Source organism: Coffea eugenioides, chromosome 2 (assembly GCF_003713205.1).
Source record: "Coffea eugenioides isolate CCC68of chromosome 2, Ceug_1.0, whole genome shotgun sequence".
Lineage (NCBI taxonomy): Eukaryota > Viridiplantae > Streptophyta > Magnoliopsida > Gentianales > Rubiaceae > Coffea > Coffea eugenioides.
Window position 1 is genome coordinate 32,463,342 of NC_040036.1, and position 125,425 is coordinate 32,588,766.

General features: G+C 34.6%; 7 protein-coding genes, 1 long non-coding RNA gene and 1 other non-coding gene across 12 annotated transcripts; 5 read left to right on the plus strand and 4 right to left on the minus strand.

Moving 5' to 3' along the window:
• The first annotated feature begins 1,309 nt into the window (after positions 1 to 1,309).
• On the plus strand, positions 1,310 to 8,962 carry LOC113763498 (nuclear transcription factor Y subunit A-7-like). The gene is made up of 6 exons (XM_027307326.1): positions 1,310 to 1,466; positions 2,504 to 2,726; positions 4,718 to 4,833; positions 5,094 to 5,156; positions 5,949 to 6,113; positions 8,020 to 8,962. The coding sequence occupies exons 2-6, from the start codon at positions 2,531 to 2,533 to the stop codon at positions 8,401 to 8,403; spliced, it is 924 nt and encodes a 307-aa protein (XP_027163127.1). The 5' UTR covers positions 1,310 to 1,466; positions 2,504 to 2,530; the 3' UTR covers positions 8,404 to 8,962.
• Positions 8,963 to 14,551: 5,589 nt separating this feature from the next.
• LOC113764184 lies at positions 14,552 to 15,381 on the plus strand. Its single transcript, XR_003467490.1, has 2 exons — positions 14,552 to 14,910; positions 14,999 to 15,381. It is a non-coding gene; the product is annotated as an uncharacterized LOC113764184 (long non-coding RNA).
• A 1,802-nt stretch (positions 15,382 to 17,183) lies between these two features.
• LOC113764294 lies at positions 17,184 to 17,313 on the plus strand. Its single transcript, XR_003467572.1, has one exon. It is a non-coding gene; the product is annotated as a small nucleolar RNA snoR130 (small nucleolar RNA).
• A 7,554-nt stretch (positions 17,314 to 24,867) lies between these two features.
• LOC113761931 (cell number regulator 6-like) lies at positions 24,868 to 28,866 on the minus strand. Of its 4 annotated transcripts, none has more exons than XM_027305126.1 (6): positions 28,747 to 28,866; positions 28,269 to 28,317; positions 28,039 to 28,156; positions 27,328 to 27,442; positions 26,085 to 26,350; positions 24,868 to 25,247 (listed from the first exon to the last, which is right to left on the minus strand). In XM_027305126.1, exons 3-6 carry the CDS (start codon positions 28,147 to 28,149, stop codon positions 25,020 to 25,022), a joined length of 720 nt encoding a protein of 239 aa, XP_027160927.1. In that variant the 5' UTR covers positions 28,150 to 28,156; positions 28,269 to 28,317; positions 28,747 to 28,866; the 3' UTR covers positions 24,868 to 25,019. The 4 variants fall into 4 exon arrangements, with proteins under 4 accessions (XP_027160927.1, XP_027160923.1, XP_027160925.1 ...); XM_027305122.1 differs by having other exon boundaries at positions 28,039 to 28,149; positions 28,269 to 28,357; XM_027305124.1 differs by having other exon boundaries at positions 28,269 to 28,357.
• Positions 28,867 to 30,465: 1,599 nt separating this feature from the next.
• On the minus strand, positions 30,466 to 41,681 carry LOC113760750 (carotenoid 9,10(9',10')-cleavage dioxygenase). The gene is made up of 14 exons (XM_027303455.1): positions 41,257 to 41,681; positions 39,570 to 39,640; positions 39,288 to 39,302; positions 38,571 to 38,682; positions 37,397 to 37,496; positions 37,062 to 37,124; positions 36,641 to 36,751; positions 36,183 to 36,367; positions 34,409 to 34,547; positions 32,710 to 32,827; positions 32,529 to 32,630; positions 31,988 to 32,239; positions 31,006 to 31,117; positions 30,466 to 30,689 (listed from the first exon to the last, which is right to left on the minus strand). The coding sequence occupies exons 1-14, from the start codon at positions 41,491 to 41,493 to the stop codon at positions 30,660 to 30,662; spliced, it is 1,647 nt and encodes a 548-aa protein (XP_027159256.1). The 5' UTR covers positions 41,494 to 41,681; the 3' UTR covers positions 30,466 to 30,659.
• Positions 41,682 to 62,817: 21,136 nt separating this feature from the next.
• Positions 62,818 to 72,232, plus strand: LOC113759510 (polygalacturonase QRT2-like). The gene is made up of 10 exons (XM_027302086.1): positions 62,818 to 62,881; positions 68,738 to 68,997; positions 69,350 to 69,478; positions 69,614 to 69,781; positions 70,334 to 70,354; positions 70,480 to 70,687; positions 71,004 to 71,085; positions 71,232 to 71,340; positions 71,652 to 71,771; positions 72,017 to 72,232. The coding sequence occupies exons 1-10, from the start codon at positions 62,818 to 62,820 to the stop codon at positions 72,230 to 72,232; spliced, it is 1,377 nt and encodes a 458-aa protein (XP_027157887.1).
• Positions 72,233 to 79,568: 7,336 nt separating this feature from the next.
• On the plus strand, positions 79,569 to 81,397 carry LOC113763519 (cytokinin riboside 5'-monophosphate phosphoribohydrolase LOG1-like). The gene is made up of 7 exons (XM_027307350.1): positions 79,569 to 79,840; positions 79,982 to 80,079; positions 80,176 to 80,206; positions 80,394 to 80,493; positions 80,603 to 80,673; positions 80,814 to 80,957; positions 81,146 to 81,397. The coding sequence occupies exons 1-7, from the start codon at positions 79,703 to 79,705 to the stop codon at positions 81,245 to 81,247; spliced, it is 684 nt and encodes a 227-aa protein (XP_027163151.1). The 5' UTR covers positions 79,569 to 79,702; the 3' UTR covers positions 81,248 to 81,397.
• Positions 81,398 to 83,592: 2,195 nt separating this feature from the next.
• On the minus strand, positions 83,593 to 88,794 carry LOC113761201. Its single transcript, XM_027304072.1, has 3 exons — positions 88,489 to 88,794; positions 87,161 to 87,519; positions 83,593 to 86,361 (listed from the first exon to the last, which is right to left on the minus strand). Exons 1-3 carry the CDS (start codon positions 88,733 to 88,735, stop codon positions 84,061 to 84,063), a joined length of 2,907 nt encoding a protein of 968 aa, XP_027159873.1. The 5' UTR covers positions 88,736 to 88,794; the 3' UTR covers positions 83,593 to 84,060.
• A 3,336-nt stretch (positions 88,795 to 92,130) lies between these two features.
• Positions 92,131 to 103,464, minus strand: LOC113762934. Its single transcript, XM_027306577.1, has 13 exons — positions 103,282 to 103,464; positions 102,617 to 103,046; positions 101,189 to 101,366; positions 100,981 to 101,030; positions 99,563 to 99,655; positions 99,398 to 99,486; positions 98,577 to 98,655; positions 97,986 to 98,068; positions 97,359 to 97,437; positions 96,534 to 97,269; positions 93,885 to 93,965; positions 93,091 to 93,718; positions 92,131 to 92,779 (listed from the first exon to the last, which is right to left on the minus strand). The coding sequence occupies exons 1-13, from the start codon at positions 103,311 to 103,313 to the stop codon at positions 92,644 to 92,646; spliced, it is 2,694 nt and encodes an 897-aa protein (XP_027162378.1). The 5' UTR covers positions 103,314 to 103,464; the 3' UTR covers positions 92,131 to 92,643.
• Between the last annotated feature and the right edge of the window lie 21,961 nt (positions 103,465 to 125,425).

Consider the following 125,425-nt stretch of genomic DNA (forward strand, 5'->3'; position numbering starts at 1 on the left):
CATACTTATTTCTTTGATAGTTTTAATCTTTTGGCACCAAAAAGCTAATTTTAACCTTTAAGGTCCAAAATTATATTTTATTTTAAGTTTTATTAATAATTGTTATATTAATAGAGGTTTTGTCTCATGAATGATACATTTAAAACAGCTTATAGCTTTTTTTATGGAGAAGGAAAGGAAACCAAAAAAAAAAAAAACAAAAGGGAAAAGAAGGAAAAAGAAACATTTCACAATTAAATTTTTGAGTTTTATTTCTTTCAATTTTGATTATGACGAAGCAAGAGACAGATTTTGTTAACATCAAAAGTAGAAGCCATTTTTTGATAAAAAAAAAATATAAGCCATTTTTGACATCTAAAACTTTACCCCTAGTAATACAACAATTCTCCATGAAGAAAACCATAATTTTGGACCAAAAAAGGTGCAATTTGGTATACATATTTGGTCTTTTGGTGTCAAAAGATTAAAAATGCCAAAGAAACAAGTATTTAAGGGCATGACCATCTTTTCATAATTTAGCGGGGGGCAATTTGTTACTGAAATAATATTACATCCGGTATTGAGGATTAAGCCTAATTATTAATATCCTTATAGTATGGGTCCATGATTTAGGAGTCCAATTTAAGATTTATGATATCTTTCTATATATAAAAAATGTTGGCATTAAAATTTTTTTGTCATTATTTGTTATTCCAGTTTTACCTCTAAGTATAGATTTATACATATAATCACCACAAACAAACTAATATCAATAATTTATTCAATTTCAATGACTTCCAATAATTTTTCCTTTCAGAAAAACGTCCAATAACTTCCTTTTGATTTGGCAAATCAAACTTCTAATAACTTCTGCCTTTGTCATAAAAAAGAATAAATCCTACCCTTTCATTGAGGAGAAAAAAAACTTTGTTTTTAATTTGCATTGCTTGATTTTAATTTGGGGGTTTGCCTCTTCCTCTAGTTCTCCATAACCATGTCACTAAACTAATGCAGAAAGACCTTGGCCTTTTACATCCCACTACTACATCCTCAACTAGGAAATGACATGACTGTAAATAGAAGAAGGTTCAAGGCCATTTTTGGCCTCAAAATCTTCAACTTCTGATCCAAAGGGGTAATCAAACACCCTTTAAATAAAATAATAAATCAACAACTAAAACAGACATCCCAGAAAGTGACATTGGCGTGAAACATAAATAATTCCAAACCTTAAAATTGTTTTCTTATTATAAAAGAAAAAGAAATTCACTCTTCTCTCTCTCTAGAATTCTTTTTTTTTTTTTTTAATTCTGTAACTTTTTATAACAAAATAAATACTACATGCAAGAACACTGTGCACATCGACTACTGGCTGGGGCTGGGCTTTCCACAGAGCAAAATGGATTCGAAATAAAGTCTTTCAAACTCAAAATCAGACCAAATTCCTTAAAGGGTTTGCTTTAAATCCATTGCTCTCATCTTAAAAAGTAAGTCTTTATTTATTTAATTCATTTTATTCGTTATTTTTTGGTGTCACCTCTTTTTCACATCAAGTTAGTAATCAGGGTTTTCTGATTGGGTATGATTTTCTTTTTCTTGAGTTATTTTTGACTGGGAAATTTGATTTCTAGCTCTGTTTTGACTGCCCTCGAAAATGATTGGAACCCAGAAAGAGAAACAGGGGAAAAAATATTAAATTTGACATACTAAGACAAAAAAGCTGAAAGCTTGAGTGAAAATGGAAATTGAGATTTTGGTTTGGTTTAATCTTGTCGGTTGAAAAAAGGGTTCACTTAATATTGCAACTTTTCATTTTATTTGAAGTAATTTGTAAAATATTGTTTGTTATTACGGAAGAATTAAGGGTCCAATGGGATTAGAGTGGTGTAAATTTTGATCTTTGAATTTCACTTCGTTCTAGTGTCTTTCAGTTTAATGTAAATTGTTTTTGTAAGTTTTCAGGCTTTAGCTCCAGGTGAATCTTTGGAAGGGATGATTCATTGGCAATTTTTGTTAAAATATCTAATATATATGCTCAGTGACAAGAGGCTTAGGCACTGGATTATGGTTGTTTCGTTTTCTAGGTGGCTATGAAAGCTGGAAGTTAGAAAATTAGAAAATATGGAAAGTTTTAGCTGTAGTTAATAGTGAAATTTAGATTAACTCTGAAACTTTGTTGACTTAAAATTCTAGCTAGTTGATACTTATTTTGCTAGCGACGGGATTACCATGGAGATATATGGATCCAGGTAGGCTGCATTAAACTCCTCTTTTGGCAATTTTGACAGCACGAACATTTACATACTGCATAAGTTGGTTGTCCAAGAAAACGAGTTGACACCGACATGTGTGTATCAATATGTAAGCTGGGACCTAGAAATAGAATGGAGTATTTTCCACCTCTCTCTCTAGGCTTACATAGTTGACCTTTAAATTAAAAGATGCATTAGTATCAGTTGGTTAAATTGTAAGACCCTATTTTGATTTCTTTATTGTTCTTATTTAAGTAATTGGTGTTTTATAGCTGGTTGCTTATTTGGGAGGAAGTATAATGCCCACTATAGCTAGAAATGAAGGTAGGCAGCTTGAGACTGAAGTCCACAATATTACCTCATCAAGAGTCTACACACAGCCTTGGTGGCGGGGTTATGAAAGTACATGCCTGCCTTCTCCAGGGGAAAGTGTAAATGGTTCTGTCAGTGAAAGCGTCACCAAGGAAAGGGACACCAGTGTGGCTCCACCATCTGGTACTAATTCTGCATACTTTAGTGCGGATGCAAATTTTGTGTGATATGACTCTTTGTTTCATCTAATTTTAATTCCTGTGCAGTATGAGAAATTACACTTTATGTATTAGTATGTTGCACAGTTTGATGATTTGATTTTGTTTGAGCACGATATTGGCAACCATTTGACTATGACATTAAAGCCAATATGGATGTTCTTTTAATTTGCCGCTCAACTGTAATATTGACTATTTTTTTGTGGTTTCTAGTTGGACATCCTTTGATTTGGTTCATTAATGAACAACAGGGCAAAATAGAGAATACAAGACATTAACCATCCCAAAATATATTAACTTTGGACAGGATTAGGAAATGGAAATTGTTATCTTGGTGATTCACATTTTGTCCTAACATAAGAGTCATTCTATGGCACTCCTTCAAGACCCCGGTTTTTTCACGCCCTTCTAAATGGCTCAAGACCTTGTGGTTTGCTGATTTAAGTATGAAAGTAGCTCGCTTATATAGCTCCCAACAACATTAGAAGTGATATAATTGGTATGGGGGTTCCTAGTGGACTTGCTAAGACATGAATGTGATCCAGCAAGGGACACATTTTTGAATGTTTCAGCTTTTCAAACTAATTGCCTCCTAACATCAACCTTTAACATTTAGAAGCTTTCACAGATTAATGCTGAATGTGGACGTTTTTAAATTCCAAATTTAACATGATTTGAGCTGCAATTGATTTCATGATGCATGTTCTTGCATCATCAGTCTTTTGCCTACATTTCTAAGTAAGGCTTAGATTTGGTAAAACTATCCAATTTTACATTCATGGAATCCTTAATTCCTTATCATCTCACCTTTAAGATTTTGAGGTCTAGTAATGTTTTGGAAAAAAATTGTTCTGAAGGTCCAACAAATTATTATTTTGAATTGGTTCTCTTGGATAATACCAATTCATTTGAGGTACTCAATGAAGATGGCTCAGCTATAGCAGTGAATGCTTTTGTGATGTTCATGATGTTTTGAGAAATGTCAATGGTATTAAGTTCAGTTCAATTTTGCAGGTTTAATTGTCTATAATCTGCAAAGAAACTGACAGTTGAAATTTCTAGCATTATATTTCACATAACCTCAGGAAACAATATATAGCTTATTCTGAGATTTCAAACATTTCTGATGTTTAAGTTATCTGGTAACTTAGAGAGTCTTCCCTTGTACTTTAGTACAAGACCAAAAAGAAAGGACTTACCGAGCTAGTTTTTGTAATTTAAAGCGCTATGAGAAAATCTAGCTCCACTAGAAGTCATTACTCCGGTAAAGAAATTTACCGGCCAGCAATCTTGCACAGGACTGGAGTTCATGATGCTTTAGTTCACAGAGTGATTTAGATCAGTGAAATGAGATCTCTGAGTTCTCATTTCAGTGTCACTGTGCTATCGTCATTTTTCACAAAAATTCATAGCTTTATGGTTACCTCCTTGATACTTACTTTCTGCAAGATGTTGGTTGCCTTCCTGTTACTTTCCTTCTGCAGGGATGGTTTTTTCCTTAAGCCTAGAATGATGGTAATATCATTTTGTTTGATCAAGATCTCTGCCTCCATGACAGTATACTGTTGTTCAAACAGGTGGAAATTAGTTGTTTGGCCTTGGAAAATTCAGGGTACCTTGAAACCTTGGGTGAAGATGTGATACACAAGTCTAAGTGACATGCAGTTTGGAACAAATTTACTTCAGATGACAAACTACCATTAATACCTACCATCCCCAACCCCAATATTGGGGAAAATTAGTCTTTCTTATTGTGCTTGACTTCTGATGTGCATCATCCATTGCTTCCCAATGAGATTTATGTTTGTGTTTCTTTTTGTGATGATAACTTCTACTTAAGTTTCCCAAATAAAGTGCATGCAAAACAATAGGTTTGCATGCTTTTGTCTGGTAAATAATTCCATATGGTACATTTCATTCATTTTTACCGTACAAGTTTATAATGGTTGTTTACAGAATCAAATGGAAGTGGCGGTCAAGGACCACAGCAAGTCAAACATGCACCATCAACCATACCTATGAGTGGGCATCTTGATTCCCCTTCTCAAATGGAACTTGTTGGTCATTCAATTGTCAGTCTCTCTCTCTCTCTCTCTCTAGTTCCTTTTTCCTCACCAAAAATACACGCCTTGCTCTATTCGAAACTAAAAAAGGAGAGTGAACACTAAGCACACTGAAAGAAACACAAAGGTTATTTAGATATGAACAACTAATGCATCATTACCATAAGATCTAAAAGATTTGTTATTGATTGATATGGGTTAAGGATTTTCTCAAATATTCTCTTTTTGCCTTTCATCTTAAAACTGTGCTCTTGTAATCTTATTTGCAGATGTTGACACCATACCCATATCCAGACCCAGCATATGGGGGAGTAATTACTTATGGGGCTCCGGTAAGGATAAGTTCTCATTTTCTATTTCATCCGGAGGCTTCATGGTTGTTCATGTGTTACTGTGCATAGGCAGGTTGTGACTTGTTCTATGAACTCTATATGAGTTGCCTCTCTTAGAACTGAAAAAGTCCTTAGCAGTTTTTCATCTCTAACAAACAGAAGCATTACCCAAGCTATTAACTATCTAATTTTGAGAGCCTGTACCTTTTCTTCTGTTTATCCTTTCCTCTCTCCTTAATGTCTGTGCATTCCATAAATTTCAATTTTGCTGCTGAGCTTTCGTTATTTTAATGGCTATAATTGGGAAAAGCTGACTGGTCTAAAGTGCTGCTCTACGCTAGCGGGGACTTCTGTGTTTGCATATGCATTTTTATGTAGATACATCAGCTTTTACTTGCATTGAGGACATTTGTGAAGAAAATTGGTTTCTGCTGATTTTGGCTTCCTATGAGAGCTCCTTTAGTAAAATTTTGATGTTTGCCTTGTGTTATAGAACATGAGAAAGCAAGAAGTATATCCATCAATTAAAATGAGGGGGGGGGGGGGGTTTCCCCTCTTGGGGGGAGGGGGGAGTTGGGGGTGGGAGGAGAGAAAAATGGGCTGTCTATCATTTATTTTGTGGGCATTTTAAGTTTTGTAGTCATTTGCATAGCTGGTTACATCATGTATCTACAGAATACTACTATTTTTTTTCCTCACTGCTTGCTTGTGTTGAGTTTGTGAAGCATCTGGTTTTGTTGCACACCTCTTAGTACAGTTTGAAAGTTCGTAAACTTTTTTGCCTGCTGCTAGGTGCATCCTCAGTATTTTGGGATTCATCAGACGAGAATGCCTCTGCCTCTTCAGATGGAGGAAGAACCAGTCTATGTTAATGCAAAGCAGTATCATGGAATACTGAGGAGAAGGCAGTCACGTGCTAAAGCAGAGATGGAGAAAAAGATTATGAAAGGGAGGAAGGTAAGTTTCATTTAGTGGCTTTATCTTTTTATATAGTGTCTAGCTATTTAAATAGCACCACTGCCGAGGTATCTCGTTGTTCTTGGTTCTTCTCCATCCCATGTATTTTGATGAGTGGGGAAAATAATGCTGACAAAATGTAATGGTTTTTGGCTCCTCGGGTGACAAAATATATAGGAAGAAAAAGATTGGAAATACTATTATAAAGTTGATGGTTAAAGAGCAAATGGCGGGATTAAGTTTTCTTCTTACGTCAACTGACAGCTTAAGATAAACATAACCATCAAGGAGTTATCTAGTTTCTTGGCCATAATAATCTCTTACAAAATGTAATGGTTTTCGGCTTGGGTTTGACAAGTTCTTGAAACATTAACATTAGGCTGACTTCGTTTGGTATTAGGCAATATGATCCAGGATCGCCCAATCAAAGTATTGGCACTGTAATAAAATTGCTTAAACCAGGTTGGACTTTGGGTTGTTATGCCTGACCTTAATTCGCTTACCTACTTCTTTTTCCTCCTTTCAAGAAGCTAAAAGCAGGGACCTACGGAGTGCAAGCCAAGTAACAGAGGGAACGTATTTTGGTATGCAATTGTGAAAGTATTAGGCTTTCAATAGGATAAGGAAAGAAAGGGAGACAAGGACAGAAACTTCAAAATAGAAACCTGGAAAGTCCAATAACCATAATGTATGCCCATGTTCTGACAATTCGTCTGCAAGATTGAGTGATACTATAATCCCAGTAACCTTTTTGTCAAGTTGGGAAGCACTAATCCAGGAACCAAATTTCTGGTAGACCTTAATTGCTACTTTTTCAGCAGCTGCAGTATTGGAAATTGAGGGAACTTTAAGTGATTAAACTAGGTTTCCTCTCATGCCTGAATGTGGGTATTCTTTTGGGGGTTCTTTGTATTCGAATTTTGGAGCTTCCTTTTTTAGGTACACAATTGCCTTTGCACTATCCTGTTGTGGATGAGCAGCAGCAGCTTTCAGTGGCAGACATATTCATCTCTGTTCTGAAGCAAGATCATCTCGACGTTTGATGAAATGAAATGTTTTAAGCCATCCTTGTAGAAAGGCTGATATGGAATAATTGTATTGACTGATATAAATAATTGTATACTTAGAAGTTCTATTTGGGGTTTCAAGATTTGTTATTTAATCTGAAATTTTTGTTTGATTTTTTTTTTCAAAGAAATTGGCTATGTTGCTTTGAGTGTAGATGATATAACGAATTCACTCTTGGTTTGGAAACTCATTTCATGATATGAACAAAAGAATGAAATTTGATACTGGTCTTGTACATGCCTGTGGTTTGTTCTCTTGATCTTGTTTTCCCAATTGGTACTTGTTTAGCTGCAGCAGAAGTGCATTAAGGTTTTCAGTTTTCAATACATTTATTACATGAGTACTTAGGTTTTTTCAACATTCTGGACTACAAACATTTAAAATATTTGTGCAAGAAAAAGTAGTATGTATTGTCTGTAATAAAATTTTACATATTATTCTTCTGTCTATTTGCATTATGATTTTCATTTTCTCCTTGCCTCCTTTTTGTTTATGTGGGCTTTTGCATTTAGCACTCTTCCAAATTTTCGGCTTTGGATTTCCTGTTATAGAATTGCTGTTACACTCCCTATTACACCTATTATAAAGTTGACACACGTCTCCTTGCTTTTAATATCAGTGAGGGATCATGATTCACCAACAATCAATAAAATATTAGATGAGTGGATAAGTTTCATTTGAATACGAGGTGTAATAAAAAGTGCAACACCAATATGTGTGATATGAAATGCAAAGTCCATTTTTGACTGCCAAATATCAGATACTACTGTTCATGAGTTGGCTCCAGAGTTTATTCTTGCTATCTCTTGAAAGTGTTGCTCTCTTTTTATTGTTTCAGCCATATCTTCACGAATCTCGGCATCAACATGCTATGAGAAGAGCCAGGGGTTCTGGTGGTCGTTTCCTTAATACCAAAAAGCTCGAAAACAATGAATCAAGATCGTCCAAATCTGCATCAAAGGAGCAGACAAAGTGTGGGGATGCTGTGCCAACACAATCTGGCAACTCATCAGGTTCTGAGCATCTATCAACTGACTGTAATGGATATTCTGATCAGTTGCGAGAGAAAGAGCAGATGCTTTCAAATGGCAATGGCCGTGGTATTTCATCATTTTATTATCAACAATCCAGTGGCAGTGAGCGAGGAAGACAGCATTTCAATCAGGAGAGTTGGAGCTTGCTGGTGAACCAAGCCCCACGTGGGGCTGCTTCTAGCAATTAAGAAGCTTCTCCTTCAGGGTATGGAAGTGTCTCCGGCGCTGTCATGTCTGTTGAGGTGGTCATGAAGACATCTCATCCATGATGGTTGACAGTGGAGGTGCTGACCCATCTTACCCACTGAAGGGATCAATCTCTGCAGCATGAAAATGCTCAGGCAATTCATTCTTGGCTTGGTTACTTGTCTGTACGGAGGGGATGATTGGAGGAACAAAGAACAGATGGGGAGCGTGCTATAGCTTTCAGTTCTCCATCAGTTTCCGTTTTCTCCCTTCTTTTCCCTCTTCCATCCATGTAAATTTAACAACATCAACGGTAGGAGTAATCTTGGATTTGGCATCTTAAACATTGAATTCTGTCATGAATGCTCAGTTGTGTGAGTCTTGGTTGTTTGTACCAATGCTTTGACTTAGATTCTTGCTTATTCTTTCAACAGCGCAAAGAAACACACGCACACAGAATCTAAGGTAATTTTACCAGTTTACCCAAAAGGCAATTGCTGACTTTTGGGTAAACTCACGCACTCAGATTCTTGCTTATGGAATTTGGGATTTGTTGTTACACATCAGCTTTCGGTTTATTGTCTTTGTGGAGTTCTGAGCATGCAATCCTTACACTTGTAACACCTGCAGGCTGCTGGATTTGTCACAGCTTTGTTCAGTATGTTTTCTTGAACTGTCCTTGTAAGACTGGATTCTGAAGGATAGCATCGTTATTAATCACTAGCTACCAATGAATGCCCATTGCCTGGTTCTTTTAACAGTAATTTTCTTAGGGTAAAACCCAAAAAAACTCACTTGTGGTTAAGCAAAGATGTAGAAAAGCTCTCCGTGATTTTAAAATATGCAATTTGACACTTCATGGTTTAAATGAAATTGAAAAGACAATGGAAATTATCAAAATTAACATGTTTGAAGCACATGCGTTTGTTTTGCAACTAGTAGTACCGGAAAACAGTTTTTTATAATTAATTTTCATTTAATATACCTATTCTACCCTTCACCAAAAAGCCCTATTGGTTAACTCATCATACAGAAAAGTCTTCTATGGTTTTGAAACATATAAGCTGGATTTAATTCAAAAATTTCAGAAAATATATTGAAAAGAGAGAGAAGCTTCCTGAGAGAAATCGACCGTCAGTCGTATGCACACTACTTTTGCGTATGGTAAAAGTTTTAAATTTGAATTTTTGCTATTATAATATTATTTAAGAAGGTTTTTTTTTTTTTAAGAATTTCAATATTTTTTCTTTGTACAAAGTGAAGGAAAATTTTGCAAAAATAATTACTTATATCTTTTCAAGCTCTCGGGTGGGCAGCAGCACTAGATTCTACGATACCAGTACAAGATTTGTGAGTGTTTGCAAAAAGAAAAAGTAAAAATTATTAAAATTGAAAAAGCCATCAAAAGGGATGTTGCACTTTACATGTACAATGGATGATTGTTTGGGGGGGGGGGTTCGTGATTATGGTATTATCCCATGTACAAATATTAATCAAATCAGAACAACTGTTTTATGTATGAAAGAGATGAATATTATATTTTTTGAAATCATATGAGGGTTTTCTGCATTTTACCCTTACATATATTAGGGTATTTTTGTCATTTCGTCTACCCATGTTAGTTTTGACGATTTCAGTCAAGTTTTCAATTTAGTTAAAGTCAAGAGTTTCGAATTGTATGTTTTGAAACCACGGAGAGCTTTCCTGTATATTCGCTTAGCCACATATGACTTTTTTGGTTTTAATCCATTTTCTTATTGCAAGGCACGTTTATTTTTAAAGTAAGAAAAGGAAAATCATTCAAACATCTCTTATATTTTATTAAATGAATTTTTTCGTCATTTACTTTTAAAATATTAATTTTATGCCCCTTATAAATTCAAATTAGTAAATTTAGTCTCAACTTAGGTTTTCGATCACTTTTTATCTAGAATTCATTATGTGAATCAAACATACTTATTTTTCAGAGGCAAAAAGATGAGGTATCATTTATAGTTAAATAAATGACAGAATCCATGTTCGTTTTTTCACTTTAAGTGGGACTTGATTCAAACTATATTTATTTTTATCATAAGAAAGTAAGATTTGAGCCAATCTGTATTCATTTTTGTTTCTAAATGTGTGGGATCTGATATTTTGTACTTAAAAAATGATCACATGTGAAACACATAGTGATTTCGGACTAAAAGGTGGTCAAAAATCTATGTTGGGACTAAATTTTATCGATTTGAATTTGTAAGAGACGTAAAGTTAATATTTCAAAAGTGAAGAATCAAAAAATTTATTTAACGAAATATGACGGACATTTTGAGTCTAATAAGAAGGAAAAATTGCTAAATTAGTCCCTAACCTTTTTTATTAGTATCAATTTGGTCTCTATCTTTTGATTTTATCCAATTTAGTATCTAAACTTATTTTTCATTTTCAATTAAGGAGTGCTGTAGCGGTGCCACCAAAACAATTGAACCTGACCCCTAATTGACCGACAAAAGAGGGGTATTTTTGGAACATCATTGACAGGTGGTAATTAAATGTGTAATCCGATAAATTACACACCAAAATCCTTCAGACAAAATAAGGTAAAAAAAATCAAACTTGCAGAAGAAAAAAGCAAAAGGTTTTTTAAACACAAAAGATTTTGGGCAAATGATTGTAGTGAGATAAAGAATAAAGCAGTACATGGTGTTGAGACTCAAATGATGGAAGAAATAGGCTGGAAAATGCACAAGCAAGACAATGTTAAAGAAGGGGCATCTATCGGGTATGGTAAGTGAAATCACTTAAATATGAAAATTTTTTGTATGAATCAATAGTTTAAACTTAATCAGGTTAGTAGAGAGTTTGTGAAAATGTCTTACCTCTAAGTGGATGTATTATAATGAAGCAATAGGATGAAGTCAAATTTTTTTGTGGGGGCAAGGACCATTGGACCACTATTCTGGTTGTTTGTTTTTATAAGGGGTTCATGTGATCCCTGGATCTAAAATAAGTTAGGGTTGTTGCGTTCATGTTTCTGAAAAGGTAGACAATGATAATTCAGATTTCATGTGTTGCATAAATTAAATAGTGACTGATGTTATTTTATGAAAAAAAAAACAGACGAGGACTTGGATGCATTCAATCTACATATTTACTATGGTGGGGGCATATGTCAAAGAACCAGAAGAAAAATATTTGGGGGGCAGTATGGAGATTTTTGAGGAGGTTCTAGCCATGAGAGTGAATATCGCTGCTGTGATGTTATTCTGTGAATTTCTTGAGTGACATAAACATGCAAAATACATGTACAGAATTCCAATTTGAGATGGCAAATTAAGACTTAGTCAAATAGACGTTGAGGATGATGTCATAGCTATGGCTTGTGTAGGGAAGTAAAATGGGTATGCAAAAGTATACGTGGTTCATGACTTCCATATTAGATTTGTTGATGGTAGTGAACAGTGCTTTGGGGTTGAAAATGAATCTGTAAAAGAAAATGATGATTTGTTGTATGTGGATATCATATTCGATGACTTCTTAAGTGGGATTGTAGAAGTGCTAGTTCACGCAATTGTAAAAGAAGATATAAGAGAAATGGAAAATAATAAGTGAAAAGCTGCTGCGTTTGAAGGAAGAAAATGGAGGAAGAGGAGGGTAAGAATGGTGCACGGTCAAACACAATTGAGGATTGTGAAAGTTTTCATGATAGCGACTATGACTTTAGTAAGGATGATGATGATGCAATTTACAAGAATTGTATTCCTACTGTTGATAGGGCACTGGAGCAGCAAATTAGCAATCTACAAGCTACTGGTGAAGGTGAAGGAGCAAGTAAAAGTGCAGCTGATGAGAAGTGTAAAATGACAGCTGATATGAAGGGCAAAAATGCAGCTGATGTGAAGGGTAAGAATGCAGTTGGTATTAAAGGCAAAGGGGCAAGTGAAAAGCTGCTATTCAAGATAGTGCTTATGTTGATTTCAGCATTTATGCTGGAGAACAAATACCTATCAATGAAGAGTCAGATTTCGTGAACACAAAGGAGTTCAATGGCAACTATTATTCCTCGGATGAAGATACTTTAGTAAAGAAACCACAGTATGTAAGATTTAGACCACAAAGGGACATGAAGGATCCAAAGTTTTTTGTGGGTCTACTTTTTGATAACAAGAAACTATTCAAGATAACAGTGAAACATTATTCTGTTAAGTGAGGCAAGGAGCATAAATGGGCCAAGAATGACAAGAATAGAATTAGGACAAGTTGCAAGAATAAAAAGTGTGCATGGTTCACTTATACAGCTAAGGAGCTGGATTGTGAGGCTTTTGTAATCAGGACCATGGGGCCAGAACATGCATGTGGTCGAACTTTTTATCACAAGCATGCCAACTCAGGATTCTTAGCTAGATATTATATGGAGTTTTTGAAATTGAATAGAAAGGTTATATGGTCTGTATTTAAGGAAAAAGATTCATCAAGAGTTGAATGTGCGTATTACAAAGGAGTAAGCATACAAGACATTCAGGAAAGCCAAGATTTTGATTCAAGGCAACGACAAGCAGCAATATACAAGATTGTAGGACTATTGTGATGAATTATTAGATCAAATCCAGATTCTACAATTTATATAGAGGCAGAGGTTGACGAGATAAGTGGGAAGGAAAGATTCCAAAGACTTTATATTTGCTTTGCAGCCTTGAAAAAAGGTTTAAAGGCTTGGTGTAGATTAGTACTTGATGTTGATAGTTGCCATCTAAAAGGACCATATTCTGGAGTACTTTTGATAGCTGTAGCGATAGATGCAAATAACTACATTTATCCTATTGCCTATGTAGTTGTTGAGGTGGAGAACAAGAGCTCTTGGAAGTGGTTTATTAACTTTTTGAAATACGATCTTAGCATCCATAAACAAAAAAACTAGACATTTATCAATGACCAGTAAAAGGTACATCATATGTCTTTCTTCAATCTTCATTAGAAATCACAGGTGTTTCAATAATTTTATTTATGTTGAGTGACAGGGATTGGGTTTAGCAATCCAAGAAATTCTGCTAGGTGTGGAGCACAAGCACTCTGTTAGGCACCTACACAATAACTTCAAGAATCTGCATTCAGGTGAGACATTAAAGGGCATGTTTTGGGCTTGTGCCAGATCTATATATATGAATAAATTTGAGAGTGAAATGGATGCATTGAGAAAGTATGATGAACAAGCTCACAAATGATTGCTTAACAATACAACCTTACACCACTGGTCAAGATCATATTTTAAATCCTCGTCGAAATGTGACATTCTCCTTAATAACTTGTGTGAAAGTTTCAATTATATCATATTGGATGCTAGAGAAAAATCCATTATTGGTATGCTTGAGAACATTAGGATATACCTTATGGAAAGATTAAGGACAAAGAGAGAATGAATGAGGAAAAAGAATGATGAAATCTATCCAACAATTGTAAAAAAAAACTTGAAAAAACAAAAGATGATGCAAGAGCAAATATTGCAAGATGGTCTGATGTTGATAAATTTGAGGTTATACACATGTATAGAGGTACCTCTATTGTAGATTTAAAACGGCAGGCATGTACTTGTCGGAGATGGGAAGTTACTGGAATACCATGGTCACATGCTTTATGTTGCATTCCTTTGACTAAAAATGAGCTAGAAAATTTATGCATCCATGTTACACAAGAGCTACATATCTGATGGTTTATGAGCCAACTATTAGTCCAATCAATGGACCTAACAATTGGAAGAAATTTAACAAAACCCCTTTGAGTGCACCAAAGAAATTCAAACTTCCTGGTAGGCTTAAGAAAACACGAAGGAGAGAGCCAGATGAGCCAAGGATTGATTCAAAGGGATGTATATGATTGTTTAGGAAGGAAATTATGCAAATGACTTGCACTAACTGCAAGCAAAAGGGACACACCAAGAGAAAATGCCCTAAGATCATTGGAGTAGAAAATGCAAAATGCAAGGGAAGGGCACCAGCTTTCAACACCAATAGGTGCAAAACATGCAAGATTCTTGATCATAATGTCAGAACTTGTCCATTAGCAGGCCAAAAAACTCAGGACAATGCTAATAAAGCTACTGGTATGACTGTTGTTCATTAATTGTCCTTACATTGCTCTTGAGGACAACTAACCTTTTTTTAATTGCAGCTGATAGTGAGTTTAGAGACACCAATAGGCCCTTACAAAATGAGACAATGGAAGCTTCAAATTCATGTATGAAGTTTGTTCATATTTATATCTTATTTTTTTCTACTATTTCACATCTTGACTAGTTATCCTTGTACGTGCTACTTGGTATGACTGTTGTAAAAGATGTACATGACCATATTACTGGAATGGCTGAGGAAATTGAAGTGCAAGCTACTGCTCCAAAAGCAAGCTCTTAGAAAGTGGGTAGGATTGCTTGCTGTTGGTTTTGTCATGTTCCAAGACACACCAAAAAATCTTGCCCTTATTGGAGAGCACAAGCTTGGAGAAATAGGATGGCTAGTGTGAAAAGAAGAAAACAAACAGTAAGTTTAGGAGCTGTTGGAGTGATAAATTATTTTGAACTAATTCTAAGGGCTGTTGGGAAATGACTGTTGAAAATTATTTTTGCAGGCTCATAGGCTTCTGGATGAGCTAGATGGTGCCGCTCAAGATCCATTTGAAACCTAGAAGTAGAGGCTGTTGGGACACTAGCAAAGCATATGTGCAAACCTGTTTTGTTGTGTTTTTGAGAAATGCAGATTAGCATATTTTTTGGTTGAAACAATAGCAGTTCAAGCCTGTTTTTTCAGTAGCAGTAGCTTGTTCAAACTTGAAGTAGTAGCAGCTTATCTCTATGTTCAATTTTTTGGACGAAGCAGTTGCAGTTCAAGTCTATTTTGTTGTGTTTTTGAAGATTTTCAGATCTGTATATTTTTTGGTTGAAACAATTGCAATACATCCCCTGTTTTGCCATGTTTTTGAAGAATTGTAGATTCGCATATTTTTTGGTTGAAGCAGTTGCTGTTCATTGAATTTTAGATCAGGACCATTAGGTAGCTTTTGGATTATTGTAAATTGGGCCTATTTTTGGCCCTTTTTTTTGTCAAGTGTAAGTGTTGTAATAACATCAGCTATCTTGTTTGACTTTAGAAATATCATACATGAAGCAAAAGTTCTCTAAAAAATTTTTTGACTGCTCAAATTACGGAAGCTATTAGTATGTATGCATTTCTGCCATTTCCACAAACAATCAACACCATAGATATCATACCAAAAACTCCAACAAACTAGTTCATTTTATATTCAAATTGATCAAAATTACAACTCAAAACCTTTATCCTGCACACATAAATAACTGATATACAACAAGAAATTCTATTACAAGCATTAGTCCGCCATTCTTCAGCTCTAGTTCAACATTTTTAATTCCAGTACCCCCTGTTTTCATCTTCCATTGCACCCAGAACAACTACAATTATAATGCAGAAGCAGACACATGCCAACAAGCCATTTTCATTTTTGCATTCAATTTGCTTATCTCCATCTTCAATGCTACATTTTCACGTTCAATACTTCTAAGTTCCCTTAACAGTGAAGCCATCACATTCTTTGTCTTCTGTGGCAAGAATGGATCATACCATAAAAAAAACTTACAAGAGCCACATTTTGGCATTCACAAGTGCTAATTCAGACCATACATTTAGACAAAACATTTACAAAAATTTAGAAAAATATTTACCCTATAATTTTTGCAGCCATGAAGCCTTCTTGAAGGGTTTGACTCTATCTATGAAGTTACGATTCAACATTGCTCATGGCAATTGCAACACACAATTTTGTCTCTATTGTGGTATTCATCATTCCCTTTATATAGCTGTTTCCTTGATTCTGATAAATTTGAGCTCCCATTCTTCGTACCTTGATCACTACTTGAGTTTGATGTTTCTTTGGTCCAATTTCTCCTCCAATGCATTTTGCTTGCTGTGATTTTGAACACCAGTTCCAAGAATTGGCAGATATGAACACTAGTTTCTTTGGCAGATTAAAATGAACTTTTGAACCCTAGCCCAATTTCACCGTTGCCTTTCTCTTTCAATTAATTTGGTGTGTAATTTATCGAATTACACATTTAATTATCGATCCGTTAGTGATGTTCCAAAAATACCCTCTTTTGTCGGTCAATTAAGGGTCAGGTTTGATTTTCTTGATGGCACCGCCACAGCGCTCCTTAACTGGAAGTGAAAAATAAGTTTAGATACTAAATTGGACAAAATTACAAGATAGGGATCAAATTGACACTAATAAAAAAAGGTTAGGGACTAAATTGATGATTTTTCCTAAGAAGAAATACATTCACAAAGAATTGTGACCCACACATGAAAACCCAAAAGGCAATCCCAAAACCAAAGTAAGTCTCTGAGCCTATCTATAGTGAAATCCAGAGATCCGTTTTGTTAGGCCCACAAGAAAGAGAACAAATATCATATTTCCCCACAATCACAGCTTCGTCTGCTCCAAACAATGCCCTAGGAACTTCAGTTTCATTCTTCTTCTAGTGCAGCAAACTTGAGCTGGTACTCCCTCTCTTCTTCTTAATCTTTGCATTTACAAATCTGCTTTTGATCCACTTTTCTGATTCATTCATTATTTTATATCTGTTGTTCTTGATTTTTATAGTTGTGGGAGTTCCTGTTTGTGGTTTTAAATGAAATTTTCTGGGTCTTTTTTTTTTTTTATTTTAAATTCTTCTCATTTATTTGAAGTTTCAAGATTTGTGGGAGGTTGATTCTTGACTAATTATATCAAACTTTTGATATCCCACTGATGAAACATTTAGTAATCTGAAAGCTGTGACTATAAATTGGTGCTCCCTTCTGGCAATCCTGATTGCTAAGGTTGAGGAACCATAGCTTCTTCCCAGGTGGATATTAGGCATTCTGAGGGATATGTTTGCTTTTTCCAAATAATCATTACAAAGATTCATTTACCTTAGCCTTAATTTTTCTTTTGATTTAGTTTCTTGTTCTCTCACTTTCCCTCCTTTCTTGTTTTTTTATTTCTCTTGTATGTTTTTTTTTTCCCTTTGGAAGGAAAAAAGTTGACAAAGTTCAGAAAGGCTATCCCAGTCCAGGGCCAGGATAGGTAGGTACTGGCTCATTTTTCAGCTGTTTACGGTTGCTCTTCAACACTTGTGCTGTCGAGTATGCCCATTGGCCGGCAAAGCCTAGCAAAAACAGTCGGTCAGAAAATAATGGAAGCAGGGCCAAATCCCAATGTGCAAGCTGCCTCTGGTGGCTCCTCATCTTCCGGCCTAATGCCAGAAGGAATGCGAGGAAATGATACAAAGAAGCCTGCAATGGTAAAATTTCCTGAAAGAGCAGATGGAGAAAGCATGACGGGACAAGTTCATCATAAGGGTCCACTGCGATAAGCAGATCACGGGTGGGTACACTCACGGAGAAGGGAAACATTAAGTGAGGTGAAACAGTTGCGTATGGTATGATTACAGTCGAGCTGCTAACTTGGATTGGACTAATTGTGCTCACCATGCTTGAGGGGACGAAAGTTGATAAGGATTTATGTTACAGAGAATAATTACTTCTATAATACAGAGAGACAGCAAAAGTAAATACTATTCTTTAAACCATTTTTACAAATAAAATCTTTCGTAGTGTTGAAGGCAATTAGCATGTAAAGCTTGTACATTAGATGAAATCCAACGTTAATATCACACAGAGAATTTACTCAAAATAAATCAACTTTTTTATGGGTGTGAAAGATGAAATTTTTGTTATAAAAAGAAATTTCAGAATTTGAAAAATCCGCAAAGTTCAGAGCTTCAATTACTTCATTTTTCTCATGCTTTACATGAATAGGAACAAATAAATAAATAAATAGATAAATATAGTTGTGAAACACAAAAAGGGAAAAAAAGAACTTGCAACTATTCTTCTCTAAATGCGTTGAATATTTCATTGATTAAATTCTATATTTTCATTGACATTTGTATGTATGTATGTATGTATGTATATACATAGTTAAAGCAAAGCAAAAAATTTAGATAAAGAAAAACAAGTTTAGAAAATTTAAATATGAGGGTATTATTGACAATCCTTCACTTTTAATATTATTGACACATGATCTCACAATCACTTCAAGAGTGCCAAACGATATTTTAAAAACCTCAGAAAAGCTAGGTCATATTTCGTGAAACCTTAGGGGAGGTTTCTGAATTTATCCCATAATATTTTATTTGTATTATTAACACATTTTCTAAGTTTTTTTTATATTTCCAATGATTTTTTTTATTTCAAATATATTACATTATAAAAACCACGACAGTAAATATTTTAAACAATATACTATCCAAGCACACTTGTCTTTGCCACAAGTCCAAGGCTTCAATTTTGGAATCATATATTTTGACTACACTGCCAGTCAACTTACTGCTTGTGTTGGTCTATACAAAATACTGACCCCTAACACCCTTTTAAGCTTCCTACCTTCTTGTTTTTCAATGTTGCACTTCAAAACAGCCATGAAATTAACATAAAATCTAGAGAAAAATGCAATTTTGGTACCTAAACTTTGACGCATGAGCGGTTTTAGTCCCCAAATTTTGGACAAAAACAAATTTGGTACCCGAACTTTCAAATTTTGAGCACATTAAGTACCCTTGACAATTTTTTCCCAAATTGTTACCGGAAAAAGCCACGTGTCCGGTCAAAAATGCAGTTTTGGTACCTAAACTTTGACGCACGAGTGGTTTTAGTCCCCAAATTTTGGACGAAAACAAATTTGGTACCCGAACTTTCAAATTTTGAGCACATTAAGTACCCTTGACTATTTTTTCCCAAATTATTATCGAAAAAAGCCATATGACAGTCACGTGTCCGGCCACAATTGTATAAAAAAGGCCCAAAAAATATCAAATGCCATTCTAATACTAAGTATTAAATTTAAGGACTAATAGCGTAATAAAGAAAAATCCAAGGACTAAATAACATCACATGAGTCAACAAAACCCAAGAACCGATACAAATGAGCTCCAATTCTAGACAAATTTTGTGACTTGATTCTTAGATTAATGAACTGGAATTGGAGCTCATTTGTATCGGTTCTTGGGTTTTGTTGACTCATGTGATGTTATTTAGTCCTTGGATTTTTTCTTTATTACGCTATTAGTCCTTAAATTTAATACCTAGTATTATAATGGCATTTGACATTTTTTGGCATTTTTTTATACAATTGTGGCCAGACACGTGACTGTCATATGGCTTTTTTTGGTAACAATTTGGGAAAAAATAGTCAAGGGTACTTAATGTGCTCAAAATTTGAAAGTTCGGGTACCAAATTTGTTTTTGTCCAAAATTTGGGGACTAAAACCGCTAGTGCGTCAAAGTTTAGGTACCAAAACTGCATTTTTTGCCTTTTTTAATTCCATTTTGGCCGGACACGTGACAGTCACATGGCTTTTTCCGGTAACAATTTGGGAAAAAATCGTCACGGGTACTTAATGTGCTCAAAATTGAAAGTTCGGGTACCAAATTTGTTTTCGTCCAAAATTTGGGGACTAAAACCGCTCGTGCGTCAAAGTTTAGGTACCAAAACTGCATTTTTCTCTAAAATCTATTGTCAAAAAGTGGTGACTCACAAATCTTAACCAACATATTATTTTTCTTTTTCTTTTTCTTTTCATTCATCAAATAATTCTTGGTTCTTTTCTGGTAATCCAGTCGCAAAAATATTAATTTTTAAGACTTGTCATTCAGATTCCATTTCTTTCTTGATGAAAACAGAATAAATTATTCTCGTTTTTCTTGTGGTTCCCTTGACTTAAAAGTTAATCAAAGCAGGCAACCAGGTAAATAGTTAGAATTTTTAGATGTATTCTGCCTTCAAACATCCATTCCTGTACTGCATACAAGGCAAACAAATAGCAAAGAGAAAAAAAAAATATAGCACAGAGAGAAACTCCAGATGTTCTGCAACTACAAAGCTTGCATCTCTAAACTAGTATACTCAGTCCCATTGGCAGCCCTTATCTTAATCAGTTTCTGGGATTTCTAATACTTCATCCATACATCTGTACATAGCAGCAGCTCTTGATTTAGACCATCAGCTTCTAGTCTTGGTGATGATGGTTCAACAACCCCACCACATTGCAGCCCTTTGATCAGGAGGAGCTTCTGCTCCATTGGCTGATGATGTTTGATAGTCAAATTGCAGAACATGATCATTCTGTTCAAGTTTTTAAACTTGTTGATCCTTCTTCACCTCCTGCAACTCTCTGTTCTTGATTCTGGCGATGAGCTTCTGTTTTGGTTGATGATGTTGTTCATCACCCAATTGAAATAGTAATGGACTAAGATCAACAACTTCCACTTTATTTGACAATGTATTGTAACTTGCTTTTGGATTCTTGCCCTGTTACAAGATTCCAATTTGTCTATGACTAAAAATTCACATCTCTTATTAAGGAGAAATGTAACGAAAACGGTTTTTAAGGGAATTGCTACCTGCAAACTCATTTCATTGGTCTCTTTCAACAGCAAATTGAAAACCCTTTGCTTTTCATGGTAAATTGAAACCTTCTTTAACTCCTAAATGGTAAAAGTAGGTCAATTTTTTTTAGTTCAATTCAGAGAAACTCAAACTGTTTGGAAAACTACACAGTAGAATAAAGAACATACCAAATTTAATATATTGTTCTGTTCCATCAAGTGACGTAACTCCTGCGTCAACCGGAAAACCTATAAAATATTAATGCAAGAATACAAGGCCGTATTTGGATGAATAAATTTTATATACACTGACAGCATATTTATATTTGACATAAATCATATCATATTAGTACAATAATTTTTTTCCAAAAACTTTTCAGAAAATACAATCGCAACAACCTCCAAGCAAAACAACAAAGATGTACTAATGTGATATTTGGACTGCATACAAAAAAAAAAAAGAAAATCAAGAAAGCCCAACATATACCTTAAATAAAACTAGAAACAAGAAACACAAGCAAAGCCATCAAGAACAGCAGCATAGAGCATCAAGATTGCTATGAAAATAGCCCAAATGATCAACAGGACTTGTCGAGAAGTATATGATCACTTGTTAGTAAGATGGTAACACAGAGTTAATTGCTTAGGTATTTATAGATGAAGATTTGGAGTTTGTCTTCATAATTGAAAATTTTTCGATAACAACAGTTGGGATATGTAGATTAATTAATAAAGTTTTACCAAGTCATTGGTAGAGAAGCAGATAAGAGACGAAATCTTTAATTAAATGTAAAGGCCTTCGATTTTCAGCAATTCTGAAATTCGACCGTTACTGATATAGAGAATTCAAGTTAATCAGAAATTTTATTAATATCACAACCGTAGTTTCCCTTTATGCACTAGCGTCGTCATAACCTTTCCCTGCATTCTTGTAATTTTTTCCCCCTATAATCATTCCTTTGTAACGATCATAATGACCATTTTTCCAGAGATGTTGGAAATTATTGTGACACCAAACCATAAATAGCAAAAGCCTCTTCTGACTGATGTTGCATCCTCATGAATAACAGCAGTATAGACAAATTAAGAGGGCACAGAATTAAATTAACCTCACTGATGGTATCATGATCCTGTGGACTGGGTGGTGGAGGGGACAAAATATTAATCCCTGATCTTGTCTTTTTGAAAAGCCATGACTGGTTCAGTGAAACTCTAGGACAAGTTCTTATAAGTCCAGGAAGTTGCAGTAAAATATCTGCAACTGTTTTCTCTTCGTTGGAGAAGTCGCCATGATTTATGGTAACTCTCTTCAATTCTCTGAAGAACATATCATCATCATCATCATCATCGTCGTTGCTTAATAATGATTCTTCCTCCTCAACCTCCTTGTCCTTGATTAATGGTTCTTCACAGGAGCTCATATTTGTTCTTTGGAATTTTCTTGACCTGCTAATAAAATTTAATGGCTCTTCAGAAGAGCTCATATTTGTTCCCTGGAATTTTCTTGACCCACTGATAAAATTCAACGAGGAAGAAAAAAATGATGGGAGGAAAGAGTCGGATATGTGTTCATGAATCAAGAGGTTGCTAGCACGAGTTCATGAGGATTGAAACACTGACAATGCCATAAAGAGCTTGTATTTGCTTTCGCTTGGTTGAGGACTTTGAGACCGAGCATGGCTCTATGAGGCTATTTCTCTTTTCTTTTCTTTCTCTTCTAAATGTGCCAATTTTTTGAGAAATTTCCGACATTCCCTTAAATTTCCTTTTTCTTTTCATGTTTATTCGTTTCACCGAACCTTTTACTTAAAAGGGGTATACTCACAATATAGAAGCAAATACCAACAAAATTAAGTCAGACGGGATAGAAAACGAAACTGAACTTGAATCCTATTAATGTTGCTCTCCTAATATCATTCATCCAGTGGACGTGATGCAAAAACAATGGAGGAGGAGAGGGTTAAAGGCTAAGATGAAGAAACTTTAGATTCCTTTAAGTAGGTAAAAGCCCAAAAATGCCACCCAAAAAAAAATGTCAAAGCCAGAAAAGAAGAAACTAAAAGAGTGAAAGAAAGAAGAAGCAGATAAATTTTGAGCAGAGCCCTCCAAAGAAAAGCTCAAACGAGTCCTCTGATAAGGTTCTTTTTTGGTACACATTATGGTGTTCTTTTCTGTCTCTATCCACCCCCCAAAAACATATGGTTTTATTTTGTTTAAAGGTGCAGAGAAAGAGGAAGAGTGAGGAGGAGGAGGAGAAAAAGAAGAAGGGAGGCTAAAGAAACTGAGCCAACAGCTAAGAAAAGGGAAAAGAAAGTGTATGATTTGCCTGGTCGGAACTCAGAAGAGAGACCTCCTGAAGAGATACTTCCATAATTTTTTTTTTAAAATCCATGTGTGTCTGTCTTGGGTACTTTGTAACACTGACCATTATCGTCTTTTGATGTTCAGAGAGACCCTTTAAGGATTTTCTACAAGAATTTATATAAGCATCCTGGAAATGTTGTCAGCGGGTGCATAGGCATCCGTTTGGGTCGGTAGTAATTCAGTTCCCTCTAAGTTCTTTTTGGGCCTCTTCACGTCCCCTTGCCCCCTAGTATAGAGTAAGTGGAGGTCTATCATATCCAGAAAAAAAAAGTGCCAAACTGTGCAATGGCAGCAATCTGGTATGGATATTTCCCCCTTAAAGCTTCTCTGCATCTTTCAATATTTCTTTTTTTGAATGCCTTTGTTAGTAGTTTGTTCGAAAAAGATTTTAGGCCTTCGTGTTCATTGCAACTACAACTCAAAGAATGGTAGCTGGAGAGCTGTCATTGCTAGAGATTCTACTCGTCTTAATACAGGACTTGAGGGATTGTCACGAATGTCTGTAAATGTTTTTTTGTAGCTTTTATTGTTTGTCTCCCTTGCTCTCTAAATTAACAACTAAAAGGAAAAGAAATAGCTAGTATATGTAAATTGTGATAAGAAAGAAGAGGGCGACACACTTTCACAGTGCTGTTTCAAATCCGGGCAAGGTTAATCATTTATCTTCTAGCAAGATTTCAAGCCAAACTTGCAGTGATGACAATTGCCTGATATTGGCCTGGCCTCGCATCTTCAGCCAAAACTAATCTGGGAATTGGGATGGGCTTAAAATGATTAAAGAACCATCTCTTGCTACCTAAGAAAGATAACTTAGTACGTAGCATGGTTCATGGAAGATTTCAGAGCTCTTTACAACAAACTCAAGTGATATCGTTCTGGATTGAAATTGGTTTGTCTAAGATTGATGGATGATACCTTCCACTCTCTGTTTGATTCTCCTTTTGTGTACACTCTGTTAATGCCAATTGTGAATAGACAACTTGATGCACTTGTACAATATGCAGAAGGATGATACCGCAATTTTAATTTAAAAAGGATAAAGTACCAAAAACACTCTTTGTGATTTGTTATATGTTCAATTTAACTCCTTTGGTTTATAAACCTATTCTACTATAGCTCTCTATGATTTCAACTAAATTGAAAATTAGGATTCCTACCTTGCAGGGGTTATGTTCATGTCAGCACTTAATTGAAATCAAAATTTGGAACCCATGACTTTGCAAGTGTGTGGATGGATTTGCATACTACGAAAGAGGGTTTTAAGCATAGAGTTCTGAAGATAGTGTGGAATTATAATTATGGCTAGGTTCTTGTTTAACTGTAATTTGTTCAATGCTGCAAACCACAACGGCCAGGAATTAGGATGGAAATCAGCTGTCAAAGTAGTCACTCAAAAAGGCATGCCATTCAGATTCCATTTGTTTCTTGATTAGGAAAACAATAAGCTACTTTCCTTTTTGTGCTCCTTTTTTTGTACCCTTTTCAGTTTCAAGTTAATCAGACCAGGCAAACATCTATACGTTCAAACTTCAGATGCCCCCTTCCCTCAGACATCCACCCCTATATAGCCGCAACAAGGCAAGCAAGAAAAGAAAAGAAAAGAAAAAGGAAAAAATGAAAAATGAAAGAAAATGAAAAACAAATCTAGTATTCTATAATCATTTTCAATGCAATTCTGTTTGAACACCGTCTTCTTTAGTTTTGTATGAAGTATAACTCTTTAGAATTTCACAGAGAGAGAGAGAGAGTAGCATCGAGACAAACATTCCTGTGAAGTTCTGCAACTACAAAGCTTGCATCTCTAAAGCAGTATGCTCAGTCCCATTTCTGGAGGATGCTACAGATTCCCTATTATCACTAACAGCAGCCATCTCTTGGATGGGAGGAGGATTAACAATGGTCATTGGCATGGCAGCATCATCAGAGAGGCGGCCTTTCATCTCCCTGTGCTCCTGGCACAGGGCACACCAATGCGTGCAGCAGTGTACTAGGCAGGGGTCACATGGCGAGTTCTACAGAAGTAGTGAATAGTATAAGATTTGTCGGCAAACATAAATAACATGCTGCACATTCTCTCTACTTCATCAGGCATGAGTCTAACATACAGCTTCAAGACATATTCTCTAAAATGTACGTTTTTTTGATCGCTCATCCAGTAAGAATCATGAGCAAATTTGAGGTGCTTGATAAGCATTGAATTAAAATATTTTAGAAACCAATTCACTGCTTAAAAGCTTCATTCTTTGCTCCCAAAAGCCAGTAAAAAATGTTCAAAGAATAAAGCACCCAGTGCATAAGAGAAAAAAAGGGGATGGGGGGGGACATAGACTGAATGACACAAAAACTCAATCTCATGTAAAAACAGTCATCATGCAGCCAACATGTGGCAGGGATTATTTTAGACCTCAAATCCAATTACAGCATCTCCATTTGGTATAAGAAATAAAAAGGTGTGGCTGAACATGAATAATACTGAAGTCAGGAAATACAGGGAATTGGAGACGGATAACTCAATTAGGGAGAAAAACAAATGAGGAACTTGCAACCAAGAGCCACCAACAAATTGGATAGTGTAACGTACTAATAATTCAGAAAACCATGAAAGCAAGTTTCAGGATGTCTTTAGATGGAGGATTCTTTGTTTGACACGAATAACCCAGGTGATAGGTATAGAGGGTGTCATCTTTTCAGTTTTTAATTTAACAGTTGGAATGTTATGTATTCTTTCAGGAGGGTGTGTCTTATCAAATTAAATTTGAATTCAACAGCTTATGACAGAAGAAACCAAGTTCGAGATTCTTATCTCAGTTAGTGCTCACACAAAAGCAAAGAGAAGCGTGGGTGTTTACCTTGAGATGATATTTCTTCTGTAGCGCCTGTCTAACAAGGCCAGTGTATATTCCACACATCCACCAACTAAATAACAAGCCTTCACAAAAAAGAAATGACGTCCTAGGATCAATGCCATAGAAGACTGCTGTTGCAGCCGCAAGTGCAATCCCACCCTCAACAAAAATAGCATGACAAACACACGGTGTCGTCCAGGGAGTATCTTCTCTCAACTTCTCTATATTGCGCCCAAATAAGACACACGGGCAAAAAAGTCCTGTCCAGCCTGGAAAGTCACAGAAAAAGTAGTAAATCGTGGTTGGAAATGAAATGTACAATGAAGCAAACTCTCAACTGCTAAGACAAAACAATGCAAATATGACGTAAGATGCGGTTGGCACTCAATGAAGTACAACCCTTGAAATTCCAAGCTATTCTACAGTTATCTGATGCTTTAAGACACATCCAGCACTAAAACTAAGATAGATGGAGTAGCAACATGCGTCAAACAGCGCAATACATCATTAGAAGAAAATGACCAGTGGAATTGGAGAAACAAGCGCATATGCAAGTCTAATTATAAGGACGAAAAACAGAAGATCTTGTTCTTAAAGAATAAAACAAAAGACATTGCTCTAAACCAAAAAACAATCATATAGCATCAGCAATAATTCAGCAAGCTTCCGAATTCAACAACTATTACCCAAAAGGCAGAGACAGGACTATAGTTGCGTGAATCCACAAAGAACATCTAAAATTTACTCAGGATGCAGAGACTACAACTTCATGTCATACCAAAGATGTACTCCTGTTTCAAATAAAATGTCTTGATATAATTGGACAGGGCTTTCATGGAAGACTAGGAAATAACGTTATTTGTTTAAAGACAAAGGGGGAAAATGAGAGCCAACTTCATTAGTTAATCAAAATTTCATTATCCAATGATGATATATGGGATTAATACCAGTTTCAACTGAAAGGTGAGTAGATATGACTTTTTGTGAATACAGTATCTCCAGGAACCAGAATTTTGTAGTTCAAAGTTTCCACTGAAGATAAAAAAGAGTACTTTAGGGACCAAAAAAAATTAAGTAATTAGACATTCAACTTGGGATTAAAGGATAACCGATTTCAAAACATGGGATATGTAGCAGCAAAATTTGGCTGCTGGATAGCGAGTTATGAAGCTCATGACAGCCACATATTAGACAAAAATATTTTTTCCCCAGGGTCCAGTAAAGGTGGTTCCCCAGGTAAACTTACAACTTTCTGTATCTTCAGCACAGCCAAAAATCCCTGTTGTCCATGGTTCATCTGCAGGAGGCTCAAAGCTTTCAGGTAAAGGCTGTCCACATTCATTGCACTTGCGAACTTCCAACTGCCCATTTGAAGATAGAAATCCAAAACGTGTCATTATCAACCATGAAAATTATCAAACAAAAACAATGTTTCTGAATTTGTGCATAGCATGATGCAAATTGAGCACTTGAGAAGCAGAAGCAGAGGGGGTGGAGAACAGGAGAAGGGTAACACCAATACTTTTCCCAACTTAAAAAATGTTTTCTTCCCTGCCCCGTTCTCTTTCCTATACCTGAATTAAAAATGTCCAATCCAAAAGGTACATTATGTAAAAAAGAAGGTCTACTAACTAATTCCTTCCATCAGATTTAGATCCTGCACAAATGGCACTAATGGTACATTTCCCACCATAAAACTGCTGTATCCACATTACATGATAACAGGATCAGACTATTACAGGAAAATCTTACCAAGAAAACATATGATGTAGACACTTTCATCCCACCATATTCATAGGTAATATACCCTATACAAAACCATCATCTTTATCATCTTTTCTTTGTTATATCAAAACCCGTATCAACAACACTCAAGCCTTAATTCTCCGATGCGCATTGCCTCAAAAACACGATTTGTAGAAAGAAATCAAATATTACTTCTATACATGTATAATACCTGAGGGACTTCAATGGGTTGATTTAGCTCGCCTGGCTTGATGTCCTCTAATTGGGCTTGATCTTTTGTCAACTTCACATACCTTGACGGATTTCCCGCATCCGCCATCATCTGATCTCTAAACCAAATTCATTTTAAAAAAAAAAAAATCAAATCCAACCCTTATCAAAACGAAACCATCCAAAAAAAAATCAAACGCAACGAAATCGGGAGAAAATTGCATGCCTTACCAATCTAAATTCCAAGTCACCACTGATCAGAAATGGTGGAAATTGCTAGCTGATATTGAGTCAAAGACGCGTTTAGTAACTTCTGAGTCCTAGTTTAAAACAGTAAAAAATGGCAAAAATTTTTAATCTTTTTTTGCTCAGAGAATTCAATAACGTGTACTAGTAAAATTTTCAATACTCCAGTGAACAGTCAACTCTGCTGGGGAATTTTATACTACTAGACAAGACGAGGCAAGTCCTCTGCCAGCAGTCACTCTTGAAGCCAATGAGGAACTGCCACGTAACCCAGAAAGAATGCAAATAACATTTTGTCGAGACCGCCATTGGCAAGATCAAAGTAATCTAGGATAAGATATAGTGAAGAAGGACATCTTGGGAGGAAAAAGAGGGAAAAAAAAGTTACAAAATTATAGGTTTATTTATAGAGAAAATTCCCAAAAAAAAAAAGAAATAAATGAGAAAGCAGATCAGAGCTTACCGTTTTTTTTCTCTTTGAAGTTGTGGGTTGATTGAGGATTGACGAGAAGAGAGGAGGAGAAGAAAGATTTTGACAAACCGAATACCCCAAACCAGTTTCAGAAGCAAATGTAGAATTGTTGTCAAAACATTTGAAAACAATTTGTTGGCTGTTTATGAAAACAACCACCGTATTTCTTGTCAAAACATTTCTGGTACTGTCAAATTACGTTGGTGCCCCTAAACCACGTATATATATATTTTTTGTTGCAATAATAATAATATATTTATAGTCTAATCCATCATATTCTATCCGACTAAACCAAAGGACTGTTTTGACACCTCCATTAATTTTTTTTTTTTTTTTTTTTATAGATGAGTTTTGAACCCTTGTTCGAACCTTTGACCTACAGGTTAAAAGAGAACTTAATCCTATTCCTTCGGGGACTTAATCCTCCCTAAACCCTAAATTGTTAGCAAGATTTCTGATTTTGCTGGTGAACTGGATGGGTTTTAGCTTAAAACTCCTCCTTAGGAGTTTGTCAAAGTAATAATGAGAATGCTATAATACTTTTCAATGGTTATTCAATAATTTCTAATTCTCAACTAAGTTGGCACCTCCTTGGATCCTCATTTAGTAGACACTTGTATAGTAAGCAAATTCTTAGCCAGTTTGCCTAAATTTTTATGACTTATTTAATAGAAATTTGAACATTTGTTTTTAGAAATTTAAACTTTTAGTTTTAACATTCCTTTAGACTCCAAATCAGGTCGAATCCAAAATAGCTCACATAGTGAAATTTGAATTTAAAATATCTAATTTATAAATTTTCAATTTTAATCACTAGATTGAGACCTTGTTAGGTACTTTCTTCTACTCTTGAGTTGAGTCACCTAATTATAGAATCAATTCCAATGTCATGTTATTAGCCAATAAATAGATTCAAATGGCAAACTCACCCTTGCCTTACTAGGTTTGACATAATTTGTGTGAGAGAGAGCAAGTTTGGCTTATTTTTCCAAATGAGCTTGGAAAAACTGCTGCATACCTCACAAATTTAGAGTAAACATCAACTAGTCCCTTCCCTCTCTGCCATGCGTGAAAAAAAAAAAAAAAAAACAGTGATTATACATCAAATTTTTTTTCATTTTTATATCACTGTATGAAGGAAGACCTTTGAGCATTGAAATTGGACTGCCAGGTTAACCCTCTTTACATTAGCCTTTGACGATCAGGCTAATTTCGTGGGAACCGGTGATAAAGGGCAGTCAATGGATTCAGTTCCTCTGCGATTGCAGGAGGAACCGGGCTGCGCTATGAACGATCCGAGATCGACAGAAATGACCTAACTTGATTTTGGCTGTAGTAAATTATGATATGGACGGCTGAGATCAAGCCGAGCTGCTCTGGCCCGATCTTTGACCATCCACCACACAATGCAGCGCAACTGGACCGTGTTGTGAATGGTCCAAGATCGACGGAATGACCCGGCCCGATTCCGACGGCTAGTGAATCTGGACATGGATGGCCGAGATCAAGCCGAGCTGCTCTGACCGGATCTTGGACCGCCCACTGCATAATGCAGTACCTCCTTCAACTGCAGGAGATCCGCATCTGTAGTCAACTGGTGCAATCAGAAGATCACAGCAGGTAAAAGAAAAGAAAAAGGTCAAGATATCTTTCATGAGACAAAAAATGCAGTGATACCTAGTCCTGCAAATGAAAAAACCAAACAAAATATATATATCTGAAGTTATGATCATATGAATATATTACTAAACGGATAGAATTGTAGAGTTACAATTACTCTGTTTAGTGTTTACAATCATTTTGGCATGTGATAACATGCAACCATTTACTCTCTAGGACATGGTCCAGCATATGCTTCCACCTCTCGGGTATGTAGCAATCTCATAGTGTTCATCTCGTTGTTCTCAAAGTTTTGCTTGTTCTTCAAGTTGTTCCTGTCAAAATTACCAGTATGATCACATCAGACGACGACGACGACTATACCAAAGGTATTCCAGAGGAAACAATAAGTAAATGAAATAACTTCAGAAGGGCAAGCTTGTTCCCAGAATTCTGCAATGAGGAAGATTTAACTTGCAAGAAATGGTAAGAGAAGCCGAAGATGCTTTCTTTCGAGAATCAGAGGAATGGAGGGCAAATCTTCTATAGAAAAGGTGTCCATTGCCATAGACTTGATTCTGAAGTAATATTAATTGTTCTACAGTAGAAAATGCATAGTAAACAAAGGGAAATAAGGAAATTATAACTGACCTCTGTCACGAAGAAAGCATGGAACCCGTATGGAACTCTATTAGGTAATTCAACAACAGCAACAGGATCAGCTGACATTGTTTTTGCATCAATCACATTTACAGCTGACTTTCTGCAGTTATCAGATGATGATTTTTGTCATGTAAATTGTAGATTACATCTGAGATCAGGTTGAGATACATGCCACATAGAGAAGTTCGTTTGATCATCCATAAACTTAGGAATTGCCTTCTTAAACAAATACAGGATAGGAAGAGAACACTTTGGAGTGTATGGTTCTTGAGGCCCTCACCACTAAAAAGGAAGAAGACCCAGAACACATTAAAGAAAAGGGAAAAGAAAAGACAGTTGGAAGAAAGAACAACAGAACAGTCTTGATTGAATACATGCAATCTTTGGTTGCTTTCAAAGATACACTTGTTAAACTTAACCTCTTGCCTGAGTAATTTGCTAGTATTCAGGTTAGCTAGATCAGCAAATACAGACATAGCAATGACAGCAAATACTCATATCCAGTACCTGAAGCTACATGAGACTATTACAAGCATTTTAATTACCTGAACCGTCATGATGACTAATTAAACTGACAAAAATGCCACCTCAGAAGTGCTACCCCCAGTTTTCAATGATTCAGCATAGATACAAGCATAAAACGCAAAGAGAAAAAGAAAAGAAACAAAAAAGACATTGATATGAAGCGTTTTACAATTTAAAGCTTATCCTCCTTTTCTAATTCTCTTTTCATTTGTTTTGCAATTTCTATCTTTTGGTTACACAATTTAAAAAGAGAGTAGACTTTTCAGTACTGAAGCAAACAGGCACAGGAAACACATTGTAGGATTGAAGGAAATCACCAAGTAAGATCACACAATATATTGTTAGAGATTGTACAGTGATTACTTGTAATCTAGTAGTGTTTGCATCTGAGAAATATGATGACAATTATTTCAAAGTTTGGGTGTAGGAAGAGTCAGACAAGTACCCAGTCGATTCATCATGTACGAAGAATATCAAGTAGCCATCATCCTCTTCAGATGTAATACCAGGCTGGCGTGGAACAAAGATAGCCTCCGAACCAAACCTTCCTGGTCCTAGGTCAAAGACACCTTGAACATTACCACCAACTTCAATTTTTGTTTTGCCAGTCTCTGGTTCAGCATGCAAATCAAATTTGGCAATCCCTGTGACCTTGGCAATGCTGTCCAATATGGTCCCATATACATATTGTTGTTTCCTGTGCTTGCAGAAGTGGATCCAGTCATGTAGATGGAACTCAGAAGTGTAGAATAATATTTGATAAAGAAATTAAAAACCCAGCCAACATTAGGACAGATTAACAAAAGCATCAGATAAGTATAAAAGAGAACCTTCTTGTGCTCAGAGAAAAATTTTAACTTGCCCTCATAAGGCCATTGATTACTAGCATAATCCACATCCACTGTTAAATATCAGACATAAAGAGAATGGTATAATTTATATTAGCTGCAGACCAATTCAAAACAATTCAGAAGTATAGCACCCACCTTCCAGTGTAGCTCTCATTCACCCTTGGAAAATCTACTGCAGACTCTGATAGTTTCTTCTGTGAAGCAAGACCAGTTTTCAGGTTAAATCGCATTTCATACCTGACAAGTAGAACCAATTTAGGAACACCTTGCATGAGCTGAAACGGTCAATATAGTCAAGGGATTAAATTTCTCTTACAGCTCATTTGAAAAGTTTTCAAGCTTCTTTTTCACAATGCCGCTAACCATGTCCAGGTCTGGGTTCTGCAGACGGCAAGTGATAAGAATAACCTCATCCCCTTCCTCCCATGCATTGGCTGCTTACCAGAAAGGCAAAGTCCAATTATCTTCCCAGATCATGATCATGACAAACTAAATTTAAACAATAGAAGTTTGAGTTTTGGCAATAGGCGTTAATCAGTTTGTTTATTAAGAAGGTGCAATCTTCAACTCTTAAACCATATAGGCATATAGTGGTGCTGAGTCATGCACAGGAAACATCTAAGATGTGATAGGTAATTAAACCTTGATACTTAAGCATACGTACAACAACAGCACAATGAGAAAGGTGAAAAGATACTGAAGCAAAGCCATTGTTTACTGCATTGATTGCTTTGGAATGCGTATGTATATAGTGGTGTCGACCTATTGTCTGGAACTAAATCTAGTTTTTTACTTCTATAACAATTCAAACAACTAAACAAGAAAAATCTCTTTATCAAAAATCGTAACAAGTTACAATCTTCCCTGCTTGTATAAATGCTTTTGCAACGTGCATTAAAATTGGCCTAGTTATTGCCAAGAGAGCAGCACCTCTTGAAGAAGTAATTTTCAATTTCCACAAACAGGTATTCAGATTCCTAGTTAAATAAACAAAGCAAAAGTAGAAGTCACTAGCTTGCCAGACTATGATCAAAACTTCCATGGTGGGTCATAAGTCACTGATTACTATGTCTACAATATTCAGAAGCCAATGAAAGAAAACAAGCAGAAATGCAGTTTTCTCAGGGAGGTCTGCCTGAGTTTTGATAGGGTTCTGCCATCAAGCCTGCGTTATTGTACTTTACTAAGCTGCCATACTATAAACAAACTTAATGGAGTTTCAAGAATCAGAGGTCTTTCTGCCAATCATGTCTATTGATTTCAGTCCTCAAGCAGGATTTTCTGACTATAGTCTTCTAAAGAAGCCAGACACAGGATTTTAATTCAAAAGGCACCACAGGCTGTTCAAATGCGATGTTGAAGTAGCTAAAAGATCATCCAAAATATTATACCTCTTGCAAGGAGTACAAACTAGAAAATTAAACAGGAAACTTCGTGTTTAAGAAGTGATACCTACTTTTGTTGGATTTCCAAAAACAAAATGTTACTTGCTCTTCACAAAGTTGTATACATGCAAATGATGCAATCTAAGTTATCCAAGGCTCTATACTCCTCCATTCTTCTCCAAAGTGAGTTTTCACTTAAAGACCAAAATCTTCGCAAATTCAAGATTTCAAGAAGCATGCTTAGACATGTGGTTTCTTAAGAAGTTTTGCCTTGCTTTAGTATAAACAAATTCAATCTCGCAAGTTTCACTTTTGCAAGATTTGTTGTGTCGGTTTCCCTTGGAACAGTTGTCTGTGTTGGCAAGATCTAAATCAGAGAGATTTACAGCGTATAACAATCAACGTGCGTTCCTTGAGGACGATATTCAAGAGCCATAACTGTGCTGTTTTTATCCTTGCAATCATTTTAAATGTAATGCTTCAAGTATTCTATGCAACCATAACAGTAGTTAGCAAGAATCCTAAAAGAAGATGCAGTAAACTGCAGTTTCGTTAGCAAGAATCCTAAAAGAAGATGCAGTAAACTGCAGTTTCATGACTACAAAATGATAAGAAAATTCACCAGCTCACCATTATGGAATATAAAGCAATTTGGCAGCTCAAACCATTTAATCAAGGCATCATTCTTTGAGTACCGTGGAAGAACACCAAAACGAGCCTTCTTAGTTGGATCAAATGTGAATATTAGCTTTTTATCTTTCACCATTTCCTGAAATACCAAACGTGAGATATAAGCAAAACTTGCTAATCACAATTTTACAAATGCTGAATATAGGAGGTACAGTGTTGGTGCTTTGTTATATCAAACATAATCATCTTTATCATTTATAATGTCATTGAAATCATGTATCAATCCCCTTGAGAACTAAGCACTATGCAATTAGAAAATTGGGATTCCTTTACTAAAACCAATTTGCTATTCAGGTACTTTTTGACAAATCCTTATTTTATAGATATACTTTCCTCTTTTGCAAAGTAGCATGACCAAACAAATCTAAATCTAAATGAGCGTATCCATCTTACATCTCATTGAATATATCCAGAACTTCCTCATCTACCCTCATTTTCAGAATATATACATCACTCACATCTAAATTCTTGGATAAGTCACAGAAAGATGAGATGGCAAACTTAAGTAGTTATTCAGATCTAGGATTTAATTCAAGATTGAAATTCTGATGCGAGAACCAAGCCTTTAGGTTAAACAGAAATACTAGGTTGATTCAATAAGTTCATCTTCCATCTTCCATCCAAAAAAAAAGGTTCATCTTCCATCCAGATATCCCGCAAAAAAGGGAATGCAACATACATGAAGCTCCAGAAGATCCCAGCAAAGTATGCGTTATATCTGAGAACACTCTCCAGAAATTTCAGAAGAGAAGAAAAAGCACAATGAATTCAGTAAGAGTGCTCAGAAAAAAAGAACAGAAAAGCCCATCATCTTTCATGAAGCAATTTGAAAGGACAACTTCCAACAATGCTCCTCTACTACCTAATAGCCAACCACAGAATCCGTGTTCTGCAGTACTTTACCAAAAGTACCAAAGAAAAGATGATCATTACCTTCTGGATACTTGCACTATAATGCCATCATCTAGCGATGGACCAATTGCCGTCTTATACTTAGGTTTATCTTGGTTTACTGGAGCATGTGATTGACAAGTAATTATTTCTTCAGCTTTTTGAATCCTTAAGTTCTATACCTTATGCAACTAGACTTCCGTGTAATGCTTGATAGAGCATCAACTAAACAGTACTAAGTTATCAATGTTCAAGCTCCTGTAAATCTGAAATGTAAGAACTTCCAATAGGAAAGTTCCTTCATATGCCAATCACTCCAATTCCAGAATGAGAAGTTGTCAAGGCTAGAATCTAATTTCTTCTTTAAAAAAATGACAAGGTCAAGAGAAAGTCAGAGCTTCGAATGAGCTTACTCCAATACAATGACATTTACAGGCATTCACCAAATTGCTTCATTAAATCTAACGTGGATAAACAAATCCCCTGATTCCCGAGTAAATTCTTTCCCATCTCAAAGCCCCCTTAAATAAGAAGTAGCAGAACTGCTAATTCTGCACTGGATGATACTCTTCTCTTTCTATTCATGTATTATCTTAATTCCACGGAACTCTTCATCTTTCAGAGATTCTATGTGTTTCCAATCTGAGAACAGGAGGTACACGGCAATATGGCTCCTGGATAGTCATATCTACCTAGGTTACAATTTGATTAGCAACATGGCCAGATTTGAAAGGCAATTTTTCTCTAGACACTTTAACTAACTGAGATGTGAAATGGTATGCCTTTCAAATGAGCTATAAAAAGCTAGGAAAGATCACCATACCTTCGGTCTGAAGTACAATGGGAGATCCATGAAAATTGCATAGTTTTCGGTGATGGCAAAATCGTGCATCATGATTGGGTCTGATATTGTAATTGGCACAGGATCATCCATTACTCCCTCCTTGGATATTACTCTGTATGTGATATATGGTGGTGTGTGTGAATACCCAAATGTGAACATCTCACCTGTAGATAAAACTCTTGTAAGAGAACATATGGTACCAAATACAGAAAGACTACATCAGTCAGTCTCATAATCTACAAAACTACAGGAATAGCTTTGGTATAACCTATTAAGCCTAGGGTATTATCCAGCAAACTGATGGAGTCTAACCAATGACCCAAAATGCTAGAGTCTGGAAAACTAGTTGTAACTAGCCAAAGCTTTGGATAATGAAATTGATATCCACATGCTCAATTCAAGAAATTGAGGATTTACACTCATTGAATATCTCTTACCGGTAAATGGGTCAACCTTTGGATGAGCAGTAAAGGAATGTGTCAGTCTTTTGTCGTAATCCAGCAGGCCTAGAGTTTGTAGATCTCCATCTTCTAAGACCCTAAGCACATCTGCAGATAAAATAGAAATAAGATATGAATGAAGCAACCAAGTTGTTGATTATATTCTCTAAATCCTTCAGTATCACAAGATTCAACTAACACTATAATTTTAATATCATCTATCATCTAAATAAACTGGCAAAACTGAAACAATAGGATTATAGGCTTATCTAATTAATACCGAGACATTCCCAGAGGAGCAAGAAATGGTTAATAAACCAAGTAAATATGGAGCAATTATTGATCCTTGGAAAAAATCCAGAGCAACTGATTACCACATTTACTTGTTCAATAAAAAGAGAGGAGAAAGCAGCCATACATGGTTTATCAGCCTCTTGAAGTGCCAGGAGCTTCCCATGGTGATAGATTAGAGCTGTATTTGCTGGAAATATAAGCCAAAATATATTTCATATTAGCAACTTTCCTATAAAGCTACAAATGATTACATGAAAATGATTGGTAACGATCTTAAAGTTTTACTCGTTGGATTTTCAAACAATTAATCTAGATGCCAAAAACCAAACAAGAAACTGATGCACTTCCCAGAAAATGGAACACGAGGAAAAAAGAGAATACTGTATGGTAGTGCGGAATATCTCTTCCCTCTTTCTGCCTTTGCCACAAAAACAAAACTGAGGCGTGCAAAGTTTTTACCTGTTCCAATTCCATAAGTGATATCCAAAACTTTTAGCTTTGCTCTAAGAATTTGCATATTAACCATGAACAATCCGTACAGCCCCTTGAGATCCCCAACCTGCAAGAAGTGGGAATAAAGGACTTTAAACGAATGTATTGTATATGTTCCATATAATGATAGTACTCCAGGAAAAACCAGATTAATAAACTTCGTAGGAACTATCAAAATCATACCATTAAAGTTGGTTGAGCCCATGGATGATCAAATTTTGGAATTTTATGTTATTATAGGTAGTTTTAAGAATTTGTTCTACTAGCATTGTAATGCTTCATTATTGCTAACAATTTAGTTGCTCAGCAGTTGATGTTAATAAGAATTGGAGTTTTAATTGCTAGAAACTGGACATACACACAATACCATGACCTGTGGAATACTTTAATTCTATTTGACTGTTCTTTGTAATGGACAGCTACTATTCACATTTAGATGAACACAGAAGGACTACTACTACTATTTGATCTGTGGAATACTTTAAGTCTATTTGACTGTTCTTTGTAATGGACTACTACTATTTGACTGTTAAAGATCCCATTTCAACACACAACACTTCCAATTTAGTAACTCCGATAATCATTTGAAGTAACAGCAGATACCTTTAACAGTAGGGACCTACACTTAATCACTGTGTTAAAACAGAAGGTGGTACATTTTTCCGCATCAACAAAATTGTTCTTTTCTTAGGGCGTCTTTGGCTTTAAAATAGAAAGCTTGCCAGAGAAAAAGTCTTTCTCTTCCCATCTGGGGTTCTTTTCTCTTTTCTCCATTATCACGGGTGGTATTCACAACATTTGAGCCTCAAGGCAACAGTTTGCCTAAGAAATACTGCTAACACCTCTCCAATTGTCAACATTTTATGTCAATCATCAAAAGAAAAATAACATCCCATTGCTTACTTTTCTTAACATTACAGTCGGTGCTTTTGAAATTAAATGCATAATCTTAAATCAGCACTCCTAGAAACAGAGCCCTTAAATGATTAAAATATTCAGCCGTATGCTATTGAGTACCATGGGGAACTGTCCCTTTATTAAGATGGAAACAAGAGGTAAAGATACAAGAAGAAAGAGAAGTGAGAACCACTAAAAGAAAAGACTAGCCATTCAAAATGACTTGTGTAGATTGCAAACATACCTTCATGAACTTAGATCCCCCAAAATATTCTTCTTGTTTAAGCCTTGATGTCTTCACGTACCGGGAGACATATGTTGCTTTTCCATCTTTTATGCGTATACCATGAATCATTCTAGAGCAAGAGAAGTTTAAAATAATCCCCAAAGAGATCCAACATGATTTTAAAGAAAGATTAATTTAAACCAAATAAATGCCAAGTGATCCAAAATGAATTTTTAACGTAAAAAGCCCGAACAGACTACAATGGATGACAGATGCATGAAGAGAAGTGTCATACTTGTTTCTCTTTCTGGTTAAACATACATGTCAAGATCATGAATGGTAAAGGTAGTTGACATTTCTTTCCACTATCAAACTGGTAAATTGCTCCACTGTATCACTCTCCTGAAACATCAGGAGCTAAAGTGGTCTTTAAGTGCATTACCTAGATAGTAGATTCTCTGTTTTGTGTTCAATAATTGATATTCACATGTGATGATGCGAGCCCATTTTTCTCTTATCCCAATCTTTAAGAGCTAAAGAAGTTCTGATCAAGTGAAACAAATATTTAACATCTTTAGTTTCTAACAAATTTGGCAGAACATAGGTCAATTTATACTTCTTGCAGGGTCAGATGAATGAGAGGTGGAATACTATTCATAGTCCATCAGTCACATGTCACAAGTAACTGATGAATGTGTAGTCTATATCTTGCATCAAAGAATCATAAACACGTACCCATCTCCGTCAAACCTGCAGAGGAGAAACATGAGGTTAAGGTGGAGAAATGCAATATACAGCAATTCTCTGATGTACCTATACATTCCATCCTAGCATGATGTATAAACATCCAAATACATTTGAACCGCAACAACAGAAACACACATGCAAGTAAAATGCTGAAAATAAATTACTTGGACCTTGTCTCATAGAAGATGCAAGTGTCCAGGAGGAAGATTTAGGAGCAGTGGTAGAAATGAGGCTATTCAGAAGAACTATTAAGAAAGAAAAACAACCCACCAATGGTATCCAGCCACAGGAGAAAACTTAGGATTGGGACCAACCCTTACAAACTCGCCATCGAGGCATTCCTGCAATGAAAAGATTTTCATTTATCACATAGCAAGCACCACTGACTGGATAAACAGAGCTTAATCACCAGCGTAGAGTCCACATTTTTATTCTCTTTTAAAGCATCAAGATTCAAACTTTATCAGCATCTGCCATGTCCAATTGTTCCACTAAGTTTACACCACATAAACACATGTAATTAAGTTTCTAATTATGCAATTTGTTTATTTGCATATTTCTTTAGCTACAAAACATGCTATACTTAATGCCTGATTATCCAGTTCTTCGGAAGGAGCAATCATGTAGTCGTAAGTTGCTTCAATTCACTTTCCCGTTTTCTATAAAGTGCCTATGTTGTCTGTAGAAACCAAGATTTCACATCAAAATCCAAGAAAGTGCAGCTAATTTTCAATTTGTTTAAAAGATATCACATCTTAAAGTAATCAGTGACACAAACAATTATTTCTGCAAAACCATATTAGTGCTTTACTTAGATCTATTGGCTAAAGACAAAGTGAAAGGAGAGGAAAGAAACTTCCTTGATCATTAAGGCAATCTCAAAGGCTATTCTACCAGCACCAGCATGCTAATCTGGCCACCTTCAGCCACTAATATTTGCTTTATATGCGCTTGAAGCAATGATTACCATCTAGTTTATTCTTATACTTATCTGGAATATAGGAACTTGAACATGACGGGCTTGGTCATTATCAAACTCTACAAGACAAGTCACTTAATCCTTCAATTCCTCTCAAAAGTTCAGAGTTTGCTATTGCACAAAAAGCACTCTTATATACAAGTGCTCCTATAAATTACTGTAGCACATCAAAACATTATTACACTGCCAAAAAGCATTCTGCCACTTCATCAACCATCTAGGTGGCCAAAATTGGTTACGGTGACAGCACAGTAAATGAACCATGCAGAGCAAATATTGTGTGTTTTATACACTCTTGAGATCAGGTCAAAAGAAGCATCTAGTAATAAAAACTAGGCAGATAGTCAGTCAAGAAGAAGCGTGCACCTAGCAATTAAATCATGTCAACAAAAATAAGAGAGAGAGAGAGAGAGAGAGAGAGAGAGAGAGATGTTATTGCTAATAACTGACCATGAAACCACCACAACAATTACTTAGCTTATACTGCGCCTGGATAGAAAATAGGACATTTCTATTGCTCTATTTTCTTTCATTCGAGGATAAATTAACCCTTTTGGTAGCATTGCTAGAATCTCTTTCTTTTAATTACTTAATCCTTTTCTTGGAATGTACATTTACTCAACCATGAACCATGAAATTCAAAATCTAATGCCAAGTTACTGTTCAATGACTAGGCGTATTTAATGCCACCTTAATCTGGTAAAAAGTAACCCCTTAGCTTGATCAAACAAAGTCAAAGCAATTTAATCCCGTCCTTAATCTGGTAAAAAATGGAGGGGGAATTGTGTAATGCCTCTAGGCCTAGATTAGCACTAACAGTTTGTACTGACTTAACCGTAAGCTACCATAATACACCACTAAATCTCCCATAGATATCATCATAGAATTCATCAAACACAAGAACCCGCAAAACTAAAAGCAATTCCAATTAGAATCACATACTCAAACTTTATAAAACTAAAAATTAAGTAGACTCACCGGTAGATGACCCTTAACAAGAAGGTCCTTACAAGGAGGAGTTTCATCAACGGGAGCAAAGTTCCCACTCAGATAATGAAGAGGCTGTTTCGAATCATACATCAACTTCACCACCGCTTTTTCCACCCAATCTATCAACTTTGCAGTGAATCCATTATTGGGTTTTGGATTCACAACCACAACTTCTTGTTTTCCCTCAATTTTCTCCACCACTTCTTCTCCTTCTTGCCTACCCATTTTTGCTTTTCCTCTCAATTCTAAGACCAACCCCACTTGCTTATTCTTTTAGTACTTCTTATCCCTACCTAAAAGTCTAGCCAAATATGCATGTTTTGTCAGTTTTTAGGCAGATATGATCTTCTTGGGAGCAACGATTGTCAGCCTGTGGATTTGTGGTGGAGTGTGAAGAGCTTGGATAGATGAGAAAGTGTTACTTATTTCGTCTACGTCATTGTCAGCAGTTACTTATCGCATGAGACTGCTGTGGTAACCGTTAATTTGCTGGCAGGTACGCCTGGCCTCCACATTAGCGGTTGAGTCTTGTCGGATTGCGTGGTTCCATGCAATGGTTTTGGCGCATTTGCACGGATCTTTTCTTTTCCTTTATTGTTTGGGATACTTTCAGGATTTTTCTGTCATGGAGACAGTACGGATGTCTCCACCAAGAGCAAAGCTGGCCAGATGAAGGATCCATTGGGACTCGGGGCACGGACGGTTGCAGGTGCAACCGTCCAGAGCAATTTTAGTCATTATTAATTGCGCGTAATTTTCTTTGTACATCGTGTAACTTTTTTTTTACAGGATGTATTTTCACAACAGATAGTGGTGGGACCCACACTTGGCGCGAAAATCGAGTTATATGGTGTAATCTCAGCCGCACAAAATTTTGAGGGCAAATCTTGGCCCTTAACCGTGCAGGGACGGTCATCAGTATGAAACGGAAAGGAGAATTGCTGAGCCGGTGTTGTTGCAGGCGGCACATGTTCCAGCTGGACGTCCACGTCAAAGCAGATGGCGAGAAATCTGTGATGTTCCAGTTGGACGTCCGCATCATTGCAAACGTGGAAAGATGATTAATTTAAGAACGGAGACCAACGGAACACTAAATTGCAAGTGGCCCCTAAAAAAGGCTTGCTAGTAGAAGGGGTAATTTCAGAAACATCCCCCACGATTTTTAACAAGTACACATACCTCTGTTGAGATTTAAAAAAGACAATTGAACGGTTAAATATTGTAATGAAATTCTCTTATTTGGTATACGTATATTTACAATGAGTTTCCAAATTATTTGTTAATTCTTTTTCCTCCTTATTTGTTGTTGTTATTTTTTCGTCAATTAAACTGTAGAACGGTCACTATTGTCTCTAGTTTCTATTGTAATTAAATGTCGAATTAGTAATTTTTGTAAGAGTTAATTTTATATGTAATTCAATATTTTTATTTATCTTGTTTCCATTTTTTTAACCGACAAAAAATGAAAAAGAAATGGGCCAAAACCACTATTAATTTATGATAATTCCATTACTTGAAAAATTAATAAAGTCTAAATGATTTTTTCAACATATTTTTTATAGCTTATAAATCTAAATCCATAATAAAATATCATGAAAAAGTTTCCCATCATAATAATAAAATTATTATTATAGTTGTTTATAAAATAGTAGATATGGACATAAAAAAATTTGGCACCTATTCCGTATAATTGTACTAAATAATCTTATAATTGTATAGGAAAAAATTTAAACTCATTATACAAGGGCATTTATGGGTATTTATTTAAATTTGCCAAAATCAATATTATTTTAATATATTGTTACTAAAACTATTGAATTAATGGAGGTAAGCGTAATTTTTCAAATTTCACGAGAGTTCAATGAAATTATCAGAAACCTCATGAGAGGTTTCCGAAATCATTCCCAAATAAAAAGCATAGTATAGATGCAAGTAATTTGTCACAGGTTTAGTATGTTCATGAATAACAACTTTTATTTTGCGGGTGCAATGTTTTTTTTTTTTTTGCTTAATGATTAATTATGAATTGATCCAAGGTGTAAATAAATCTATAATAATCTTTTGTCAAAGTATTCATAGTTGTATGATGAAATAATTGCATTTGAAGTATTTATGTACCATAGTAGTCTTTAAAAATTTATGTATATAAAAATTGTGTGGTGCAATCATATATGCTAAATACTACAATTCATACAATAGATGAAATGTATTCTCTGGGGTGGTAATTAAATTTATGATGTATGCGATTATATTGACATCGGTAGTCATTTTAAGTAGAAATAAAAGGAAAGATAGCATAGTGCATTTGTGCATTAGTGGCGTATTACTATGTAACAAATTAATAAGTTAACGAATATAAAAAATGAATTAATAAATGTACACGCAAAGTACTCTGTATGATAATGCAAGTGTATTGAAAAAGGATAAATAAAACTAGAAGGCAAGGATAAAAAGAATAACTCAAATGCATTAGGTGTGATAGAGGTTATTAGAAAAGACAAATTATAAATGAAATCAGTTGAAAAAGAGTTAGATGAAAAAATAAGTAAAAATCAAGTAGAACAAATTAGTTGTTATACAATCAAAATAGATAATTATCGAAAGGGATAATTGCAGAAACCTCCCCTGAGATTTCTGACATTTGCACTGACCTCCCCTCTAGGTTTAGAAATTGCATTCACCTCCCCTGAACTGTAACAATTTGTTGCAGAGACCTCCTTGACAGCTTTTGTAGAAGTGAGATAAGAATTTTCTTCCATTTTTGCCCTTACTTGCTTGACAATTATTATTTGCTTGACAATTGCTTAACTAATTATCTAATTAGTTAATAGTTAAACTAATTAACTATTAACTAATTATCTAATTAACTATTAACTAATTAACTAATTATCTAATTAATTAATTAACTAATTATCTAATTGACTAATTAACTAATTATTTAATTAACTAATTAACTCAAGCTGTTGTCTGTCCGAAACTAACAAACTATTTGCATGTTAAACTAATTAACTAATTAACTGCTTAACTAATTAACTAATTAACTAACTAACTAATTAACAAACTGTTTGCATGTTAAACTATATGCAGTACGCATTACCTATTTAAAGTATCAGATCTTTATGGGTATTTTACTTTCAAACATTTAATTTATAATAAAAACATCAATGTTTGTAAGTAAAAATTCAAAAAATGTTACAGTAATATTCTTTCAAAAAGGGTGGGGCATAGGGCCATAAATTAAATGTTTGAAAGTAAGAATATTGATATTGCTGTAACACTTTTTGAATTTTACTTACAAACATTGATATTTTTATCATAAATTAAATGTTTGAAAGTAAAATACCCATAAAGAACCGATACTTTAAATAGCTAATGCGTACTGCATATAATTTAACATGCAAATAGTTTTTTAATTAGTTAGTTAGTTAATTAGTTTAACATGCAAATAGTTTGTTAGTTTCGGATAGACAACAGCTTTAGTTAATTAGATAATTAGTTAGTTAGATAAATAGAAATTAGTTAATTAATTAATTAGATAATTAGTTAGTTAATTAGTTAAGCAGTTAATTAGTTTAACATGTAAATAGTTTGTTGTTTCAGATAGACAACAGTTTTAGTTAATTAGTTAATTAGTTAAGCAGTTAATTAGTTAATTAGTTAAACATGCAAATAGTTTGTTAGTTTTGGATAGACAATAACTTTAGTTAATTAGATAATTAGTTAATTAGTTAATTAGTTAATTAATTAATTAGATAATTAGGTAGTTAATTAGTTAAGCAGTTAATTAGTTAATTAATTTAACATGCAAATAGTTTGTTAGTTTCGGACAGACAACAGCTTTAGTTAATTAGTTAATTAGTTAATTAGATAAATAGAAATTAGTTAATTAGTTAATTAGATAATTAGTTAATATTTAATTAGTTTAACTATGCAGAAATAGTTTGATTAGTTAATAACTATTAACAATTAGATAATTAGTTATTAATTAATTAGATTATTAGATTATTAGTGATTTAGTTAATTTGTTAATTAGTTAATTAGTTAAACTATGCAGAAATAGTTAATTTAGTGTAATTTTTATTAACAAATGTTTTGTTGGGTTTGATGAAAGTACTCATCACATTCATTTGGTAAAATTAAATCATGTCAGGGGTACTTTAGTAAATTGACCCACTTTTGCCTATTAAATTGCCTCCAACTTTTGATAGGGGAGGTCAGTGCTATTTCAAAATTGATAGGGGAGGTCAATGCTATTACTATAAAAGTCAGGGGAGGTTTCTGCAATTATCCCTTATCGAAATTGGTAGAGTATAAATGATCAATTCTTGAAATAATAAATATGGTATATGTGTGTATGCGTGCATACATGTGTATATGTGTATGTATTAGTAACCACGATGAAGTCTAACATTCCATATAGGCGCACTTTTGGCGGATATGAGAAGTGAGATTTATGGTCCATAAAAAGGATGTAATTAAAAGTTATAGGATGGAAGCAAAGAAGAGTTAAGTATTGTTACGTTTTTTTAGTGTAAGTGGCAGATCTCGAACTTAGAAATAAGTTCATACACTCCATTCCACGTACCATCCAAATCATCCATTGCTCTCAAAGTTTCGTGCATAGTACAAGTAAAGGTGTCATGAACATGTTCGAGTTCAGTTCATTTGAGTGACAAAAAAGATTGATTGTGTAATAAACGAATCAAACTTGAACACGATATTGGTTCATTTAATAGTCGAGATGAGCACGATCCTATTTACAAACTATTCAAATAGTTCGTGAACACATATAGAATGACAAAGAATAAATGAATAGCAATATGAGTATATATTTAAATATAGGATATATATGTCTTGTTTCATTAAAAAAGTAATTATACATGAAATGAATATTATTTAATTTGTAAAAAAAAGAAGCGTAATTAAACTTATTCTAAATCATGAATGATTTTTAAAATGCATAATGAAATAGTTTTCAAACTGAAATTGGAGTTAGAGCTCAAGGTTGAATTCGATTCCAGGAGATTTTAACAAATTGACATCGAATTTGAAGTCAAACATATATACAAATTATTGAAGCGAATTCGAGCAGCATTTATAGGTCGTTTAATATTCAATCAAGGTCAAATTATGTTCATATAATATGTGAACATATGTTGAACATCATGAAATATAATGGATTTGGCTCGTGGAAAACATATTATACAAATATAATAAAGGTAAGAAAATCTGTGAACCTAGTAAAATTAAATGGTAGAGAAAGTGAATGGGAAGTAGATGAATGATCGATTGCTAAGTAGAAAAAAGGGAAAACATTTGTTTTGGGTAATTTGGTAGAGAGCAAAATGCACAAGATATTAGCAATGCTTTAAAACCTAGTTAAGACTATATGCTCGATGCAGTTACAACGTTGCATAAAAAATGAGCTTATCGATTAAAAAAATGGAAAAATTGCCGAGTTGTGTTGTTAACCTCTTAAATGGGAACAATTTTGAGAGAACTTAGTGATGCTATATGTTGCTTTAATGAAGTCCCAAAAAGATTAAAATCGGTCAACGAATGTAACATTAATAATATATATCATAGGTGTCAATGCATCTCATTTGTATGTACCTTTTTTGAATGCCTATCGTACAAAATAGTATTCACATAATTAAGATAATTTAAAATGTGAATGTTAAAAATGAAATAACTAATTGTATGGAAATGTGTTGTAGTCTGTACTTATATAATTTACCTTAGTCTAAAATAGCCAATAGTGAGGACATTAAAATGAGAATTCTTGCCAAAGCAATCCAAGAATTTGTTAGGAATCTTACAAGATTGGTTCATTATTATGTCTCTGATAAATGGTCATAATTTCATCTGGGTTTGAATCGTACTGAGAGGTACAATAATTTAGAGTTAAAAAAATTGTTGAAAAAACAACAAGATATTCCTTTTGTCCTTTCTAGGCAATCGAAAAAATATATTGAAGGTACTAATGTCTTTACAAAATACCATTTCAATTCATCTTATTTTATTAAATATGGGATGTGATATAATTCTGAAGGATGAATCGAATATATATGTAATATTTGTACTTTTAGTTTGCAAAACAGTACGCGGTGCTGATTCATTTGAATTATTTTCATTACCCGCTACCACCTCGACCGCCCACTAAGCATTCACGGGTCCCATGGATAACACCTAACTCACTGTCAAACCGGTAAGAAATCAATACTGTTGGGCTGCAACCAAACAGCACGTGCTGGCCCTTCCCATCAATGCTGCTGCAGTGGCTCATTGCACACCACATCCTTCCAAACCATTGGTTTACTCTTTCTGGAGACATCCGTACTGTCTCCACTGTATAACCATCCATAATTTCAAAGGGAAAAATGCACATTTCATTCTCTAAGTTTGGGTGTTGATCAATTTCGTTCTCAAAGTTTCACAAAAAACACATTTCATCCTCAAAGATCCTTAATTTTGGCCAATTAAGGACAATTGAAGGGAATTTGCACGTGAGTCATCAAAACCAACTTTATACCTAACAAAAAAGGGTCAAACCGAATGGACCCAATTTTTAACGGACCGAAATTTGCAACAGATGAAAACCAACATTCTTCTCCTTCTTTCCTCACTTTCTGCAACCCTAAAATTTTTTGCCAATCTCACCTTTATAATTTTTCCCTAATTCAAAGCATTTGCTAGCGAGAAGTTTAGAAGTGGTGAAGTTTTCATGTCAATGAGAAGCAAAAGTTTTGAAGTCTCCAGTGGTTCATCCATACCATTTTGCAATTGTGGCTTGAGGACAAATATGAGTACCTATTGGCGTGGTGAGAATTCGAGAAGAAGATCCTTGGTTGCTTCTCTGTGGCCGATAAGAAATATTTGTCTATAAATATTGGTTCTTCAACGTGTTAATTTAACTAACTAATTTCTGAAAAATGTCATTATTGTTATGATAGAGACTTGAGAGATGCAGGTATTTTGAATGGGTTGATGAGCCAATTTGTCCAAGAGGGAGAGTTCTCATTCCTGGTTTGCAGAAAAGGTTAACAAAAATGGAAGAAAATGTTGAAAGAATGCGTAAGAGGGAGAAAATTTTGATTACCATAATTATGCTTTTGATGGGTTTGCTAGTGCTGAGTTGGAGGAGTAAAGGTGAGGGAAAAGCAAAGGGAGGCAAGTTGCTGCTAACACTGAAGTGATTTTGCTAAAATTGCAGAAGAACATTCTAAAGGTGGCCTTGTTTGTTGTTCGAATGAGAGTATCATTTGTTTATGAGTAATATCCAATTGTAGGGTATAGAAAGGAACTTGTTTTCTTTGTACAATGGTTCCAAATGAGCTCTTATGTAAAAGGTGGGATTTAGGAAGGAAAATGTATGAGCAATGCGTTAAGTGTAAGAAAATGGTCATGTTTTATTTGTAAAGTAGATTCAATTCTAACATTGTAATTGTTTCGATTCTGACATTGTAATTGCTAACCTTGTCAAAGTGTTGTTCCTATCATTTATATAAAATGGCCATGAATTATTGTTTTTGGCAACGATGTCCCAAATGTACTGATAAACCAAACTGGAAAAACAAATGAAAATAAAACGAGACAAATGAACACGAAAACAGCTACCATATATGTCATTCATAACTTCAATTAAAGTGCATTCCAAATGGTCAACTACATGACTGTTGTTGAACATGGGACCATAAACTAAATAAAGCAGGCTATCATATTACTGTCTGCACTTCCATAATTACTAGGCAAGGCAAAAGTTGAAAAAACAAAAGTCATTTTCTTTACAAAAGCAGCAACTATCGCAGTAGTTTCTTCTTTTCCTTCGATCTAGATGAACTAGGAACACCTAATGTTGACTTGGCAGTAGCAGCAACATGCATTTAAACATCTCTAATCCTAAAGGGCATCTCTACTTGTTCTCTAGTTTGTGGTCTTGCTAGTTTGGTGCTATATTTGACTTAAGACCTTGACAGCCCAAACACTTTGTACATATCCTTGTCCACTTGATTTGGGGCAGAGGTTATTATGTCAATCTCAACCAACGATTCGGCATCCTATTGATGTTTAGTGTTTGAATCATCTTTACAAACTACAGTTACAACTTTTCTTCTACCTTGCTATCTCTTCTGCACAAAACAGTATGAAGTAGCAAAAGTCAAATTGCATAAGACAAAACTCAAAATTTGAAGTATGTTTTTCTACTCTTTTATTTGAAGACTCAGTAGTAGGCTCCTTGATTTTCCTTGTTGCCTATAATTTAAAAGGAAAACATGTTATTTATATACCAAGTAGTAGAGATAGATATAACAAGTAATCAAGACAACTTACATCTTTTTTTCCAGCTTTAGTACATCTGTTCTTGTCAAATGTTTGTGACCTTGTAGGTGAAATGGCCAACTGTTCATTTGCTAGATCGTTGGTAGAAGTAGCAACTTGGCTTGAACCAATATCAGTTTTTGCAATCGCAGGATCTTGAGTATATTTGAGAAGCTTGCAGGACTTCATATTATGTCCTTTTTTATGACAGTATCTACACTTGTTAATCTGCCCCACTCTTGTCACCTTCTTCTGAATATTTTTCTTGGATTGTTAAACCTCATCTGCACTTCTCATTCTCAGTTTCTTAGGCCTTCTAGGTGCTTTCCCATACAAGGGTGGCAAAGGGCCTTTACCAACATCAGTAAGCCCCCATTCACTTTCTCCATTTATGAGACACACCAATTCTTCAGAGCACTTTATACATGTCTCCACTGTATACCAACTTAAAACATATAGCAGAGGATCCTTTATAGCCATCCACAATGTAGCAATGACATGGGGACAGGGAATACTTATTAGTTCCTATTTTCTACAAGAGTATGTTTGCTTCTTGATGTTCACTGCATATTGGTCACCATATGGGCAGCTGACTTCATAAAGATCGTCATTTGACGTGAATGAAAAACAGTAAGGTGCTTTATCTATATTTTCTGCATAATGTGAAGAATTATGGGGCAATAAGGATAATTCTGCCACTTCTCTTTGGCCGAATCCCTATTTTTTTTTTTTTTTGCATTCTCTGCATCATGTACAACCGCATTGTCTCAAACATTTCAATTATTGGCTTCTCCCTAGCATCAAGAATTTTGCTGTTGAAGCACTCATAGATATTAGTCAATAACATAACATATTTAGGATGAGTGTTAAAGTAGGCTCTGTTCTAATGACTTGGTGGTTTGTCATCAAGCCATTTGGCTCCCTCTACATCAATTTCAGTCATTTCTTCCATTTTGCTAAAGAACTAGGCTAGTGTTGTTGTTTGGCAATAGCCCATAATGCTCTCCTCAAATCTTCTCCTTAAAACCAGCAGATGAAAAATTACTGTGCAAGTGTTTCACACAAAATCTATGGGGTACATTTGGAAAAATCATGTCACATGCTTCAATTAGACCTTTTTGTTTGTCACTCATTATCGTCCACTCATAATCCTTTTCAATTTTCAAATCTTCTTTCAGTAGTTTGAAGAACCAACACCATGAGTCTTTCACTCTCTACTGCAGCATATGCAATTGAAAAAATGCCATTATTGGCATCCACTCCAACAGCTACTAGCAAAACTCCTCCTACTGATTCTTTTAAAAAAGTGCCATCTACTTCAATAAATTGCCTATATCCAATTAGGAAACCATGCTTCACTCCAGCAAAACAGATATACAACCTCTCAAATCTGCCTTTCCTTATTTTTGAATCTCTAAAGCCATCAATAGTTTTCATTATAACATTGCTACCAGGTTTGGATCTTCGAATTTCATGCATATAAACCCCTAATTTGCTGTATTGGTCGTCTTTTTCACTACCATGAACAATTTTTATTACTTTTCTTATTGTCCTATATGTTTGATTTTTTGTGAATGAGCACTTATTTTTTTGCATTACTGTCTTCCTAAAATGCTCCAAATCTAACTTAGAATTACACCTAAACTCTTCATAGTATTTCTCAGCTACCCATCCAGAATGCACAAGAGAGTTATCATATGTGTGATTATCTTCAAATGTTCTTATTTGAATACTCTCATTCCCACTTAACTTTCTAGCATATATAACCCAATTACATTCACTATTTCTGTATTTAGCTCTCACCCTCATTGTATCTTGTTTCATAAACTTACAAGGCCTACCTTGTTTCACACTATAATTATGTACAACAGTCTTGAAAAATTTCAGACTTGTAAAGGACAAGTACAACTCTAATTTTGGATTGTGAATTGTTAAAGTCAAGCCACAGCAGCAACTCTTGACTTCTTGCTGCAGCCGCAATTCTTGATTCTTGACTGTGGCAGAATTTTGTAATCCCACATCGCCAGAAGCTGAGGGAATAGCCTCCATTGTTTCCTATAAATAGAGAAGGCCTTTGAGAAGTTTAAGTGCACCACTCAAGAGAGTAATTTGGGCTATTAGCTTCTTGAGTCATTTAGCCCATTCAGTCAAATATTTTAGGCTCTCTTGTTTTGAGTTTAGGAATATTTTCTAAACTCTTTTTGTAAGTGCCTATTGGCCTAGGAACCACTTTCCTACGGTCTTTTGTATTTCTTCTTCATAGTTGAAATATTGCTCCTCCCTCTCCCGTGGACGTAGGTCAATTTGACCGAACCACGTAAATCTTCTGTGTCTTTTATTTGCTTTGTTATCCGTCTTTATATGGTCGGTTTTACCGCCTAATTATTATATGGCTGGTATCTACCGCCTATCTATTATATGGTCGGTTATACCGCCTACTTTGTGCTAACTTGAGTTTGTCTATTCCTGGTCCGGTCCTAACAAACTGGTATCAGAGCTGGTTGTTATATTTTGCAAGACAGGTTCATCTGGTGGGGTCCGTCCATCCTGTGGGGCCCACTCATCCTGTGGGGTCCGTTTATCTGTGGGGCCCACTCATCCTGTGGGGTCCGTTTATCCGTGGGGCCCGCTCACCTTGTGGGGTCCGTTCATCCCCGTGGGGCCCGCTTATCTCGTGGGGTCCGCTAACCCTGTGGGGCCCGCTCACGCGACTTGCATATTTGTTTGGCCAGTTTTTTGAGACAAACTTCACGTTACAGATTTTGTGGCAACAATGACGATAACAAAGACGGTTGTCGAGAAATTCGACAGGAATGTCAACTTCGGAATGTGGCAGCTCAAGATGGAGGCCATTCTTGTTCAAGACGGAGTTGATCTAGCGATTCACGGAATCGAGAACAAACCAGAAGATGTAAAGGATGCGGATTTCGCCGATATGGATAAGAAGGCCAGATCCAGCATAATCTTAAATCTCTCCGATGAGGTATTGCGTGAGGTAGCAACGGAGACTTCGGTCAAGGCTATGTGGGATAAATTGAAAGCCTTGTATATGAAGAAGACAGTCGAGAATCGGCTATATTTGAAGCAGAGTTTGTACATGCTTCGGATGTCTGAATGTACATCTATACTCTCCCATCTTGATAAATTTGATTCCATTATTATGGATTTGGGGAATATAGATTCGAAAATTGATGATGAAGATCAAGCCCTATTACTTTTGTGTTCCCTTCCCCAGTCTTTTAAGCATTTCCGCGATACTATGATTTATGGAAAGGAAACAATTTCGTATCGGGAAATTAAATCTGCATTAAAATCTAAAGAGCAGATAGATAGGGACATTACTGGGGAAACTAGTGGGAGTCAAGCCGATGGCTTGTTTGTTCGGGGTAGATCTGAAAAGAGAAACACAGAAAATAGAAGTAGATCCAAGTCCAGACATAAAAATGTGGTGTGCAATTATTGTAAAAAGAAGGGCCATGTTATCTCTGATTGCTTTAAATTGAAAAATAAAGAAAAGCAAAAAGGGAAATTTGTTGAGAAAAATACTGAATCCGCTGAGGCTAGTATAGCAGCTGATGAGAATGATGGAACCATTTTCTGTGCAACGGAAAATATTTTTAGATCTAACAATGAGTGGATTTTAGATTCGGGTTGTTCATATCATATGTGTCCCAATAGGGACTGGTTTTCAACATATGAATCAACTGAAGGTGGAGTTGTCTTAATGGGCAACAACGCTGTTTGTAAAGTTGTTGGCAAAGGCACAATCCGGATTAAAATGTACGATGGTATTGTGAGGACGCTCACAGATGTTAGACATGTTCCAGATTTGAAGAAAAATCTCATCTCTTTAGGCACTCTTGAGTCTATTGGGTGCAGGTATTCAGGTGGAGATGGAGTTCTCAAAATCAGTCGAGGAGCACTTGTTGTTATGAAGGCACACAGATCTGGTACTTTATATATTTTGCAGGGATCTACTGTTACAGGTGCTGCTGCTGTTTCTACATCAACTTTGTCTGATTCTGATTTTACCAAATTATGGCACATGAGATTGGGGCACATGAGCGAGAAAGGCTTATCTATTTTATGCAAACGAGGTCTTCTTGGTAGTCAAAGTATTGGAAAGATGGGACTCTGTGAACATTGCATTTTTGGAAAGCAGAAGAGAGTTAGCTTCCAGTTGCCGGCAGTTCACAGGACAAAAGGAACTTTGGACTACATTCATTCAGACCTCTGGGGGCCTTCTCGTGCTTCTTCTAAAGGAGGTGCCAGGTACATGTTGACTTTCATTGATGATTATTCAAGGAAAGTTTGGGTCTATTTTCTTAAGCATAAAAATGATGTTTTCCTAACTTTCAAGCAATGGAAAGTTTTGATTGAGAAACAAACAGGAAAGCATATTAAGCGGTTGAGAACAGATAATGGCATGGAATTTTGTGGAGGTGAATTTAATGAATTCTGCAAGAATGAAGGAATTGTTCGGCATCACACCGTCAGGATGACGCCTCAACAAAATGGTGTGGCCGAACGTATGAACAGAACTCTTTTGGAGAGAGCAAGGTGTATGATCTCTAATGCAGGGTTGACAAACGACTTTTGGGCAGAGGCGATCAATATGGCCTGTTATATTGTCAACCGTTCTCCTTCTGCATCTCTTGATTTCAAAACTCCTGAGGAAGTTTGGTCAGGTACTCCTGCTGATTACTCCAATTTAAAAGTTTTTGGGTGTCCAGCATACATGCACGTGAATGATGGAAAATTGGAGCCTAGGGCTAAAAAGTGCATTTTTCTTGGGTATGCTTCTGGGGTGAAAGGATACAAATTATGGTGTCCTGATCCCAAATCTCCAAAATTTGTGATCAGTAGAGATGTTACTTTTGATGAATTGTCTATGTTATCTTCCAAGAAGGAGTCTTTCAGTCCTTGTACTACTGATAGTACACAGAAGCAGGTGGAGCTTGATATTGGCAGTTCTGGTCCTTCTCAGACCAAATCTTCTATTCAACAAATGCCAGTAGATGCACCTGAGTCTACTGTGGAAGATAGTTCAGAAGAAGAGGAATATTCCATAGCCAGAGATAGACAAAGGAGAGACATTCGACCACCACAAAGATATGCAAATTTAGTTGCATATGCTTTGTCTATTGCAGAAGAAACTGATGCAGTTGGTGAGCCTTCCACCTATTCAGAAGCAGTTTCTTGTGATGATTCTGCAAAGTGGTTGATTGCGATGAATGAAGAAATTGAATCTCTTCATCGTAATGAAACTTGGGTTCTTGTAAAGCCGCCGTCAGCTAAGAAAATTGTTGGATGCAAATGGGTCTTCAAGAAGAAGGAAGGTATTCCAGGGGTTGAAGATGCAAGATATAAAGCACGATTGGTTGCAAAGGGCTATAGTCAGGTACAAGGTGTTGATTTTAATGATATATTCTCACCTGTTGTTAAACATAGCTCTATTCGTGTTTTGCTTGCTTTAGTAGCCATGTATAATTTGGAGTTAGAGCAGCTTGATGTTAAGACAGCTTTCTTACATGGCGAACTTGAAGAACAAATTTATATGAAACAACCCCAGGGTTTTGAGATTGAAGGTAAGGAAGACCATGTTTGCTTATTGAAGAAATCCTTATATGGATTGAAGCAGTCTCCAAGACAATGGTATAAAAGGTTTGATTCCTTTATGTTGGGTCATGGTTATTTGAGGAGCATGTATGATAGTTGTGTTTACTTCTGGAAGTTAAATGATGGTTCTTTCATTTATTTGCTGCTTTATGTTGATGACATGCTCATTGCTGCCAAGAATTTGTCAGAAATTCACACTTTGAAACTGCAGTTAAATAGTGAATTTGAAATGAAAGATTTGGGAGCAGCTAAGAAAATTCTTGGCATGGATATCAAGCGAGATCGAGGAGTAGGGAAGTTGTTCTTGACCCAGAAAAATTATCTTGAGAAAGTTTTGGAGCGTTTTGGCATGAAAGATGCTAAACCAGTATCTACTCCTCTTGCTAGCCAATTTCGGCTATCTGCTGCTCAATCACCAAAATCAGATGAAGAGGAAGATTATATGGCACGGGTTCCTTATTCCAGTGCAGTCGGCAGTATTATGTATGCAATGGTTTGTACTCGTCCAGATATTGCACAAGCAGTCAGTGTTGTTAGCAGATATATGTCTTGCCCTGGTAAAACACATTGGCAGGCTGTGAAGTGGATTCTCAGATACTTGCGAGGTACTTCAAATGCATGTTTGGAGTTTGGAAGAAATAATAATACTTTGGTTGGTTTGTAGACTCAGACTATGCTGGAGATCTTGACAGGAGAAGATCACTTTCAGGCTATGTATTTTGCATTGGCGGTTGTGCTGTTAGTTGGAAAGCTACTCTACAACCTGTCGTAGCTTTGTCTACTACAGAAGTAGAATATATGGCTGTGACCAAGGCAATCAAAGAAGCCTTGTGGTTGAAGAGTTTATTTAGCGAGCTAAGTCTATATCAAGGTGTTACTGATATTCACTGTGATAGTCAAAGTGCCATACACTTGACTAAAGATCAGATGTATCATGAGAGGACGAAACACATTGATGTGAAGTATCACTTCATTCGGGATATCATTGCTGAGGGAAAAGTCCTTATTCAGAAAATCAATACTAAGGACAATCCAGCCGATATGTTTACGAAACCTCTTCCAATTTACAAGTTCAAGCAGTGCTTGAACTTGATTGGTATTCATTGTTGGTGATTTATGCCCATTGGGGCTTATGTGGAGAAGGTGGAGCAATTTTACTATTGTCGATAGTGGTACTCAAAATTATGCCAAGGTGGAGATTTGTTAAAGTCAAGCCACAGCAGCAACTCTTGACTTCTTGCTGCAGCCGCAATTCTTGATTCTTGACTGTGGCAGAATTTTGTAATCCCACATCACCAGAAACTGAGGGAATAGCCTCCATTGTTTCCTATAAATAGAAGGGTCCATTGAAGGATTTAACTTGCACCACTCAAGAGAGTAATATGGGTTATTAGCTTCTTGAGTCATTTAGCCCATTCAGTCAAATATTTTAGGCTCTCTTGTTTTGAGTTTAGGAATATTTTTCTAAACTCTTTTGTAAGTGCCTATTGGCCTAGGAACCACTTTCCTACGGTCTTTTGTATATCTTCTTCATAGTAGAAATATTGCTCCTCCCTCGCCCGTGGACGTAGGTCAATTTGACCGAACCACGTAAATCTTCTGTGTCTTTTATTTGCTTTGTTATCCGTCTTTATATGGTCGGTTTTACCGCCTAATTATTATATGGCTGGTATCTACCGCCTATCTATTATATGGTCGGTTATACCGCCTACTTTGTCCTAACTTTAGTTTGTCTATTTCCTGGCCCGGTCCTAACATGAATATCTTTAGGATCAAAAGCAAGAGACCTCATTTTAGAATCTTCATCATCAGACTCATGGATGCTTTCAAAATCAGATTCAGAATTAGGAACCACCTTTGTTTCATCAACCTCAACCACTACATCATTTTTATTCAAAGGATCAATTTTCCTATCCACATTTTCTTTCTTGTGATTGTCTACCCCCAACCATTCAACATTTTTGTCCACATTATCATGAAATATACCATATCAGCATTATCACATATTTCATAATCTAAATCAATAGCTGAAAAATAAGTCTCATCACTGGAATTGGAATCATTATCATCACCTATTTCACAATTACCATTATTAGTAGCACACTCTTCTTGACCTTTATTGCTAATATCATTGTTACCATCATCATTTTGAGGTTCATTTTCTGTCTCATCTATCTCATATGGATCATAACCAAGTTGTTGCACTAGAATTTCATGAAAAGATACTTCAAGATATAAGTTAATTTTCTTAGTTGGTCCAACTTCTCCCTTAACATAACCATTCAACTCCCTAATATTATCTATCTCCCAAATGTGTTATTTTTCCAACCATAATACACCTTATGACCATATACACCAGCACCCTCAGTTAATCTATCCACTTCAAAAATATTTAGACCTATACTCTCAACATAGTCAAAAACACACAAATCTCCACCTTTGTAATGGGGATGAGGAGTATATGATATCAGGCTTCTATGGTGACATCTTAATGTAATAAATGTGCTACCCATTTTTTGTTAAAGAAAATAATATGTATCAGAAAAAAAAGGTTGTTAATTTTCATAATTTCATACAATAAACTGTTGTCCCACACAACAACTTTCTAACAAGGGACCACTTTAACACTTTTTTCATACACATGGCCGAATACAACCACAATTTGCATTATTGTTTATTAATCACTCTCACCACAAATTATAGTTAAGCGGCAACCATTACACAAACATAAAGGACCACATCTACACTATAATAATCAAATCAAGACAAATTTTATATTTTATTTATACCTCATATAAATGCCCAGATTTGGAAAAAAAAATAGCCATAAATTATAGTGAAAAACCATTTCAAAATTTACAAACACAAGAGACCATATATAAGGTATCCTTCTCCAAAAAAAGACATATCTTATGTAATTGTTGATTTTGGGTATAGAACAAATATCGTAATTTGGGAGTGGACAAATGTTGAGCTCTTTCTTTCGCAATGCCATTTTTTTCTTCACCTAAAATGTTCCACGGATGTCGTCTATGCCCTTCTTCTTGCCGACAGATGCTCGAAATTGTGAATGTGAGATTGGCAAGAAAAATTTTAGGGTTACAAAGTGAGAGAGAGGAAAGAAAGAGAAGAATGTTGGTTTTTCTATTAACCAAATTTTCGTCCGTTACAAAAATGGCTCCATTCGGTTTGACCCTTTTTTGTTGGGTATAAAGTTGGTTTTGATGAAACGTGCTTCTCACGTGCAAATTTCCATCCAAATTGAATAATTTCCCATTAATTGTCCTTAATTGGCCAAAATTAAGGATTTTTTAGGATGAAATGTGTTTTTGGTGAAATTTTGAGGACGAAATTGGTCAAGAATCTAAACTTTAAGGATGAAAAGTGCATTTTTCTATAATTTCAAAAGCCTTCTTCCTCGTAATTTCACTTAACCCCTACCTTGATTTGATATTTTTGTGTCACATTTTAGTCCCTTTGGGTAAAAAGCAAGAGAAATAAAATTGGGTTAATTACACTTTGCCTTCATCAAGTTTGGCCTATATCAAGTTTGAGTGTAACAAGGCTCTAATTGACTCATATTTAATTTAGACCTAATATTTAGGGTCAAACTCAACCCAACTCAATGAAAAATTAAACTTATCAGGCTTTTTCTTGGGTCGAATGAGTCGAGGGCAGTTGGTCCGGTCCTATATTGTAAGCGGGAGGTTTCAAACTCGGGACTTCTCACATACGCTCCCTTCCTCTTTTATACCATCCAACTAATCCCTCTCTCTCTCATATACTTAATTTTGTTTTTTAGAGTCTATCGTAACTCCACTAACAATTTTAAAAACAATTCCAAAAACACACTCAAATATACTAAATTAAAAAATAAAATAAATCCTCCCCCTTTCTCTTCTTTCACACTAATATCACCAACCATCAGCAGCCACTAACCACCACTGTCAGCGATCACCGCTGCCAATAGCCACCATCTTCTTCTCTCTCTCTCTCCATCATTCCCTCCCTCTAACCCTTCTCTCTCCTCCCTCTTTGTTCTCCTTCCTCCTCCTCTAGCTCTCTCTTTTATCTCTCTTGCCTCTTCCATTCCTCTCTCCTCCCTTCTTTCTCCCCTTGTTTCTGAAGAAGAGAGGAGGAGGAGGCTGGTGGTGAAGGTGGAGAAAGAAATGGGCGGTGGTGGTGAAGTTTTTTTTTTTGAAATTTTTGTAAGATTAAATCTTATATATATTGATAGTGCATATACGATCACTATTGGATGCATAACACATGTACAAATATTGAGTTTCAAATTCAAATTTTGCATAGTTGTTATTTATCCAACGTTGATACTGATAGTGTATATACTGTCGGTGTAGGAAAAATTAATTCTTTTTATAAATATTCCACTAAAATTTTAAATTCTAAAAAATACATCAAAATACCCTAAAAAACACCTAACCATTTATTGTAAAAATTTTTCACATACATTATTCTAGTAAAATTATTGAAAAACACTCCTAAAAACACCTAATCCATACAATTTATTTTTGCATGGATGACAGGTGCTGAACCTGTGCAATAATAATAATAAAACCTAACTACCACCTGAAGCAGTCAATAATCAATTCTAGTACTAGAGTAGGGACCCTAGGTGTGCAATGGGTTACTTGATTCACTCTGTTCCCGAAGAGTTTGCTTAATCCGATATACCAGAATTAATTATTTAACTGACTTCACTAATTAGTAGACAGTGGCAAGCATGGTCGTCTCCTCAGGGACTGGGGAGAAATTTGTTTCTTTTCGAGTCAAGACAAATGGGGGTTTTCAAGATTAAATGCTAACTAAATAAATTAACTGCAGAAAATAATTAATTAAAAGAAATAATTAGAGAAACTCTAGCCAAGGGTACATGTCAGAAATGGTTCATGCACTGATCATCGATTCACAGATAATTTCAACATTTACTAATAGATTAGTTATAGTTGTCATGCACGCGATAAACAATTAACTTTTCCTTAATTTCTCGATAGTTAAGGTACGATCGTTAACTATTTCTCTAATCCGGAAGCAACCCTAGGTACGACCGTAGGATTTAATTTCTAGATTGCATTAATAATTAGGAAGGTCCAATCCTAACTAACAAACACGCTACAAGGGTTTGTTTAAACTAGATCGTATGTTCCCCTGACATAAACCCAATTACGTCAGTTGCTACTGAGATAGAGATAAATGAACAATTACGGATTCAATTACCCCTAGTTAGCAAAATAGCCTATATGAATAATTAATTATTGCGCACTAATCAATCATACACAAGGGTTATAACAATTAACAGCAAGAAACATATAAATACCAATAAATGAAGGAAATAATTAAAAACAGTTTAGATCTCACAGTAATTATTGAACCAATTCGTCAGTTGTCCCCTTAACTAGAATTAGGGATTTAGTTTCCCATAATTAGAGAACAGGCCATGCGAACAAAGTTGGAAAGAGCCGTGGATTCCTTAATCAAAGCAAACGAAAGAAATTGACCCTCGTTCAATTCGGTCAACCGAAGAAAGAAAAGGGAACAATTGATTATGATTGCTTCCAATTGTCTTCCAAAGCTAAACGATGCACTTTCGATTTTTCGGTCAAAGCCAGAATGAAAAGCAATTTAATGGTCCACAATTGCAGCTCCTCTTTTCTTTCTTTCTTTCCTCACAAAACATACGAGAAAAGGGTTTTTTTTTTTTTCTTCCTTTTGTTCCCTCAATTGTCCTCTAATACATGAATGAAAAAGTAGTCCTCTAAGGTCAACAACCGTGGTCTCCTTTTGTCTTGCTTACAAAACATAGCCCAGCCAAACGAAATTCAATCCAAGCCAAGCAGACCCTCTGGGAGTCTAATACTTCCTTCTTTTGTTTTGGTAACCCTGAAATTCAAGGAAGAGATTTCCTCTTATCGGAAATTGGTATTCAAAGAAACAAAACTCCCTCCTTAAAATAGAATAAAATCTATTACAATTTAATTTCTTCAGCTTCTCAAGCGGATCCCACTGCTTGAAGTGCTCCACGTACGACGAATCCTCTAAATTTTGATTTTAAGTACTTTTCAGCATCAGTTCCTGCAATTAGCACCAAAATCATATCTGAGTAGAATCCACCCAATTAATGCAATATTTAGTTAAACAATTGTGCAAAATTACCCAAAATATTCCACTAAAATGCACCCTATCAATGAAACAGTTACCCTTTTCCCTCTCACATTTGGACCATGTGAGTTGGGCTAAAAGTAGTTGTTTGAAGTCTAAATTTCTACCAGGATTGAATCCTTCCATGTTAAACAATCTTTTCTCCATTTTATGCATAGTGTCTACAGTTCTTTTTATAGTTTCATTAGTGAGTTCCTAAAAAGATTTTTTCCAGGAATTTATTTCGTATTCATCCGAAGATGGCTTACTCGCAAGGTATGATCTAGTATTTCGACTCTCCTTTTCAGGAAACCTCTTGCAGGGAATTGCATATGAAGTTCTTTGCAAGCACATCTTGGCTCGGTGCGAGCCTAAGTGCTTAGCTAGATCAGTGGTCCTATTATGATTGTCAAAGGTAGTAGAGTTCATGAAGTGACTCCCTTATGATCTCATTAGTGAGGGGCACCACATGATTATATAGCCTCCCTTCTTAGTGTACTTAATTGTCAAATTCTCTGCCTTATGTTGAAGCTCCTATAATATTTCAAGATATATGTGTTGCTTATGAGAAAGTCTTCGATAACTTGGATGTTGGTGCTCTAAGGAGACGCACTCCTCCATTTGTGAAAGTCGAACAATTTTGCTCTTTAGTCTTGTCCTACTTTCTTGCGCTTACCTTTTCCTGGCCTTTGATTATTCTTTTCCCATGTATCTTCTTCACGACTTTCCTTGATGCCTCTGTCTCAGTTCTCTTCCTTTGTAGGAGAGTTTTTGTTGGAAATTAGTTTGTAGTATAAAAATTAATCATGACTTGTGATATGATCTTTCTTTTCATGTCTAGAAGTTTGATTTATGAATTTCCTACAAAATTCATTGGTACATTGATGTATCTTCTCAAGTTCATTAGTTCATTTATGGAACCACTCAATTTATGTACTTGGTATACTAAATTCATAAATGGATATTAAGTAAAGAAACATTGATGTATCTTCTCAAGTTCATTAGTTCATATATTCGGTGTACTATATTCATAAATGGACATTAAGTAAATTTCATGTACTTTTGCTCTTGAATTGCCTATAAATAAAGGTAATCTAAACTTTTCTTGTAGCACCTTGTGCTTAAGGCATCTTAGATTTGCAAAACCAACTTCTTGCATCCTTTTCTTGTGAAAACTAAGATTAAACTTGCTATAGGCTATTTTTCGTTTCCATTGTATCCTAGAGATAATTTGTCATTTCAACCCGGTTAGCAAGATAATAGGGGCAAATAATACCTTAAAAAAAGTGATCATGCGTCTTGGAAAATCTCTTGAATTCCTCGAAATTAGCTTAGTCAGGTTCTTGAAATAATTCTTGTAATAGTTCTGTAATAAGTTCCAGACACTTGTAATCCCCATATTCTCCAACAATTTTCAGTTTTCTTACTTGCTTCCTTTCATGGCACTGAAGATACATGGCGGACTCCTTGCCTGGCCTTTTCACCCTGTCCGCGGAGCATTTGGCTGGATTGTCTTCCAGTAAGAGTCTTGGAGTTGCCTTCAATTTAGTTTCCATTAATAGTCCTAGTGTTTTTAGTGATTTTCGTAGTAATATAATCTTAGTTCAGGCAAAGTAAGAGGTGAGATACAATTTTTGTAGACGGGGCCAAACTATTGATGTCAAAATTGAGATGAGCTTCCAAATTGGGTAATAGCCGGTAAAATGTCCAATTGCAATTGCAATTGATATAAAAGGTGGGGTTTTATCCTCGAGGGAAGATTTGACACTTGAATCAGTTTATTTTATAGAGAGAAAATGTAAAGAAAGAAGCTCTGAAGTAAGCAAAATTCTTGTACAAAATAGAATGAATTCGTATTGAAAACCAAACTCCCTTTCAAAGAGTTTTTTGGCTGACTTTAATGGGGGGTTTTTGAGAATATTTAAAATTGGAATTTTTTTTTTCTGGGGATCATTTTCATCATGAAGGATTTAGAGAATTTCTGCCCAAAAAAAAGGAAAAAAGTGACAAAAAGTAAACCATCATTCATGATTACGGTATTCCTAAGTACTATAAAATAATCCATCAAAAACTGAAAATTGAATTGTCCAATGTGTCCAAGTTTGATCTTCCTCTTACCATCACATTAGCATTTAGCAGCATTTCAAGTCTTCAGCAGACTTCTAGAGATGAAACTAAAACGTTAACCTTTTCCTATGAATTTGCCAAACGGAGAAACAGAAATAACTTGTGAAAATCAACCTTCATTCCATACCTTAATAACGTCAATCTCGTTGACAAAGGGTCAAGTTGGTGATAACTTTACCCAACTATACTTGCCTAACAAAGTTATAAAACAAGAAGAAACATTTTTTAGGTCAATTATGTCATCCACAACTTCACTAGGTCAACATAATTTACACCTTGATTAATTAGCCAGGATCTTAAAATATTACTACTAATATCGAAGTCAATTTCTAGTAAAGGTTCTTGCTAACTTGTTACTTTTTTTTTCTGGTAATGGTTATTACCACTAGTGCTAAAGGCACACATGATGTATGTACAATTAAGAAATTTTTTTCGCAATTTAATTTTTCCTAAAATTTTCAAACTATAGCAAACTATGGTAGTTTAATATTTTTTTTCCTATCAAATTTCTCTTTGTTTGGATTGTAAGTTATTTGAGATATTTTTACTGTAGCACTTTTTGTGATGTGATGTATGTGAGATAAAAAGATAATTGGGAAGATAAAAATGTGTATAAGAAATTGTAATGATAATGTAAGCAAATATATTTGGAAAAATAATCAGCTGTCCAAACAAACCTGTAACTACCTGTTAGCAAATATGTAGGTTTGTTGAAGATGACTACCTGTAACTACTTCTAATCACAACTATCTAAACACATTTTGACAAAAATCTGCCTTTAGGTAAGGTAGTAAAGCAATAAGTGACTTTCATAAAAGTAAAGCTAGAAGTATATAAAATGACAAAAAGTGTTTACCCAAAATCCCTACTTTTCACTTTATATATACTAGTGTATAGGGCACACCTAATATGTGTGTAATTATGGAAAAATTAAAATAAATCAATTTTGCATAAGTCTTGTTTGTTACATGTAAAAAATTTATATAAAATTTTCGTGAAAGAACTTTAGTTTATATGGTTATAATAATTTGATAGTTACAATATTCAGGGTGGTTATATTGGTGATTAAGATAAAAATTAATTTTTGTATGGGTAAAATTAAAAGTTCAAAAGATGACAAAAAAGTTTTTACCCTAACAGATATTGTTCAGGTGTTATATATTGTATGGACAGTAAAGATAATTACTATACTATTGTATTAACTAATTTAAGGACTCTAACCTTCCGTATTAGTAGTTTAGAAAAAGTAGGGAAAACAAAAAGGCTAACCCACGTTTAAAACAGAATTGGGCCAACTTTGCCTAACAAGCATAGGAATTGGAAGCCCATCGCCCACCAAGTTAACCAATTCTTTTGAGGCTTAAACCCACCAAAAAAAGAAAATAATAATAAAAATAATAATAATAATAAAAGATTTTTCTATGCCCGTTAACACACCTAATATTCACTCAATCTACCATATATATACACATACTAACAATTATTATTCTCTTTTGCATTTATATACTTTCTCTATTTAATCTTGCTTACCCTCTCTTGTATTTATTTACTTTTCCTAATTAATCTTATATTTTCAAAAATATAACACTTGAAAAATAAAACCAAAAAAAATTATGTTGGTTTTTAATTGAAGCTCAAGAAAGCTAGTGTACAACTTACAACTGATTTCTTGTAGAACCTTTTAAGTCAATATGTGATGGCTATCAATTTCAGTTATTGAGTTATGTTCCCACGTCAAATACTATAATATATACTTTACCATATTAACCTAACTCTTTGTTGTTGCTTAAAACCATTCTTTTTTTCCCCCCGATTAACCCACAAACAAAAAACAGAACCACGCATGCCAAACTCTTTGTAAAGTGTATTTTAAGGTAATTAATTTCATTTGACCCCTTAAACTTTGATATTACTGCTTCTTTTATCTTTCACTTGTACCGCTTAATTACCTTCACATTATCTAAGAAAGATTATAAAAACACCTGAGACGGTTTTTTGTCTGGAAGACGCAAATAGAATAAAAACCATCAAGCTAATTAAATTGATCCCTAAAATGCAATATGCTATAGAATTATGTTGTAAATTACAAAACTTAAGTAGCCTTTTAAGAGTTTTTTTTTTTGGGATTAATCCTCTCAATTGGTAGGATTCGAATCTTGAATCTGACAGCGAGAAAACTCTAACTGCTCACGTTGAACATCATAAGGGTCAATATGCTATTGTAAAACATTTTCTATGTTGAGATAACAATTTGACTAATGTGAATATAGTCAAGAGTTTTTTTTTTTTTTTTTTGTAAATTAGTCAATACTTTAGCATAATTAGCTTTTGTTATACACTTGAGAAGAGCGAGGGGGCGGGGGGGTTTACTCCAATTTAGCAATGATGCATTTGACATAAGAAATTTCCACCCAACCATGAGACCATGGTCAAATTGTCTTTGTTCCAAATCCAAAGTAGTACAAATAAACTAGAATACTCAAAAGCCCATCCCTATGCTTTTTGTCCAAACACACCACGGCAAGTCAGATGATGCTGCTGATAACCAATTTAACTGACTCCCGCCAGCCAAAGCAACACTCCAATTCCAATCTTTCCACCATTAACTCACCAATGGTACAGTTTTCTTGCCCAAATGGTCAAATTAATAGCCTAAAAAAGGTGCAAACTTCCCCAACTTCCACCCTACCGCAAACAGCTCCCCAACCCACAATTTTGCAAAAGGTTTTACATCATTTACTAATTAATTTGACGTGACAAAGTGTTAATCAAACAAGGAATTTGCATGTGAAATTTGAGACACACAAGAAAAGCAAAATCCTGCCGGTATGGTAGGCCAAGTTTCAATTTTGACTAAGGTCGTTGAAGGGTATAACTATATTTGATTTACTCAAATTGCTCAAGTCAACAACTCTTCTTGCCCTTTTTTCTTTTTTTTTTTTTAGCTAGCTATATGCACAAATTATATGGAATTTCATGCTTATAGGGTTTTTTTTTTTTGCGGGGTAGCTTACATACACAAATTACAAGGAAAATCGCGCTTATAGTTTTCTTTTTTTTTTTTTTTTGTTGAAAAACTCATAAGATGATAACTAATGGAACTAGTGTTTTAAAAGTTAAAGGAAAAAAACACTAGAAAATGGATATGGTAATAAAGTTTTTGTGAGACGATAAAGAATTAAAGTTAGGGATGCTGAAATTTAAGGCCAAGATGCGAAATATGCAAAAGGGTTGCTTCAAGTTTAACAACAAAATTCTTGCTTTAGACTATAATCCAAAATTAATTAGACGATGAATTATGACCCTTGGTTTTTTCTACTCTTTGAATCTATTAATAGCTTTGTCTTTTCCTATATTTTTGTTGAGATTTAATTCATTGTCTTTTGGCATAGAAACGAAATGCAATCTGTCTTGAATGTAATATCTCATTTTTTTATTATTAATTCACAATAAAAAAATCCTACCAATTGCACCTTTAGTATGCGTGAAACGTCCAATGGAAAACTGGTTATCTTTCTTGAGTTGTAATCTCCAAAGTTTTCATATCCTCCTAGTTTTTTTTTTTTTTTGCATCTAAATCCAAAATTTGATGCTAAATGCTTCCTCTAATTTCTTGCCAATTGTATCCATCCTTATTTGCTTTAACCAGCAATCTCAAATATGAAGCAAAATTCCCATTAGAAATCCACGTATTCCAGTGAACTGTGCATCTTGTGTTTAGAAAATCGAACCATGGCTCAAGGAAATATCTTTTGGCCTTCCCATGTCAAAATTCTGATTTCGGAATCTTAAATCCGTGGCTGAATCTATATGGACCTTTCTTTTTTTTTTTTTTATGGCAACGATAATATTTTTATAATCTAATCTATCCTAATCTAGAGGGAGGGGAGTCTAAAGAGACTGTATATTAGGGGTTAGTAGGTATAATAATCTGACTAAACCAAAAGAGTGCTTTGGCATCTCCTTTAAATTTTTTTCACTGCAGATTCGTCACTTTTCACCAATTTCAAATCTAGACCAGTGAGTGAGCTAGATGAACTTTTGGTTCGCAATTCCTCCATCTCAATCATTTAGGTCCAAGGTTTAATTCATGTTATTTATTTTAATATTAAGTAATAACATTGAAATGTTAAAAAGAAAGAAAAGATTAGTAGAAATCGGTTTAACAATTTAGTTTTTACTTATTTTGATCAGTTCAATTGATTTTCGAGCGGAGTTGACCGATTCTTTAACTTTCTTGGTTTAATAGAGAATCATACTCGTACCATAGCCAGTTTGCAGTTTAATCAGTGGCCAATCTAATTGATTTTTAAAGCACTATTGCTTTTCACTTACCAGGACATTTTGTTATATACCATGATTAACATATACCATGTCGCAAAAATTGTACAAACTACTTTGCAAAATGTGGTTCATTAGAATCAATCTACATCACAAAATTCCACTCAAGAGGATGTATGGCTTTTTAAAACCCCCTGACCTGTTAAACCCCATGGAAACAAACGAAAATAAAAAGGATTAATCTTATATACACTGTCACAGTTAAATATATGACGCATGTGTAAAATTTGAATTTGAAATCCAAATTTGTTCATGTGTCATCTATTCAACCGTGATAATATATACATTGATAGTGTATATAAGATTTACTCAAATAAAAAATTCGTCATATATAGTTTATTGTCTTGTACTGGTAGGCAATAGGTACGCAAGTGCAAAAAGTCATTTTTGCATATGTAAATGTTTGGTCATACTATGTAACCTGCATGTGTTGGTAAACAAGCATAAAGTAATAATTAACAACTTAACTAGTTGATCTTCTTAAGTTGGGAGATACCTGAAGCAAGAGTCAACTACTGCCAAAAAAAAAATTTTGTAGTCTTGCCGTTTCAGCCTCTTTTACCACCCAAATCCATGATCTCTCCGTCATGGATAACATTCTCAAGCAGCCATTGATTGTCTAGAAGTTAATTGAAATCCTCTAACACCCCTTCCTGTCTTTTTCTAAATCCATCATCTTCCCATTTCTAAGCCAACATTTGGCTATAAATATGTGTAGATTGTTGGGAAACATTTTCAACGTCAAATCCTGTCTTGTTGCGTTAAGAAAGACTTGAGCCTCTCATTCTTTTGGAACCATCAGCTTGTATTTTCTGGTTTCTGCATCCAAATTAAGAGTACCTGTAGATGAAAATGTTTCTTCAATACTTTCTTTTCACAATCTTCACCGTTTTGGTGTATTCTTCAGCCACCTTCCAACAGGATCATCAGCATTCGGGCTATCGGGGATTGATTCATGCAGAGAATGAAACTGGCCTTGGCCATCGCCATCCTCCGCAAAGTCGTCAGGAAATCAAGCAAGAATCTGGATTCCTGAAATTCAGAAGATTACTTTCTGCGAATGCAGGGTTGTCAAATTCTGCAAGGTCTAAAAGGTCGAGATCAACAGGTTATCTAGTGAACGTTGACAAGTTTGGAGCCAGGGCTGATGGAACAGATGATACTAAGGTATATATTATCTTAAAAAGCAAAAAATTCAGAAAGAATGTTTTTAACTGAAAAAATTAATTAGCTAGCTTTAATACTTTTTACTGTTACATTGCTTCATTTTATTGATTTTTCTCATTGTTGGATTAGTTGCATGTTTGGTTGAAGTAAGTTGCTACAGTAAATTTACTTCATTCGAGTTAAAAGTGGCTTCAACACTCATTAAAGCTTAAAAATAGTGTCAGCTTATAAATTTTCCGTCAAGCCATTTCTTTTACTATTTCTGTTGCCCTTTTATTATTTGACAAAAAAAATAGAAGAAAAAAAAACTTTAGATGGCCTTGAGAAAATCTAATCTCCCTTTCTTGTTAAGGCATTTACCCAAGCTTGGAAGAAGGCATGTTCTACTCCCAACAGCATTTTTTTGGTTCCTGCCAGAAAAGTGTATCATCTCAAGCCAATTACATTTGAGGGTCCCTGCCAATCTGGTATTACAATGAGGGTAAGTTTGTGAATAATCAAGAAACAATTTATCTCGCAAAATTATGAGCTCCAAGTGAAAAGTTAAGCAACCATATCAATTCAAATAATAACTATAGAATCTTTTTGTTTTTGTTTCTTTTTAATTTCTTGATAGATCCAAGGAACCATCAGAGCTTCTACACTCATGTCAGACTATGAACAAAATCGAAGGATTTGGATTAAGTTTGAGGAGCTCAGAGACTTCAGTGTTGAAGGTGGTGGTGTGATTAGTGGAAATGGACAGATTTGGTGGCCAAAATCTTGCAAAGTTGACGAAAAACAAGTATGAAACTGTACCTAATTCTGTCACAAAGGCTTCCAAGTGTACGGTTGCAAATGTGTTCATTTACACAATTTGTCTGCATAGGCATATATGCTCTTTTATCCTTAATTATGTGCACTTTTTATGTTGTGTCCGACCCAAGTGGTAGAAATTTAGCTTTTTTCTACTAAAACAACTAAAAAGTTTAAAAAGTGTCTTCTACATACTATAGTTTGGAAGAAATTAAATTCAATCTCCTCCATTCTAAATCCCACCCCAACACTACTGATACAAGTCATTAATGCATGGACGATAGGGATATAAAAACCTTTCTTAAGTTTTTCGCCCCCATTAAAGTTTTGAAAAGTCTTATACCACACACTTGAACTTAGAAAAATATAATATAAGAATTGCCCTCTAACAAAAAATGTTCTACATCTACATCTATACATGTTTGGAAGCCAACCATACAATTGTTAGCTCACATGTTCTTAATTTTTGTGGTTTATAAAAATTATTTGCAAGTGATTGACAAATTCTTTTCCTTTCATTTTTCATTTTTTTTTTTTGCAGCCTTGTCTAGGTGCTCCAACGGTATGTTTAAGGCTTTGCAATGATCAAAAGTTTTCTTGAAATTACAAGAAAATGCATGATGAAAATTCATTATGTTCAAATGTCTTACTTCTTTTCCTTCCATTTTCTTATCATCATCATAACAGGCCATGACCTTTGATAAGTGCACAAATGTAAAAGTGACAAACCTAAGGATAAAAAATGCACAACAAATGCATCTAACTTTCCGGGATTGTACCAATGTTGAAGCATCAAATCTGAAGGTGAAATCCAAAGGAAGCAGCCCAAACACTGATGGCATTCACGTCTCAGGATCCCGCAATGTTCAAATCTTGAACAGTGACATTGGAACTGGTAAATGGAAATTCCCTAAATTTTACATTATCTCATCAATTTTTTTCTTTCAATCTAGTGTTTAATTAGTCCTGTCTAAAGTAACAACTTTCAAGTAATAATTCCTCTATGCCTTTTCTTCCTTTGAGAGTTTATTGGGATAACATTAATTGGACACTTTTTTCCACGTGAAGAATTGACTATTGACTCTAAAGAGTTTGATTTATAAAACTTTTAATTAAATAAAATAAAAAAATATGAAAGGTCTAGATTGCAAGGTGTAAGTGGAGGTTGTGACAGTTAAAATTTTCATATAATACTTTTGTTTTGGATGCAGGGGATGATTGCATTTCTATTGTTAGTGGATCCAATAAGGTTCGAGCAGTGGGTATAAAGTGTGGACCAGGCCATGGAATCAGGTTATTCAATTCTCCCTTCTTCCTTCAGCTTTCCCCATGGAATCAGCTTTCCCCACTTCTTCCTTCAGCTTTCCCCACTGCTGATCACACTTTCTTTACAGACTTACAAAACTAAATTGACATGATTCTCTCTTTTTTTTTTTCAGCATTGGTAGCCTGGGGAAAAATGGTGATGAGGACCATGTGTCTGATATTTTGGTGAATACAGCAACATTTGCAGGAACCACAAATGGAGTAAGAATAAAGAGTTGGCAGGTAAGGGACAATTTTGAATACCACTTTCGGGCTTACTTTAAATCAAGAAAATTGTAAATGACCATGTTATTCCCTTTTATAAACCTTTTAATCTTGTATCATCATATACTCAGTCTTTGGATTATGTTGTCACAATCCTGGTAACAGGAAAAGACCATAACAAACAAATTAACCTTAGCCCTCCAAAGTTCTTTAAGTTTCCATTGTCACAAAATCATTTCCCTCGAACAACTCTTCTTCTTAAACATTTACAAGCACTGAGGATACAAAAATTTTGGATCTAACATTGGCTTTGTCTGCTATTTGAAAAGGGAGGACGCGGATATGCAAAGAACATCGTGTTCGAGAATATTGTAATGCGCAATGTGACAAATCCGATAATCATAGATCAATTCTATTGTGACAAAAAGGAAAAGGATTGCAAAGAGCAGGTAATGTCTCTGGCCAATATAAGATGATTTACCGTTGATTCAGCCCATAAGGAAAATGGTTTAATTTACGATGCATGATTATCTGAATGCAGCAAAAATAAAGAATGGACCGCTAGCTACTATTCTTTCTCTATTCTCATATTTGCATCTATTGCACCTTCATTTTCAGTTTTCTCAGTCGTTTATTGCGGTTAAATTGTCGCAATTACTATGCATGTTTAACAATTATTGTATTTCTATTGCAGAAGAATGCTGTACAAGTGAACAGTGTGTCATACAGGAATATAAAAGGAACAAGTGCTACGGAGAAAGGCATAATATTTGAATGCAGTGCAACTTTTCCTTGTGAAGGCGTTAGGATGGAAAATGTACAATTAACGCACAAGGGACGTAGTAGTCTAGCTGCTTGTAACAATATCCATGTACAACAGATAGGAAATAATACACCACAATGCAACTAAATAGTTTAGTAGACCAGAAGTTCATTCTATAGCTTGTAGATGTCCATTTTTTTTTTAATGTGCATTTATTTCTGTACTGTAGAATTTATTTCATTCATAAAAAAAAGTGAAGAATGAATACAAAAGTTTTCCAGAGCATAACGTCAAAGCATAAGTACACCATATGGAACCAATGTGTTATTGTCCTATGATGCAATGCAGTCCATAAATTTCGTTTAAAGTTTTGTCTTCCACCAATTTATAATGGTTCTTTTTTTTCAGTAGAGGAGAGGGTAGATTTAAGTAGTAGGGAGCGGTTCTTTTAAAAATTTTCACCAATAAAACGGTTCTTTTAATTTTAATATTTTATCTTTCACTTTTAATTCTTGAAACCTCAATCCTGGTCAATAGACCAAGGTCTTCTCGCCCCACTAATGTAATGGTTCATTAAGACTTTTGGCAAGGAATACAAACTTGAAGTCAACAACTATTTTCTTTGTAGTATAAAGTTTAGAAAATCCATTTTTTTCCTCAAAATTTGATGAGCAGAAGTAATTTGACAAGCACAAGTTTGGGAAGCTTTCCTAATCCAAACCAAAAACAGGGAAGAAGCCTAGTGTGACACTCATAATTCTCCTCTACTATAACTACACCCCTGTACAAAAACTATTCTTCTCATTATTTTCCATTGGTTGCAAAATTCTTGATTGAAGTTGTCAATGGAGTAGGCCTATCAACGGGCGGATCCGGGCCGGAATTCGTTATTCCGGACCCGAACCCGGCAACTATTCTTCTCATTATTTTCCATTGGTTGCAAAATTCTTGATTGAAGTTGTCAATGGAGCGTACTGTTCAAGGAAGAAGTTGGGGATATATATAGAAGATTGAGGGAATAAACGTGAAAAAAAAAGAAATGTAATTGGTAAAAAAAAATTTGCCTTTACAAAAACTTTTCATATCTGCATAATGGAAGTCTCTTCCTAAATTACAAAATAAAACATCATTTACTTATCAAAAAGATTATTTTGATGTGGTTTTTTTTTTTTTTTTTTGGCTTGAACATCCACATATAAAGTGATACATTAGTCTCAAAATACCCAATTATGCGTAACATTGCTCATCCAACAAAAAATGTAATTGAACTTGTATCTAAATTCTCTCTTTCTTCTTGTAACATAATTAATATTCTAGGACAATTCATGATCCCACAAATCCAACAGATAGAGAAAGCGGCTAATCAAGATTTTCCTTTGGGAATGATAATTGAATGGTCCAATCAAGTTTCGTACCTTATAATGCAAGAGTAGTTTCAAGTTTCAAGATAAACATGGACTTGAGTTGGTCCTTGGACATAGTACTTCATTATGGATTGATCTATATCATTGAAACACACTTGTTGTCCGCCTAGAGGGACAAAGTTGTTAATATGTTGACCCCTACCACTTTATTTTTTTTCCCTTTCTTTTTCACTACATCTTCTCATGGATCGAATGTAAAAGTGATGAAAATGACTTTTTACTTTTAGCAACAATAATTGCCAATCCATCGCAATATCCACAATCTAGCTAATTTCATCAGAAGATTTCTTACACTAACCTACCTTTTTTTTTTTGGCCCTCCCCTCCCTTTTCGTCATACCCATGATACATTCAAGTGGTGGTGATGAATCTTCTGAATTACAGCCATGAAGGATATTGTACGTACTAAATTCAATTTTAGTTCTATCTTTTCCATGTAGATGTTGCATCTTCAACTTGTATTATGTTACTTCTGAATTACAACCAGCAAGGATTTTGAACGTAGCTAGTAACTTTGCTTTTAACCCTCAATAAAATCTTAATCTTCAACCCTAAACAACTTTTTGTGAATACATTTTATTTTCAACTTGTATCGTTTTATTCTCTTAATATCGGTAATCAATAACAGTATAACATCACCGATGGTCCTTTATTTTTATTTTTTTTTCAAGAGGAGTTAAGGTTATATGTTTCCTCTCTTTGTTCTACTTGTTGATTGGTGAAAATCAGTTTGTAGGGGTCCATCCAAACCCATTAGAATCTTGGTAGTTTTTTCGGGAAAAAAATAAAGAAAATAAAGATACAAATAAAACACTACCTGTCTGTTTCAATCCCATGCAAGGAAATTTCAGGGAAGTTACACAAGTGGGATAAAGAGGCGTTATATTATATATATATATATATATATATATATATATATATATATATATATATATAACTAAATGAAGGACACAAGGAGCTATACTCAAGAAAATCATATTCATTACCTTGTGGATAGGAATATTAAAGCTGACGAATTTTTTAACCATCATTAATATTCTCAAGGTACTTGTTACCAATATCTAGGTAAATTGAACTTATAAAAGCAGCATTTGGAGAGGTCAAAGCTATTAATCTTGTAGTCCAACAACGTTACAAATGGAACATCTTTTCCAAAATGATTAATATTATTGACTAAGTAAGTATTTGTCACAAAATATGAGCTTGCAGCTGTAATTTATTTTCCAGTACACTGTCATGTCTCTTTTAGGATCCAGTGGCAGCTTGCTTGTCCAGTTACTACTATATGCCAATGAAGGTACTATGAATCTAATTGGTCCATCAATTGTCATTTCTGTTGTAAGATCTATTGGCTCTTGCTCCATTTATTAAATGAAGAAAATTCAAATCATAAGAATATGTGTGCGGACATACCTTAGGCTGCATTTGGATTGGACTATGTTTCAAAAACTAGTTTTTTAAATATAATGTTACATTAATGCATAAATAAAAATATCTCATCCATACAATATATTAAAAATAACTCACAAATATACAAAAAAAAATTAAAAATATATGAATTTTACAATATTTTCTACCTATCACCACCACCCTCACCCACCACTGCCTTCCTCTTCTTTTCTCCTCCCCCTCCTCTTCCCTCTTCCTTCTCCCTCTCCTTCCCTCTTCCTCCTTTCTCTCTTTCGTCCTCCCCTCTTCCCTTTCCCTTTTTCTCTTTCTCTCCCCTTTCCTGTCACCCCTCACCCCTTCCCCTCCCTCCCCACCCAATCTAGTCTCGACTAGATTACAATGGGGAAGAAATGAGGGGAGGGGTCGGATTGAGTGAGAGGAGAAGGAAGGGGCAGGGGGTGGCGGGAAAGGGAGGGGAAGAGAAAGAGGCAAGGGGAAGAGGGGAGAAGGAAAAGGGAGGAGAAAGGAGGAGGGAGAGGGTGGTGGCTGTGGTAGGTGGGAGTGGTGGTGGTTGTGAGTATTAGTATTAATTTTTAAAAAGTACTATAATTTTTTTTTAATTTTAAAAGGTACCTCAAAATATATTCGAAGAATCCCTCCAAAAACACCACAAAAAATATCTATAGTAAAAGTTTTTCATATACACTATTACAGTAAAATATTTCGAAAACACTTTCAAAAACAACTAATCCAAATGGAGTCTTAGTTTTAGGTAGTTGAATTGCTTATATTTATGTATGTGTAACTTGATACCAGCTAGTGAATCAGTTCTATTGTAGTGATTGTAATGTACATTTTACTACTTGAGGATAAATTTTAACTTACCAAAGGAAAAGGTGTGACTTGATTATGCAAATGCCAATTTATAACAGGTGTGTACTTACATCTTATAAAATCTCATAGATTGTGCACTTTTACATTGTACACTCATACAACAAATTCCTCATATACTTTTGAGGAACTAATTTCTCAAGTTCTTTTGCATGTAAGTCATCAATATTTTCAAATTTTTATCACATTTTCGAAAGAGAAATCCAACGAAAGAAAATTTGGTTACTACCACTTTACCTCGCTCGTAGTATACAGTCTAGTTCCTAGGCATAGAGGCAAGCGAATTTATTGTATCCATTGATTTCATGACATCCCTATTTCCACAAAATATAAATAAATACACACACACATGCAAGGTTGGCTTAGAACAACCAACAACAATCGAGTGCTTTTTTTTTCTTTTAATTCTTTATAGTATAGGCATTGTGAAAAAAACAGTCACAATTAATTGGAACAGCGTGTAATTAGCTTTTTTTTTAAAAAAAAATCACTTCGTACTAGAAGGGACAAGACTGCCTAAAATTGCAGCAATTGCCGAACATGGTTGATGGCCCAAATGAAATCAAGTTGATATTGGATGGATGGAATTGATTGTGGGCACATAGTTTTTTTTTTTTTTTAGTATAACAATTAGGTATGGTTCTCCATGCTATTGTTCTACTAATATCTACATAGCATACATTTATTGTTTGAGTTTGAGTACGTGTTTTTGTTGTATTAGTAGACACATTGTATGGTAAATTTGAGATTGATAATTACAGAAGCCTCAATCCCTACTAGGGTATGCATTTTCCATAGCAATTTAAGATTAGAAATACTTTTCTAGAGGATAAATGAATTTATTGTTCATTCATTTGGAAGGAAAATTTGTAATTTCGCATATCATGAAGAATGAATAAAATGCAATTGGACTATCTTTTCCTTCTTAACAGAAGTGGCAGTCCAGCTTTAGAGGATTACATATCAATTTGCTCCACTTTTTGAATACCTCAACCAGGGAGAAAGAAATAAAAGAACCCGCCTGAAGTTAGATTATTTCTACAAGATTTAGGGATTTTAGGTGATAGGGTGCGAATTGCTACTAAATTTATGAATATTTTCCCTTGATTTTGGCCAAATATTGCATCATTGGATGGATTCTACTTATATTTGACAACTGGTGCTAATTTTAAAAATATGGCAAGAAAAAGAGTGAAAACCGATTTAACGGAGATTCTTAACCTATTCCGTGTGAGCGCAGTCAGTTTTACTGTCAAGTCCAGGAGATTCGGAATTTGCATGCGAGTGTAGGTTTTCTAATTCGAAACAAACCTAAGCAGACGTTGGCTAAAAAGATTCCTGTTTTTGTAATAGAGTTCTTTTTAGGAAACAAAGATAATATCGTTTATAGTTTCCTTTTCCACTTACGAATTTACTTTATTATTGATAGCTTAAAAGTAGGAAAAAAGATTGGTTTTTAGAGACGGCTGGTCTTTCGCTTGACTAGTACTTCAGAAGGAGAAAACAATTGGGTCGTGACTCTTTGCTTTGAAAAGAGAACGACAGCCGCTTGGCTTTTCTCTTGGAATTTACTTTTCTTTAGTTTTCTTCTTTTGTCAAACGTTTATGCAATTTTCTTTAATGAAATTTTGCGAATTGTTTACAATAGAAGGCAACTAATTTTTTTATTCTAGTCAAAGGGAAACGAAGGATTTGATTCAGGTACAACTGTGAGATCTAAATATTTTTATTAGTTTCTTTTATTTGTAGTATTTGTATGTTTTCTGATTTAATTCTTATGGTTGTTTTATTATTTGAATATCAGGGTTCAATATTTAATTCAATCTAACAAACTAATGTCAGTTAGGATAGTTAAATCCGTAATTGTTTAATTATTTTAAATTAGTGGCGACTAGCATGATTGGTTTCATGTCAGAGAAACATATGATTTAATTTAAATAAACCCTGATAGTATATTTATTGATTAGAATAGGGTTTTTTCTAGTTTCTAATGTAATTAAAAATAAATAAATTTTACGGGTGTACTTAGGATTGTTTTTTGAGAAAAGTAGTTAATGGGTATACCTTAACTATCGAAATAGTAAGAAAAAACTAGTTGTTATTGCGTGTTTGACAACTATAACCTGTTTATTAACGAATACATGAAATAATTCTTGCATCGATGAGCAGTTGTATGAACTACCTCCCAAGTTATTTCCTGGCTAGAACTTGCGTATTTATTGATTTAATTTTAATTCGCTTCTATTTGCCAATTCTTATTTAAGTTGTTTGTTTAGTTTAATTTCAATTTTCAAACTCCCTCAGTTAATTTTCACTTGAAAAGAAATGAATTTCCCCTAATTCCTAAGGAAACGACTTTACTCACCCTTGTACGCAAATTTATATTTTTATTAATTACACAGACTCGATACCTGTCATTAGGCTTTTGCTCATATTTTCTCTTATGGACAGAATTTCCACTTCTTACTTATTCACTTCTACTTGAACAATTCAACTACCCTATTCTTCATTGAGATTGTCAAAATTTTGGGTTCTAGCATTTGGTCATGCACTTTTCCGAAACTTCTTTTCACTTTCCACATTCTCATAAGTTGTAGAAAACCTCATTAAAACCATTCCAATGGAATTGTTTTCTCTGCTACAATCCAAAATAGATGAGAAAAGTTCTTAGAAGAGCTCGGTTGTAAACTTTTGGTTTTTGCAAGAGTTTCACATTCCTGGTCAATCCCTATACTAGTGTATTATTTTGATGACATTGTCACAATAAATTAAGATACTAAGACAAATTATCCATTCCCAAAATCATCGTCTAACTATGTCTTTACTTCCATGTTATCTTGCATACTATGAACATTATTTTTTAAAGGTACAAAGATATTTGGATAATCTAGCTACTAGATCGTTGGAGTGTTTGAACCAATTATAGGATTATTGTAATACTCCAATGGCACCGTAAATTATCCAATACTTTCAGCTGAAACCGATGTGTAATAATCACTATAAACTGCTTACTACATTAATGGTATACCTTGATTTAAAAATGGGGATGAACCTCCTCTTCACCTAATTTTCTCTTACCAAAAAAAAAAAAAGAAAGAAATTTGATTCCATTTGTTCAACTAAGTTTTGATACCCTAATGTTAAATTAGAATCTCTCCAAAATCATCAAACCTTAAATCTTAAATACATAACTCGAATTCTCTCACCTCAAGAAACACGTTCAAATATTCATATCAACTAAATTAACCAACCATATTATTTGGCTTGGAAAGCCTTCTAGAGCACTGAATATGGACGGACTACATGTTCATACAAATGTACATACGTACTATACTACTAGGAGTGTGGGAAGAGGGAGAGAGGGAGAGAGACAGACAGACAGACAAAGAGAAGACAAGTAACTGATAAAAGCAAAGTAATTAGTGAGATGGACATAAAGGGGAAGAGAATAGATATGGGCTTCTCTCTAGATTTCAACAAATTATTTCCAAAATAATTATCTTCATGTGTGTGTGCTCGTTGGTATGTGACTATGTGCTTGTGTGAGAGAAATATTTACAAGAAAGAGATGGAAGAAGAGACGACGTCCATAAATATTTTTATATATATGTGAAGAAAAAGAAAATGAAAAGTGGAGATGGATGGTGAAAGATAATAGGTGATGGGCTAGTGGCCTTCACACCTGTTGGGCTCTCCTCCAACACTATAGGGTACTTGCTTTTAGAGACAAAAGGGTGTGTTGAGAATAAAGAAAGCGTTAGTATCAAAGGAAGCTGCGTTTTCTTCCGCATCTCTTCTGCATCTCTCATAAGCATTTAACTTATCATTCATCTTTTTCCCAGCTCACTCTCTGTTGCTTTCTTTCGTTTCCTTTCCTTTATCTGCCTTTAAATAATTATTATTGGAAGAGAGAATGAAAGGAGATGAAGGGACATCGTCAGCAAATGAGGCTGTAAAGAAAAAGTTCAATAGAATCTGTGTTTTTTGTGGTAGTAGAGCAGGTTACAAATCATCTTTCAGTGATGCAGCTCTTCAGCTTGGAAAAGAACTGGTAATGTTCAAAGTACGATGAGATAGCTAATATGAACTGATCATAAGAATAAAGCATTTTCTTACCTGCTTAAATTAACTGGCTTGTGTACATATGTGGTGTTACTTGTTGCATGGTTTTATGATGACCTTTCATTTTCAGGTAAACAGAAAGATTGATCTTGTTTATGGTGGAGGAAGTGTAGGCTTGATGGGATTAGTCTCAAAAACAGTATATGAAGGAGGTTGTCATGTTCTCGGGTATGTCTTTCAAAATGATGATTGATCATTTTCTTGCTACATAGGTTTTGATCAAATGCCATTTCAATCATTTCTTTTCTCTTTTTGTCTTTATAGAATAATTCCTAGAGCTCTACTGCCGCATGAGGTACTTTCTTGATTTCATTCATTGTTGTCATTCTGAAACTTCATAGATGGACTGCTATATTCATCAACAGTAACAGTTATTATGCAAAACAGTGATGTTTGCCTGTGATAAATAGCATTTGTCCTTTTACACATTGAGCCGAGCTAGCTCGGCAAAGGGTTTCTAATGTGGAATATGCTAATTGCAGATATCAGGGAAAACGTATGGAGAGCTAAAAATAGTTGCAGACATGCACCAAAGAAAATCAGAAATGGAAAAGCATGCTGATGCTTTCATTGCACTTCCAGGTTCGTTTCCTTAGGAATAAAACACCCTTTTCCTCACTTTTTTTTTCTGCTGAATACAGAAATACTATGTACCCTCATCATTCTCAACTTTTGTTTCACAATTGTTTAGGAGGTTATGGAACCATGGAAGAATTCTTGGAGATGATTACTTGGGCTCAGTTGGGAATTCATGAAAAGCCAGTGAGATCATTTTCTTTATGTCATAGAATATTGGTATTGATTTTGAGCAGTTTGTTCTCCAAATCTAGAAAAAGGGTTTTCTATTTTGCTTCCTGTATTCCTCACCCAAATGATCAAAAAAGGAAAGATGGTTTGGACAGGTGGGGTTGTTAAATGTTGATGGCTACTATGATGGCTTGCTTGCATTGTTTGACAAGGGTGTGGAGGAAGGTTTCATAGCAGATTCAGCAAGACATATAATGGCTTTAGCTGACACAGCAGAGGAGTTGATGAAGAAAATGGAGGTATTTTATATGAATCACAGTTAAATAAAAACAATAATATATCTACATTAAGTACAAGAATATCCTGTTGTATATGATGTTGGTTGATAAATTATTGGAGAGCTATGACCAGTAAGATTTGCAGAAAAAAGTAGGGAACCATTTTGTTATTAGCTTTGCTTTGATTGATTTGCCTATTCTTTTTGCAGGAGTATGCACCAATCCATGAGAGGGTTGCACCAAGACAAAGTTGGGAAGTGGACCAATTATTAGAGTCTACTACACAAGTGGGGGAATCCCTAACCTCTTAGATCTCTATCAAGACATCTGTATACACTGATGATATTTCTGAAAAATATGATTTTATGTTCTGGTCTAGTTCCATTTAATCATATAAAAGAAAAGGACAGCAAAGTTTTAACTAAGACTATATATCATCTCTCTCTCTGAACTCTTAAGTGGCGCCCAAATCAAAGATCCCATTTCTTAATCTCTCATTTGAATAATCGCCATAGTAGTTCAATACCAGTGGAAACTGGAAAATAATACTTATTTTATTGTGTTTATCTTTCTCTCTTTTTTTTTTTTTTTTTGCTCTCTCCCTACCTGCCATTATGGTTGGTTATTGACCATGTCAAAAGAGTATATATATCATGCTTGTTAGGGACAATGTGAACTGTTGAAAAGTGTAACAAAAAGATGTCTTCTTGTTCATGTATGATATAATTGTACATGGGATGGGGTCCAACGGTTGTCAAAAGTATATATATATATATATACCCAATATTTGATGGTATCACCAAATTGAGGTCTCAATTAATTTGTGTTCATAATTTTTTTTTATTTTTTATCAAAATGTGTACTCACAAACCTTGACATAATTAGTGCAAAATTGTACTACTTCAACCTTGAATAATTATGGTTGCCTAACCATTTGAGACGATTAGACACCTCAACTGTTGATGTCCTATCATATATACAAGTTACTAATTTTTAAGGGCCTCAAGGGGACCAATGGAACAATAGTGGGGGGAATGGTGGCTAAGTGCCTCAATTTTGTTTTCATGGTGGTGGGGTGCACTGATTTTTGTAGATTCTGATGTGTGGAAAAAGGAGGCTTTTGGGATTTTTGGATTGATTCAGGGAGCCTTCTCTATAATTGACATATTTTGTAACTTAGTGCCCCCTTTTTAACTGTTGTTTTAGATGCCAGAGCTTGGAACAGTAGTGTAAATTAATTGGCAGCGCAGCCAGGTGTTGTTTGTTAACATTAAGAACTTTTATAGCAGATATGAAGTTGAAGGAAGGAAATAGGACAAAGGAACAGTTCTAAAATGCCCAGTGGTTTAATCTCATTAAATTCTGAAACAGTCATTTTGTCTTTTATCTTTTTGTCTTTAAAACGTTGCTCCGTCTGTACATGGACAGTAAGCAAGAATTGAATTAAAACAAGTTTTTTCCTAAGGGCCAAAAAGAATGGATGGATGCTTCGTCACCCCCAAGAGACAGGAAGACTTGCTCAGTCTACACTTCCAAAATCTTTTGTTTTAGGAACAGTTCAGTTTGTTAGTATTCAAATTTTGTCTTCAATACTTCAAAAAAAATTATTATTTCTTCCGTTCCATTTTGATAATCCTGTTTCCTTTTTCGTCTGTCCCAAATTATAGTCCACTTTTTCTTCGTTCTTTTTAATTTTTCTAAAATACTCTCATTCAATGTAGGTTGTTATTAATATAAACTACTTTATTTAATATAGATTGTTATTGAATATAACCTACCCCATTTAATGTAAAATGAGGATTTGATTCTTTCTTGACCATCAATTCAAATTCTCATAAACCATCAATTCAAGTTTCCATGAATAATTAATATAAAGTTGTACTCTATTTAATGTAAGGGTATTTTAGAAAAAATAACAATCTAAATTTGTTTTTCCAACTTTTTCTTAAATTGTGTGGAAAAAAAATTAGGACTATCAAAATGGAACAGAGGGAGTACGAGTTTTGTGACACATTTTTTCTTTATTAAGCTGAAGATGCAATTCGTTCATTAGTAGCTTCACCTTATTTGGCAAGTACTAGTGAGTAGTGACAAGAAGAACAATCACTATAATACTACTACAAGTTCCAAAAACAAATTATTCCATCGTGAGAATTGTCTTCTTTATTAAACTGCTTTTAGTAATTATTGCAACTGTACAAGAGAATGAACAGAGCTGGGGATTTGTCAAAGTCTGTGCCTTAACCAGTCACAGCTCCCCAACGATGCTGGATCACAGCATAAACCATAATAATAATAATGTCTCTCATTTGTGAAAACTGCAAAATGTGGACAATGTGATAAGGTTTGACTTCTAAAGAGTTAATATGGTAAAAACAACAGCAACTTTATTTTTCCAATGCAAGTGGAAAGTGACCTTTCACTTGCGCATTCCCCCCAAATGACAGCAGCTTGGCTACTAATATTACAACCCATAATATCTAAACTTGTTTCAAGTGTCTTCTGAGCCTTAGTTAGTTGGGGTCGGAGGTTGATATTACAGCATCATAAAAATTCTTCTATACAACCACGATTATTTATTTATTTTGAAGTAAAATTATTCAAACTAATGACACATTGACCAGTTTTGCATTCGCTGTCATCAGAAGGACCATCGTTTTCAATGCAAGAATCAAGATCTCTGAGTTGACGATCCCCAAAGATATGGTGAGCATTATTAATACTACAGCAGTCAAATAAAAGGATCATGAAGAAACAAGCCTGTGCAAACCGAAAGGCAAGTGGTAAACTCTAATTACCTGCTGCAGACCAAGATAGTGTTGTCCGCTTCAAGCCAGGAGGATCCATATATTGATCATCAAACTCGTGTTCATATTTAACCAACCTTAAGTAAATAATTTAAGCTTTACATCCTGACAATGAAAGTTGGCAACATAAACATGCTAATGCCCAATTGGACAACGCTCCTGCGGCAGAATGAAGCTCATACAGGCAGATGAAGAGGAAATTCAGCCAAAGTTGCAAATACTGAGCTTACCATATAACTACCATATAAGAAATCTATGTTCAGGACTGGTACCCATAGAGCATATGCACAAACGCTTTGTATCCAAAGAGAGCAGTCTCAGATGAGACTTGCAACCATTTCATGATGATTGCAGGTATTACGGTAATCATCAAGTCCACTTTCTTCGTCTGAACTGACAACTATATCATAAATGCCCAAGTCCACCAAAAGACTTCTGCTAGTTACCGGATCTATTGTTTCACAATCGTCCCTGTAAAGGTTATCCATTTCCTTTGCTGTGTCCAGGTCACCACCACCTTTACCAATAGAGTTTGCACCAAAACTGAATTCTGACAGATCGCTCAGAAGAGCTTCGAGAGGGGGCTGGGTACTGCAATTTTCATGAGCAGCAAATTGCACATCTAAGATGGGTAATTTAAAATCAACTAAAGAACCAGTTCTGGAAACATTTTGCAGCATATATTTTTCAGGCCCTTCAGCAGCAATACCATGTGCACCACCAGCAGCAATCCTTTCTTTGTGAGAACCTCCACTTGTATGGCATCCAAAGTACTTTTCCAAAACATCCTTGCTTTCATCTGAGTCAATACCAGTTTTCTCAATAGTTTGGCAAACATCACTTTGTACAGAGTTCTTATCTCTGTCAGCAGACAGACTGATGCATCTCTCCAAGAGACTGCTGGTAGTATCCTCTTTGGAGAAATGGTTTTGCACATCGGCTCCTAAAGAGTGGACATTCTTCTTTGTAGGTGATGAAACTGTGCTTGGTTGCCCTTGATTAGTCTCCTTTATAGTCTCACAAACATCAGTTTCCACAGACCCTTTGGCTTGATCAGCTGTTGAACTCAATGAACTGAAGGTAGTGCTTTCTTGCAAAGATTGATCTTGAACATGAGCTCCTCCAGAGTGGGCATCACCAGGTAGAATGTTGTTTGGAACTCCACGCCCAGTAAGCAGAACAGCATTAGAGATTGATAATAGATCAGATGCTGACTTGTTTCCAAAGAAATCAGATGAGTCTGAAGTAACCTCAGAAACTTCAATTTCAGCATCACAAAAGGGTACTTCACTGTTATCTTCACTCTTCTTACTAGCGAAACTAGAAGCCTCAGTAGTAGGAGGCTGGGCACACACTGAATCCTCTTCGCCGCCATTTTCCTCAGAAGTGAATTCAGGGGCAGTAACCGTTAATATTTGGGTATACTTCGGAGGCTCTTCACTGACTGTTATACAGGCAGCAGCTTCATGAGCGTTGCTTGGAAGAATCTGAAGATTTTCCATTTGCCCCCTTTTGCTAATTATCTCAGTATCAGAAGCAACCATCGAAGTTTGTTCACATCTAGAAGGATGATCACTGGCCGAAGATAAGAATGTTGAAAGTGCTGCAGCCAAGATATCATCGATTTTCCTTCTTTCCCCAGATGAATCCTTCAATGGCTTTAACACTTCATCATCTTCATTATTTTCATTGACAGATTCCAGTACATCATCATCCTGCTCATCATCACCGCAAGAAAATTCGGGGACACTGACCACAAGACTTGGAAGGAAACGTGGGGAATTCACTGAGTTAGCAAAGCCATCAGATGGATTCGCAAAAGCAACAGAAGGTATTTCCTTTCTTTCCAACTCTGGTCCCCTAAAAGGCTGACAGTCACTCCCACCATTATGGAATGAGCTGGAATTTGATTCACATGAAAATGATGGAGCACAAATCCTAGTGCCAGTTGGAAATCCAGAATCGTGAGAGTTCTTGGTAAGTGATTCTAGCTGTTGCTCAACCTGTTGAATCCTCAATTCCATGCTGTTTATGGGCTTAAGCATGTTTTCTTCAAACCTCAAACAAACTTCTTCGATTCTGCTCACTCGAGACACAAGTTGCTCCAGAACTTTCTCAATACGACTGCACGGAGACTCATTTTTCACAACAGGATCAAAAGATTCATCTTCTTTTACAGTCTGATTAGGAAGCACAGATTTAACTGATTCTGCATTAGACCCACCCACATCTTGCAATTTTATGTATTGCTGATCAGCACAGAACTTTTGACCTTGGTAAAAGTAAGCTGGATTTTCATTTACATCAATTGATTTTGGTAAGTTTTCCACTTTACTGGCCTTTCCCAATTTGTCAGAAGGCTGTTCACCTTGAGTTGGACTTACACAAGATTTAGACATCTGAAGTAATGTTGGGACAAACATGGCCATTAAAGAACTTCCAGTTGCACCATTTACTTGAGGAGCCAGACTTTCTGAATCAGTTGAATCAACCAGCTCAGCATAAATGTACACTTCATCAATGTACACAACACCTTTATTCTGAAGTGACAGTAAACGAATGATAAGAGATGTGCAAGGGTCCGAGTCACTGATTTCTACTGTAGCCTCATAATAATCCTGAAAGACAATAACAAAGAGAGGTCATCTATGTCAACTGAAAAGCTCACATGCCAGTACAAAAACATCACAGACATGCATCAACTTCACAACCTTAATCATGCAATGACAATTTATACAATGTTGATACAGTATTTTCCTTAACCACACAATGACATTTTATACATATTGATAAAGTAAGGATACAGTTTTGGATTACTTCCAAATAATCATGGCATTAAAAAAATTAACTATACCAGTGAAAGGAAGGTTAAAGCAATATCAGAAATAATTGGACACTCGTGCCTCCTGTCAATCAGCTGTCCCAATTTTTAACCAAAACTAAATTACCAGGTCAGTATCATATAGGAAAAAGCTTTTATAATTCGTATATTTCAGCAAGTACTGTAAGACTGAAGCATTTTCACTTTTGCATTAAATCAAAGAAACCAGAGTCGTATTTTCCCTCTACTCTTATTGTCTTTGTTGGCAGAGTAAATCCATGTGAATCTTTTGGCAGTAGGACGGCCCTTCAAATATATCATTGAGTAATAAAGTACACACCTAGAACAGAAAAAGAAGCAGTTGCAGGTGGACTTTTAATACTTGTATAGCTTTTATTTGAGTAACAGTTAATTATTATGTTTCACCAGATAACAATTAACTGTTACTTTCCAGCCTCCCCTGGGAGGCTAAAACACTAGCAAAATCTACAAACAGTCAATTCAATCTGAAAAAAACTGCAAAATGAAAATCAAGAAGAGATGCAAATAATAGGTCATTTTGAACATAATTTGAAAAAAAAAAAAAAAAGTTATACCTGAATGTGCCTCTCTGTGTTGGAAATTGTCTCATTTGACAAAGATCCTGTTCCATTCTCAAGTGTTGGAGAGGAAACAACTTTAACCTCCACCCAATCATCGTCAGAAGGGGCATTATGTTCTCCACCAGAAGATTTCTCTTCAGGTAATCCTACGGCAGCATGTTTCACACATTCTTTAGAAAGTTCTTCAACATTGACTGCTTGGAGTACTTGTTCATCTCTTTCAGCAATGCTACAGCGAACAGTACAGAGGTACTCATTCCCACTATTCTTAGATTGTGCACAATACACTTCATATACACGAGCAGTACTTCGAACATAAATTTGCCGAATATTGTACTTCTGCAACAAATGTACTGCACACCCAAGATTGTCAAGGATCAAAACATTTTTAGATAAACCTAATTTATCTTTCACCTAGAAAAACACATGACATGCAACAGCTATACAATGACAGTATGATACAATATAAATTTATGACGTGATTTTTATTAGATAATTGGTAAAAACTCTTTTTATCCCTGTCCATCAATTTGGCTCATAATTCTTTGCAGTTCTTGTTTGCAACAAAAGAAACACCATCCCTGAACTTGACATACAACAAGATTAAACACACCAAGCCTAAAAATAAAATGTCACACAACAGCACCTCCTACACAACCAAATAAACATTAAACAAAGAAGAATAAGAACCTTAACACATATTTGAAGGCCTTTAATTCTCATAGTACTCGTTACTTGATATTCTTCTCTACCCTAATCCAACAATTGATTACCAAATGAAGCCATTTACAAAAAGTTTTTAACTAAACCATAGCAACTGCTATACGATAAAATCCAACTTTGTAGTAATACACGTGGAAATGTAAAACCATAAAATGAAAGCAAGCAATGAGTATCAAAAATACTTAAAAATTAACTTCCCATTAAGAACGGATTTTCTCAAAAGGTATTACTTTCATGGAGCTAATCTGCACGCGCGCACGTGCAATATACTGTGTGTTCAGCAATTTAGTATAATGCATTTTCCAGAACACTGATCAACATCCTAATAATTAAGAGAAGAACACATACAAATAATCATAGACATATCCAAAATTGCCTACCCCTGATTTGTGATTACTTAATATTCTCCCAAATCAAACTTAAAAAAAAAAAATATCCTTCAAAAACCCTAATAATTGCAATACAAAAATGTAGAAATGAACCGGACAATCAAATTAAGACCATCCTCACCAATTCTACCAATTTTAAAAATTCACTCCAGAAAAAAAAAATTGAATCTCATAAACAAACGTAAAAACCGAAATTCATAATTCACTCACGCTTAATTTCGCAGGGGCCAGAATCCGGTGCGGGAGGGTTTAGGATAAGCGGAGGCAACTTCCGAGGGGAATCGGACTCGGGTTGTTCCGGAGAATCGTGGGACGAATCGAAGGTGACGGAGCTTTCTAGAGACCCGGAAGCGATTGCCCATGTTGTTTCGGCGCTCCATGGCCCATTATCGTTATTACTGCTGTCACTAATGCTACTGCTGCTGCTGCTGTGAAGAATCTCAGTAGTGGTTTCCATGGCTGTGGGTGTTTGTTTGTTTGATCTTTCTTTTCTGTGATGGAAATTTGGGCTTTTATTCTGATTTTTTGTATGTTTATTATGCTCTAAGCTTTCATCTACTTCCTCCTTTCATTCTGCTTTTTATTATTATTAATTTTTTTTTTGGTCCTTTTCCTTTTGGTGGGAGTAAAAGGTATAAAGATGCTAATTTTCATTTACCATGGAAAGTCTGGTAATTTGGGCTCATGGTGACAATTTTCCATGGAGATTTTACTCTCCTGCTCTAGTTTCATCCCCACGTCACTTAACAAATATGAATAAATAATATGAGATAAATATAATAATTATAAATTAGTCTTAATTAGAATAAATTTAAGAGTGGGTTTTGATAGTTCTATTTAATGCTAAAAATTAATTCATTTAAAATTTTTTGAATTCAGCATGTTTGATAATAAAAATGTCTTACCACTTCATATATTAAGCTACTACTTAATTTGTGTACGAAATTTTAAGTAAAAATTTTCATTGAATTTTCTAAATTGACTATAAAAAATACTTCACTTTTCACACACGTAACATCATAGTTTTCGTACAAGTTCTAACCCAAAATGCACATTTATTCTCTTTTTGTAGGACTTACAAATACGTATGCCCACGTACAAACACACACACTTAATAAATAAGCTGTCTCTAAATTGTTTCATTATTCTCTCTCTCTCTCTCATATACTTCTCTTTCTCTCCAAATACACAAATAAAGGTAATTATTTTTAAAGATAAAAACATATTATTTGTTCAATATTTTAATTAAATATTGTAATTTAATCAGTTATCAAACATATATAATTTAATCAATTCGGCGACATAATACCTTCAGCACTTAATTTTTAGATTTCAAACTTCAGTTATATCAAACTCTCCCTAGATCTCCATAATTGCAATTATATTCAGTTTTTGTATGTTATTATTATACATGCTACTAGCTTTGGGTAAACTTTGCTCCTGCCTTGTTTATTGACTAATAGTTTAGTAGTAAATTGTGGCCTATGAGAAGACCAGTTTGCAAGTTGTGCCATGATTTACTGCTGTTAAATTGGATATAAAGCTTTAAAGTAGTAGCATCACAAGTGTAGTTTTCCCAGTTTAGAGGAGTTTCTTATTAGTAATGGTTTTTTGGGGTTAATTAGACACGTCATTAAACATGTTATTCTTGGGATTAAATACATCACCATTTAAAAAGAAAAATTAAAAATGGGCACCAGTAAGAGGAATGGGGCTGATTTGGGGGAGTTGTGTGAAAATAGGTGTCCCTTGGCTGCTACAAACCTGCTCTATTGTCATTCTTAATTATGAGGTAATTGATTTTTTTTTCCAACGTAATTATTGATAGAGGTATAAACGAGTTAAGTCGAATTGTTATTGAGATAATCAAGCAAACACACAAATAACTGCCTCAACCTCAAATTTTGGGGCCTAATAAACAACTAGGGTAAGTCCATTATTGCAAGTTAATATAGTGAGGTTAAGTTAATAGGTTGCCTAACCTCCCCTATCTAGCTTAAACATGCTAATTTCCATTAGAAAGAAAAAATATATATATATGCGGTCCATTCTGAAACACTAGACATGAGATTAACTTCACTCTATGAGACTAGCCTATAATTATAACTTTTACCCAAAAAAAAAATGCAGTTAATTTAAACGCCTTCATGACATTTTTATCTTGTAGATATTTGTTTGAATGTAATGCCTCTCTTCCGTATTGGTGGTGGTATGGGGGATACTTTTTAGGGTAAAAAATTTGAATGACGTCCAAACTATATAATTGATCGATGAACTTGTAAAACAAATACTCTTCACCCTATTGATTAAAGATAATTTCAGAAACCTCTCATGAGATTTATGGTAATGCCACTTCGCACCTTTCAAGTTTTAGAAATATTACTCAACTCCCATATCAGTGAGATGGGACCATTAATAGCTATCATAGCACACGAACTGACAAAATATCTTCACTGCTTTAATAATTTTTAGACAAAATATTATGTAAAAGAAAATTTTTAAGCAAAACATGTAAACCTCATATTATACATTATCAATTTGATAGAAAATTCAATGTAAAACAACACAAAAGGGTAGAACTAGTATAAAAATATATATCTTTCTCGTTAATTGATTATTATAAGAATATTTTAATGATACAAGGGCGAGATTTTACAAAATGTATGATTTTAGAAAAGGTTAGTGATATTTTTGAAACTTTTGGGATGCCAAGAAATATCAACATAAATCTTGGGGAGGTTTCTAAAATTATCTCTAACCAAAAGGGTGAGGAATATACCTTTTTACAATTTCGAGAGACAAAAATATGTACTTAATAGTTGTAGAGCTAAAAGTCAACTAACTCATTAATTTGAGGGTCATCCTGATATTTTACCCTGCTTTTTATAAACATATGAATGTAAAATCTGAAAATTAGTGGGCTTTACTTAATGTGTTGATCAATTGCCAACAAATTAGAGAAGACCCAAGTGAATGTTTATTGTTATCAATGTATAATCTAAATATTTGTTTGCTTTTTTTTTTTTTTTGGCAGAAAAATGTTCGGATAGGTTCGTCTTTGATCACCACTATAGACTAGGGTTAGTGGGCTTTACTTAATGTGTTGATCAGTTGCTACGTTGCTTGCAAGGAATTGGACAGCAAGATTTGAACACGCTACCTTTTTATGAGAAAGTAGTCAAGTCTTACCAATCGGGTCAACTTCCAAATCAAAAAATTATCCATGCATACCAGTTGAGCCAACTTCTAGCAGAAAATGGTTCATCCTTACCAGTTGAGCTAACTTGTCTCGACTTTGCTTTGTCCGTTAATCAGTTGCCACCTACTAAGAGAGTCGCAAGAGAGTGTTTATTGTCTGATCGTTGGCATAAAACTTGAGATCTCTTCCAATGTCATATTTTTGTGGCCGAGAGAAAGCACTGATTCAAGATAACTGAGAATTAGTTCGTATATAATGTGAGAACTGGATTAAATTCTCCCAAACTCGAGCAGGACCCAAAAAAAATCCCCTGTGACCCTATCGGGTCACCCCCTAATATAGTTTAGAATAGGATTAGGAATAGAAGTAGGTATAGATTATGACAATAGACCAAAAAAAAAAAAAAAAAAGACGGGAAACGCCTGGTAACTGTTTTCATTGTTCCAAAACACCTGACTCTTAGCATAAGGAGCATTAGGCATTCTCAACTAAACGTTCCGGCATAGCTGCACTCAATCTGATTAAACCAAACTCTAGCCAAATAGTCCAATGAAACCAAGAAATTCCCAAATGCAGAATAACCTTGTTCGCTCCCAAAACAAAGATGAGCAATTAATACCATTCTTATGTAACTTACAAGAACTTCCAAGAACTGTAGTTCTTAATCAAATGTCAATCTTTATTGGATATATTTCCTGTACAACAGCAAGTATTAGCAGCTCAAAGGCTATACTGCAAGTCTGAGCGCCATTCACTACAAATACAGCACAAACTAAATGGCTAGGCTCAAACGCACGTTTGAAGGGTGGTTTGAACTCTTTCTCTAGTACAGCTGTTCAAATAAGAATCAAGGCGTATATAAGAAAAATAAAAGAAGGGAAATGGACAAATTGGAGCAGCACTTGTCCTTCAATAAAGTCTAGCTGCACAGAGACCCAGGACACATTGAAGCACCCCAAATTTGAGCAATAAATCAAAAAGTGCTCAGATTTGTCACAGCTTCGGAGGCAGGGGTTGAATTGCCACCGAAGAGTACGCCTATATTAAATCCAAAAAAACCTACTGCTAGAGTCTAGTCTTCATATCTTCAAAGCTTTTGCTACTCTGCACTATGTAATATAAACCTCCAAAAAAATGGAACTATCATCCACTGTTAATTTTGTCACTCATTGTCGCTTTTGCTTCTGAGATATAAAACGAATTCCCTGCTTGCCAAGTTCCAAGTTCTTGGCCTTCCCATTGTCGAGGGCAACTGAGACAAATGATGTGCCTTCAAACACTTCAGTTACTGTTCCTCTATGCCTGGAAAATTTTAAAAAAAAAAAAAAAAAGGTAAACAAAAAGTAATTAAAAAAATTAAAAAGATTAGTCCAAAATTCATCACTTCTTTCTTTTAACAGCTATCTTGTTCAAAATTAACACTCATAAGCCAAAAGGTTAAATAGTTTAGCTTTTGAAGTTCCGGATACAAACTGTACTATGAAACAACAGATTTCATATTCACGAGACTGCACTGAGGGAAATGGACATCCTAACGGTCCGGGGGAACAAGGGGAAATCAATTGAAAGGCAAGAGGGCTACATAGAAGGTAGGGGAAAAAAATGAAGCATACCAGGAATTGTCCGATGGTTGATGAACTTCCACTCTCTTCCCCATAGCATCTTTACCCAACTTCTGGAGTATCCAATTAGCATCCATGATCTCATCCATACTTCTGTCTCCATATACTCGTGACGCATCATCTTCATTCTTGGTTGACACTTTTTCCCTTGGAGGTGAGGGCCTCTTTCTTTTGGATCTTTGCCCCTTAACAGAACTTCTCTCATCCTCCTTAGGAGGAGCCCAAGTACTCTGGTTTTCAGATATAGGATTCTTAAATTTGAGTTTGAGCAGCGGCTTCGATTCCTTTTGAGAATTTGATATAGGTGCGTGATTACCATCATCACTCACATCAGCCAAAGCACCAGGCCTACTGTCCCATGCAGGCACTGATGAAAATCTATTGGTTCTAGAGGCTGGAAATTCAGATTTTATCCTTACTCCAGTTGCACTAACCTCCGTGCTCTTTTTCCCTAGAGCCCGTGTGTTTAATCCAGAAACTTGTTCAACTTCATCCAACAATTTAGCTCCTCCAAATTTGGGAGGCATGTCACCAGCTTCGGTGTTAGCTTTTTTGATCTTTATCAAGTTACCATCTTTTCCTCTAAGCTTTGGACCTTTCTTTTGATCAGCAACAGTTGCTGCAATGCACGAGAAAATCATATCACACTTTGACCCATGCAGGTGACATTTTCCACTGATTATAATATAATTAATGCTGTGACAGTGGAGGAGCTATGTAGATATGAATAAAACATTCCATAACTGCAAACCAAAAAGAAATAAATTGATCTTTGAGTAACAAACCTTTTCCATCAGTATGTTTAGATGCATTCTCTTGCCTGTGCACAGATTCATTCTTCCTAGGTTGGCCAACGTCTTCGCTTCCTATTCAGTAGAAAGACATAATAAACATGAGATAACATCATTTGGCTATCACGCACAGAAACAGTATATAGGAAATTTTCATCCATGCAAACACAAAAATTAGTTGGACTGATCATTCATATCTACATATCTCCAAAACAATTCTGCATCGACATTCTCTGGCAATACATTCATAGAAAGGAAGTTTGAGCAGCAAGATCTTTCATTGACAACTTCAAATTTAGGATCTACCAACTTGCTTTTCAAAGTTAGGCATCAAAATTTGCATCTGTATGTACAATTACAACTTTCTTACTGAAATGTTTGAAGCATAAAACCTTAATTAACCACAATTGTCATTTGATGCCAGCAGAAACTTCTACCTTTTTCCATTTCTTCTCTGTAGAAAAAGTCTTCAATTTTGGTAAGTCAAAACCCATTACTAAGTAAGCCTGAATCCAGCTCCTTTTGCACAACCACCAAATCATTTAAATGGCTACTTCCCACTAACGTAATCTACTAGCTCTTCCAGTTGTCACTTTAATACAAATGCTTGCCTATTCCAAGCAATAAAAATTTACAAAACTCGTCGCCCTGTATGGATTGCATTGTTTTAAATATACTTGTTTTTGTTTTTAGAATCTATAGTAACACACTCCAAAAACACTCCTAATTCAACAAAAAAAAAAAAAAAATGACTCCTCTTTCTTCTTTCACCCATCATCCACCACCACCTACCACTGCCCCCCAAGCCCTCCTCTCTCTTCCCCCTTCCTCCTCCCTCTTCCCCTCCCCTCTCCCCATGACCGGATCTGGTCATGACCACCAGAATCCTAGACAACAGTCTTATTAAAATCCCCAACAGAGTGGATGTCTTTGGGGTGAGGAATAAAAGGATAATTTTGGATAATGCTTCCCAGGGATTTCGGCTATTAAGTCAGTGTCCCTTAAGGATTGGAAAAGAGGACCTGATCGAGTGTCCAATTTGCCTCAAGTCTTTATCCTTTGCAGCTTTCACCGAGACCGTGTTAATCACATTCATTGATTCCTTCTGGCTGGTCAGTCAGAACTTCAAAGTTTTAGAGAGTGCTTTAAGCTCTTTTCATACACTCAAAGAGTCTTCCCTTCTCTCTTCTTCTATAGTGCACCTTCCTATTCTAGTACACTGCCGATAGACCTTTGCTCCTTAACTAGGGAGGAGGAAGGAAGGAAGGAAGGGGAGGGGGGGGGAGAGGGAAAGGGGGAAGAGGGAGGAGAAAGGAGGGGGCGGTGGTAGCAGTGGCGGGTAGTGGTGTGTGGTTGTTGTGGGTGGTTGGTAAGAAGTTTAAAAAATCTTTAAAAACTAGTGTTAAATGCACACTCAATGTGTGTACAATAAAATAAAAAAGACAAAATGGTCATATATTTTATATAAAATTTTTATTACTGAAGGAAACTTTAATCTTTCAAATCTTTTTCATAAAATAATTCTATTTTGGTAGTTATAATGTTTAAGGTTAGTTATGTTGAAAACATATACTTAAATAGTTAAAAATAAGAAATAGTCATGGGTAGTTTATCTTGACAACATATGTGTAGGTAGTTAAAGTAAGAGTAGCTTTTAATAAGGGGAAAAAGGAAGTTCATAAAGTGACAATAAATGTTTACCCTAAACCCCGTGCTCCCCCTTTATATATAGTATAGATTTTTTTTTTTACTGAAGGAAACTTTAATCTTTCAAATCTTTTTCATAAAATAATTCTATATTGGTAGTTATGATGTTTAAGGTTTGTTATGTTGAAAACATATACTTAAAAATAAAAAATAGTTATGGGTAGTTATCTTGACAACATATGTATAGGTAGTTAAAGTAAGAGTGGTTTTTACAAGGGCAAAAAGGGAAGTTCACAAAGTGATAATAAATGTTTACCCAAACCGCTTACTCTCCCTTTACACATAGTAAGTATGGATATCCCAATAAAATTTTAAATTTTAAAAACACCCCCATAACAAGTTTTTCACATATAATGCTACAGCGTAATTTTTGAAAAATGGCCCCCAAAAACACCTAATCCATATGAAGCCTGCTTTTAGTAAAAACATGACCAATTTACCAACAAGAGAAAAGTAAATCAAAGGAAGATTTATTAGGAAGTGGATCCACAGTCATATGAAACACAAGAGAGGATAGTAAAATTCATGAGCAGGCTTCATACAGAATGTCCACTAGAAGAAATTGCTCAAAGTGACATGTTAAAAAATGAAAACATATGCCCCACATCCCATTTCTGACTCAAAACTGAACTTCTAAACATCCATCACATTAATGCAAGTCATGGACTCATGGGTCATAAACTCGTGTTCGATATTAACTTCCTAATTTACTAATTGAGAGAAGTGAACCAAGCACTAAGACACAACATTATATGTTAGATATTAACTTCCTAATTTACTAATTACGAGAAATGAACCAAGCACTAAGACAGAACATCATATATAATAACATCTCCAAGGAGAAGTCTAATCGGGGTTGCCTAATAATAAGCGGGCATATATTCCGAATAAGTTCAGAAGTTTTACAATTAGGATGGCAAAGAATAAAGACTATACCATTTGAAGTAGTCATATCCTGGTCCTTCTGGTAGCTGGAACCATCAGACCTCGGCGAAGTAGTCAAGTTCCTGTTTCGTGAACCTATATGTATAACAAGCTTTGGTCCCTTTGTGGCCCTTGACATGTTACTCTGATTTCCACTATCATCCCCATTATCCAAACCTCCCCCCTGAGGTTTGTTGCTCTTGATTTTGACCGTTTTATGAGCCCGATTATTATGGCTTGCTGTAACCTCGTCAATAAATTTGTGCTTCAAAACCCCGGCCTGATTTACAGAGCACATTCCATCATTGACACTTCCAGCAACAGGAGAAAAATAGCCATCAGGTTCTCCACTTCTAGAAGAAAGCACTTGTTCAGTCCTATTATCATAACCAAATGATGAAGCATCATCATGCCTTTCAAAATTCTGATGTGCCTCGTGAACACTGTCAATAGACATCAGATGCCCCTTCTTTTTCCCAGACTTCTTGTTTGAAGATTTCTTCCCATATTCCTTGCTCTTTTTAGGAGATTTATCAACTACTCCTTTAAGAGAAAACCTCAGTGAGCGGCCATATTCATTCTTCATCACTACAGGTGCATTTTCTTCATCATCAGAAAAAGGTGAGATAGAAAATATCTCTTGCTGCGTTGGCAACCCAGCAGCTGCCCTCAAATTTGCAATTAAATCCTTGTCAGCTTCATCTCTCCTTCTCCAGAGCTCCTGAACTGCCTCCTCAAGATTCTTAACCTAGCAAGTTAAAAAGTAAAGAAAAGTTTACCATATAAAAAGTTGCTCCTTCCCCTTGAAACAGTTATGCTTTAAAATTTAAAATATACCTGGTAGCATTCTCCACGACATGTAGGACATCCATACTGTAGATTTCCGTCTACTTGGAACTGCAGATATTTACCATCACTGCACAAAATTTTCAATAAACATGAGAGTAGGAACCTTCAAAAAGTAACCTTTGCTACTAAATTCCTGAAGCAGCCATCACATCAAAAGCTATATTGAAAGGATAATGCAGAATGCAGGAAAGAAAACCTCATTTAGCAACCCAGCATTAGCCTAATGGTCCATATTAGACACTTAAGACAGAAATTTTCAGATGTAACAAAAAAATTTTACTCTACTGCAGCTAAGCAACAAAAATCATAATAGTAAAAACACAAAGTATATAAGAACACCATCTAGAATCCACTCATTCAATACTAAATCAAATAAGCATATACAAAATTTTATTTCTCGAGTGAACAATAAGCAAAAGATGAGTACTGGTCATTTTAATTTTCTCTGAATTATGCAGTAAGAAGAAAAGCCCAAAGCTAACTAAAAGAAAAATTTCTCCCCAATCTCTTCATCTAGACGGGTACTCATCTATGATTTTAGGCTCTAGTAAATGGAATGACAAAAAGTCCACATACACCCCAACTAGAGATTTAGCTAAAAGTGCTCAAGTAAACCTGATGCCATCACATTGGCAGTGCACCCAGCGCTGGCAGACATCACAGCAGACCATAGGTGTGGATTCGGAATCTCTATACACCTGTTGTTTAAGAGCAAAACAAGCAGAAACATTAAGTCCTCAGTGAGAAAGAGAGTGAGAACAAGAGCAGGTATTAAAATGGCAAGCCTTGGAAATCAGCCTTAATGTATGGGCAAAACTTCCTCAAACTATCTAAAAAAAGTATTACAATGATATAAAGACTAGCGTCATCAAATTTAAGTAGACAAAGACTTCTACAGGAGAATACCATACCATTTATAAAAAGCCAAAGATAGCCATGGAAGAAAACTAAAATGTTTCCACATAGTTAAAAAACAAACATATACATCAGAAACATTTACAGGCAAATAAGCTTTAAGGGGACTTGGATTTCTCAAACATTCAGGAGAATCTGGTCCCAGATGTATGTGCATAATATCCACTTGACTTAAACAATCATGTACAATCAATTGAATACAGAAAGAGGACCAAGCATGTGCCTGAACAGTATTGGGTTGAGCACATAAAATAAGGACAATGTGTTAAACTATCATAAAAAACATCATACCTTTAAGCAAACTGGACAGTAATTTCCTTTCACAAACAACCTTCCGCAAGCATCGCAACATGTGTAGCCAAGAAACCACCTGCAGCAGTTTCAAATCTAATAACCAAAATAGAACACACATGTGGATCTTCAAATAGATTTTAGCAAGTAAATCATACAGCACTTCAAGATGAAGATCTAATACTATACTTTCAAAAGAATCAAGCAACATTTCACTACAATGCATTGACACAGATCCCTTGGTTAGGGCAATTTTTATAAAACAGAAAGTGGAAAATTTAATCAACTTGGTAATCAAACAAAATATACCTTTTCCTTTTGGAAAGTTGAACTCTCAGGATGCTACATAACACGACAACAGCTCCAAGTAGAGGTTAATTCATATGCTAATGCTTTTCTAATTGACAACTTAAATGTTTCCACATAAATAACCAAAACATCTTTAAGAAGAAAAATCTTTTAACAAAGTAAAATGCTTAAATCCACATTGGCAGATTAAGAATTGAAGAACTAGCTACTCAAGTTAGAGAAGTAATCATGACTCCATCCAAATTTCAGAGTCTCCATTTCGAGTACGTGCAAGACATTCTATAGTCCGAGTAGTACACAGCCACTCTCAATACTCATAAATTCTACACCATATATTGGATATATAAATTTTCATCAGCCTACAAAGGAAGCAGATATAACAGATTGCAAAACATGGGAAATGTTAAGTTTTTTTCAGTTCAAGATTTACAGGTAGTAACTAAAATACCATTATGCTCAGTAAAAAAGAAGCCTAGGCCTAGTAAATATGATAACTTGGAGGTCCATCTTACCTCACGCTTAAGCCATTTCCAGGAACACTAGAACCACAGCTATGACACTTTGTGTGCTTGGGGCACAAGTAAGGTCCATTACTAACATTCTGCACAACCAAAGAGTCAACAGTATGTATTCAAAATTTACAAGAGTATAAACCTAAGAGATGATGGACAACAGACCTTGTGGGGTGGCTGCTGACAATAACAATGGAATGCACCATCACATCTTTTGCAGAACATAAATTTGTTTGGATCCCCAGATCTTCGGCAGACCTAGAGTAATAGAATATATCACCCAATCAGAAAGATGACACAATCGAATTACAGACAATTTTGATTGCACTATGGACACATCTTGTAGGGGAGAAGTGTACCAACTATCATCAAAAACTACTCAACACCACTGCATGGGAAGAGGCATACAGCCAACATTGACTACAAGGTTATATTAAAAGAAAGCAACAGGTCTACTGAACATAATTTCAGTTAAAAATATTATCACCCAGGTAGAATGACAACAGTAACCCAAGCGCACAGCTCCTTTATTATTTAAGAGAAGTAAAGAAATGTCATCTCTGTGGAGGATTTAACTGGCAGTGACCATGTAATGACTAAAAAATGCGTGGAAGTATGCCACGCTAAGCAACTGCAGTCAGTGATCCAAACTACCAAAATAAGGAAAGGTCCAAAGTATCTCCATTATTTCTTGACTAAGCTCCTTTAGTGATTGCAAACAAATTGAAAGTCCAAACACTAAAGTTGGGTGTGCCTTATATAAACAAGTATAGAAACAAATTCCAAGCATAAGAGGACGGCTTAAAGTTACTGTGCCTTCCCACAACTGATCAATGCTTTTAAAACATGTTAAGTGTAAATTTATGGAAAGGGGAAAAAATGAAGTCAAGCTTTCAAGCTCAATGAACATAATATTTATTCAACATCAAACTTAGGTACTAAGCTTGTATCTGTGATGAGATCAAATTCAAGTAGGAGCCAGTCATTTTTTAGCCTAATCACAATGGTGTTAACCTGTTTCAATTTGATTATGGTTTTACTGATGGCTCGTCAACAAGAAGAACCAAGTAATCTCCCGTAATGTAATCTGAATATAAAGCCACATAACAAATAGAAAATTGAAACAGTTAAAATCAAATAAGATCAAATCTCTCAACAACGATCCTAGACCATAAGATAACAGTCACTTACATCAAACTTTACCCGACTGCGCTGAGAAATAGCATGAATGCCCAGATTATAACCACAACTAACAATCTAAAGTCATCATCAAGAAACATAAACCTTTGACGAGAAAATTAGTAAATCTAACCTTTTCTTTCAGTACAATCAAACAACTATATGCTTTTGGCAGGATATCAAAGACTTGGTGCATGCAGTAACATTGCAAAATCATCCAACACTTTCTTAATGGGCAATTTAACAAAGATAATAGGTTGAAGGTGCCCAGAATGAAAGCAGGTCCTCATACTAACATTTGAGACATTGTGATGCAAAAACCTATTAGCTTGCTTTCAGGCAGATATTCACGACAAGGAACCATAACTTGTCATAAAATTAAGTGGCGTTAAACAAATAATTACCTCACAAATTCGGCAAGATGGGCATGTCCATGAACTCCAGTGAAAAAGATCTGTCAAATCATCATCAATTATATGTAACATACACAACTTCACATTATTTTTATGATTGTGATCAGACAATCTACCTCTAAAATCTACCGAATTAACATCACCAAAAATATGAATCATACAAAACTTCACATTTATTTTTTACAGTCAGAAGTTCTACCTCTATGTTGTGACCAAGCTTTTAAGCAGCTCCTGTGATATTTTTTACCACAACTTTTGCAGGGCAACATTTTCCTTGCTCTTTCACTTCCTTCACTTTCACCACTGAAGCATAAGCGGCACATTACTTTGACATTTGACAGACCCTGCTCTTCTTGTGCATCATCTTTGACAGGACCCTATCGCATCAAAAGCCAAAAAATCAGTCGGAACCCAATTATTTCATCTGTAATGCGCTAAAACTAAAAAATCAAGAAAGTTGATGAAGTAGTAATAGCAACATGTAATCCTTAACTAATGAACTGGATAATCTCTTATGAACACTCAAACCAAAACAAACCAAGTACAACTATTTTGAAAAGAAACATCACAGTGAAAAACTGCATGAGCAACTTCGACATAGCAAAAAATTTAAACAACAGAAAATGGAAAGAAAAATGCACAGCAATCAACATAAAAAGCATGGCACACACCAAGAAAATACAGAGTACATATCTATCACTGTCAATATTTCTTTACACAATTATCAAGTACTTTTCTGCCAAGAAAACAATATGCTTTGTGATAAATCACTTAATTGTGCTTGGATTCATACAATGTAAAATCCAAGATGGCCCAACTTTAACTACAATAGTTTGCTTGTAGAATCACTGGGATGAGAAGTTTTCGCCAAACAGAAAAAGAACATAGAAGACCAAATGACAACCAAAACAAGGTAAGTCCAACAGCTGGCCCAACATGTCAGTCGAACTGCAAGGGGAAAGAACAACCCCATTAATCACAAACTGAATTGTCAATTGATGCTTCTAAACTGAACGATCTTAGTCTGAAGTACATAAAGTCCTGCAATAATTGTATGCTAGAGAGTTGCACAAAACAAAATTTACTGACAAGAAAGAAAGGCCAGCATAAAGAAAACACTGAAAGCCAGTTGCAGTCATTTTCTCTAAATCACACTTATTAACCAAAAATATCCAATTCGCAAAATTCCACTTGCCAATAGTAACAAACAAAAAGAAAATCATATTAAATCCTAATATGGTGGAGACAAACCAATGCAACAAGGGTCCTACATGGTCACATGAAATGCATATGAAAGGAAAACGATTGACATGGCTAATACTACATTTACCAGAACCTAAAGCAACAACTGTAACCAATAAATACAAAAATTAACTAATCGAACAACAATGAACTACACATATGCTGTAAACAACTTCATCCAACATGTTCACACGTAATAAATGCGAAAGGAAAACCTGCAACATGGCTGATACTTCATCCACATTACCATAAACCATAATTCAACTAAAAAAAATTGGATCTTCAAAACAGCAAAATATTTGTATTACCAAGAACAAGTCCAAACACAAAATCACAATAAATGGCAAACATAAATCTATGTCCAAAAAACTGAAAAAAAACTCACCACCATTTCTCCAGACTCAAACCTCCTGGCAAAGTCCTCGGCCACCATTGAAGCAGCAGCAGCCTGCTTCTGCAAGGCCACACGTTTAGTCTGCGCTGAGGCCGCCTCATCCCCATCTCCAACAGCTGCACCTGCCCCTGCCCCTGTCCCGCCTCCCCCACCATCCACCACCGCCGGAACCACAGACGCAGGCACTACCTGCGCCCCAGCTCTCTGAACTGCTGCAATTGGCGGAGGAGGGGGCACAGGCGGAGCAACAACAACAACTTTCGGAACTTTAACCTGCACCGTCGCATTCGCCTCGGCCTTCAACAACCAGGGGTCCTTAATAAACTCCTCAATTCGTGAAACTTCGCCCAGAAATTCCTCTTTTCCTCTCTCTTTCTGCAGCTTCCGCGGAAACCCTAATTCGCAATAGCAAATTCTCCGACTGCAAAACAAAACCCATCAAAACCCACATCAGAAATCAAGGAAAAATGCAAAACCCACCGAAACAAAACCCCCTCCCAGGCTTAAAAAACCCTCAAAATAAAAAGAAAGTGTGGGATACGAGAAGAACCCTTCTCCCTATCGGGCTGGAGAGGAAGGGAAAGGGAACGGGGGTTTATGGAGGGTTAAAAAAAATTAGAATGGGTGATAGAAGGGGGAATAGTCATAGTACTTACCAGGTAATTGGGCAGGCAACATGAAAGGCCATTAGAACGATTTGGGTTTTTGAAATTTTTGAGTGAGATTAACGGCAGGGTTGAGTTGGTTTTGGGGGGATTAATTTTTTATTTCTTTTTATTTTTCTAATATTTGAAAGAAAGCCAATATAGTAGTGGTATTTCACTAGTAAAGGGTATTAACATTTGAGGGTTGGGAAAAAATTGGAAAACAGTTTTAAGGGAAAAGAGGGAGAGAGAGGGAGAGATAGGGAGAGAGGAGGAGAGGATGTGGACATCGTGGAGATGGGCTTCGTGCGCTATGGGGTCGCGATGAAGGATTTTGGGGGCCAATAGGTGAGGTTTAAGGTTTTTTAATTTGACCCGTGGAGTTTTGGGAACTCAGTTTTGAGCTCATAGGGGTTTGAGTGTATGAGAATATGGTCCCTCTCTTGGGGAATTTTGGGTTAAGGTTAATTATCTCAGGGTCTGTATGCATTTAGGGATTTTTTCAAAGGCTAATTTTTTATTTAGTGTCTATAGTAGCACTCCAAATACAATTCGAAAAATAATATAAAAATACACAATTTCAAATCAACTGACAAAAATAAATTATTAAATTTTTTTTTTTGTCAACCCAGCGAGTATCCCATCTTGGCCAGACTAATCTCCCTGAACCTGGAGTACCCCGCCCCCCAAGAGCACCCAGGCGATAGGAGAGGCCAGACTCGAACCTGCGTCGCATGACCCAAAGGGCCACCCGACAACCGACTAAGCTGACCCTGAGGGGCTATATAAATTATTAATTACTATCACAATTTTTCTTCTTTCATCCACTACCACTATCCACCACTAGGGGTACAGGTGATCCGATAGGCTCGACTCAAATTCAATTAAAGTCGAGTTTGAGTCGAGTTCAAACTACTCGAAAAGACGATCGAGTCGAGTTCAAACTTAGTTTTCTGGAACTCGAAAGCTCGACGAGCCTATTCGAGTAAATTTATATTTATTTATTATATATATTATACATTCATAAATTTACTATTTTAAATATACAAGTTAGATACTTTATGACATTTCATCCGTTTCTCTTAACATTTTTCAGGGGTGACTTAGAAATTTCATAAATGAAAAATTGTAACTCAAAAATCTTAAAGTGGAAAACCATGTTTCATTTTGATTCAGATTTGTTCATTTCACTCAAAGTCTTAGACCCTTATCTTCAAGAATTGCATCTCCATCTTCTTCTCTTCATTTTGCAAATCGCAGCTCCATCTTCTTGTCTTCAACACTTAACTCGCAACGCGCAACTCATTTTCTTCTTCAACCTCTCGAATTCGCAGTGGATACTAGATAGCTTGCAATCGATGAGTTCAACTTTAACCGAAGGCAGAGCAGCAGAATCTTCCACCCTAAATGAGATGGAGCCATTGAGGCACTTTCACCACTTGAGCTCATACATATTGAGGTAAGTTCTTATTTCTTAAGTTTGCAAACCCTAAACTAAAATGGATGAAATTGGAAAGATTTTTGGTACCGCAAACCCTAAATCCAATTTGGAAGTTTGTTTCCTTCTGTTGTTGGTGTGAGACTGTGAATTTTTTGCTATTTTTGTTGTTTCCCTTGAACCTGAATTATGGATTATTGGAAGTTTGTTTCCTTTGTTGATGGGAATGAATTTCTGCTAGTTACTTTGTTGGTGTGAATTTTTTGGCACTACATTAGATTGAAAGTTTGTTTATGAATGGATAAAAGGCCTGAAATAAACTGGTTCTGGAATTCACGAAACTATATAGTAGCAATTGCAGAATGCAAACTGTTTTTGGAAAAATTTTATTGAGATCGAGTACCTTCAAGTCTTCAAGCTTGATTCAACTCGATATGGAACTCAAGCACAATTGAGTCAAGTCTCAAGCTTTGCAAATATGTTGTCCAGTCAAATTCAAGTTTGTGAATTATTATTCGTTTGAGGTTGAGTTCAAGTTCAAACTCGAGTAGCCTACCTAAACTTTGAGCTTGAGTTCGAGTAAAGTGCTACTCGAACTTGACTCACTCGAATTTACCTCTATCCATCACATATCACCGTCACCACCATCTCTCCCCTCCTCCCTCCTTCACCTCCAATGCCATCACCATCACACCACTATCGCTCCACTCCCTCTCTTCCTCTCTCCTTCCTCTCTCCCTCCTTTCTTTTCCTTCTTTCTCCTCCTCCCTCCTCGTATTCAAGGTTACTCTTCTTAACAATAAATAATAAAACCCATCGCTCTCACACCCTCATTAAACTAGAAAATCATGATTAGTCGATCAAAATCATTAATCAAAATAAACACGTCATAAAAGCATCTCTATTTCACCTTTTTACTATTTTCCCAGTTGTTCTAAATATTTTTTAATTTCCCCACTGTATATTGTGATCAATTGCCGAATAAAATTTTGATCGTTCCACATATAAAACTGTAAGCCCAAATAAAATTAAGTGCAATGGAGGATTATTACAATGGAAGCAGTGACTATGAGAATTGTGATTGAGTTTATGATGATGATGATGGACAAGACTGTGTTGATGGGCTCCAAGGCCCAAACATTGAGACTGACTTTTCTCCTTGCAGCAAAGGTCTCTCCTGTAACTGTAAGGTATAAATTATAATATTTTCTCTTATTGTTTCCCCAATTGATGAACAAGAATTAAGTCTTTAAGCTATGTAAATTTATTTATATATATTAGTCCTGGGGTGGGGAGGACAATAAAGGGGATTGTGAGGAAAAAGAGGTGAGGGGAAAGGAAGAAAAAGGAAAAACAGAGAGGAAGAGGGAGGGGAGAGGAGGAGGGAGGGAGAGATGTAGCGATGGTAGTGGATGAGAGAGAAGAGAGGTGGAAAGGGGTTGTGGATGGGTATTTTTTTAATTTTAAAAAATATCACATTAAAATTTTAAATTTTAAGCATACCCACAAAATATATTCTGAAAAATACCCCGAAAAGATCATTAAAAAGACTTTCAAAAACACTTAACCATTTACAGTAAAAGTTTTTCAACACGCTGCTATGATAAATTTTTTGAAAAATACTCTCAAAAACACTAATCCATAAGTCTTGTTTGATAACCCAATTCAGTACTTAAACTTAGTAAGTTCAAAGTTTAGCATTTTCAAACGTGTTTGATAACGAAAACTAGAATATCTTAATTTAGTAACTAAGAATTCTCTAGGCAAAACATACTCTGAAAAATAATTGATAAGTTATTCACTTATTACTTAATGCAAATAGAAGATTTATTATTTTTATTATGCCAAAATAATTTTTTTACTGTATCTATAGATGTTAACAAAGGAGAAAATGAAACTATTGAAAATATTGTTAAAATTTATTTTTTCTCTAATAAATTTATTTTTTCTTAGATAAATTTGTTATAATGTAGTTTTATTTTTTTAACATCTTATTCTGAATAATATCAAATTTAATGTTCAATTGTCTATAATTATCGAATAGGCATACTGTATTTAGCATTTAGATTCAGAAAATAAGTTGTATCAAATTCAGTACTTAACGATGTAGTAATTTAATGGATTTAAATTTTGAATTTCAATTTTCAAACCTAAGATTTTAGACTTTAATTTTATCAAACATACCCTTGGTATAGGACATGGGCTAAAGACAAATTGAAAATGGGGTGATGGAAAAACAATTGCAGAAGTCATTTTCATGTTGAGTTTATCTAACGAGCATCCATTAATGAGTACCTAATCGGCACTCATTATAAGATGTGTAATTCAAATGTTAAATTTTAAGAAAAGTAAAGTTATGCATTTACATAGTAGGTTAGGTGTAATTTAAATATATTAAAGAGCACCCATTGGACACTCAATAAGAAAAATACCCTTTCAAGTTGAAGATTTTTTATTATTGGAAATTTTGTTTAAAAATTAGTTCATTATTCACATTAGTGGTGTGAGTATTTATACAAGTCGTTTAGTTCTCTTCATTCATTATCTTATACCTAGATTGGATGTTAGATAGTTTAGGAAGTGGGATAGCTTTGATACTCCTTTATTTGGAAAATAATTTTCTATTATTCCCTAAATATGTTTTCAGATCAATCTTTCTTTCATGTGATACAAAATAAATCTCTAATAAGTTTGGTAGGAAAAATAAAGAAAATTATTGGAAATGACACATTTGGTAGAAATAAATAAACAGGTAAATTCCTATTTATCACTAAGGACAACATTGATATGGAACGTAAATACTTTATGTACAAAAAGTTGATATATTCAGTAAAATTAGTGCAATTTTGTCATCGATACCCTTAAAAATTAACATATTGATACTTGTGCACTTTTTTATAATTTCTCCACTTAGTGTTATAAAAATTTTCTTGACACTACACTTCTATGCTTATAACAATTTTCCTATAAAATAAGAGATGAGATGAATGTGTTCTAGTGCTATAGTTTAAAAAGTTTTCTCTAGAAAGAAAAGGAAAGAGAAATGGAGAATTCTTGTTTAAGTTTTCAAAATAGCAAATTCATCCTAAAAAATTAATGATATGTATGTCTAAAATAATTTTATTTCTAATAATGAACAACATTAGAACTACTTGTTGTTCTCTCATTTTCCTGCATAACCTATTCTTTTACTTACTTTTTTCTTTCCTAAACTATTAAATTAGGCATTGTTTTGTGCAATTAGAATTACCAATCACTGATACCTAAGTTTATCATAGAATGTATTTGTCATGGAACCTTTCTAGTTTTACTAGTATTTAATAGTAAAAATGAATCTTATCTTAAGCCAATGGAGGGTTGTTACAGTTTATAGAAGAAAGAGAGATGGTGAATTTAAAGATAAAAATTGTAACATTGGAATTTTATTTGAATATGTGAATTTTTGAATACTTGTTTTCTTTCTTTGGTGCTACAATATATGCTTTTAACTTTGTAGGATTTGAGGATTTTGAGTGTGGTTTTTCTTTTCGGATTTGGTTGATGTACATGGAGCACAGAGCAATTAAAGTATACACATATGATAAATGTGATGATTGATGTCTTTCATACTTGGCCTATTTTCAAAAGGTTCAATTCTATTGAGGATAACATGATAAATATCAATTTTTAAAGTGTTGGCATTGATTAATAACAGCGATAATAAAGAACTTGAACCATTAGTAAATAGATAAAAAATAACTTGAATTACACTTATTTACTCTAATACTATAATAACTTTTTGATTATGACAAAAAAGATAAAGAATTTTTAAATCTGAAACTCTGTTTTAGTACAAAATCATATGTTAAAGAACTTGATTTTCATCCACTTTTTGTTTTCTTTTTTGTTAATTTTTCTTGTCCCATGCCTAAGTTAAAGATTTGAATGGGGCTTATTGTTACATTGCAGCAACCAACTAGAAACTAATAATTTTGACATAATATGAAATATTTACGATAAGATAATTTGGGGAATGCAAATTTAAAGTAGGGTCAACTTATGTTCAGCATAACATTTTCTTATGAAATAAGAACTATGTGAACTGCACTTTTTTTTTAAAAAAAAAAATCTAATAAGGAAAGAGTGGAATTTAAGAAGTAATGAGGGAAAAAAGAATCAGAACCTATGACCTCTAAATCTTGAAATCTCTACCTTATATGAACTACACTTGAGTAATTATAAAGTATCCCAACAATTACTTGTTAAATGGTACCTAACTCAGTGTATTAAATTCTAGCTTACAAGAAGAAACCAAAACAATTCTTACAAATACTATAGAGTATCTTCACAATCATATACCAAACCTACTTAATCATCAATTTGAAACTTGATAGTAATGAAAATCATATTAGCATAAAACAATTACTAAAAGGGTTTTTAACATAACTAAATTTCACCTAATCCACCATATATATATATATATATATACATCTTGATATTTATTATCATTCATTGTATTTATATACTTTTTCTATTTAATCTTACATACCATTCTTTATATTTATTTGCTTTTCTTAATTAATCTTATACTTCTAAAAATATGACACCTGAAATATATTTGAACAAGTGTCTAATAGGTATCGTTAGACAGACCCTTATTTAAAAACTTGATTAATTTATTAGGAAAATACTGAGATGACAGTCCGTAACCTCCAATAAAGTTATGGACACATTAGAGCCACACATTTGCACTCAACACAAATTGGGGAATAGTTTACCCAGTTGACCGATAATTGATTATTTTATTTGTTATATGGTTTCTCTTTCTCTTCTTTCTTTATCTTTCTTCACCTTTTTCGCCTCTTTACTCCTTTGAATTCTTTCTCACCAAATCTGAATATCTCTCTAAAAATATGACACCTGAAATATATTTGAACAAGTGTCTAATAGGTATCGTTAGACAGACCCTTATTAAAAAACTTGATTAATTTATTAGGAAAATACTGAGATGACAGTCCGTAACCTCCAATAAAGTTATGGACACATTAGAGCCACACATTTGCACTCAACACAAATTGGGGAATAGTTTACCCAGTTGACCGATAATTGATTATTTTATTTGTTACATGGTTTCTCTTTCTCTTCTTTCTTTATCTTTCTTCACCTTTTTCGCCTCTCTACTCCTTTGAATTCTTTCTCACCAAATCTGAATATCTCTCTTCCGGGTAATTTTTGAATTTTGGGAACCCTAACAACTCATCTTCCCTCCCACTTTTCTGCCCTTCACTTCCTTTACTGCTTCTATTTTCTATACCCACTGGACACCATTGCATTTGTCTTTCTCTGTTCAAATTTCATCTGCCAACACAAATTGGGGAATAGTTTACCCAGTTGACCGATAATTGATTATTTTATTTGTTATATGGTTTCTCTTTCTCTTCTTTCTTTATATTTCTTCACCTTTTTCGCCTCTCTACTCCTTTGAATTCTTTCTCACCAAATCTGAATATCTCTCTTCCGGGTAATTTTTGAATTTTGGGAACCCTAACAACTCATCTTCCCTCCCACTTTTCTGCCCTTCACTTCCTTTACTGCTTCTATTTTCTATACCCACTGGCCACCATTGCATTTGTCTTTCTCTGTTCAAATTTCATCTGCCAAAATTTTTTTATTCCCCAAATTAATTTTCCAATTGTATATTAATAAAATTAGATAGAACGACAATCCATTTCAAAATGAATTAATGTTCAAAGTTGGTTGCGAGTTTTATTTCTTATTTTATGCCGTATTCAGAAAGTAATTAAAAGCTCTAAAGTTCTGAGAAAGACAAACAAATACTACTAGTATAATTAATCTAACAATTCGTGGTCATTTGACTATTGGGTTGGGCATAGGGGAGTAGCCAACTATGTGGTGGGTTTTGCTTAATGAGTTGACAGTTCTGTGAGCATGATGCTAGAACAAATAAAGTATATGATATGTGAGAATGTGAGAATACAGGAGGTTTGTGTTCTTGTAGGATCTAATAGTTTGTTTGAAATTTTTGGTGATCATTTACCAGTGGCTTTGAGCCTTTGTCGGGCTTGACAATGGAGAAAATAAAGTATTGTGAAAAACGAGTGAAATATAAAACCTTACACAGAGTACTATAATACGGGAACAGGTCGTCTCAATGTCTGTAAGTTTCACATCTGTGATGTTAACATTGTTAGGGTGGTTATTTATATTTAACCTTTGGTGAAAATCATCACCTATCAAACCCAAAATCTATATGGCGATTATTAAGAAATAAATTAACAGAAAATTTACGGAAGCATATCTGAATTCATGTTGACAAACTGGTGCTCGAATCCCTATAAATTTTGGGGTGACCTTTCAGATCAACACGTTTTTGCCAATTCTTGAGAGTCCTTTAGTTTCTCTCTGGTATCTTTCCTGACGACGGGATATTAGAAAAGAACTATTTTGTCGGCACTAAAAAATACGATAGCAATAATATGTGTGACCTGAGAACCATAACTCTATTTATAGATAACATTCCTGTTACCCTTTGGATCACTATTTCATCCTATCATAGAAATAGAAAATACTCTTAAGTTTCTACACATTAAAGACCCACACCATATTAGATACATTAAGTCCAAATCATATTTAATCACTTTAATTGAACTTAACATTATTTGACAGTTTACAACACATAATTATTCACATATAAATCCAACGTTGGATTAAGGATCCAATAATCTCCCATTTGGACTATATATGTAATCTTATAATCATATTTTACAATTAACCGTATGAGCTCAATTTTACTGTTATTACCACAATGTATATGTAGCCAATTCGATCCATCAATTACATCAATATAGGATCAAAGCGGCTTTTGTTACAGTTTCGTAATTCGACCCTTCAATGGTCATATATATTGATATAATTGAATGACACGAATCATGATGTGGATGTGTAGTATAGAAATTTCATGTAATATGATCATAACATGTCTATTTCTAACTAGTCCACTTTAAATTTTCACGAGATCAAACCATACCAAAATTAGAGTGTAAATAAATTCAAAATTTATTTATGCATAAGATATCCTTAAATCATTAATAATAAAAAAATATCATAAGAGTATTTAAAATAACAAACTTCCACTAAAACTGTACATCATTTAATAACATGACACCCATATGAGTAGTATACTCATGAAATATTTTGGGTGACAATCCTTTAGTAAGCGGATCTGCAACCATAAAGTTTATCCCAATAAGCTTTATCGATAACTGTCCATTTTGTACTCTTTCTTTAACAGTCGGGAACTTGATATCTATATGTTTAGATTTTGTCGAGATCCTGTTATTATTAGAATATAGAATTGCTGACTTATTGTCACAAAATAATTTGAATGGTCTTTCAATACTATCCACTAAACGTAATCTTATGACGAAGTTTCGCAACCAAATTTCATGGTTGGACGTCTCATAACAAGTTATAAACTCTGCAGCCATAGCAGAAGATGTTATGAGAGACTGTTTAGCACTCTTCCAAGATATGACACCTACAGTCAACAAGTAAATATAGTCAGACGTTGATTTCATAGTATCTTGGCATTCAACATAATCAGAATCAATATATCCAATGATTTCTAACTCATCCGACCTCCGATACGTGAACATGTAATCTTTTGTTTTCTGTAAATACCGCAAGACTCGTTTGGTTGCATTTCAATGATCTAATCCAGAATTACTTAAATATCTACCCAACATCCCAATAATATATACAATATTCGGATGCGTACAAATTTGTGCATACATCAAACTCCATACTGCTGACGCATAAGGAATCTTTTGCATATCTTTTTCCTCGAAAGCATTCTTAGGACACTGTTCAAGATTAAATTTGTCTCTTTTAGCCACAAAGGTGTCACCTGATTTATAATTTTACATATCATATCTTTTAAGAATCTTTTCGATATAGCTCTTTTGTGATAGTTCTAAAATACTCCGAAAGCAATCCCGATATATCTTTATGTCTAACACAAAAGATGCATCACCAAGATCCTTCATCTCAAAATTCTTAATTAAAAATTTCTTGGTTTCATGCAATAGACCCATATCATTGCGGGCAAGCAAAATGTCATCAACGTATAATACCAAAAAAATATACTTGTTCCCACAGAACTTATGGTATATACAATCATCAACTAAATTCATCTCAAAATTAAATTAGATGATCATTTGATGAAATTTGAAATACCATTGTCGAGACGCTTGTTTAAACCCATAGTGAATTTTTTAAATTTATAAACCCTATTCTTTGAATCTTCTGATATAAAATTTTTTGGTTATACCATATAGATCGTCTCATCAATGTCACCATTGAGAAACGCTGTCTTTACATCCATCTGATGTAACTCAAGATCGAAATGCGCCACTAATGCCATGATAATTCTAAAAGAATCCTTTAAAGAGACAAGAGAAAAGGTTTCTTTATAGTCGATACCTTCTTTTTGTGTAAATCGCTTGGCGACAAGACGAGTTTTGTATCTTTCTACATTACCTTTCGAATTCTTTTTGATTTTAAATATTCATTTACAATCAATGAGTTTCGCTCCTGCTGACAATGGGACAAGATCCCAAATATCATTGTCTTTCATGAATTTAATCTCCTCATTCATGACATCGATCCACTTTTGAAAATTTAAACTTTTCATGGCTTGACGAAAGTTGATTGGATCATCTTCCATCAATCCAATATCATCCTCATTTCTTGAAAAAAAATAATGTAATCATCTGGCACTGCACTTCTCCTTTCTGACAGGTGCCGAACCTGTGCAATAATAATAAATAAAACCTAACTACCACCAAAAGTAGTCAATAATCAATTTTAGGTACTGGAGCAGGGACTATAGGTGTGCAATGGGTTACTTGATTCACCATATTCCCGAAGAGTTTGCTTAATCCGATATACCTGAATTAATTATTTGACTAAAATTACTAACTAGAAGACAGTGGCAAGCAGGGTCTTCTCCTCAGGGATTGGGGAGAAATTTATTTATTTTCGAGCTAGGATAAATGGGGGGTTTGGGATTAAATGCTAATGAACTAAATGAATCAAATATAGAAAATAATTAACTAAGAGAAATAATTGGGAGAACTCTAGCCAAGAGTACACTTCAGAAATGGTTCATGTACTGATCATCGATTCACAGATAATTTCAATATTTATTAATAGATTAGTTATAGTTGTCATGCACGCGATAAACAACCAACCTTTTTTTAATTTCTCGATAGTTAAGATACGACCGTTAACTATTTCTTTAACCTGGAAACAACCCTAGGTACGACCGTAGGATTTAATTTCTGGATTGCATTAATAATTAGAAAGGCCCAATCCTAAGTAACAAACACGCTACGAGGGTTTATTTAAATTAGATCGTATGTTCCCCTGATATAAATTCAATTACGCCAGTTGCTACTGAGATAGAGATAAACGAACAATTACGGATTCAATTACCCCTATTTAGCAGAATAGCCTATATGAATAATTAATTATTACGCACTAATCAATCATACACAAGGGCTGTAACAATTAAAAGCAGGAAACATATAAATACCAATAAATAAAAGAAACAATTAAAAGCGGTTTAGATCTCACAATAATTGCTGAACCAAATCGTCAGTTGCCCCTTGACTAGAATTAGGAATTTAGTTCTCCATTAATAGAGAAAGAACCGTGTGTGGAGAATTGGGAAAAGTTTTCGAATCGATTCTCCCAGTTTCGGTCAACAACAGGAGAAAAGAGCAAGGAATTTGATTGCTTCCAATTGTTCTCAAAAGCAAGCGTAAAATATAATCTGATGCTATCTTCCAATTTCGGTCAAAACCAAGTGAAAAGCAATCCAAAGGGTCCACAATGGTGGCTCTTATTTTTCTTTCTCTTAATTGTGTCTCACAAGCATACGAGAAGGGTTTTCTCTTGTTTTTTCAATTCGATCAACAAACAAAAGAAAAGCAACACACAAGGTCAATAATGGTGGCCCTCTTGTTGCTTTTTCCCCCAATTGTTTTACAACGTGAAAAACGAAGTCAAGTCGAAGTCTCCTGGAAGTAAAAATCTCTCCTACTTATGTTGGTAGCCACGAAATTAAAGGAATTGGTTTCCTTCTACTCCGCCGGCCCCACCAGAGAGGAAAACAAAACGGTTCCCCTAATTCTCGTTTTTACTCCTTTCTCCCCAAATTGGTATTCAAATACCAAAACTCCCTAAATAAAAGAAAAACTATTACAATTAAATTTTTTCAACTTTCTTAAGCGGACCCCACTGCCTGAAGGGCTCCACGTGCGATGAACCACGGAGATCCAACTCTGAGGGCTGGAGTTAGGCGTAGACACGCCTACTCATCAGGAAGTCCTCCGGAATGTGATTTTAAGCACTTTTCAGCACCAATTCCTGCAATTAACACCAACACCACATCTGAGTAGAATCCACCCAATTAGTGCAATATTTAGTCAAATAATTGTGCAATATTACCCAAACTATCCCACCAAAATGCACCCTATCACTTTTCAGCACTTTTCAGCACCAATCCCTGCAATTAACACCAACACCACATCTGAGTAGAATCCACCCAATTAGTGCAATATTTAGTCAAATAATTGTGCAATATTACCCAAACTATCCCACCAAAATGCACCCTATCACTTTTTCTAGTGGATCTTCTTAATGGCACTGGTTCTTGGAGAGGGAGAGTTTGTTCTTCTATAACAATTTGTTCTTCGACATTGTCTTGATTTGTCATGTCATGATCAAGTTCAGGAATAGAATCCTGAACAAGATCAATGACACCTGTGAGAATATTAATATATTTTTCTTTAAAAACAATGTTCCTTACTGTATTTTCTCCCTCAAACTCGACATGCTCAAAGAATTGGGCATTTCCTGTTTCAAAAATTAATTTAGTCGTGGGATCATAAAACTTGTAACCCCTGAATTTTTTAAAGTATCCAATAAAACAACAACTAATTATTTTTGAATCCAGTTTTCTTTTATTTGACCTCTAAGGTCTTGCCTCAGCTGGATACCCCCAAACATGTAGATGCGACAAACTGAATTTTTTTCTGTCCAAAATTCATAAGAGGTTTTGATAGTTATTTTAGTTAAAACTCTGTTAAAGATATATGTTGCAGTCTTAAGTGCTTCTCCCCAGAGTGACTCTGGTAAGGCAGAAAGATATATCATATTCCTCACCATGTCTTTAAACGTTCAATTTCGTCTTTCAGTTACACCATTCATAGTGGGTGATCCTGACATAGTGTACTGTGGGATGATACCGCATTCCTCTAGATATTTAGCAAATGGCTCTAGACATTATTCATCGGAACCGTCATATCAACCATAGTACTCACCACCACGATCAGATCTGACGCTTTTAATTCTTTTATTGAGTTGATACTTAACTTTAGTCTTAAATTTTTTGAACACGTCCAATGACTGTGAATTTTCTGAAATGAAATATATGTAACCATATCTTGAAAAATCGTCTATGAACATTATAAAATATTATTGACCATTTCAAGCACATTTAGAAAATGGTGCACAAATATCTGTATGTATAAATTCTAAGACGTCTAAGGATCTATTGGTTTCAAATCTCCTTTTATTCGTTTGTTTTCCCTTTATACAGTTAATACAATCATTAAAATATGTAAAATTCAAGGGGTTGAGAATTTCATTTGATTCAAGTCTTTCCATTTTCTGTTTAGAGATATATTCTAATCTTTTGTGCCATAATGTAGCCGAATTCTCGTTGGTTAATTTTCTCTTTACTCCTCTAATACTCAAATACAGAGATTCATTAAATGCGACAATTGTATTAATTAAATATAGATTATCGTAGTCCATTAAAGATTCAGAACCAACCAATTTTGAATCATAAAACAATTTAAACTTTTCATTTTCAAATAAACAAAATAATCAAATTTGTCCAAAGCAGAAATAGAAATCAAATTTCGTCAAAAAGATGATACAACAAATGTTTTATTGAGATCCAAATAAAATTCACTCTTTAACAATAATCTAAAAACTCCTATTGCCTCAACTTGAACTGTTTTGCTATCTCCCACGTAAATATATCTTTCATTATCATTAGACTTTCGACAATTCAGCCAACCCTACATAGACATAATGATATGAGTTGTTGTACCAGAATCTAACCACCATTTTTGTCTAGGTACCGAAGTTAAATTAATTTCAGAACAAATCAAATTAAGAAGCATACCTTTCTTAGCACACCAAGCATGATAGTTGGTGCAATGTTTCTTTTTATGCCATTCAGCTCCACAGAAGAAACAACTATTCTTTTCCTGATCAACTGATTTCTTTTGTTGTTCTTATGTGGCGCTGTACCTGCAGCTCTTTTTTCCTTCTTTCTCTTAAGTCCCTTGCTTTTATTATTAGTGGTTGACACCAGATGGGCACTTTCTATCTGATCTTGCTTCAATATTTCATCTTCATCTACATAGTGTGAGATGAGTTCATTTAGAGATCAAATCTCATTTTGATAGTTGTAACTCACCTTAAACTGGATAAACTGTGTAGGAAGAGATATTCAAATCGAGTGCACTAGTAACTCTTCAGAGAGTGTCAATTTAAGTGAATTTAATTTTGAAACAAGATGAAATATTTTCATAATGTACTTTTTGATATTACTTTTACTATTAAATTTCATTGAAACTAAGCGTGTCAAGAGCGTACTAATTTCAGTCTTTTCGATCTTGACAAATCTTTTTTCAATGTCCTGAAGGATCTCTTAGCGGTTACTATCGTTTTTGATATTGTTCTTCTGAATGCTTCTGGAACGACATTTTTAATGATCATCAGACACAAGCGATTCAACCTCTCCCACCTTTCATTATTTCTCTTTTCATCAGAGGTACTCTGATCTGTAAGAGGTGGGGGAGAATCATCCCTTAACGCAAGGTCGAGATCCATTACTCCAAATACTATCAAGAGATTTTCTTTCCAGAACTTGAACTTTGTGCTATTCAACATAGGAATATTATTGATGTTGATAGTAATATTATGAGATCATTTGCAATTGAACAGAAAAAATAAAATAATTAAAACTATACTCATATAAACCAAATAATAATAAATTCAAATAATGGTAGCCCATCTCAAGATACCAATGTTCCATTAATATTTTGTCAAAGACAAAATATTAACTTCTAAGTGATATCTTAGTGCAGTAATAAACAGTGATAATAATAACATGTCAAACAATAATTTTTTCTTTGGACAAATTTATAATTCACATGTAAAAAAATAATAATAATCATCACGTATTTATTACTACAAGTGCACATATAATTTTATTAAATATTGACCTTCCTTTGGACCGATCAATATTTATAAAATTACAAGTACCCAACTAGTTATATTTTAGAACAAATCAATTTCCATAATAGAGGTCACTTTGGTGGCATATTATTTCAATTAATTTATTCCAAAATATATATAATCATACCAATATTCAATTTAAAATTATCCAAATTACATAAAAATTTTAATCAAAATCAACTTTGATCAACTCTGATCAAAACGTAGTCAAACATAGTCAAACCAACCAAATTGGATCAAGACTTATTGGACCCAAAGTCCATATCCATAACTTGATCCAAATTTATCATTTAAGCCCTAAGAATTTCTTGAAATCCATAATGTCTTATAAAACTATATATTTAGTAGGCCTAACATATGAATTTTATAGGGTTTAAATGCCTTATTAACTTTATTAGGGTTCACTTAAATTAAAGAAACCCTAATTTCCTTAATATTATTTTTCAAACAAGAAAACAAGTCAAAGAATTCAAGTAATAATCAAATTAATTTTAGGGACAAAACATTGAAACTCAGAATATTTTTTTTTGTCAATTTGAATCCTTAAGAGTAGGGAAAAAGACGAACGACTTCCTGAAACCAGAAATCAAGTAGCTTGTGGGTCCTACGTATCATCACTTGTGCCACCAATTAGTGAACATAAATTGAAAACCGTATCAAGACTTATGTAATCAAAAGCATTAAGTTGTTTGGAGTGATTTGACCGAAGACAAAAAAACACATGAATGGCACCAGAATCACAATTCATGCCTATTGACTTTTGCAGCTAGTCATAGATTCAATATGTGAACATTCGGCCAAGGCCATTCATGACTTACGTAAGCACTCATGAACATAAAAGCCGTATAAAGACTCGTCCACCATGGAAGCGGAACCCACAAATTCATTTTTTTCATTGCATATGAATCAGAATGGCGTCGTGCAAACAAAAAACATAATTTATCATAGTTCTGAATTCATGTAGTGTGGCAGAAGCAACTAAAATCATACACATATATGATCAAAACGGTGAATCAACAAGACTTGAACACATAACAATCATATATTTAATAAAATCATGAGTCCACAGCCAGTAGCCATGAAAACAAAACCAATAATAAAACAAAATTATTTTCTAATAATCAACCATATGGGTTCTGATACCACTTGTTAGGGTGGTTATTTATATTTAACTTTTGGTGAAAATCATCACCTATCAAACCCAAAATTTATATGGCGATTATTAAGAAATAAATTAACAGAAAATTTGCGGAAGCGTATATGAATTCATGTTGACAAACTGATGCTCGAATCCCTAGAATTTTTGGGGTAACCTTCCAGATCAACACGTTTTTGCTAATCCTTGATAAAGCTTTTTAGTTTCTCTCTGGTATCTTTTCTGACGATGGGATATCAGGAAAGAGCTATTTTGTCGGTACTAGAAAATAAGACAATAAGAATACGTATGACTTGAGGACCATAACCCTATTTATAGATAACATTCATGTTACCCTTTGGATCCCTATTTCAGCCCATCATAGAAATAGGAAATACTCTTAAGTCTCTACACATTAAAGGTCCACACCCTATTAGATACATTAAACTCAAACCATATTTGATCACTTTAATTGGACTTAACCTTATTTGACAGTTTGTAACACATAATTATTCACATATAAATCCAACGTTGGATTAAGGATCCAACAAACATGGCCCAAGTTATTATCTCATAAAAAGTTAATGCATGTTTAGATCACTTTAATTTTGCATCTAGTTCAAATACATCCATGTATATTTATGGTATCTCCCTTCTTCTTTCTAAAAATGAAAACAAAATAACATTTACAAAATATAAAATCTTTGTTTAGTAGAACTAAAAATGAAGTTGTGTGTTCCACTGTAGGTCTTTTTTTCTTTTTAACATCTTTTGTATTTTGGTCATACAATAATACCAAAAAAAACTAAATTATCTTATGGAAAATTATTCCAAAAATTTGTTCATAGTATAGTATACAAAATTAAAATTTCAGCACTACAAAAGTAATCATTCAATAATATATATAAGTCTTCATTTATTTATTTTGGTAATTCACTACTTATCAATTATAGGCAATAGTGTAATATAATTGATATGTGTTTGTTACATATTAAACACAATTCAAAAACTTAACTACTTCTTGATCCTTAGCTATCTAAATCTTATATTATAACTCAATTTTATTTTCAATGGTATAATAATATAAATCAAATGACTCCTTAATTTACATAGTTTAGTAGCATTAGTGAAAATAAGACTAAGCACAAGACAAAAGAATAGTTAGGCCTAATTATCTTGCTACGTCAAAAATAATTGTTTGTTAATTTGATAACTAAATTATTTTGAGATCAATTTTACATTTGTAAAATAATAATTAACTGTTGATCTATTAACTAAGTCCTTGTTTGGATTGCAATTTCACACCCAAAAATTTTTGCATTTTTCATGAAGATATTTTTTAATCACTTTTTTATCTCGCATACATCAAATTGATATAGTACATTTTTCTACAAAAACTCTAATCTCTCCATCTCAATAAATTTGTTGCACTTGGGAAGTTGTGATTTTTATCAATAGTGTATTGAATCTGGCAAATTGTGCTTCAATTTTCATCTTTGCCTTCTAATTTGTAACATATATAAAGAAAAAATATGTTGAAAATCTATTATTGTGGGCCCATCTATTTTTTTTATCTAAAAAATACATGTGACAAAAGAATATGTGTAAACAACTCATGACACACTTTTGGGAATGCCACCATATTGTGGTGCTTCCTTTTTGCTTTCACCCATATTTCAGGCAAGTAAATGTTGAAATTGGATGAAAACAAACTTTCTATTTTGGGTATGTGATAATTAATTTGGGACAGATTAAAAAGAAAAGTATGTCAACTTCAATGGGACGGTGTTAGATTCATGAGTAAAGAATTATTCCCACATTGGTTCGAGAGATAGAGAAAGAGCGGTTAATATGTAAGTAACGGATAGAGACCTAATAGCTTAAGTTTTTGAGTCAGAATTGGATTCTTTACTTGCATATTAGACTCTTTGATGAGATCTCTCGAGATTTTTCTTCCTAACAAGTGGTATCAGAGTTCTAGGTTGTGAGTTTGGAGCACACATGGGCAAGTGGATTCTTTTTTAAGTTGGACCGGTAAAAATTCTCTTCTTAATGATGAACCGAAATATCAAGGAGTTTGATTGGTATTGAATTAGGTACGCCATGAGTTTGGCAGAGGGTTCAATTGGAGTTAAACCAAGAAACCAAGAGTTGGCAAAGGTCCAAAATCTAGTATTAAGGTTGCTGAAGAAGAGTTAATCCATGATTGGGAGAAGAGATGACCTTAGGTATTACGGTACGCTCGCGTGGGTCCATGATTGGGAAAAGAGGTAACCTTAGATGTTAAGGTGCGTTTGCATTGAGTATTAAAGTGGGATTGAAGAAGAGTTTGTAAAATTCTGTTTAATATGAGGGGTTACTCATGAAGAAGGAGATTTGTTAGATTCATGAGTAAAGGATTCTGTGAGATGGAAAAAGAGCAATTAATATGTAAGTAAGGATCCGAAATTTAATAGCTTAAGCTCTTGGGTCAGAGTTGAATCAGAATTGGATTCCTGACTTACATATTAGGCTCTTTAATAGGTTCTTTCAAGATGTTTCTCCATAACAGATGGAGGGAGTAAAAAATAGAAATCCGGACAGGTTTTAAGCTATTGTGTCTGGCCTCTCACCTCTTTCGATCTTTCTCCACGCTTACCCTACAACTCTCTCTCTCTCTCTCTCCCTTTTTTCTTCTTTTCCCATTTTGTTCCCATCCTTGCAATCTCCTGCCAATCCTCCCACTTCTTCATCACTAGATGAAAGCCTTTACCTAACCTCCTTTCCTTTCGCTTCCCATCTTTTCCATCACAATTCAAAAGTTATCAACCTTTTCCTAGCATTTGTCTATATAGCACTACAAGAACTCTACTATCTAGTTCAATCTCCAAGATTTTTTGTTGTCCTGTAATATGCACTTGCAAAAATCATGCATCATATTTTTAACACATTAAAATTAGGTATAACAATGAATAGATTAGTTGCTAAAGGGGCACTAGTTGGTGGTGTTGGGGAAATAGAGTAGAGGCTACTAGGTTTTGGGGTAAGGTTGCAAAAGATGGTGGAGGCAAGTGAAAATGGTGATAGGAAGGAAGAAAGAGGAAATGGAGTATGGTAGGGAGTGCTAGGGTAAAAGAGAAAGGTAGGTGGAAGGAAAGCAGGGGTAGGAGATAGATAGTGACCAATGTGGAAGTGAAAAAGGAAAGAGAGTAGTGATGGGTGGTGGAGAAAAAATAGAGGTCATCTTTAAAGCACCTCATAAACCTCATAAAACTTAGAAGTACCCCAAAAGTACCAATGTTTATGAAAAACACATCTACTATGAATTTTTGTTTTTACAAACTCCTCTTTAAACAAACCTAACTATATAAAAAATGATCAATGATTGCAATCTAATATGCCACTATGAAATTAATTTTTGCAATTGTTAATCTATATGATACCATTATTTTTTTTTTGTATAGTGCATTCTACAGTTATTATGAATTTATTACTCCCTCCGTCCCATTAAAGTGTCATACTTTTCTTTTTGGTTTGTCGCAAAATATATGTCACATACTCAAAATGGAAAACAAAATTTCTTTTGTTTCAATTTTTACCTTCGAGATCCCCTCATTATTTACTTTTATTAGTAGGCCCCTTGATTTTCATTTGCTATTAACAAAAGTTGCAAGACATTCGTGAGATACACACAAGGTTTAAAGTAATGCATGAATATCACTCTCGTTGGCAGATTGGACTTCTTGTAGGTAGTTTTGGCCCCACATGTCATTTCTGTCTCCTTGACTACTAATAACCACACATTCTTGTTTCTAATAGTGATTTTGAAAGTAGCAAAATCAGAAAACAAAGCTAAAACTTAGTACCGTGTATCAAAAGTTCAACTTCCAAAGCACGACAAAGTTTTTTGGGATGGAGAAAGTAATAAATAAAACTTTTTAGTATGTTCTCTATTATATTAACCTTAAGATGCATAAAGTGATAATTTCTCTTTAATTGATGCAAATTTTTGATTTTTTGTAAGATAAAAATGAATGAAATTTTCTTGAAAGACATATTAATTGTAATGTATTTTACTAAAATCCTAAAAGTTAAGTTTTGCTTTACGTAAGGAGAACTGATATGAAAAAGTAAATTAAGAGAAAGTGAAAATGCCTTTTGTTAGTACTTTTTCATTTCTAAACTATTTTTAATAAGAAAGAACTGCCTACTGAACATTTCATGCAAAGAAAAGCACTTCTAAAATCTTATAAGATTCTTAATTAGCCATAAATATAAGAAACAAATAAATGAAAGTTAATTTCTATAAATTTTTACAATTCAAATACCTATGAATGAAAAAAATTATACTTTTGTAATACGTCTTCATGTTTTTGTTATGTGAACTCTCTTGACAAATACAAATGTTCTTCTCCTAATTCCCTTAACTAATTTGATTCATTGTAAAATTATTATCAGTTGATTAATATAAAATTGAATGCTTTTGCTTGATTTTGCATGTTATCTCTTACAGTTCTCATTAATATTATTTTTCAGCTATTGAAGTTCTCTTAATTTTGGACGCTACTCTTCTTATTTGCTTTATTACTTCTAAATCCTACTAATCATGTAAGAACTGAATTACTAATATTGGTTCCTTATATAGGCTTGGGAAATTAACAATTCATCTAATGATAAGTCATGTTTCAATAGATTATTTATGATATTTTATTAGGATTTGGAATCAATGTATATTTTGTTTTTACTTGCAAGTTATGCTAACTATTATTTAATAAACTTTATTATTTGAATAATTTGGTTTTGTTTTGTTTTCTTATTCTAAAATTTTAAAATTAGAAATTGAGTCCATATATTTTTATGTAATATGTTATTATGTTTTTGTTGCTATTTTCTTGTATATCTAAATCATGTTATCTTTTGCCTATTCACCGTTAATTCACTTATCACATAGAAGTATAGTAAAACTTTTATAAGTTAATAACGTTGGGACCATACAAATTTTATTAATTTAAAGAGGGATTAATTAATCGATAAATTATTAATTTATTAATTTAACAAATGTACTTACAATTCAAAAAAAGCACTCATTTAATCAACTGAAATTCTGCGGAAGAAATGGTCTTAGAAAACTTAAATGATTCTTTAAATAAAGAAATATTAATGAACTTAAGACAATAATCAATGATTTGGACTACTGTAATCGAATGGATGTAAATTACCTATTGGATTATTTGGGGGAAATTGATATAAGTTCAAAAGTCTCAAGTTTTGAAAAAATTGTCACTAGGACCATTGAAAATCTTGCTAATGATGAAGTTGAGGATGATATAGTAGCTCTGGAGCCTGTTACGTAGAAGGAAGCACTCAAAGCATCAATAACTCTTTATAATTTCTTGCATTATGAGAATTCAAGTCTAGAACTTTTAGATACAAAAAGAAAAATTAGGGATGAGATTCAAGTAGATTTAAATTCAAGAAAAAACATACAATAATATACTCATAATTTATAAAAATATAATATGCAACTTTAGTGAATTATTAATTTATGATATGAATGGGATCAAAAATTACGTAAGGATTTTGAAAAAAATTCTTATCTTATTATTATATCAAAATTATTAATTTAACTCATTAGTCCAAGATAGGACCCCAAAAAAATTATTATTTAATTAAAATTATTAATTTATAAAGGTTTTACTGCACACTTTATTCGTTAGTTGGCTTTTCTTCAAAATAATTTCTGAATTCAAAACCATAATCTAGTTAGGAAAGTCACATAAAATCAATATGCACTTTATTTAAAGTATTGTGCATATCATAAAAATTAGGGTATCTTGAACATCTCATAGCAATGTAATAGGATATTCAATGGTCAAATATTCCAATTAAGCATGTTTTTAAATTGGGAGGGTAGCCACATATAATTATTACACTTAGAGAATAACATGTTTAAAAACCTAATTTCTAAATGTTTAATAGTTATTTCTTACTCATTAATCTTTGTTCAGTTAGATCTCATCAACAGTTTTGTTAACACTAAATTGCTTATTCTAAAATTCCTTTCCTAACATTATTCAGTAAAACTCACATAAGAGAAATCCAATAAATCATATTTGAGAATGTTCAATTTGGCACAAAAAATGCTCATAATTGTAAGTGGTTACATGCATGCATAATCTATCCCTTTTTTGTGTGTATTGCAATGTACATAGTTTGCTATTTTA

Coding starts and splice junctions, on each gene's coding strand:
- LOC113763498 (XM_027307326.1), top strand. CDS start 2,531: ATGCCCACTATAGCTAGAAATGAAGGTAGGCAGCTTGAGACTGAAGTC. Junction 4,834..5,093: donor AACTTGTTGGTCATTCAATT/GTCAGTCTCTCT, acceptor TCTTATTTGCAG/ATGTTGACACCATACCCATA. Junction 5,157..5,948: donor TAATTACTTATGGGGCTCCG/GTAAGGATAAGT, acceptor GCCTGCTGCTAG/GTGCATCCTCAGTATTTTGG.
- LOC113761931 (XM_027305123.1), bottom strand. CDS start 28,149: ATGATGGCGGATGCGGGAAATCCGTCAAGGTATGTGAAGTTGACAAAA. Junction 27,443..28,038: donor AACCCATTGAAGTCCCTCAG/GTATTATACATG, acceptor TCAAATGGGCAG/TTGGAAGTTCGCAAGTGCAA. Junction 26,351..27,327: donor TGCTGAAGATACAGAAAGTT/GTAAGTTTACCT, acceptor GTGACTTTCCAG/GCTGGACAGGACTTTTTTGC.
- LOC113760750 (XM_027303455.1), bottom strand. CDS start 41,493: ATGGGTAGGCAAGAAGGAGAAGAAGTGGTGGAGAAAATTGAGGGAAAA. Junction 37,497..38,570: donor GGGGATCTAAGTTCATGAAG/GTATGTTTGCAA, acceptor CACTTCTTGCAG/GTTGGGGATCTCAAGGGGCT. Junction 30,690..31,005: donor ATGCTTTCTTCGTGACAGAG/GTCAGTTATAAT, acceptor TAATTTTGACAG/GAACAACTTGAAGAACAAGC.
- LOC113759510 (XM_027302086.1), top strand. CDS start 62,818: ATGGCGGACTCCTTGCCTGGCCTTTTCACCCTGTCCGCGGAGCATTTG. Junction 68,998..69,349: donor ATGGAACAGATGATACTAAG/GTATATATTATC, acceptor TTTCTTGTTAAG/GCATTTACCCAAGCTTGGAA. Junction 70,355..70,479: donor CTTGTCTAGGTGCTCCAACG/GTATGTTTAAGG, acceptor TCATCATAACAG/GCCATGACCTTTGATAAGTG.
- LOC113763519 (XM_027307350.1), top strand. CDS start 79,703: ATGAAAGGAGATGAAGGGACATCGTCAGCAAATGAGGCTGTAAAGAAA. Junction 79,841..79,981: donor TTCAGCTTGGAAAAGAACTG/GTAATGTTCAAA, acceptor TTTCATTTTCAG/GTAAACAGAAAGATTGATCT. Junction 80,080..80,175: donor GGAGGTTGTCATGTTCTCGG/GTATGTCTTTCA, acceptor TTGTCTTTATAG/AATAATTCCTAGAGCTCTAC.
- LOC113761201 (XM_027304072.1), bottom strand. CDS start 88,735: ATGGAAACCACTACTGAGATTCTTCACAGCAGCAGCAGCAGTAGCATT. Junction 87,520..88,488: donor TGGCCCCTGCGAAATTAAGC/GTGAGTGAATTA, acceptor TTGGGTGTGCAG/TACATTTGTTGCAGAAGTAC. Junction 86,362..87,160: donor ACACAGAGAGGCACATTCAG/GTATAACTTTTT, acceptor ATTGTCTTTCAG/GATTATTATGAGGCTACAGT.
- LOC113762934 (XM_027306577.1), bottom strand. CDS start 103,313: ATGGCCTTTCATGTTGCCTGCCCAATTACCTG. Junction 99,656..100,980: donor CATCTTGCCGAATTTGTGAG/GTAATTATTTGT, acceptor CTATTACTCTAG/GTCTGCCGAAGATCTGGGGA. Junction 98,656..99,397: donor GGAAATGGCTTAAGCGTGAG/GTAAGATGGACC, acceptor AAACTGCTGCAG/GTGGTTTCTTGGCTACACAT.